Here is a 144,179-nt window from a genome sequence, read left to right as displayed (position 1 = left end):
CAGTTGGCCCCGACCTCCCACCCCTGCAGTATCCTGTCTTACATTTCCTTCATTTGCAGCTCAGCTGATTTGCACGGCAAAGTGGATTACTGCACCTCAGCTGTTCTACTTGCCGGGAAGGCTAGAAGGTTAGCTGGAGAGGTTCACATTGGTGTTTACTGAATGCTGCATGCTCACAGAACCAGTTGTTAAACTGGTTGCAGCCCACCCCTGCCTAAGATTCAGAAGAGTAGAGAAGGGGAATCTATTCACATCTGTGTCCCTTTTAAAATCAAACAATGTCTTAACCTGCAGTCCATATAAAGAAAATAAGTCCCATTATCCTCAGTAATATGTCTGAGCAGCTGCATACAGGATTTAAAGAGTAACGAAATGAATAAAAAAGCCACCAAGTAAACTTCACTGAAGAATCTAAATTATTGTGGAAATAAGCAAAGCTGAACCGAAAGTGGGAAGGATCAGAACACAGTCAGCCAGCAAGCTCACAATTTGCCAGCCAAACATCCAGGAAATTCAGAGGTGGGACAGAAAGGTGATAGCGATGTTTTAAGAGGTTGCAGGTAAAGGAAGAATTATTGAAACTGCACGAGAAAACTTGAATCACTTTGGGTGGTTTCCCACCTATCCTAGAGTTCTCAGCCTTTTATATTTGACAGATTCCCATGATTGCCTCAAGAAATCTTCCAGGGAATGGGAGATGGATTTCTGGGAAGGAAAAGTGCCAAGATTTGTTGCTGCCTCCACCTATTCAAGTTCACAAAACATAGTAGGCTCTCCTTTTTGAGTTTAATATACAGAGAAATATTGCTTTAAAAAGAATTATTTTCTGTCCTTGACAGTCAATTTCTACTTTTACATGTTGGTTTTAAAACTAGTAAAAATACTTGATACCTCTGGGCATCTGTCTTTCTGTGATATTTATAGCCTTCAAACATAAATAAGCAGTCATTGTGCTTTCCTTTCCACCTTCTCACCTTTTTCTTACTCAAGCCAACCATATTCAAGATCTTTCATCTCTCAGTATACTAGAATTTAGTATATGAGAAATCCTTCCCGTTTCTTAATCAATTCTGAAGTTCTCCTTTGAATTATTTCCAAGTTGCTGGCATTTTACTAGTAATGAGGAGCCTAGGGAATGGAATAAGAGTGACAGATCTATTACACTACTTTCTTTGAGCCAGTTAGAAAACAGATGCAAGGTGACAAGTCCTTAGGCAGGATACAGCATCAGTGTGACTGTCCTCAGAATAACACAAGGAAAAAAATAACATTAATCAAAGTCATCTCCTAAAAAATTCATAAGCTTGGAGGCAAACCATAATTGAGCCTAAATCCAGTAATGACTACTGAAGAATGACACTGCTCAAGGTTATGGTCTGTTACCAGTGTATCAGGAAAATATACAATTTAAATAACATTTCTAACTGTACTAAGCAGATCAAGTTGGGTTGAGGTTTGAAAGTTCTTTTAGTTGGAAATTGGTTGTGCTGCTTCATGGAAACATAAGGAGGAAAATGCAACGCTTCTTTTAGGAGACTATTGTCCCTTCATTTTTAAGGTTGGACTAAAAAGTTTCCCTCTACTGTTCCAACTACACACACACACCCAAATATTCTCTCTCCATATAGTTACATTTCTATTGGTTTAATGGAAGAGAGGGATTTCACTAGCATTTTCAAGGAAAAACCTGCTATACAGTATATCTCAATTTTATGGGACAGCTTGGAAGTTTTCCATTTCCCCCCTTGCTTTTAAACATATTTTAAAGCAAAGGGGTCTGCAGTTTGCTTTCATAACATTCCAAGAATTGTAAATGTTGGAACTCGGGAGAAATCTTATGCCAGTCCTTGCAAGGCATGTGTCCTGAAAAGTCAGGACAGAATTGAGGTGCCCATCCAATGTGGTAGGACAAAGAGTCACTCACTCCAAGCTATTCCAGAAATTGCATACTCTGAGAAAGCCTTATTTCCTCATGAAAGGTTCAAATACAAAAGTTTCAAAAGCAAGAAAAAGCAAAATACATTTGGCCACTTCAGAACAAAATGACAACTACCTGCAAAATGTTGTGCATTTTGGTACCGTTCCCAAGAAAACTACATGGATTGGTCTATGAAGTTGTCAGGCTCTGAATTCAGCTCAATTATGACTTTAATAGATGACTGATCACAAAACTCTGCTGGAACACGCCCAATCAGTTAATTAGTTTCCTTGCTGAATGTATCTTTGCATTAAGAAATCTTCTCAAACATTCAATCAAAATATCACTTTCTTTAATTTAACCCTTCAATCTATGTTGTGCTCTGGTTTTCCTGAAATCAATTCATAACTGTTTTCTGTGTAACAATCTTGGCAACTGGAGAATGCCATCGCATTTTCCCTTCTATTTTCCTAGGACAAAGACACCTGGTTCCTTTAATCTTTCTTTGGAGGAATTGATTTCCAGTCTCTTGGTCATCTTCGTTACCTTTCCTTGAACTTGTCCCAATGAGTCTGAAATCTTCTGTCGGAACTGGACACATAACTTGAGGTGAGATTTTACTAGTGTATCTTAGTCCAAGCAGTGAAGTTATGCTCTGTGAAGGAGTAAGTCTGAACTGAAAGTCATTACCTGAAGAAACAAGTGGTCCTATTTTTCATCTAAGATAAAACAGTGGGGAATTTTCAAATTTACCTTTCTGAAGATGTAAAATAAAATTGTAACCTCAGGAAGGGCTTGTTATGGAAAGCACTTTTTGACATTATTCATCTAGTTTTCACTTCAAAACAGAGGATATCAAAAATGTTCTGTGGATTTGATTAATAAATAAGAGTAATGTTATTTTGACTTTTAATCATAATATAAGTGTAACTGTTCCCTTTCCTCTCCAAATAAGCTGATAGCAAAGTTAAGTGTGAAAATCACATGCAGTCGAAGCTAGTATAAGAATCTCCACTATTTTCATGCAACTGTGTTATTTAACAATTAAAGTACATTTATATTTATTAGTGTTTGCATTTTGATGTTTTCACCATTCAGATACAAGCTGTCTCTCTCTCTTTGTTTGTTTGTTTGTTTAAATTATATTAGTCTTCGAACTCCAATGAACACTCTGGGGCATACAACACTGGAAATTCTATACAACACAAAACTTTGTTTCATACTTTAGCATCAATCTATAGTGATTTCCACAAAAGTCATTATACTCCACACAGACATTATGGAATCAGTATAATGCCTCTAGAATATTATCCTAGGTAGTACCAGCAGAACCAGTATGGATTAATTACTTCTCATTTCTATAATATCCTAGCCATCTTATTCACTAAATTAACTTAGAACATTTCAATCCAGAGCTTGACATGAATCCACATTAGAAAACATCCAATCATAAGCCTCAAGCAAGAAAAGAGTTGATTAGTTACCACTATTGTTTCTCTATCATCTGTATAGTAAGCACTACAATCCACTGCTTAGGTTTTCTCAGTTATACTTTAGTGTGTCACTCTTACTGCTAGATCAACTTTACATACTAGAGCAGTAATGGTGAACCTTTCCATCCTCGCGTGCCAAAAGTGCGTGTGCACACATGTGCACGCACACATGCGTTCCAGCACCCATGAGGCAATGTATGCAGAGTGCACACCCCATGCATGTGTGCATGAACCCTATACACATTGCGCATCTATGCGCATGCACATGCGACCCCCATGTGCATTGTATATCTCTGTGCCTGCGCATATGACCCCCACATGCACCATCCCCACATGTGCACGCATCTCCTGCGTGCGCCCTGCTCCCCGCATATGCATAGCAGCTACCTGATCAAAAGCTGGTGGGCAGGTGGCAAGTACGCCTGCGCAGTGGACCTGCTCTGGGGTGATGGCTCACATGCCAGCAGAGATGGCTCTGAGTGCCACTTCCGGCATGCTTGCCATAGGTTCACCATCACGGTACTAGAGTATAATTTCAACCTAAAATTAATAGTTGGAATGCAATACTGTCGGCATCAATCTTCTGAGGAAAAAAAGTTCATCTCTATAATGTGCAACTTTCCATAAATTAAACGGTAAATAAAGTAAGGTGATTTTTCTTCTTCAATTAGAAAAAGTGTTCATTTAAATTACTAAGAGTTAGATAAACAATATAATTCACAATTGTGAGGGAAGATACTTATGAATATCGAATAAAGAAATTCAGTTAATAAACTTATATGGAAAACCTAAACAGCAGAAAATGTCAGAGTTTAGATATACTGTAGCATACATAGCAGAAATCAAGAAATGGATTACCAAAAACATGTAATTTACTTGGATTTGAATAAAGCTATTGAGAAGTCACACATAAAGGAGTATTAATAAAAACAGTAATTTTAAACTTTAATGGAAAAGACTCTTGTGGATTAAAAACCAAGAGAAGACGCTCTGGGGGACTAATCGTCTTTTGCTGTGATAAAAATAAAAGCAAAGATGTGGATAATCTGAATATTAGGGTTAGTTTATGGTTTCCTCAATAATATAATATACAACAGGAAAGAATGGACTAAAATACACTGATGACAAAGAAATAATTAAGGTAAGGTGAGTGATAGTAAATGTCTGTGGAGATTCTCAGTCAACCAGGTCCTGGTTGTCCCAAAGGTGCTTTTTTTCAAGAGGCAACTGGACTTTCTGGTTTTTCTTGAAGATGTTTTGATTCTCACCCAAGAAGCTTCTTCAGCTGATACAGATACAGATAATGAGAGTTGGAAGGGACCTTATAGGTTATCTAGTCCAACCCCCACCCAAGCAGGAGACCCTACACTATTTCTGACAAATGGCAGTTCAATCTCTTCTTAAAGGTCTCAAGTGATGGCACTCCCGCAACTTTCGAGGGCAGCTTCTGTTCCATTGGTTGATTCTTCTCACTGTCAGAAAGTTTCTCCTTATTTCGAGGTTAAATCTCTCCTTCTTCAGTTTCCATCCATTATTCCTTGTCCGGCCTACAGACACTTTGAAAATAGCTTGACCCCTTCCTCTCTGTGGCAGCCCCTCAAATATTGGAAGGCTGGAAGACCGCTATCATGTCTCCCCTGGTCCTCCTCTTTATTAGACTAGCCAAGCCCAGTTCCTGCAACCGTTCATTGTATGTTTTAGCCTCCAGTCCCCTAATCATCCTGGTTGCTCTTCTCTGCACTTTTTCTAGAGTTTCAACATCTTTTTTATAATGTGGTGACCAAAACTGGATGCATCATGCAGGACTCTAGGCGTAGTCTTATTAAGGCTTTATAGAGTGGTTTTAGTACCTCACTTGACTTCTGAAGAAGCTTCATGGACAAAAAGCGAAACATCTTCAAAGAAAAACCAGGGAGTCCAGTTGCCTCTTGAAAAAGCACTTTTGGGTTAGTGACAGTACTGAGAATTTGCAAAAGGATCTAATCAAACTGCAACATGAAAGCAATGAAAAATGTTGATTTGAAGATACCTTACTAGGGAAATGACTTCAGGGTCATCTGCCCTGTGGTCAAATATGCAGCAGAAATTCAAAAAGAACTGACATCTGTTACTGTACAAAGTTCAGAAATAATTAAAAGGTTTTTTTTAATCACAATTTTTCTTTGTTAAAGATTTGCATTGTTCATTATACATGGGGTTTTTTAAAAATCATGACATGCTGTTTTTGCAGATATTGTATGAGAACTGACCACCTATTCTGCTGAACATGGGAAAAAAGGCAAAATAAAACACTAAAGCATATCACTTTTTAGCTTGGAACAAAAATGAACAAAGTGGTAGACGGTGGGAGATTTCCATGTCCATTGACAGCAAAGGAGCAGGGAAAGTGAAATGGACAATTATTTTCCCCAACAACCCCACAGCATAATAATACCCCTGCTGCACCTGGAACCATCAGGAATATCTGCACTAGAAAAAAAAATTCATAAAATGACTACATGTACATTGGCTTCCTTTTTAGGCCAGGACCCCAGCTCACCTGGAAGTCAGTGAAATTACCTGACACAGACATCACTGGAGTGACTTTAGTGGGAAAATGGGGTGGATGCTCCTATTTCCAGATAATTAGCCCTCAAATTAACCTGAAATTCCATCACAATTAAGATGTCTTAAATCTACCGTAAGGGCACTTCTGCACAGTCTTTGGCATCAACTCATCTGTATAAAAGTTAGATTCTTCCTATGTGTGATGTCCTTAGGGTTAGAGCAGGGGTGGGCTGATGGGGGTTTGCAGGGGTTTGGGAGAGCTCCTAGATAAGATTCTTTGCAGTTCGGAGAACCCCCAAATTCCACTCCTGGCTGACCCACCCCATCCTACCCCTTTCTGCCCCTCCCCAGTGGTGGGATTCAAATAATTTAACAACCGGTTCTCTGCCCTAATGATTTCTTCCAACAACCAGTTCACCAAACTTCTCAGAAAGTTAACAACCGGTTCTCCTGAAGTGGTGCGAACTGGCTGAATCCCACTGCTGCTTCTCCCAGGAGTCCCCAGTTTTGTATGCAGGTAAGTGCAAGGTGTGCGTGGAGGCTCAGGGAGGCTGGAAAATGGGCCTCCCAGAAGTTTGGAAAAGTCAGAAATGGGCCTGTTTCCAGCTTCCGGAGAACCTCCAGAGCTTGGGGGGGGCTGTTTTCACCCTACCGGAGGCTCAAAGAAAGCCTCCGGAGCTTGGGGAAGGCAAAAATGCCCCCTGGGCCATGGTGCAGGAGGCTGACATGGTCACACCCACCATGGTCACACCCACCCAGCAATCGGGCAGAGAACCCTTTGCTAAAATGTTTGGGCCAGGCAATGAAGAAGGGAAAGGGATGCCATCCAGCTGCCAATGGGGGAACAATCAACATCCAGTCCTTCTCCCCCATCTTCCTTGTTTCCGTGGTTTATAAAAAGAGGAGAAATATGACCTGTCTAGGGAAGGAATAAATCTATCTGTTTTATCACTCCTAGAAAATGGAGAGAGAGTGGCAAAACACTAAGATACCTTGGCTCAAGGAAGGTAAGAGAACTTCCAAAAGTGGGAGATGAGACAAGACAGGTGTTATTGCCGAGAAGAAAAACCAGAGGAAACCCTGCAAATATTGAGCCTTAATAAACAGACACAGCTTGCAAAGATTTCTACAGTAGAAGCTACATGATGTAAAGCAGAATTATAGCCCATATATGTAAAACAAGACTGAGTAAATATGAATGTATTGCATTGATTTTGAAGTTTTACCGTGTTAACTTAAAATAATTTTGCATTCATCCATCCAAATCATTTTCTCTAACTGTTCACTATTTAAATATCAGTCAACACATTATATAATTTTCTTGCTCTCTCTTTCCCAGACACACACATTGAGAGACAGACAGACAGACAGACAAAAATAATTTAAAATACAAGTTTTCCAAAGCTCAAGTAAGACTAGATCATGTTTAATCTTTAATTTTAATTAGAACATCCTGGGTGAGAAAGATTAGAGTGGCTTGAAAAAAAATACTGTTTAATGAATATATATGTATGTATGAACTTACATTTCTTTGGTTGATTTTTTTCCCTGCTGTCTGCAGAAGGATGTTCAAATATTAATGAAAATAAAGGCACAACATAAAATAGAGTGTATACTAGCACCCCAAGTATCTTATGCATAAAAAAGCCTTCCAAAATACTTTCCAGTATCATTATTTTAAATGTAGCACAGTACTGCTACACATAAAGTCATTATCCCTAGCAAGTGTTTTCTTCCTAGTTAAATATGTAACTAGGAAGTAATTTTCCTAACAACCTGCTTGTAAACATACAACACAAGAGAAAGGAAAATATTGCTCAGCAAGCACATTTGATTGCCAGCCAGTAAAAAAAAGAATGCCTACAAACACAAGTTTAGGAATAACAACACAAGAACAATCAAGAAATGTCTTGCCAGACTCAGAATTTGGTGGTAGATATTCTGATTTAAATTACATTTGGATATCTTTGTATTTATTTCTTGATATACATGTATCAGCAATGCTTTACTTTACACTAAGTCATAGTTCTTTAGTTTGGGTTTAGCATTTAATATGAACTCTAGGGATCAGGGCTCAATGAAATATGTGAGATATGGACATCTGGGGGAAGGGAAGGTAAGAAAGAGTAGGCTAAGAAGAATATCCCATCTTCACCCTGTTTATGTACTCATTCCTTTCTTATCTAGTTTTTTTTTAATTAACTTTTAACATCTAATATTTTCAGTATTCTCACTGTTTTCTATTGCTTTTTTATGGTATTGTAAGCCACCCAGAGTCATTGTTCAACAGTGAGATGGGTGGCATATAAATTTAATAAATAAAATAATGAATGAATAAATATGCACATACCAATCCAAAGCAAATAAAGTAAAAATGCCTTCAAGGCAAGCTTGACTTTTTCTGACGACATTGCTGGAGTTTTCTTGACAGTATTATGAAATTCCACTCTCCAGTCTACTTCTCCATCTATCCTATGGCCCTGGAATCCCCAGGCAGTTCTCCATTCAGGTACTAACAAGGACCAATGTAGAAATCAGCTAAAGTCTGGACACGATCACCTACTAAAGTAAATGAATGGGGCTGCAATTTTCAATTTTCAGGATGTACATAAATTAGTCACATACGTATGTATTATTCCTAATGGATTTCCACTTCTTGTAAAATGGGTAGTACTTGTTCAAGACATTTAATGTGAGGATGGGTCTCATCTACATCAGAATGGGACAACTCATCATGGCCAACCCACTGCAGCCAACTTTCTGTGGGGCAACTTACCCGGCCAACTCACCATGGGACAACTCACTGTGAGACAATTTAATAATTCAATTTAATTATTTGAAATAAATAAAAAATATTTAAATTTTTGTCATTCACATTTCATTCTGTCCCTCCTTTTTCCTCCTTTCTTTAATGACCCTATTCCACCATTTCTTTGATCCATTTCTTTGAGCGAGTTGTCCCACAAGGGGTTGGCCACGGAAAGTTGTTCTGCAGAGAGTTGGTCATGGGAAGTTGGCCGTGGTGAATTGTCATAGACCCATCTACACTGCAACTGTTAATAAACTCCCAGTGACTTCAACTAACATAGCCAGAGGTGGGATTCAAATTTCTTAACAACCAGTTCTGTGGGCATGGCCTAATTTATAGAAGTGGCTTGGTGGTCATGTGACTGGGTGGGCATGGCTTGCTGACTGGGTATGGCTTGGTAGTTACGTGACTAGCTGGGCGTGGCTTGTATGTAAATATTGTAAATATTTATGTAAATATAGATTTTTTTTGTTTAAAAAAGAGCAACTTTTACCCATAATTAGGCAAAGCAGGCAGGCAGATTGAGTTGCTCACAGAATCACAGATTCACTCACTGATCTACCTTTCTGCAATCTGCTTCCTGAGTCTGTCACATAAAATTTGCCTGCAAGCAAACTCATAAAATTTGCTAGAAAGGAAACCCACAAAACTAACTCACAACACATGTATGTAAATATTGAACTTTTTATAAAAAAGAGCAACTTTTACCCAAAATCAGGCAAAACAAGCAGGCAGATTGAGTTGCTTGCAGAATCACAGATTCACTCACAGATCTACCTTTCTGCAATCTGCTGCCTGTGTCTGCACTGAAAAATAGAAGCTTCAGTCCTCAGGAAGGTTCAGCTTTGCTTTCAGGCCACTTCCACCCCCACAACTGCCTCAATACCACCCCTGACTGGGCCTCAGGGAAGCCTCCTGGGTGAAGGCAAAGCAGTACAACAGTGATTTAGATTAGCTAGAAAGCAAGAAATCCGATTTCCTGCTTTCTAGCTAATCTAAATCACCAGTCACAGTTAATAGTTGGAACAGCTGATTGTGGGGAGCAGGAGGAAAAATATCAACTTAACAAAAATTAGACAAAGGCACAACACAGGCAAGTTGGATGGCATGCATGCCAGGTAAGGAGTGACTGGGCAGGGAAGGGCGGGTGAGGAGGGGAGTGGCGCAATTTGCCAGTTCTCTGAACTACCTAGGATCATAACAACCAGCTCTATAGAACTGGTCTGTACTGGTAGAATCCCACCCCTGAACATAGCCATTTTTTTTCTTTCAAACTAGTGTGTCTTTTCATTTGGCAATATAGGAAAGCCTTAATTTTCTGCTTTCTAATTCTGACAGGATTTCCACTCCAATCCACGTGACGGTATTGAAATTGCTACTGTAGTCCACGGTACCAAAATAAATTACAAAACATACAAAGTCCAAAGGAACAAAAAGGAATGGTTAGAGGATCAGCAGGAAAAGATACCTAAGTGCAATTGCTATGCATATGCCCCTTATGATGGTTCATTTACTCTGCTGGCACTTTAGATTTTCTAAAAGATTTATAATAGTGGTTTGTCCAGACAGTGATCCACTTCTGTCTTTTAGATCATTATTGTTTGGAGCACTACCATTGTCAGCTCTGAACTGGAGCCTGATCCATTGTTTTACAGACTAAGAGAAAGATCCATGCTCAGGCCACAATAGATGATGGATTAAGGTGAGCACAACCTTAGAAAGCTTTGGAATTCCACTCAAAACAGTTGAAACTGAACTTCAGCTATATAAACTCTTGATCCAGTCTCAATATTTGAGCTCAGCCTCAACTTACACACACACACACACACACACACCACAAAACCAGCACATGTCAAAGCACTGGTTTGATAAGTACTGCCAGTAAGGAAGCAAACAAAAATGAATAAAACCACTTGTAGGAACTATAGGTAAGATTACTTACATAGTCCCTATCAGAGGTTTCTCTTTCAACAGAAGCAATATTTGCTTCAGAACTTTAGTTGCTGCTAAAAAGAGCAAGAGGTGGCTACACCTGATAATAGCAACATGCATCAAGGCACTGATCAATTTTAGAATTTAGTTAAGCTTACCCCTTATGCCACAACAATAATCTGAGAAACCCATTTTCAGGCTTTACATAAAGAGGACTATTTATAAGGTGCTGACACTGATTTAAGGGAAGAGCTTCTGCTGGAAGGGCCTTCAGTTTCCGCTGCTGAAATACATAAACTAATTAGCCAATTAAAATTGGAAAAGCCCCAGGCCTGGATTTAATTCCAGTTGAATTGATACAAACCCACCCTGAGTAGTGGGCTTGAGTGTTGGCTTCACTTTTCACTTTCATTGATAGTTCAGCTGCCCTACTTAGAGACTGGGGCACAGACGTAATTATTCCCATCTGTAAGAAGGGAGAAAAAGACAATTTAGTCAATTCCTGCTTGGTAAGTCTGCTTAGTGTAATAAAACAAAAGCTGTAATTTTATATTTATTAAAAGATCCTTAGATCACTGTTTTTCAAAATTTAGCAACTTTTAGATGTATGAACAGATGTGAGTATTTGAAGCTCAGAGTTGAACTTGGTGCTCTCTGAGCATGCTTTTTTTCTCGGAGACTTTTTATTACCCAACTAGGTAACATCATCCGTGCTGGTGATGTTGTCCACTGTATTAGGGTAATGAGATGTCTGCAAGAAAACAACCAAGGTCAAAGAGGACCAAGGACTCTACAGTTTAAGATATATGGACTTCAATTCCCAGAATTTTGGCTGAGGAATTCTGAGAGCTGAAGTTCAGACATTTTAAAGTTGCCAAAACTGAAAGCACTGACCTGGACTGACTGGGAGAATCTCCTAGTAGAGGAGCAGACAGGGTTTGGAGCTGGCTGCACTGTGTTATATAAAGCATTGATACTCTTCCTTTTGATTGAAAAGGTATGCTCACCCATTAAAGTCAACCCCTTTTTGCTTTGTAGTTTTCAAGCATATTTTTTACTCCATCTCTAGAAAGCTTTTTGGAAGATTCTTAACACATGGGGGAACAGGGAACTCTCATTATTTGCATTTCATAAGGAAACTAAGGGTGACATGATAGCAGTGTTCTAATAGGGGTTGCCACAAAGAAGAGTGGGTCAACCTATTGTCCAAAGCACTGAAGGCAGGACAAAAAACAATGCATGGAAACTAATCAAGGAGAGAAGCAACCTAGAACCAAGGAGAAATTTCCTGATTAATCAGTGGAACAACCTGCCTCCAGAAGTTGTGGAGCTCTGACATTGGAGGTTTTAAAGAAGAGATTAGACCACCATTTGTCTGAAATGATATAAGGTTTCCTGCTTGATCAGAGGGTTGGACTAGCTGGGAGAGGGTTACTAGTTGAGAGTGAGATGCCTTATAGCCATGCATGTCTCATATATAATGCCAACTAGCAAAGCAGCTGAACAAAGGTACCTTTTAGCCCCATTACTTTTTAATAACTGGATCGATGTATACGTCTTAAGCAAGGGGGGAAATCTCTCCCTAAAACTGGTTTCATATCTGTCAAGTTGCTTTGAATGCTCTGAGTAGTTCAGAAGCATCAATCCTCTCTTTTTCTCTAGAGGAGCCCAGTACATATCAGCTGCTTCAAAACGTTTTGAAGCCAAGAAGCTGGCCCATCTCCTCTACGGAGTGCAGTTAAATCCAGGTGTCAGCTAGGAGAAACTGGAAAGAGTTCAAACTGGATTCGTGAAAAAGATATTTCAAATAACTAAATGTATGTCTATCACTGGTCTACATTTGGAGGCAGGGTTTAAATCTCACTCTCAGCCCCCAGGTTTGTAAACCAATAATTCTTCTTCTTCTTGGAAATGCCAAATAAATGACACATTATATAAATTGTGGTTTTCCAGGCAGATGTTGATGCACCTGATGGTAACTTTTAAATAAAGAAGTCTGAATCCAGACTTACCAACAGACGGTACAGAGAAATCACTCAATCTGGACACAGCAGATTTTATTTTAAGCCAGCACTATATCTGTCCCAAACAACAAATTCTGAAGTTCGTTTATGCTACTGAATTTTAATATCTGGCTGTTACACTCACAATATATTACTAACACCTCTTAGCCCATTTCCAGACTGGATAGGAGTCTAAGTGCAACTTCTTTTAGCAGATAAGATCCCAAGAGAGTTCTTGCTATTGCAAAGTTTATGCTTGCAGTCTGTAGAAGTGTAGGTTAGGCAGGACCACAGTCCGTTTTATTATGCATGATACACTGTAATTCGTACAGTAACTTTTGTGGTTTTTTTCCTTTTGCCAGCTTGACAAAGTTGACTTGGCCATAAGAAGCTTTCAAGCAATTTGAACTCATTCAGTGGATTCTCTTTGCTCATTTCAAGCCTGAGATCATTAAACACATTGCTATAAAATGATTAATATCAGTGAACCGGAGCTAACTAGTACATATATGTTACAGAAAAAAACTAAACTCCTGCCTGAAAAGAAAGTTCATTTGCAATAAAGCTTTGAAATGAGTATTTCAATTAAGTCAGTCTTTAGGAATGCCGGACCACTGGTAGAGCATTTTAATGGAATGCAGTGCTTTCCCTTGTCTATATCTCTGTATCTATGCATATACAGAGAGACAAGCACATACAGAAATATACTGTATATCATCATCATTATCATCATTTTAGTCATTGTCTAAGCACTACAGGATGAAGGCCTCTTGCGCATGTTTCCAACCAATAATGTCCTGAGCTTTCTTCTGCCAACTGGACCCACAGTAGCAATAGCAATAGCATTTAGACTTATATACTGCTTCACAGTGCTTTACAGCCCAATCTAAGCAGTTTACAATGTCAGCATATTGCCTGCAACAGTCTGGGTCCTCATTTTACCCATTTTGGAATGATGGAAGGCTGAGTCAGCCTTGAGCCTGGTGGGATTCGAACTGCCAAATTGCAAGCAGTCAGCAGTCAGCAGAAATACCCTGCAGTACTGCATCCTAACCACCGCTGATGTTGTCGATCCATGTTGTTTTAGGTCTCTTTCATGGATGCTTTTTATCAAGTGGGGTCCATCTACCATCAGTTCTTCTTGCTATATGACCAGCTCATTTCCATTTTATATATATGAATGCATTATAAACAGTTATTATTGAATAAACAACGAGCTTGTTGAACTTAATTATTGCTAATAATGCTAAGCTTCCATTAGGCAGTGCAATCTATATCACATGTCCAGTTCAAATTATAACAAGAGGGATGAAGTCTTTTATAACATCTTTCACAGCCATTTCTTGACTGCAGTCAGGTCCACAGATCATAAGAACAGCGATAAAAAAAATCAGAATTAGTACAAATCTCAGTTGGAGATAAAACCTATTCAGATTTTACTAAGAAACCTGCACAAATAAAAAGCAGCTTTCCCAAGGCATGAAACTGTGAAACTGCTGAAGCTCTGGAAACATGCAAATATCACTTCAGTATGTAATTTATTTTGTTGTTGTTTTATCACTTGAACTAAAGCAATAAGTATCTGAATACAAAGAGATGATCTGAATTCTTTGATAAATTGCTGAAGAAAGCAACAAAGATGTAGGAAACAACCCAAATCACAGTCAATAAAAATAAAAATTAATTAAATATCTAGCTTTGACACTCGAGAATTTATTACTGCTGCTATTCTGAGAGCATTAGAAAAAAGAGAACAATTTCACATCAAAGACAGGCACAGAGGGCAAGCCATTTAAAGCAATCAGCTTTCCTTAATCTTCAGTTCCATTGAGGTAATTGTCAGTATCTCAAAAATAAAAATCTAACTGGGTCAATAAAATGGGGTCATCCAACCCTAGTAAGCTTCTTCAAATAAATGATGAACAAATTACCTCTATTTTAAATTTTTTTATTTAGTTTAAGATTAAGATAATAATTTAAGAAGTTTCTATTTGTCTCCTTTTGTGCTATCTGAAAGCAAAATGTGTAAGGAAAATACATTATCCAAAAGTCAGATCATGGTAAAACAAGAATGCTTCTTTGCAACAATACTTTAACATTTTTTGTGTATTCTTCTGCATGAAAACATCTAAGATTTGTTATGTGCAACCAAATAGTGTCAATGTCAATGCAACTCCTGAATAGCCTGAAGCTCTGAAAGCACACAAATTGTGTAACAGGCAAGGGGCAGTAACAACAGTTTTGCTATATATTGAGTATAGTTATCCTAATTTTGGCACGTATTCACCATGGTAACTAGGACAAAGAATAGCAATAGCACTTAGACTTATATACCACTTCATAGTACTTTGCAGCCCTCTCTAAGTTGTTTACAGAGTCAGCATATTGCCCCCACCAATCTGGACCCTCATTCTACTGACCTCGGAAGGATGGAAGGCTGAGTCAACTTGAGACGGTCATGATTGAACTCCTGGAAGTGGGCAGAGTCAGCCTGCAATATTGCATTCTAACCACTGCACCACCATGGTGCTTCTTCTCATTGTTATGTTATTCATTAAGTGCATGTTAAATCAGAAAACATGGCAACTGCCCATTTGAGCCCATAGGGTAAAAGGTTGGGGGTCTCATTCTCTCAGAAACCATCTCAGTGTACCCTGCCTTGGTCTAATGGCTTAGTACTCATGGTTGCCTTCACCATATTTACCTGGTGTTCTCCCCCTTCCAGTGGTGAGTTCAACAAAAATAATACTTCCACAGCTTGTGCACTTTCCTGTCTAGTTAAAAGGGGAAAAATGAAAAGAAAATCAATGATGCAATTCCCTAGCATTGCAGACTGAGGTGTTTGGTTAAGGAAGTGAGCATCCTCCTCCTTTGTAGGGAGACTAATATCAAGGCAAATAAATAGAATTAGACTTTATTACAAAATAAGGAAAAGAGGGAATGTAAAAAAAAACCTCTTTAAATTTTAAGCAGTTGCATGAAAAACTATGGTATAAATCACAAAAGCACCGGGTTTAACAGATTTAACAGATAATCAGAGTTGAAAGGGACCTTGTAGGTCATCTAGTTCAACCCCCCGGCCAAGCGAGAGACCCTACACCAGGGGTCCCCAACCACCAGTCCGGGGACCAGTACTGGTCCACGGAACAATTTCTACCGGGCCGCAGGTTTGCTGGGCGCTGCCATCTTGTTTTGATGAAAAAGTGCTTCCAGTGAGCTTTTCGGGTAGAAAGCGGCATTTGGGTGCTGAAAGAATCCTCGTGCCTTAGTTTCATCGAGGGGGGTGGTGGCTTCGAACAAAACTAAGGCGCGAGGATTCTTTCAGCACGCATGGCAAGGCGAGCCGAGCGACCCTCCCGAAGCCGTCGCGAAGCCCATCGACACAGGTACAAAGGAGGAGTTGAAGGTTGTGGGGAGAAGCGGGGGACGGCTGGCCGGCTGGTCGCTCGGCTCGCCTTGCCATGCGTGCTGATGCCGGTACCGGGCCGCGGATCATTTTGTGATGCCGGTACCAGGCCGCGGCACAAAAATGGTTGGGGACCACTGCCCTACACCATTTCTGACAAATGGCAGTCCAATCTCTTCTTGAAAGTCTCAAGTGATGGTGCTCCCACAACTTCCAAGGGCAAGCTGTTCCATTGGTTGATTGTTCTCACTGTCAGAAAATTTCTCCTTGTTTCTAGGTTAAATCTCTCCTTGTTCAGTTTCCATCCATTATTCCTTGTCTAGCCTACAGGCACTTTAGAAAATAGCTTGACCCCTTCCTCCCTGTGGCAGCCCCTCAAATATTGGAAGACTGTTATCATGTCTCCCCTGGTCCTTCTCTTTACTAGACTTGCCAAGCCCAGTTCCTGCAACCGTTCATTGTATGTTTTAGCCTCCAGTCCCCTAATCATCCTGGTTGCTCTTCTCTGTACTTTTTCTAGAGTCTCAACATCTTTTTTATAATGTGGTGACCAAAACTGGATACAGTACTCTAGGTGTGGTCTTACTAAGGCTTTATAGAGTGGTATTAGTACCTCCCTTGATCTTGATTGTATCCCTCTGTTAATACAATTTAGGATTGCATTTGCTTTTTTGGCTGCTGCTGCACACTGCTGGCTCATATTTAGCTGGTTGTCCACTAAGACTCCAAGATCCCTCTCACAGTTACTGCTATTGAGCTTGGTTTCACCCAGTCTGTATGTGTACTTTTGGTTTTTCTTGCCTAAGTGTAGGACTTTACTTTTCTCTACATTGAATTTCATTTTGTTAGATATGGCCCAGTGGTCTAGTCTGTCAAGATCCAGATGGATTTTGAGCCAATCTTCTTGGGTGTTAGCTATTCCTGCCAGCTTAGTAACATCTGCAAATTTGGTAAGTTCCCCTTCTATTCCCTCATCTAAGTCGTTAATGAAGATATTGAAGAGTACTGGGCCTAAGACAGAACCTTGTGGCACCCCACTGCTTACTTCCCTCCATGTAGACTTAGACCCATTAAGGACTACTTGTTGAGTTTAGTTTGTCAGCCAGTTACAAGTCCATCTGATGGTGGTGCTATCTATTCCACCTTTTTCTAGCTTACTAAGAAGTAGGTTGCGGTCTACTTTGTCTAATGCCTTGCTGAAATCTAAATATATTATGTTTGCTGGTCTACTAATTTAGTCACTGTGTTGAAGAGTGAAATAAGATTGGTTTGGCACGATCTTTTCTTAACAAACCCATGCTGACTGCTAGTTATTACTTTACTTGTTTCTAGATGTTGGCAGATCTGTTTTTTTATTATCTTTTCCAGTATCTTCCCGGGTATTGATGTTAGGCTGATTGGTCTATAATTTCCTGGGTCTGGTTTTTTTTTCCTTTTTTGAAGATGGGAACCACATCAGCTCTTTTCCAGTCCTCTGGTAGTTCCCCAGTGCTCCAGGATTTTTGAAAGATATTGCTCAAATGAGAGATTGAAATGAAAATTGAAAGATTGCTCAAATCACAGACAGTATCTTGGAAGAACTTACAATAAAAAAAGAATAACAATAATAAGCTTTAAGATAAGATGGTGCTGATTTTCTCGTAGTTATGGTTGCTCTGATGAAAACAGTGCCAATTTTCAAAAAATACATGAGGGCTGAACTTAATAAGCAATAGACACATTGAAATAATACATTTAGGAAAAGCATTAAACTTAGCATAATTCTTAGATAATCTTTCCCATTTTGCTAGAGCATGGTTTTTCAGGCCACAAAACCTATTAATTTAAAAAAAATTCCCAGAACCCCTTATCTACAAAACAGCAGCTGTGATATTCACTTGTGAGAACAAATCCCCCTCTCGGGTAGGACAGACAAAAGGCACCAATCATGAGGGTTAATGCTACTTTAATTGTAAACTTACACTAAAAACAATCTTGCAAATCTGAAAGTATATCTCTCCCTATCTCTGTCTTCACAGTCCAAGAAACCAGAGAAGGTCCCTTCTAAAATATTTGCCATACACCCATTGCTTCTGTGGGGTAAGCTGTCCATTTTTACTGACCATTGCCTAGTCTGCTGCTGCTTCTATCCCTCAAGGACATTCTCAAAGGCCATTACACCCCCCTGCCTTTTCACTGTCTTAGAAAATGGTTAGGGATCATGATTTTTATTTATTGTTTTTATTTATTGTTTTTATTTATTTATTTTCCTTTAGTCTCTCATGGAAAGAAAGTTTTTGTAGAACTTTACGGTTTCATGAAACCCAGTTTAAGATAGCCTGCTCTGAAAAATAGAGGATCCTTTAGGTGTAAGAATGACATGAAGGGTTGCTTAGAGTAGTTTCTTTATTGCTGTTCACCTCTAGGCAGGAATCTTGCCCAACTAAGTTATACTCTACATAACTATCAGATAAATCCTGTGAAGGTTTGAGGGAAGATTCCTCCTGGGTCTGCTTCTGTATACCAACAATTCAAGATTGATTTGTCATTTGAAAAAGAGCCCCTCCTTCCTACAAACTAGCGCCAGTTTCCATCTCACAGTTTACTCTATGTAGACCTTGGTTACTTGATCTGGAAGCTGTGGTAGTATAGGATACAATAGTCAGATTACTGAGTAAGCTTCTGCATATATGTCACACCTTTGTTAAAATACCTGGAGTGACTACCAAGCAACTACAGAGGCAGTTCTCCTTTAACAAACAAATATAATATGTCAAAACATAGAAATAATATTCAGACTTCACCCAAGGCTTTGCAACTATCACACAGCCCAGCATACATTTGTATCTGATGGTAAGCCTACTTGGAGGGGAAATTGGCAGAAGATGGGGACAGCACATAATTAGGGTAACGTCACACTCCTTTCTTTCCTGTTCATCTATTTTAACTTGCTTCCCAGTTAAGACCATTATTTATTTATGTATTTATTGATTGAATTTGAAATTGACTTATACAGACAAGTGAGGAAGGGCATCACTAGATGTGTTTGGTACTTCAGAACAGATCAAGAATAATGACAGAAAGCACTATGGATAGATTAAGGCAGTCTATTATACTTTGAACTTTGTAATTTTGGGGGTAGCACTGCAAGTTTACAATAAATATGGGTTGAACACTGGGTTGAATAAATATAGTATGACCAGAGGCGGTATTCAGCAGGTTCTGACCAGTTCTGGAGAACCGGTAGCAGAAATTTTGAGTGGTTCGGAGAACCAGCAAATACCACCTCTGACTGGAGATTTTACAGTATCCTTCCCCTGCCACGCCCACCAAGCCATGCCCACAGAACCGGTAGTAAAAAAAATTGAATCCCACCACTGGGTATGATGCTGAAAGGCACATGGAGGCTGATTGGAAAGCAAGTTTATTGATGAACAGAACCACCAGGGTTTATGGCTCTGGTTCAGCTGAAAAAATGGTTGAATGAGTGGATGGATCTTTATAAGTTTCTGTGACTTTGAAGTTTGAACTGTTCTGGGGTGTGTGTGTGCAAGAAGGAATGAATGAATAAATGAAAACACTTTCACTGATTAATGTAGTGGTAGTGGTTTTGAAGAGATCCCTCAAACATGGCTTCATTGGCTAATCTTCAGTCAGCAGAATCACCGAGCAGAAGCATTGCCATGGTGGTGAAAATCTTACTGCCTCAAGATTCTAATATGTGTGTGTGTGTGTGTGTGTGTATTTATATGTATATGTATATGTATATGTATATGTATATGTATATGTATATGTATATGTATACGTATATATATATAGAGAGAAGGAGCAAATCTCAGGAAGAAAGCTATAAAGCAAATGCCAAGCTCTGTTTCTCCTGCACTGAAGTATAAATCCAGATTTGGATTTCTAATAATGTCAAGAAAAACAACTGTTTAAATGCTTTAAACCGTTCTCCTACATTTGTCTTTATTTAATTAAAGTCTTAAACTTATACATATTTAAAAAAAATAGCAAGCACGATTTCCAATTCAAGACATATATGTCTCTAGAGAACTGACCTTTACAACCAATTCTTTGTATTTTCATCTGTAAATAACAGTGTGAAATCAAGATGTATAAAAATAAAACATTGCCTGCTTCCAGCTTGTGCTTTGATTGCTGATTTTCCTTCACAAAACCACTCATAATGCAGCATTTTGCAAGATCTGACAGGGCAGCCACCAGTTTTCCAGATCTTGGATGAACTAAAAAATTATGTCTGCCTACTTTTTTTGTTGGTTACATTTTATTCTTTTTCCTTCCTTTGCATAACACAGCATACTCTTAAAGAGAGTAATATGTATGTCAGTGTGTACTGAGATGGATATATGGCAACATAGGAAAAACGGCCAGTGGTTAAAGTAGGACAGAACAGTAAAATTAAAACAGCTGTTCAATTTTAACTTTTATCTGCTTTCCATCATGTATAGGATGTGGGAGAAAGAATAGATGTCATTCTTGAAATGTAAGGACTAGGCCTTGGTTATTTTGAATATTACTTATCAGAAGAGTACATCAATAGAAAAAATGTCATAAAATATATCCTCAAACTCACTCTTCTGCATTTCTTGAAGTAACCAGAAAAACTTGGGATACGATTATAAAATGTAATATTTAGGATATTTATTTATTTGTAATATTTGTAGACAGCCCCAACTGTGGAATTCTAGATTATATACATTTGGGTACCAAATTCAAGCATGCCCTGGAGCATGGGAGTCACTAGCAGTAGAGAAAACCTGCTGCTTTAATCCTTAATCTTAAATCAAACCTTAATCTAAATCCCATGTACTTCCTGTGGAACTGAGACTCTTAACAGACATTCTTAAGATGTTTGGATGAGACAGGGAGCATCAATTTTGGCAATGTAATACCTGCTTCAAGCTGAAGTTATACCACTGGACTGTATAGGTGGTCATAATCCGTAGTGAACCTATAAACTATGAGCAACCAGTGCAATGAGTTCAAAACCAATTTTATCCTGCAATCAGTGTTGGGATTCAGCCGGTTCACACCGATTTAGGTGAAGTAGTTGTAAAATTACATCCTCCCCCGCTATCAAAGTTACACTGCAATGGAGAAATGGGCAGTGGAGCAGCTGGCGCAAGGGAAGGAAAAGGCCGCTTTCTCTCTTTCTTCTTCCTGATCCTCATCCTTCCCTTGTGCTGGTCTCTCCATTGCTCATTTCTCCATTGCTCATTTCTCCATTGCAGTACAGCGCTTTGATAGCAAGGGGGGTGTTTGCCCAGGGTCAGGTTGGTCATTGCGGGAGGCTCGTCCTGCATGTCTGTCGGAGCTGGAAGATGGAGATGAGATATTTGAATCCCACCACTGCCTGCAATGTTCGGATTGCTCAATCACCTGTCTGGCTGCTCTATTGAAGACTAGTTTAATGAACACGTGCATTTTGTTTTAATCCGTGTGACAGCTTTGTAATATAAGCATGATCAGCCTTATTCTGCCAATCAAAAGATCAAGTATAGAAAAACATCTAGTAAGATCCCTGCTCTGTTGCTCAGCCACTGAGCCAGCACACTCTCTCATCGGAACATAGCACAGTGCTGAATTCAGGTGTAATTTTTCCAACTCTACATGGTAGTACTAGACTGGAATTATACTTTCCACATGCATACATTTGCTCCTAATAAATTTGCAGTGGGAATGATTATATTTGACAATTTGAAAAGCCACCATCTCTATGCACTGGGATTAATTAGAAATAATGAATAACCACTATGGCTACTAGTGTAGCCTATATCCCCTTTTCTAGAGCTCCACTGAATGCCAGAAAGTTGCCAAGTTGCTCCTGTTATTGACACCAGTGCCTTGAGCTATGCAATCTCAATTCTGTGCATTGGCTATTATTTCAAAAGTGGTTACATGGGTGACTACTTCTATAACTGCCACTGTTCCCATCATCTTCCATTCTGATTGGCAGCTTCCCTATCTGCTCTTCAGATCCAACAGGCATAAATACCAAGAATAAATAAGAAAAAAAAGGTAGCTCTGCAGCAAACTCTATTCTGAAATTATTTCTGAATCTGGAGTCAGTCAGTTGTATGTCAAAAAGTGATCCCATTGACAGAAAATCTAATGTTTGTCTAAATTTTCTATTAAAAAAATATGGCATCCACATGTAAGTGGCAGATCTACCCAACAATAATCCATTTTGCCTTGTTTTTTTCCATAAAATGTCCAGTGGGGGTTACTGTAATCAGAGTTTTCAATGGTTTTCTCAGCTTGGATTAGTATCAGTATTATTTTATTTAAAAAGTAAAAATCTTTTTTTAAAAAAATACCAGTCATTTAAAAAAATATAATGTAATATAATAATTCTGATTTTTCTATGTTGAATAAGGCATTTTTCCACTGCCAGTCAAACTTGACACTCAACACAAAGAGAAGAGTTGGCATCAAATCTGAATGGAATCTATTAATTCTGAATATATAACAAAAGCTGAGCTGCTATGAAGGAACATTCAAGGGAATTGAAAACAGCAGTAGTCCTATTTCCATTCTTTTTGGTGTTAAGTACAGGATGTATTTGAGGCTACAGAAACCTGTTTTTTTACTGAGTACAAATGAAGATTCAAGAAAGATCATAGATCTGGAACTAAGGTGTCATGCTCTTAGAGCTGAGGCCCTTAAAATTCCATATGTTTTTGTCCTTTAATTCTATAGTGCATTCAATCAACTTTGGAAGCAGCAATGGGGAATAAAACTCCTCCAAATACTTCAGCCACTGAAAAATAATTTTCAGAATTGTACACAAGGGAGAGTTTCAGTGAAAACATCAAGAGTATAGTCCACCTTTTTGCTAATGTTATGTTTGAATTGTGTTGACACAATACAAGGGTTTAAGAGAGAGAAAAGCTGCTTATATAAATACCACATGTTGTAGAAAGAGCAACAGCTAAATTACAATTTCCACAGAAAAACAGAAAGAAGGAAAGTAATTACATTGGCTAAAGAAAGAAGGCTTTGTCCTTATTGTTAGGAAAACTGAACAATTGGATGTCCACTGTAAGAGGTATACTTCAAGTGGATGTTTGAAGTATATTGTTATTAGTCCTACCTGAAGAATACAACTTGTAAGTCATGAGTTATGAGGCTGATTTCTTAGCACTAGAAAAAAACACACCATAAACATTTTTAGTATCAGCCAATATTCTAAAAGTACATAAAGCCTACCTTTCTTCTCCAATACATTCCAAAAGGAAGGCTGTTAATATCTCCAAGAACTGTCCTGCTTTTTTCAGGGGGCAACTGGACTTCCTTGTGTTTTTTTTGAAGACGTTTCGCTTCTTATCCAAGAAGCTTCTTCAGCTTTCACAGAATAGTGGGGAATGGAAGGATTTATATTCCTTGCAGAAAGCTGGTCATTTGCATCCTTTTAGAGGATGGTTGAAGCACTTGGAGGTCTATCTGTGTCCTCAGGGTCACCTGAGTAGTGCTCCTGGTTCCTGTAGTTTGTAATTTTTTGCTCTGATCATGGTTGCCCCAAAGGTGCTCTTTTTTCTTTCTTTTTTTTCTCAAGCTTCTTGGAGAAGAAGTGAAATATCTTCAAAGAGAAAACAAAAAAGTCCAGTTGCCTCCTGAAAGAGTGTCTTTGGGACAACCCTGACCTGGATGACCGAGAATCTCTACAGAATCTCCAAGAATTTTTCTAAAATTCTACAGCAAGTACTCAAATCCATAATATAATGTTGATGGTTTCCTAACATTTTTCAGTTATCAATAAAATTGTTTAGAGTTACATGAAAAAATGTAGTGTATAAATGAGGGACATATTTGTAATCATATAAAGGGCCTTTGTCAAGAATTAAACAAATATATGTACATTATACTATATTTGACATCTTTGTAATAGACTCTTATCTATCATCTACATACATTCATCACAACAGTATTCCTAGTTTATTGCCTTCCATCTGTATTAGACTACTGATCATCATCAGTCAGCAGTGGCTATTAGGAACAGAATTTCTAATTTCTCCCATGCACTTATTGTAATGAATGTTTCTAGATCAAAGGGGAAATAAGTGATTCTATTAGTTTTTGTCTTATTCATTTTTAATTTAATTTGCAGATTTTTTTAAAGGAGTAGAGGTTAGACAGCTATATACCTGGATACTTTAATATGGATTCTTGCACTGAGAGGCTGGTTGACCCCAGTGACCTACTGTAATTGGCCCTTCCAACTTTATAACTTTATGATTCTTCAATTCTATGAATTAGTCAACTAATGAGCCCAACTATAAATCATCTGGGGGCTGAATCCAACAAGATCAGTTCATGGACTACATAAATCAAGTCAGACTTCTCTTAATCGTAATCTCCTTGTGGACAATAACAACAGAAAATTACTCTCTCTAGAACTTGTATTTTTAGTTTATTTTTTGTTCTACCAAAATACTCAGGATGATTACATATAATACAAATATATCATTCACATAAAATCTAGATATTAGAAGACTATTGGTATGTGGCAATCAAAGACAAGACAGTGAAAAATTAGATAAACATCAGAATAACACAAGGAAAACAAAAACTTAAGAGATTAAAATTTCAGGCTTGGTTCATTGTTCTTTAAACAGTAAAACTATTCAGTTACTCACATGCTGTTTACTTGTCTCTCAACCTCTGTCCTCATCAGAGGTGTGGAAAATATGGCTTGATATTGATTGGTTGTCTGTGTGTGGTTCAGCTGGCCAATTTTAGAGGTTTGGATTTCATAGATTTATCCTATGGAAACCAGGTTGCTCAATATTTCTGAACACATAGTACACGCATACACACTAGACTGTAGAAAACTTTAACTTACTGCCCTTCGACTATATCTGGCTACATCTTTCCATCACGTCTACCAGCAGGACAAAATGTCCAATAATAATGCCGACTGGAGTGCTCAATAATCTAAGAGCATCAGGGTGGAAAGGTTTTCTGTAGCTAACCAAACTGTCTCTTTTCACTGTTACAATTGATTTAAATTCTTCAACATGAGGCAAAACAGCACAAATTTAAAACCCTCCTGTAAGTTAATAAATTGAGCACAGGAGAACTGGAACCAAACTTGCTCTCACACACTGGGAAGCCAATAATAAGATGGAAAAATTTGCATACTGCTGCACTCTTTATCTCTCTTTTTGTTCCAACTGAAAGTTAAGAAGCTATCTTTTTTAAAAAGTCACGTGTCAAGAATCACACGGAGCAAATTGAAAAGCTTTAAAGATGATTCACACTAGGCAGTCGAGGTTAATAATCTCACTCTTGCATTTAAACAAAATGGGCTCATGTTTTGATTGTGATTTGCAAACAAGCCTAACCACCACAACATTTTCCTCTAATGATATTGCCACCACAGGTATACTTTATGGCGATTTGTATGGAAGGCAATTTTGCCTCTCCCCCACTTCCATGGTCTCCAAGGGAGCAGAATAAAAGATTGTGAGCAAGCAATGGTAGTACTACTATGGGTTCCTCGTGTGTCAATTCCCAATGTTTTCTGATAATTGCTACCCTGGGAGGAAGCTTATATGCAAATTCTCCACCCCCATTCCAGTAGCTTGTTATGTATTTGACAGTAGACCTCGAAATGTTATTTTCCTTCCATGGTGAGATTAAGACCCAAATTAAATGGGGAAAAAAAACAAATGTTTCTTTGCTTTGTGTGCAGAGAAAAGCCTACCAAATAGCTAGCTTTTATGACATCTTATAGCCTGGGGTGAGTCTCCAGAGTCTATCAATCAGCAAGCCTGAAAAAGTAATTGTTTAAGCAGTTATCACTGAGTTTTCAATTCACAGTTTATTGTTTTGTGACAGTCTGTTTTCATTTTTATGCCAGTCACCTCCAGACCACCTAAATTTTATCTCTCTCAGGCCAGAATGCACAATGGTGACAGGTAAGATTCCAGCTTCACCCCATAATCTAGGAAACATTGTGTTATTGTTGGATTACAGCATTTAATTCCTTAATTTTCTGAACATAAAACCAGTATGTGGTCAAAAAACAGTGCTATTTTTTAATTTCCCCTTTCTAGCCTAGTTTTTAGTTAAGCATTTACCTATCTCCTTCTGATCAAATTAGTCTTTTCTTCTTTTTCAACATCCAACACATGCTATCATACTGAGCGTTCTTCGAATCATCATTTCTTTAGGTTCCTCTTTTGTGCTCCTTTATATGCTGACAGAATATGAGATGTTGCAGCATAAAGCATGCCTAGAGGCCTCCAATATTAATACGATATTTGTATATCTCTGGTGCAGCCCTTTTATTTTGGTCATTTCTGGGAAATCAAAAGGCCATGTGTTTTCTTAAGAAAGCTCACTCAGATAAACTAGTGGGGAAAATAAGAGTTTCCTCCCTTCAAAGTCAATTTTACTCAAAACAGGAAAAATTCAGGTGAGTTTCTGAATCTAAGAAAAATGATAATTCATATCCTTAGCAGAAATGTGCAACAAAACAGAACAGACTTCCATCTCTTCTCTTTCTTTTCCTTTTGTTACTTTTAGATACTGAGTATTAATTCACTGGAGTACAAGACTAAAGTCCCATGAGAAATGTGTTCCTTGCAGAAGTTACTGACGTTTACAATTAGAATGCAAATTTGTAGTTATATGAACTATACAGTGGAGAAGACGACATTTTTCCCCCCACTTTATATCCTTTTGATTGCTTTTTGAAGCAAGAACTTTTAATGCTGGTCAAATTGTTGGGTCTTCAACAACAGTACAATCAGTACTCTGAAGAACATCCAAAGCTCTATATTATTTCTTCAAGATGGAATGAAATAATGCTGAATTGACTTTGAAGAAGAGATTGGACTGCCATTTGTCAGAAATGGTGTCGGGTCTCCCACTTGGGCAGGGGGTTGGACTAGATGACCTACAAGGTCCCTTCCAACTCTGATTATCTGAAGATTATGTATCTGAATGTATCTGAAGATTCATATTGTTTATCTTTAGAGATAAGGGCAGAGAACCTAGATTCTACACATCTTCCATCCTAAAACTGGAGATTCCCACATTCTGGCTTCCAGTGAGGAAAAGTAAGTCAATGCCCTCATTTTTCTCCACTCTGCACATTTTGCAGGGATGTGAAGTCCAGACTGCTAAAGTTTTCTTAGGAAAAAAGAAATGTAGACATTGCCCATATGCACTTTTTTACAGCTGATTTTTGTGAACAGATAGAATAAATTGACATTTTTGCAGCTGCTTGTGATCAGCTGAAAGTTGTGAATTATATCATGGTCTGACCTGTAAATGCAGGCTTTCATGGACTCATGGTTTGATCAAATCTCATCCTTGTAATCACTTTAGAGTTATTTTTTGTACTGTCACTTTAAGAATGAGAATCTTCAGAACTGCAAGCCTGCAAATTGCTAGATGAGTTTTCCTTGAATCCATTTAAAAAGAATGGAAACTATATACAGTATTTCCAGGTTCATAAGATTATTTATTTTGAAATTTTTAGCAATATATAGCAAAGGAGTGATTTTAGAGTTGTTTTTAAAGAGATCAAATGCTAAGGCTTTGTGAAACTGCTTTAAAGAAAGTCCTTGAAATTAATTAGAAAGATGTGAGAAAAACTTGTTTTGCTTACATTTCCATGCAAAACAAGACTTTAAAGATCAATTACTAAAGCAGAAGAAGACTGTTTCAATTGAAGTATTTGATTTGTGTGGGGGTTTTGTTCTTACTTTTTTCCCACTCACTTGTTCTTTCCTTCTCCCCTCTCCCCTCTCTCTCTATATACTGTATAGCAGGACTGTCAAACTCTCAGCCTGTAGGCCAGATGCATTACGCACTGGCCACGCCCACACCCACTTTAGCAAAGGGAGGGAAGTCCCAATACGTCATGTGATGCTGCCATGACGTGAGTTTGACACCCCTGCTGCATAGGTGTTAGATTTCTTTGTTAGTTTTATCTCTTTAGCATAATTCTTAATAAAAACAATAGTAACTGAAAACAATAGTAACTGAAAACAATAGTTACTGAAAACAATAGTAAAAAATTGAGATTCCGACCAGCTGGAACCACTGTATTCAATATTCAGTTATACTGATTCTCTTCTCAAAGGTGTCTCCAATATAATAAGCCAAACAGCACAGATTGTGCTCAGCAGATGAGATCCAATATCTGCTTATGCCTAATGAGTGATTCACAACTGTTGCTGCAGTTCTTTATTATTGTATGAAGAAAACCTATCCACAAGCAAGCAATATGTTATTCTCAAAAGTGAAGGCAGCTGCTCTCTACTTCATATTTCTTTTGCCAGGTGTTCTTCCCAGGATGCGTTAGTTTCACCTATAACCAGTTAAGCTACAGGTAGTTTTCGAGTTATGATTGAGCCCAAAGTTTTTGTTGCGTTATATGCAGCCATTAGCAATGTGGTTGCATAGCATCTTGCTTTATGACTGCACCACTTAGTGATAGAAAATCTGGTCCCAACTGTGGTCGCAAGCCAAGGATTACCTGTATATGCTTTCATTTTACAGGTAGATGGACTGAACATATACGGAGGCTGACAACATTAACAGCATTAACATCCCAAACTGCATTTTCCCCCCACTTCCCACCCCCCACACCTCCAATTAGGTTTTTAGGAGAACTCTAAAGATGTTGATTTGATCACAGACCATCGGGCATTGCAACAGTCATAAATGTAAATCAGTTGCCAAGTATCTGAATTTTGATCATCTGACCATGGAGATACCACAATGGTTGTAAGTGTGAAAAACGGTCATAAATCACTTTTTCCAGGGCTACTGTAACTTTGAACGGTCATTAAATGAACTACTGTCAGTCAAGGACTACCTCCACTGGCTTTTCTAATGTCTGTAAGAAACCAGCTTATCCAAGAACTGTGCTCTTGAATCTCTGCCTGTTACCCTTCTGTTTGAATAATGGTTTGGGTGAAACCCAACCACACTAGCAATGTTGACATTTTTAGAGAAATAAAAGCCTATGGCTGAGAAAAGGAAGTAGGCGAGTTTCCTGCTTTCTGTCTTCAATTGCTACTCAATGGGGTACATTCATTTTTAAACTATGTATACTCAAGTCCACATATAGCATTTTCTTATTTTAAGAAATGTCCTGTCATAAAAATAAAAAGTTCTTGCTGAGGATTTTCTTTTTCTTTGTTTCATATACTGTATTTTAAGCAACCAGAAAACTTCCCTACAGCTTCTGTTGCTCTAGAATGATTCAAGAAATTGTGCCATTCATGCCACACTTTCAAGATTTATTTTTCTCTGAAGAAGGGGGAGAAAAAAAGAAAAGGAAAAGTGCACCCGACATTTAAAGAAAGCAAAAACATTTTTTTCATTTCTCCACTCCCCAAAGTCATTATTTTCATAAGTGATTAATGGTCCTGTAAAAAGAAGCAGCAGCATACTTAGCCCAACAAGAGGCTTTTTAAAAACTACATTGGAGAACTGCACATCAAGCAGAAAAATGCACTGATTTAATGTTATTCCTTATGTTCTCCTCTTAGACTGGGGAAAATGTAGGTATCTGACCATATCTGGTTGTGAAGAATCTGATATTTAATAAAATATATATATATATATTCAAATGTGGTAATATTCTTGCATTCCATACTTATGTGAATGTATTTTGGTTAGTTCTTCGCCAGCGTTATATTACAAATGCAACAAGAAGTTTTAACACTAGCCATTTCTCTGACTAATTGGTACAAGTTACATCCACAGTTGATTTTTATGTGAGCAAGAAGAACAGCAATCAAACTGAATGATAACCTCCCTGAAAACTCAATTTACTAAAATGCAATAAATACACTTTGTGTTGCAGAGTTATTTTATTCCCTTTCATTCTTAGTAAATAGAAACTGTTCTTTAAAAACTGTTTGTTTATCACAGCAGTATTGTCATATTTATCATGTATGTGACTATAAAGCTGCATACTAATCACAACATATAACAACAGTGTCTAGCCCACTTTAGAAAAGCCACACATTTATTTATGGTTTTCTGTCATAATGAAGTTTGGACAATTAGCATAGTGGGATGGTTAGATAAAATTACACATAACACACCAAGATTTCTTTTAGGCTCAGCCAAATATTGGCAAGTGAGCCATAAAGCTCCTATGGAATTATATATTACTATGATAGTGCTATTCAGACACATTGAAGGAAAAGTCCTTGAGGACCTGGCATCCAGGGTCATCTGCAAAGGAGTCAAAAAAATCAAGATGGTGGCCAAGATCTTGATGAATAAAGCATTTAGGCCATTTCAGATAAACAGATGAGCTGTTGAGAGGAGGAAAGGATTAAAGTAATGTGAAGTGAACATATTTTTTTTGTTTCTCAAGGGCTGCATTACCATACACATATCTTGTGAAGACCACATGCCAATGATGGTAGCAACTGAAAAAGCAGTGCGTCAAAAATCAAAGTCAGAGTCAAAATGGAGTAAGGTCATATCCTCTTCTCCTCAAACAGAGAAAGCTCTTACAGGAAGTGTAAATGGATTACTTCCAAAAGACCATATAACAGGCCATATTATAACATTAATCAAAGGACTTCATGTACCACATCTTTTTTTTTTTTTTTGGAGGGAAGGGTCTTTTCTTTGGAATTTGTTTGCAGAAAACTGCAAAAGATATCACAAAATGAGATCAGGTTATTGTGGGAAGTTAAAACTTGCAAACAAGTGACCCAAAATGCAATCATGTGACTGGGGGGAGGTAGTTCGACAAGTTGCAAGTAACTTTTTCCAAGGCTGTCATAACTTTGAATAGTCATTAAACAATCAGCTGTAAATTGAGGATTACCTGTAATGTTTTGATTCATGAAAATGTCCTAAACCAACTGCGTGTAATTTACCAAGTTCTCTATCTTCTGCAATGGGATTGCATCTCATTCTAACTCTCCCTTGTGCCACAGGAATTAAATGTAAGACACAATTTAAAGATAAACTAATTCCTTGGACTCATTCAATAATAGTTTTCTAATAATCTCATGCACAGGTTATTCAGGCTTTTTAAAAATGTACTTGAACTGAATATCTTTATTCTGAAAAGAAAAAAGAAAAACAAGAATGATACTGCAGAATATATTTCTGATTCTCATGCCCCATATCATTTCTACCTGTGGTATAGATTACCAAAGCACATTACGCATTAGAATCTCTGATGCTACATTAAAAAAAAACCTCCATCTGGAAGCTTTTTCCATTTTCCTTTCCTGAATAATATCGTTTTGACTCTTTCCCTAACACTATTAATTAATAGTGGCAAACAGATTAGAAAGCAAAAAAGCAACTGAGAAAATTTGCACCTAGCAGCCACTCTCCTAATTAAGAACCAATACAGGCTAACTTAGAAAACAGCAATTAATATTTCTGAGTGGGCTAACTATACACAGCATTTGACATATTACTGAACTACAACTTCTCAAAACTCCAGCAAGAACTACCGTAGGTTTCCCACCCTGACAAATTTAAATCTCATTTAATTTGTGTAGGATCTCTTAACTCCTTGAACTTTCTCTGCATAGTCTGCTGTGTGCATCAGAGAAGTGTGATGGCACCAAGAGGCATTTGCATGTATTTGTACTTTGGCTATTTGTATTTTAGTAAGATACTAAACTCAAAAGATCTGGATGATTCCACCAATTATTAAATCTATTATGCAAGCCCTTGGGATTGATTGTGGCCTACTTCGTGTTTTATTTCTTGCAATTCATTTGAAAGTAACATAAACACTGAAAGATTTAGGACTCTACATCAGTTAAAATCGTCTAGCTTTTGTACAAGCTGGCATCCTGAATTTGAACCACTTGAGGAGTGATAACAGTTGCTTTGAAATTGAGATGGTTCACGTAGACTCTGGTCTTCAAAGAGAGAAGCTGACATTTAAAAACCCAACAATCCTTCCTTGTGCTCTGAGTTCATAGAAAATATAGATTCCATAATGAGAATACTCCTTGTCATGTGGTTATTCTGTACTTAATCAAATAAACAAATTTACTACCAAAAAAATAGGATTTGAGATGAAAGTTCAGCTAAGAGTTCTTGGCGTTATATGTACAGAGATAACAGATTTTTTTCCCTTAACCATAGTATGCTGAAGCAAGAAGTCTACTGTACTTGAATCTGCTTTGAAAGTAGTTCATTTATCTGTGTGTGCATACGTGCGTGCACATACATAGAATGTTTGCATACAAAAATGGTTATGAGATGTGTTCTTCAGCAACTTTTAGAGGAAAATCCTATACAAGTAATTTATTATTAGAAAATATTTATCAAACATTATATATATATGTCATAAAATTCAACAGCAAACAGAAATATGCTGCTAACACACAATAAGTATTTTTCTTTATTTCTCTGCAACAGATATATCAGGAGTGAAAATCAGACTTACGATTGGCTGTCTTGCTTTGATCACTCTGGACTCTGTCACTTGATTTGCTTGAGATTGAGGAGACACTGGAGCTCCTGACAAAACCAAACGTGGTGAGTTTAGCTGGCGGTAACCGTGAATAACCAGGAGGGCGAAGTCCGGACTGACAGGGCTTTGGAAGATTCGATTTTGTAGCATTTGGACCTGGGCCTTTTTTAAGATCAACTGGAAAAAATAAATAAAATTGTTGCATGCATTTTTTTTAAAAAAAGTGAAGATATATTGTTGGATCTTGTCAGAACAAACAAGAATGGCATTGAAAAGAAAACAATTCCTTGGCTGGTTTATTTAGTTACAAACGGGGTGGGATTCAACTTTTTTAACAACCAGTTCTGTGGGCGTGGCTTGGTTAGTGGGCATGGCTTGGTGGTCATGTGACTGGGTAGACATGGCTTGGTGGTCATGTTATTGGCTGGGCATGGCAAACTCAATATCACTCACATCGAGGCATGCATCTCCTCGCCTGGCCTTTCATGACTATGGGGAAGCTGCAACAGTCGTAAGTGTGAAAAATGATCACAAGTCACTTTTTTCAGTTCCATTGTAACTTTGAATGGTCACTCCACACAAGCAAAGTACCAGCAAAGGAGGAAAAAAAACCTCCAGAGAAGTTCCAGAGACAGGAAGTCTAGTCCTGCCAAGAATGCAATAAGGGTTAATGGAGAGGCAGTTTCTGTAAGCAATACCAGAATGTTTCCTTCCTGTCTTCCTTACAGGATTAGGCCAGTAATTTCTTCTTACAACCGGTTCTCAGAACTGCTTAGAATGTTAACAACCGGTTCTAGCGAATAGGTGCGAACTGGTAGAATCCCACCCCTGGTTATAAATGTTATTTGGCCATCCATCTCACAAGAAGTGACTCTGGGCAGCATATAGCAAAAAGGAAAGTAGAAAAAAAAAAGATATATGTCAAACACAATCATATTAAAAGAAGGCATATACAAAAGAGATTCGATCAGCAATGGATCTACCTCAAAATCTCACCCATCCCCAGAGATCCCCAGGCTGATGTCAAAGCCGGGTCTGAGGGACTCCCAGAAGGGAGGGATTTTTGTTTTTGTTATTCCTTGACTTAGGTCGAGTGATGCCACCATTTTGATTCCAATGGACCCCTCTGTTCCTCTTTAATGCGCTTACATTTCTTTTCTTAGGTTTCTGCAGCTGCTTCAAAGAATTGCAGTCACGTCCATGTTTGTGACAAAATATTTGGAATCAAATCTAAAGTGATCCACAACCAATTATGTTTTTAATGCAAAAAATTAAAATGGATCAAAAGAAAGCAACATGTACAGAAGCTGTAAGTGATCAACATATAATTGAAAAGAAACTAGATAAAAAAGATTTGTTTCTGCCTGTTCCATGATATAAGAATCCAGGGACATCAAACATTTGAAATCCTGTAAAATTCTGGGCAGACAAAAATTTGACAGCTACCATAAAGTCAAAATTCTCTTCCACAAAATCTGGTAAGAGTCACCAGATTGGAAAGGTTGAAACAGGTTTGAACAAGTCACTTTTTCTATTTTAAATTATGTCCACATCTTTTTATTTTTGAGAAATATATAATAGATTGTTCTAATTTTCATGTACATTGGAGCTAACACACTGATTGTGTGTAAAAAAAATTCTTATATATATTTTACAATGCAATCATATTGAAATGTAATACACACCCTTTCCTCAATATACATATTGTGTTTTCATTTGTTCATTAGATAACTGCATTACAAAATTCAGAAAAAATACAAAAATCGATACATAAGTGTGCTTCAATTAATGTGTGGATTGAGGAAATACAATTCTATTCCTAGGTTCAACCTGTAAAAGTGGCTTAAACCAATTAATGATGTATAAGGTTACCAAAAGGTCTGGGCCATAACAGTATATATTTCCTACAGGGTCAGAAGCTCCAAACTTCCTAGGCCCAACTGGTAGGGATTGAAGCAGAAGAGTACTACTATTGGATTTAGCTCCTTGTTTGTGGCTTATCATGGACATCTCATAGAATGATGGACTGAAACGGCCATTGATTTGACCAAGCAAGGTCTTTTATCACCTTAGTAATGAAGCACAGCCAGGATTCTGACGGTTTTGATTCAACAAGAAAAAAAGAAAGAAAATGGATATAAATGGTTGCCAATATGTAAAATGAATATGTATTTCTAGTATCTATTAGATCTTCAAGGCAGACCAGATTAAGAAACCAATGTTCTATAGGCAGAGGTGGGCTGCACTTTCACTGACAGGGGGCTTGCTGATCACGCACCATACTCCCTTCGCTCGTGCGCGCTGCTTTGGAGCTGAAACACAGCTTCAGCAGGCAGCTAATCAACTCAGACAGCTTTGGTGAGTAGAGCAGGGTGGTGCGGAACTCAGCTGGGCAGCCTGGGTGGGGGAAAAGTTAGTTATTTAGGGAAAACATCGAACAAGGGTGGGTGGAAGGGCCCAGCCAGAGATCACAGCTAGGGGCTCGCCCGAGCCCCACCAACCACCCAGTAGCCCATCACTGCCTATAGGTCAATAGTACCTTTATTGTAACAGCCACTGTCACAGAATCTTTCAAGCCTGAATGTGTTTCCCTCTTCCTCTCTTTAGCTTTATGCGAACTAAGGAGGACCTTGTATGAGATGTTTATTTACATTACTTTCTTGGCCTGGGAACAAACCCCTTTTATCTGACAATTTCCTTAGCAGTGGCTCTTGCTCCTGTTCTTCAAGGCCACTCTATAAGTCCTCTGCAATATCTGTCATGGGAGAGATGGAATAATCCTCTTTAAATTACTTCCTGCAATGACACGGATTTCCTTCTTCTTCTTCCTCACATATGATTTTCTTTTTTTAATCCCAATTTATTATTTTGTTATTTTATGATTTCTTCCAATCCAAGTTAATGACTTTGCTCTAGTTGACTATGGCTTCAGTCTCTCAAGTACCAGTTTTAATGTTTTAGTGTTCTTTGCTTAATAAGATACCAAAACCTGTTAATTTACTCAGATTTTTTAATTAATTCCCAGATATAATATGAATGTGGACAGGGAAATTGCAAAAGTCATGGAGTTGATGCTCAGTAGATAGGTGATGAAGGATTAGCTATAAAAAGCAGAATATCTTGAGTTATTTTTAACAAAAGGACAAAGGATTTTGAAGGTCTTTTTAAGTCTCCGAGCTAAATAATTTAACAGGGGGCGTGGGGAGAATACTGACTTGGTGACAGTGTGAAAAAGTTGAATTCCAGTGTAGGAAAGGATTTGAAATTAAAACTCTCAATTCTGTAGTATCCTTATGCATTTGTATCTGGAATACAGTATTTGTTGTGTGGACCTTGATGTTCTCTGAAGTTGGTTATTTTCTTGTAGGCATTTCATTACCCAACCAGGTAATATCATTCATGCTATTAAGCAGGAGGTTTGTTCCATGTTTGTTCCCAGAGCTGGCTGAGAATTCTGGGAGTTGAAGTCCACAAGTCTTAAAGTTGTCAAGTTTGGGGACCCTTAAATACCTCAACTTGCCCTGCCTGTGTTGGTGAAGATGTGGTTTTGTCCTTGGTTGTTATTGGTTTCTTTCTGTCAAGAAAATGGCATCCCCACCAAGCTATTATATAAAAACAGGGAGCAAATAAAGGGAATACCAAGAACTCCATAGTTCAACCCTGAGTTACATATATTCTCTTCTACCAGACTTTTATCCTATTTGAAAAAGGCACATGATAGAGCTATAAAAAGTGCAGAAAAAGGTAGTCAAATGTCAAACATCTTCTTCATGAGAAAATGCCAGAATATCTGTGACTCTTCAGCTTGTACAAAAGATGACCATGGTGATCTATAAAACCCTGTATGGTCTGACAAAGAGAAATATTCTCCTTCTCTAAAAAAACAGACCAGGGATCATCCAAAAATGTGGTAATGGTGAACAATTTGCATACTTTTAAGGGGAGATTAAATTCATAGGGGATATGTATCAAAGGTAATGTTCAACATTCGGGTTGTAGGGGAACATCACAGATGAAACTAGTTGGGGGAAAGAAAAGGCTGGACTAAAATGGGTCTTGATCTGGTCCAGCAAGGCTAATACACTAGATTACATTAAATGAATTACAGGACCATTATGACTAGGCTGTTGTTCCTGTTATTGAAGAAAGTTAATAGCAGGCAAGGCAAGTAATGTTGAAGCATCCCCTACATGGAATGATATTTTTCAGTGACAGTTCAGTAAAATTTAATATAAGCTTCTAACAAAGAGTTACAGCAAAGGCACTTACTATTTAATAACTTTGTTCGTTAGAATTCCCCAACCATCTTTTCAGTAGTATTGAGTGCTCACATATTATATATAATTGATCTGTACACTGACAAAATTTGCATATAACGTTCAACATTTTATGTACAGGTTACTCTTCCTTCAGAACTTAGAGTGGCCCTGACTTTGTCAGCCTTTTATAAAGTTTTAAAGATATGTCTATGTACTCAAGCCTGGAGTTTTGAAAGTGTTAGGAGCCCTGTTACCTGGTTGCACTGTTATTTTTTAGGTGATTATTAAGGTAATCTTCTACTGTATATATGTATAATTTGTGAGTATTATTGTTTTAGGTGTTTTGATGACATTAATTATTGTGATATTGTTTGACACCCAAGTCAATTGGATTGACAAGGGCAGCTATAGAAATTGAATAAATAAAATTATATAGGATTCAATGTTTTGTACAATTGATGTACACTGCACATTAAGGATCACACAATGCAGTATCTATAAGCCCAGCGTAAATGATGCTTGTATCGGTGCTAACCAAGATGCTGCTTTCTCTGATTTTAATTGTTCGACTTATTTGGGTAAGACTTAGTGTATGACTCACCCTTGTTAAAGGAACCCTTAATGTGATTCATTTTGTTTCTGACAGTGACTATATGCAAACATTGTGGCTGATTTAGAAGATATTTTTAGAGCCTCTGGAACCATAACCGCATTTCCAGTGGTGGGATTCAAATAATTTAACAACCGGGTCAGGTTGGCTGTCATGGGAGACATGGGCCTGAAGACTTGGCTCTGCCAGATGGTTTGGGGCTCCAATAGGGGACCATCACACTGGAGGGGGTTGATCAGTGGTGGGATTCAAATTTTTTTACTACTGGTTCTGTGGGCATGGCTTGGTGGGCATGGCAGAGGAAGGTTACTGTAAAATCCTTATTTCTTCCCCACCCCATTAACCTGCTTTCCAGCTCCATTCTCCTGTGCAGGGGAACAAAAGAAGACCCAGCCGATCAGCTGGGACTCAGGAGGCAGAGAATAGATGGGGCGGGGCCAGTCAGAAGTGGTATTTGCCGGTTCTCCGAACTACTCAAAATTTCCGTTACCGGTTCTCCAGAACTGTCAGAACCTGCTGAAGACCACCTCTGGGGTTGATTTAAGAGGCAACCCCACCTCTGTCTCCATCTTTTAAATATAATTTTATTTAGAGTGCAATTTCTATTTTTATCATTTTAGAAATATTTATCTGTTAATGCTTTAATGTTTTAATACTATAAGATACCCAGAGCCATTTTGATACGTGGGACAAATAAATTTAATAAATAAATAAATAATAAACAAACACTATCAAAAACTCAGGTAAGCAACAAAGGCTAACACAGTGTGAAACTAAATAACATATTAATGTCCACATCAAATGATTCTCTGAGGTATAAAGGTACTTCAGTTTCAGTGACTTTATAGATAAACACCGTTAGTTTTGCTTAAGAGCCATTACATTCCACACTATGCAAGACTTCCGGTGCTCCCTGTATGAAGATAAAAATCTTTATTACTGCATTTGAATCTGTGGCAGGACACATTCATTATTTAAAGAAATATTTAGTGGTTCTAGCATATACTGCAAATACTTAGATCATTCTTGCTGAAGCTGCCTTCCTTCGGAAGTCTAGTTTCTGGCTCAACATTATTCACATTAGGTTTAAGAATAAAGATTATTAGCAATTTTTACTTATCTTGTTGCTAAATCCCTGCAGCACTTTAATTCTTCATTTCTCTTAATTTAGAATAGTCATAGCAATACCGGTAGCTCTATTAGGCTAAAGGGCAACCAAGCATTTCTCTCTCCCTCGCCTCCAAACCTTTAAGGAAGTGTTCGGTTCTGCTGGCATTTATTGATTTTTTTTTAAAGCTCCTATGAGAAGTTTCCAGTTGAGCTAAAAATCAGAGTTCATAAAAAGCTGTTTATCGTTTGTCTTTTAAATCTAGTGTAACCCTGTACTCTGGAAATTTTCTAATACAAATTCCAGAAGCATTCTCTATGTGCTGAATAATAATGCAGAAAAGAAGAACAATTCCTATCTTTGGGCTACTAATTAAAGTTCTGGATGTAGCTCCAGAGCTTCTTTCTATACTTCGTTGTGCCTTAAGGTAGGGATTACATGGAAAATAATTAAATTAGCTGTGTTTTATTGACAGAATATTCATTCCATTGGAATCAATTAAAACCTAAAGAAATCTTGTTCTGGCTGTTCCCAATAGTTTTTTCTGGTTCTGATCATTTTTTAGGAAGCAACCCTAGTATAAAGTTGTTAGACCTTGACTCAAAAGTTTGGGATAGTTTAGATGGAAGAGTGGCATTTGCAAGTGGTGTGCATATTGCAGATTCAGTCTATAATCTGCCTTCCTAGTCACATTGATTTTCTATGTCTAACATTACTACTTTCAATCAGAGGTCTACTACAGTCATCCAACTTCTTCTTTATATATTTTAGATGACCAATACAGCTCATGCAGTGGTGATATTCAATTTTTTTTACTACTGGTTCTGTGGGCGTGGCTTGGTGGGCATGGCAGCGGAAGGATACTGTAAAATCCCCATTCCCTCCCCAGCCCACTAATCTGCTTTCCAGCTCCGTTGTCCTGTGCAAGGCAACAAAAGAAGACCCAGCCGATCACCTGGGACTTGGGAGGCAGAGAATAGATGGGGGCAGGGCCAACCAGAGGTGGTATTTGCCAGTTCTCTGAACTACTCAAAATTTCTCATACCAGTTCTCCAGAAGCTGTCAGAACTGGCTGATTACCACCTCTGAGCTCATGAAGCATAGATATTACACGAGCATACTGTGGCCTGTCCATGACAACCCTGTGTGTTGTGTTCGACCAACAGCTTGATGAGGGAATTTTTCCTCTCAGTCCAACCAGATCATTGTTATACATATGTGGTTGGCTGTCTAATTGACAGTCAAACCCTGGGTGAGGATGGTCTTATTATGCACAGACCTGGCATTTCATAAGAATAACTAGAGCCCAGCGCTATCTTGCAACTTATCAGATGGCCTTTGATCATGAGAAGCAAGCAGCTGCAAGTGACTCCCTCTCATCTTGCCACTGGACCTTCCTCTGCAGTCTGCACATTACAACCTTGATGGAACTACTTTCTCTCAATTCTTTCTCCATCTTTTCCTCAGCCTCAGAAAACTTTCCCTGGCCATGGTAGATATTCAAACGTACCTACCGCAGTAGTAGAATTCAATTTTTTTACTACCAGTTCTGTGGGCGTGGCTTAGTAGGCATGACAGGGGAAGGATACTGTAAAATCTCCAGTCAGAAGCGGTATTTGTCAGTTCTCCAAACTACTCAACATTTCTGCTACCGGTTCTCCAGAACTGGTTAGAACCTGCTGAATACCACCTCTGCTACCGAGGCACTGACCCTCATCCCTATGGCAATCACTGTATCCTGCCTACACGGATATTCAGCAGTATGGAGACAAACCACTGCCATGGATTATCGACCACTCACCCTTATATCTAACCTTATAAACCAAGTGTCTCTTTCCTATTCTGTACATTGGGCTTTTGTTTCCAAGTGGAAGAATTTTGCACTTGCCTCTATCAAACTTCACCTGTTGTTTTCTGCTAATATGTCTTAATGTTTTAAGACTAAGTCTAAAGATTATTTTCATCTTCTAACTCTCTCATCCAATTTGATATCCCCTACAAATGCCCTAAGCATTTCCCCCCATCACTTCATCGATGTTATTAATACACATGTGAAAAGGTGCAAAGCCCAGGGCACAATTCAATACCTCTCTACTTTGATGATTCTTTGACTTTGGAGTCAGCTACATATTCACTTAATTGTCATGCCACACAGTCCACACTTAACTAGCACACTGTTGCTTTGGCTGTCTCTCAAGGTCAGGGTAATAACATATGGTGCCCCCCTACAATGCATCTCTACTCTGCAGTAGCTGACTCTTTGCACAACCCAGAGATACTCATCAATTCTCTATTACTCTCTTCTTGATGCCATGCAAAATGGCCTTCCTTTCAAATTCCTGAGAGGTAATTAATATTGAAGCTCTACCTACTGTTTGTAGCTCGTCATCTGTCTTCTCTGTAGGACAGTTAACTTGCTTTCATTGCTCCTAACAGCACATAAAAACACTATGGCAGATAAAAAGAAATAAGAAACTGCATAGCAAACTAAAGAAAAATGTATTGGCAGAGATTTAAAAAGTCACTTTTTAATACATTAGTTGGGGTTTTTAGGACTCTTCTGATTATCATAAACAGACAGGATGAGTCAGGTGAACCTGTAAGTTTGATGGACTAGACTAAAGCATCAGTATCAGTATCATAGAGGATGTAAGACACTATAAATGTTTGACAAAGATTGAAGATTCACTTCTGTAGTCAGCTATAAAGTTTACTTGACGGTCCTTGAACCATCTTCAGAATAAAGACCAATGTTTCTTTGTTCCTCCTTACTACCAGGCTAAGGGAACTTATAGCATGAACTAAAGCTAGGGACAAACCCTTTGTAGGGCAATGATCTTAAGTCTTCATAATTGAAGGTGACAATTATTTCTTTTGTCCCAAAATTAACTTTAATTTGGAATTCGACTTCAATCAGTTACTCCATTTGAAGACCAATTTCCTTGTACAACTTACAATCTAAAAGTATTTAGTCTAATTTTGAAACTTTCTTCTTTCCATTGTGTCCCTCATTTTGTTTTGTTAGTAACATTTTCCCTCATGAAAACTTCAGGAGGACTACCAAACATGTACATCTGTTTGTGTTATTGTTAGTTGAACTTAATAAAAATATTATACAGCTATAGATTTAGGATAGTTTTATTCTCAACTCATAGGTCTCTTATTAAATATGGATGATGGAAGTGGAAAAAACAAAGTTCAGGTGGAAATGCAATATATAACGCTGTGGATTATTGAAACATATTGTTCATTTCTGGCAAAATAATTTTATAAATGTTCACTTAAAAGCTTTGCTTACCTATATCAAGAGAAGTTTGCATTAGATTGCAATCCAAAACTATTTTGTGTTATTTATTTAATTTGTACACCCTCCAATTCCCAGTGACTCTGGGAGATTCACAAAGTAAAAGAATAGAAAAATAACAGTAAAACAATACAGCAGCAAGGCAGGAGAAATTATAGCAAAAACTAGACAACAATAAAAAAAACCCATCCGTACCAATTCAATGGTCTCTTGCTTGTATCTTTAGTAGTAAGCATATATATCAGACATGGGTTCTAGATTATACCCAGAAGAAACCACACTTTGAAAAATATTAAATAATTGGTAGCAAGCCATGCTGCCAGAGTCAAGAAGGTTGCAGACAAAAATATCAGATATTACAGGTGTCCTGCAGGTTGTAGATTGCCCAATTCTGCTGCATATAAAATTCAGTGAAACAAAATATCTATTATCTGTGAATAAATTTTACACATTTAAAGTATAAGATTGCTTTATTTAACAAGTCTGTTTGTGTGGTTTTCCATTAAATCTAATCCTATATCATGATTACAATAGTACAATAAAATTGGATAAGCCAGATATTTGTAAGATGAATATTTAAGATAGTTTCTCTTGCATCCTTTAGTTTTGTGTTACAAAAAAAAATCCATTGTAAAGAGAGAAGTCCATGAAGATTATCCGTTGTTTTTTTCCTGGAGGATCTACCTAGGCAGAAGGCTGGTTCACAGAACACTTAACCCTAACCCCATGCTAACCAAGCACAATTGCGATGTTCACATAACATACTATGCCCAGATGAATAAATTATTCTATGGCTTAACATGATGACCTAGCTCACACAACATGCTAACTCTTGGGAGTTTAGAAAACAGCTGGGTTTCCCACAAAATGCTGAACCATAAGCTAATCAACCTCACTTTAGTTTACTCTAGCAAGTTTACATTCACTATTCTCCTGAAAACGATAAGTTAATCAAGGCCTATTTTTCATTAGTCTAAATCAGCAGGGATCTAATTGCCAATTGGTTGCTTATATGCCTGGAGTCAGAAAATCCTGTCATTGCATTGCAGCTGCAATTCTATATTCACTACCTTGAGAGTAAGCTCCATTAAACTCAAGGGGGTTTATTTCTAAATAGACATAGTAAACTAAACATTGCATATCAATGTGCAATTTCATATTCTGCTTTTATATTTGTGTTAGAAGGTTTGAAAAGCAAAGTGAGAACATTTTCAGAAAAGCAGGAAAGCCAAAATAAAACACATTTTAAGAAATATGTTTGTCCTAATGTTCACATGGGATAATAGATATGAGACAAAAAAAATGGAAGTAACATTTCTCTTTTAAAACAATGGAAAAATGAATGCAGAAGTTCCTGTGTGAACTCAAAAGCAACAAAACTGAGGTTGATATTTCTCCCTTGCAATTTTGAAACAAATAGGAACAACATATACAGCTTTATGATTATAATACGTACAATACTTTTTATTGTGTGCAATAACAATTTAATAATTATTTTATAGTAGAGTGTATTTTTTATCTTACACAAAGTGATTTTATGACCCAATATGGGCTTAAATTACTATTGGAGAATTGAAATATGTATTTAATATTTAAACGTATTTATTTTGGTATCACAAACATTTTAACCCCTACAGATCATTTTCCAGGGAATTATAAATTATGGAGTCTTATGATGTCATCATGTCCCCAACATAATCCTTAATTTGATGGAATCATAGTAGTTTTACCCCAGGGAAAAATAAAGCTGAGGCACTAGCAGATTACAGCTCTTATTTTTCTAAACATGTGCAAACAGAGATAATGTTCTCAGGGATAGGGAAAAATGGCGTAAAATGGATGAGCAGAGCCCTACATTTGCATTAAAATTCATATGATTTGTGGTGGGGATCAAAGTGAATGCCAGCAATTGATGAGTGAAAGCAATCTCCATTTAACTTGCATTTGTTTAATATTCAGACAGACAAATCCTACTAGATCATATCTGATTACAAGCATTGTTCATTTTTATGGAGGTGCTTTAAAATTCACTCCAATACAAACCATCTGAATTCTCCAGAAATATAACCTGTAACTGTTCAGTTGCATTTTCTACTGCAAGTAGATCCAATAGCTCACATACAAAAATAAACATTTTCCTAATATATAACATAGTATGGTGTAGTGGTTGAGACATCAGGCCAGATACCAGGAAACCATGAGTTCTAGTCAGTGGTGGGATTCAATTTTTTTACTACCGGTTCTGTAGGGTGGCTTGGTGGGCATGGCAGGGAAATGATACTGTAAAGTCTCCAGTCAAAGGTGGTATTTGCCAGTTTTCCGAACTACTCAAAATTTCTCCAGAATTGGTCAGAACCTGCTGAATAACACCTCTGGTTCTAGTCCCACTTTAGGCATAAAGCCAGCTTGATGATCTCAGCCCTTGAAAGCAGACAATGGCAAACCATTTCTGAAAATTTTCCAAGAAAACTGCAGAGATTTGCCCAGGCAGTCATCAGGAATCAACATTGACTTGAAGGCACCAAAATAAACATATGAACAAACTAAAAATTGACTGTTAGATGGATTTACATCTTACATTGTAAGATGTAAATGTATTCATAGTTAAAGTCTTGTTGGCAGAGGATAGCATGGGGGAGAAAGCAGATCCCTTGTCATTTTTGCAACATTTGACCAACAATCCTACAGATTTTAACCTAGTATACAAAGAACCCTATAGCTGTGTTCACACAACATGTACAACAAGGTCACACGGTTAACTTATGTTATGAATCAATATGCTTGGATACTTTATGTTACTGTGCACATCAAGAAAATTGATTGATTAACATAGTCAAAGTGTTCTGTAAACATTCTTAAAATAGCTAATGTATTCAGTGGGGCTTTCAGATCAGATGATTAAGCAGACTTTCCCAAACCATATTCCAAAACACAAAATATACTGGTTGGAGATTATGGGAGATGATGAAAATTGTGGTTCAACACTTCTAGATGGTAACAGACAGGCAAAACTGTAGTGTAAGACAGCAGCACTAACTAGTATAGTTAGACTGATATACTAAGAAGGCAAACTTCTGATCATGTTTCAGTCCTGCCTAAATCAAACCAGACAACCAAACCAAACTACAATCGAACTCAAAGATTGGTGATTTGCTGTTATAATTAAAACATAGACTGAGTTTACTTAAGACAGACTTAATCAGACAACTTAGTGATCTAATACCCTTTGGGTACAATATTCTAAATTTCCTTTACATTGTGATTAAGTTCAGTCTATCATTATGATTTATGATTTACTAGCTCAGCCAAATAGATTAATTGATCACCTGAAGTATCAGGATGGAATAGCGTTGAACTGGGTATTGGTGCTTGAGGATGGATGCAGCTTGCTGAAGATCTTTGACTGGAAATCAAAATCCTGCTTTTTGCAGATGGCAACCTGGAAACAGCACCAAGTCCTAACTGGGGTTTAAGAATCATTGTTGAGCGATAAAAACTTGGAGGCACCTCATAGTGAGCATATGGCGGAGGACAAAAATTGTCTTTCACAGGCTTTTCTCCAACCTACAGAAATAAAAATTCATGTTTATAATTTTATCAATTATAGGCTTTTAAATTATTACCTTCATAAAAGGAAATTCAAGAAAAATACAGTAGAAATCATAATATGCATTCACTCAGCTCTTTACAAGGATTCCATTTAATGTATCTCAGCAAGATTGCTGCTGTGGTATCTGAGCAGAAATGAAAAAAATGACACACTAATATATTATAAATTGAATAAATAATATAGTACATTCATATCAAAATACTTAAATATATTTGCTTAGGAAGAAAACAAAAATTTGTCTCATGTGCACCCTGGGTTTATGTCAGAGAGATTCTATGGTCAATTCAGGAGCCATTGAAGTTTCTATGACAATAAATCCCTGCAGATTCATTGCTATGAAAGTGAAAATGATGCGAAGAGCTAATTTATGTACATTCCTACTATCTCCTCCACTGTGGGAAAAATGTGCCAGCTCCTCTTTGGGCTGATTGAAAAACAAGGGAGATGTGAATTCAAAATCTTCCCCAATTTATCCTTGAAGTGTCTTTAATAATAGGTCTTCTGGAGAATAAGAACTTCCATTAGTAGATCAATACTGAGAATAAATCTAAAGCACACATGAAAGCTTACATCTAAATAAAGAAGCATGGGATTATGCCATGCCATTGAGACACATATTAGACTATACTGTTAAGCCTGGCATTTTTAACCATGTCCATTAATAAGGCCTCTCTATTCTTTAGATAGGAAAATGAGCATTTCATGTAAAACATTTGGATAATGAAATACTACTGCAGATATTTACTAACAAGACAAGAATTAAATGATGGCATCTAATTGAACATGATAAAAGCTACATGTAGTATCATTCAATGGCTACTTGGAGACAAAATTCTTTGTGGTGGATCCTGGAGACTAAATGGTCTTCACTCCTTAAACTTGTGAGGCAATGTCAGCTTCAGATCTGCAGGAATTTCAAGTCACACATCAGGTATTTAAAGATCAATTCCAAAAGGCCATAGAAACATATACATACTTTAGTGACTAACATTATGAACAACTTCCTCATCTTCCTCATCTTCCCTAACACCTTCTCCTATTGGTATCTATAGTTTATCACCTGTGATAACTTACAATTAATGACTATAACTATGATCTATGATCTATGCCCTATCATTCTGTTGTGTATATGTACAGTGAGAGCTTGTGAACCAGAGGCAAATTCCTTGGGTGTCCAATCACATATGGCCAATAAAAAATTCTGGTCTATTCTAGTTCTTTCTCTACAGTTCCTGCTCTTTCAATTGATGGCTTAGTCTAGATATCATCACATTAATTGCAATCAAAAAGCTGGACAATTGATGTTTGACTCATTCAGGAAACTCCTTTATCTTTGAAAGCCTCATTGATATTCCACAGATTATTGTTAATTCCTGTTACATTTCCTAAACATACCACTCATCTATTTTGCTTCTACTTCCTGACATAGTTCAAAGTAACCTGCACTCTAGAATCTTGAAAACATTGGCAGAAGCTCCAATAACTCATTGACTAGAAGGAATATAGATCTAAAGAGCAGAAAAAATAGAAGACCATGTTTCTGTCCTGAGATTAGTCTAGCAGTTTCGCCTAATGTTTCCTGTAAAGGCTAAACCCGTAGAGCAATAGGAGAGGGCTTAAGTGGGAGACAATGTTATGGAAGCCTATGATCCAAAAGTTGAAGAACTTCTGAAGAATTGATTAATCTGAGCCTTGGCTCACATCCCAGGAGATAACTAAACAGAGATTCAGCCACAGCAACCTGAGGAGTCACAGGTACTGATGATTCAGTTGATTCGACTCTTGAGCCCAAGTCCATTAACAATTAAGAGAAAAAGAAGTCAAGGCTTGTACTTAAAAGGAAGAAGTTTGACACAGCCAATTAGTCAAGCAAAGAATAGAATAGAATAGAATAGAATAGAATAGAATAGAATAGAATAGAATAGAATAGAATAGAATAGAATTCGTTATCTGTCAAGTGTGATTGGACACACAAGGAATTTGTCTTCGGTACATAAGCTCTCAGTGTACATAAAAGCTGTAAGTGATAAATCAAATAGGGCTATATAAAAAAGATGATTTTTAGAATGGGCTCTTTGTGGCAAATGAATATGTTAATTTCCTATCCGTGACTGGTCTGTGGTTGGGTTATTTGGGACATGGGATTGGATGTGGATTATTCTTAGATCTTCCTAATCTTGAATTGGTCTCTCTGGCCTCATTTGCTGAAAGTAAGGTCTCTTGCCTGTTTTCTATGCAGAGAGCTTTCAGTTTGTTCTGCACTTTGTGTTACTGTGGTGAAAGATTTATAACTGCAATAAATACTTGAGTTTGTTATCAGAAGCTGGCACTGTTCGGGCAGCTGACAGCAAAGAACAGTTCTATGCGCTCCTTCTTAAGCATTTGATCCAGGCTTCTCACTCTTCCTCCCTAGATACTTGTGGGGGCAAGTGAAAATGAGGGGGTGGGCTGTTGAAGTGCTCATCACTTCCCATTATTGTGAACACAGATAAAGGCGGATGCTCACCTGTGCCATGTGTTTCAGATGGTAGATGACATGAGCACATCACAAGTCATGTTCTTTGTATGGACTGAAGGAACACACTGTTTTGTATCAGTTTGGATGCTAGATAAGAAACTGGCTGTCCTTCATCTACTTGACATGTCAGGATGTCCAGTGAAACTACACCTATCTGTTGTGAACAATAGGCTGCCACACACAGAATAACAAGATATTTTACTATACGACCCCAGATACAGTGGATATTTACAGCTGAGGTAACTTCTACACTTGTATCCTCCTTCACTGCAGCAATGGTCATTTTGAGCCAGGCTCTGCCCTTAATTATTTTCATTAAGTCTTTGGTTAATTTCAAGAAAAGTTGATGGGAGTACAATAGAAGCTCTGGTCACTACCATAATTCGTTCCATAACTTTGGCGATTTCTTCATTTTCTAATGTTCCATTTTCAGGAATTTCTGGGTCAGGGGTTGTGTTTGATCACTACTGGAGTATGTGTTCATGACCAAATTCAAAAATTTTGTGATTTCTTTTGGTCAGAATCCGATTTGGTCGTGGTCAGAAGCATTTGTGAACAGAGGTTTACTTAATGCTGCAAGGAGAATGTTGGGACAGAAGTATGATTTTGGCTCTTATTCACATATAATTTATACTTTTGGGTAAACCTAGTTTTGCAAATTGCAGGTAAATCCTTGCCTTAAAAAAATTACAGAATAATAAAGGCATTCATTTTGATAGCTAACTGCTAATCAAGTTTTCAAAAATCATTTAAATTATTGCAAGAAAAATGCCACTTGTCTAAAATTGTGGAATGGCAGTACACTTCATTAAAGTATATCTTGATATCATAATTTGCTCCAGTGGTATTAACAGTATCCACAACTTCTGAATTACTATTAACTCTAAAATGTGTTTTGGATTATTCCAAATCAACTCAAATAGACAATTAGAGAATATTGCTAAGTTGAATGTTACTTATTTGCAGATACTGGAGTAACAATTCAACAATTAAGAGTTTTAAAGACTGTTAGGAATGTTTCTTACAATATTAAGATGAGATTAAGACAAAATATTTTCTTTCATGACTACTGGGCACTTCTGAGAACATCAGTAACATTCACAGTTGATAAAGAAAAGAAGAGTGGAAATAATATAATTTCCATTCTCCTTGTTCTTTCCCAGACAGAGGCCATTGAAGAATATATAAATATTTTTTCTGAGATATAATATATCTGATAATACAGCCAAGGGCTACAAGATCTAGGCTGTAAATATGAACATCCCCGAACAGTGAGAATACACTTTTTTCCTCTGCTGTCACCTAGTGGTTATACAGATGTTTGCAGTTAAATATGCTTGTCCTGAATTCTATTTCCTGTCAGAATACCCAAAACTGTTTTGCGTTTGATTTCATTCAAATTGTTTGAGTTTCTTTCAGCTGGACTACAGCCGACCCAAAACAGGTGAACCAAACTTTCATCAATGCAGTATTTTGTATCAAATATGAAACAACCCTCTTTTTCTATTCATGTACATTCCACATTGTTGGGACTTTTCAATGTCCCAGGCACTATGTTAGGTAAGTTAAATCAACATAAAAATAGTAGACATCCCCTGTCTACTATTTAGAAAACTGGTTTTGATGGCAGCTTGAGACCATTAGTTTTAAAAGCTAATGTCAAAGCTTTGATTTAAATTCAAAAACAGTTGGCAGTTGGAGAAAGAGATACAGATTGAACCAGTCAAGTGGAGCAAGCCTGCTGGTAAATTGCTGTAAATAGTTTCTGAATAATTCATTTCACTCTCTTTTTTTTTTTTTTAAAAAAAGGACTATTTTAAAACTTGCTTTTCAGAGCAAGAGAATTTTCCAGCCATATTTACATCAGTGTTGTTTTTGTACTGTGTTGTTTTTGTACTGTGAAATCAAATATATCAGCCTCAAATTTTGTGACAATTTTCCTAAAAGGAAACAGATTTATAGCAACAGCAATAGCATTTAGACTTATATACCACTTCACAGTGCTTTACAACCCTCTCTAAGCGGTTTACAGAGTCAGCCCATTGGCCCCAACAATCTGGGTCCTCATTTTACCCACCTCGGAAGGATGGAAGGTTGAGTCAACCTTGAGCCTGTTGGGATTTGAACTGCCAAATTGCAGGCAGCTGGCAGGCAGCAGAAGTGGCCTACAGTACTGCACTCTAGTCATTGTACCACCGTGGCTCATAAAGAAACATGAGATAGTAAAGAACATTTATTTCACCATACTTACCCAATATCTTGAGTTTTCCATGTCATTGTGATTCTATGTACTTTTTCAAGAAAAAAAATCTACAGATATTAAAATTGAATATTTGAAATATTATCAAAGATCTCAACAGATACACATTTATTTACTTCAATAGTTTGGGTATTTATTTATTTATTTTTTAAAAAGGACTTACCTCCTGGAAAAACTTTTCACCCATTGGTCCAAACTGATGGTCTGAAGATTTAATGCCAGATACTACAAATCCAGAACTATAAATCTGAGGCTTCTGAAAGTCAGTTTTAAATTTTTCGTAGAAAACATTGCCTGGTTTGAGGTCTCCATCATTTAACATTTTCTGTTCATTTGCCAGTCCACAAGCAGGGGGCATGCAAGACAATCCAGACTGATCGAGCTGTCTGATTGCCTGAGGGTTCCTTCTAATGTAAGTTATTATTTTAGGCCTCACATGTTTGGGCTTGGGAATGGCAGGAGTTTCAAGCTTATCTTCAGGCTTCTCCATATCCTCGTTCTCACCATTATAACTGGCTGGTAGGGGCCCTTTGGAGTTTATAAGGATTGGCTTAGGGATCCCACTATTAGATGTAGTTTTATTAGGCACTTTAGGGGATAGGCTAAATAACTGGGTGCTCTCAGTGGCAGGTAGGGTTGCAGAACAAGATGGCAGCTTGTCAACATGAAGCGCACAAAGTTCCTTCAAGCTGCCGTTTGACACTGTGCTGTGGCTACTGGCATTCACAGTTGCAGAAGGGCGCAAAGGTGTTTGGGGATATAAGGTTTCACTTTGTGCTATTATTTTACAGCTTTCTGGTGCATTGTTTGAATGCTGTTTCTTTTCATTAACTGTCTTCTTGCTCTGAACTGAAAAATTTGTGGTTTCTAAATCACTGTCCACAAGGCTAAAATTTACTGAGATATTTTCTGCATTTTGTGGTTTGGGAGCTTTCAAATCAGACTGGACAGTTATAACATCTTCACCAGGTCCTTTGAGTAGAATCTGTTTATTTTCATAGTTATTCAGATGTTTGCTGTCTATCACATTAACGCTATCCATAAAAGACATGTGCCCATTAACTGCTGGAATACAACTTGTGCTACCAATGTGTGGGTTTTCATTCCTTCTTGACGTCAATTTATCAACATGTATAGTATCATCATCAGGAGCTGAAATAGAGTCTATCTCTTTTACAGCTCTATATTCCCCATTTGCTTTGCTTGCTGCTTTGCTGTTACTGTAATTATTTCCTTTTCTTAAATCTGGAGAGCCATTCTCCCTTATCAGACTTCCATTAATGGAATCAAATCCTTCATTTAAAAACAGATCCTCTTTTGGCAACTGATGTAATTTGGTCTTGTGTATTTCTGTCTCCATATCCTTTTGATGCTGTACCACCACATTATTTTCTTCTGCTGGACCTCCAACAAATTCAAATAACATAACCTTGTTTGTCTTTTGCTCACCCACATGCTTAGGCTGTGAAGACAGAAGACACTTCGCCTCCCCTTTTCCTCTCTTACCACTTTGATGATCCATATGTGCTTCTGGTTTCCGAAGTTCATTGGATTTAACAGTTAAATGTAGGTCAACAGCAGCATGATGCGGAGGGCCTTGTTTGTTGGCATTTGGTATATTATCCACACCTGATTGTATGGCTGGGGCACTTGCTCTTTCCATTTCTGAGGTAGACGAATATTTAAGATAAGGTATAGTGCTTCCTTCTGATACACCATCAGTTGGACGAAACACCATACCTAAAAAATGGTCTCTTGATGTTTTCTGAGATTTTTCTATGTCCCCACTCAAATGATGTGAAGTGTTGATGGAATCCAGGGATACAGAAAGCAAGCGTTTACCTGATACACGGCCAACAAATTCTTTTTCTGTTTTAGCCATAAGTTTTCTTGATCTCCCCAAAGAAAGGCGTTTTATTCCTTCTGGCTCAACACTTCTAAGTGTTTTTTCCTTGGAAACATGCTGAATAAGATCAGCGTCGCTTTTTGAAAGTACTACTGAAAAGTTATCACTTGTATTGATCCTCAGATTGGACAAACTGTGTCCTCGGCTAATGGTGACTAGCTTTGAAGTGTCCTTAAGCCCTTCAGGCCTACAATCAGCATGCAATTTCTTGCTGATGGTAGAAGACAATATAAACTCTGATTCACCAGTGGTGCCCTGAAGATTGTTCCTCTGACAGTCTAACTGTCTGTTAGTTTCTTGCTTACTGGTGTGTAAGCAAGCAGATTCTCCTGAAATATTGCTTGTCCTTATTGCTGTTCCAGGGGTTCTGATGTCTGATATGATTTGATTGGCATTTGTGTCTCCTACAGACACCATGTGTTCATTGTTGTTTTTCATCTCATTTCTGTTGGTCTGTAATAGATTGTAACATGATTTGTTGGGAACTAACGGTGCACTCATTTTCAGATTTCAAGTGGCCACGTCTTCCACAGTCTACTGAAAGGAAATGGTATCTGTGCCAGCCACTATCCGAGCATGCTTTTCTTAAGACGACTCCAGTCATAAACTTGTCAACCAAAAAAATTTCTTTTTTAGACCAGTCAAGTCCATTGTCAATAACATGACTCAGTCATTATTATATCAGAATGTAAAGCAAAGAATTTTCCATAAATAAAGATTCAATAAGTGCAAAAAACATCCATTGGAGCAACTCTAAAAATGCAACAATCCACAGAATCTGTAACAGAAAAAAAAATCAGAATTATTTTAGTTTATACCATCTGAGAATTAGAAGTCTGCACCAGAACAAAGTTGCTATTAACTAACTCTCTCATTATTTTAAAACAGACTGATACATCTGGAAAAATTCACTTTCTTTAGCAATAAAAAGCAAAATTACTAAAAGAGCAATAAACTGTGGTAACTAAGAGTGTGCATTGCAAGCAAGGGAGACTCCATGAAAGTCTTAATCTAATACTCAATTCACCAAATAACTTTAGACAAGATTGTTTCAATATTAGTTTTAGTCCCTGTTTATAAAATAGAAATGTTCCTTCCAATAGGAAGCTGGAACAACAGTGGAGATGAGCAATTGCCCTCATGGATTTTTTTTTTGTGGATTTCCCAGAGACATAAAGTTGATTAGTGCATGAATCAATTATTGATTACTGTACAATTATATACTTGTGTTTTATCCTTGTAAGCTGCCCAGAGTCACCAAGAGTGAGTTGGGCAGCAATATAAATTTTCTTCATAAATAATAATAAATAAGATATTGGACTTTGGTCTGATTCATTATGAGTCTTTCTTTTTTTTTTTTATGACATTAGGATAGTAACATGACATTTAATAGGACACTGCTGTTGTAAGGATTTATTAAATCTATGTAAAGCACATTAACCACTTTTTAAAAAGCCCATAAATGCTAAGCATTTCTGTATAGATTTTGATCCCACAACCCACAGATAATCCTACCATAATTAAGGTATGTTCTTAGCAAAGTATATGGGCTGAGATGCATTACACATGCATCTAATACTTATGAAGATTAGTGAACATTTCATTCCTATAATGCTTAATTAATTAAATTAAGGAAACTGAACCCAAAATAGGTATTTCATTTAAAGTTTTTTAAAATATTTTTCCTCTAAATATTCTTTAGGATATTAATTTTAAATAAATGTTGTGACCTGTCTTAAATGTTAATAATAATAATTAAACTAATAGTATAGAGCTCCTATGGGAAACTACATTATTACTCATTCTTTAAAAGGAACAAGAACTACTTCGGACTAAATAAAACGAGGAAAATAATCTTGCCTTTTTTGTATGCTTTTTTCCCCCAACTTTCTTTTTTAAATAGTATTTTTTTACAACAGGGTGTCCCAACCTTTTCTATACCCTGCACCCCTAGATTGCTTCTGATATATTTTTGCATCCCTTACAAAAATAAATAATCCTATGCATATAATTATGCATATACATTATAATTTTGAAACTTCTAAACTCAAGTTTTCACACCCTTTGGAATATTGTCTTGCACCCCCAGGGGATATTACCCCTGATTTCCAAAGTATAGAAATAACTATTTTTCCAGTGCTAAATCAATGTATCCTTTTTCTGTTGTTTAACGGAACAGCTTCATTTGTGACATGAACTGAATCACTTCGGCTAGAAAGCAGGTGTTGTAATTCGCTGGTAGCTGGTGCAGACGGCAGCAGAGTCAGACAGTGAGGAAGAAAGGTTGTCAAGCCCAAAATTGACATAAGTGTAGCCATTTTAGTTAGTCTTAGTATATATTCTTTTTCTTACTTTCTCTGTGGCAGTCATCGGGGGAAGGGTTCCGGGCTTGCCACATTTCTAAGGGGGGAGGAGTGGAGATAAAGAGAGTTGTTTTGGCTAGGTGATCTTTCTTCCCATGGGAAACAAGCTGTCTGTGGTTGAGGTGGAGATTTATGTGACTTTGGGGGATTGTTTCTAACTTGTAATATTGTGGGATTATTCTGGTTTGTGTCCAGTCAGGGAGTCTGGAGAGGACTTGGATGAGGGTCCTGTGTCTGATGCAGGGATGGGGCCAGGACCACCTGGGAGGGTGCTGCTTCTGGAGCTTTTGGAGTCTGGCAGCAGTGAAGCAGAGAACCCAGGGGAGCCTGTTCCCAGTGCGCATGTGCGCAGAGCTCCTAGAAGGCGAGAGCAGCTGAAACAGAAGGGGCGACTCTGGAGTAAGGCTGGGAGGTGATTACCCCTCCCAAAAGTGATAAAAGTCAGACCCTCAATGACAAACTTTTTGCAGGAGGCAAAGTAGTTCGATAGATTCTGAGTCCTCCTTGAAGCTCTATGTACTCTGGTCAGTTTTTCCTGGTACTTTGGTTAGTTTCTGTTGTAATGAATTTGAATACTTCTGTTTTTGGAAGCATTCCACAGCACTGAAAGGCATGTGGTTATCTTGGGGGACTGTTTAAGATTAGTTCTGGCTGGAAATGAAAGTAATTCCTAGCATTGCATTAAATTAGGTTTTGCTTTTAAAACAAGTTTGTGTTTCATTACATTTGACGAAGCCTGGGTCAGAACAGCAGATGACTGTGAGTTCAAATCCCACCTTAGCTATAAAAGCCAACTGGTGACCTTGAGCCAGTCACTCTCTCTTAGCCCAACTTACCTCACATGGCTGTTGTTATGGGAAAAATAGGAGGAGGAAGATATAACAGTAATAGCAGCAAAATCTGATCAATCTACACTAGGAAATAAATCTCAGGAGCTTTTGTTAGCATATATCAAAACCAAGATAAATTGTATTAGCTCAAAATTTAATAGATTTTTTTAAATTTAAATATAAATTTGCCAAATCATTATTTCATGAACCAATGTATAAACTAAAGTTACATATCTGCAATTTTTATTGTAATTTATCCTTTCAAAACAGCATGCACAAATGTGTAAATTAGAGAAGAACATCTTACTTTTGAGTAGTTTTGCATATTGATGTACAAAACACACAATAGTAATTCTTAAATTCTTAAATCAGATAAAATTACATACAATAGAAGAAATGACTACAGAGGTGAGAATTTTCAAATAGACAGAAGTAGAATTAGAATGATATGTATGCATGCTTGAAAAAGAGGGAGAGAAACAGAAAAAACCCATAGTTGATAAATTTGCCCATCTGTGCCAATAGTTGTTGCTGTTGTTCAGATTTTAATCTGAAAAAGAGAAGGATTCTGAGCTTCTCTCTATGGATCACTAACACCATCTGCTACAAAGCCATTCTCATCTATTTTTAAAAACAAAAACAAAAAGGCACACTTTCTTACAGTTGCAGACCTTCAACACAACATTAGTAGCAAGGGAAACTATGAGCATCAAAGCTAAGGGACACACTCCCTTTGAAAGAAAAGTGTTGAATTTTTACACTTTTTTCTTGGTACTCAGAAGATTCACCTTTCATTTTTCTACCCCTTGAAAATAATAAAAGTCTCAATTCTTTTAGTGACCTATCAATTGGGTGTCTTTTTCAGAATTGTAAGGTGAATGAAATCTTTGATACTAGTTTTAGTTAGAGCATTTTATCCTCTGTTGTTCATTCTAAAGCTATTAATTAAAGGGATCATATTAATTATTTGTATTGGAATTTTTCTTACGGGACAGCAGATCAATCCAATACACAAGCAACCACTCAGGATGTAAATAGACTCTTAACTGGGTGTCATGGAAGTGCCAAAGGCAACAGTCGGAGAAGGCTAAAGAAAAAGTACTAGACAACAGATGGTTTGATTCAAATCACAACAATGAATTCCAATTATAGCTTTTCCCCTCTTTTCTTCTCATCCTCTCATTTGGAATTCCAGAAATTGAACATTTAAAATAAGATAATTAATTTCAGGGTAACATTTTAAGTATATCTGTCCCTTTAGTAGTAGAGATATTTTTATTTGGTATAAGCAGTTTTTTTCCACACACAAAAACAATGCCTTTTCAAATGTAGGTATATGATATTACTTTGTTCTTTCATGAGATTTATATCCTGTCTTCCCCCATTCTCCCCAGTTGCTTAAGATGACTTATATGGGATGCTCTTTATTTACACAACAATTGCTTTGTAGGGTCAATTGGACCTAAAGAGGATAACAGCCTCCAATCTAACCAGTCAATTTTCTTGGACTCTCCTAACTATGTTCCATTTACCACAATAACAAATTGAAAGAACCAGCCTAATCATTTAGTGCCTGTGAAAGTATATTGTTGATATTAGATGCATGGTTGGGTTCTATGAGGTGGGTTTTTAAAATATTTTATGCCATATATAGTCTTCTTATCTTAGATAGGGTGGGTTACTTATATTCCAAACCTTCCCATCTAGATTACGGCAATGCATCATTCACATGATGCGAATGCAACAAACTTCAAAAAGCCATAGATTTCATTGTTTTCCAGAATATGGCTTCTGTTCCAGTCTTGAACCAGATTTAACCATCTTCATTTACTCAACTTTAGTCCCTAAAAATGAGCCCACTAATGGTTTGCTTTTTAAATTCAGAAAGCCCTTTCTTTCTGCCTTGTGCTGTTGTGCTCTTGGGGTATGATTACAGTCCTTCTCTTGGTTATTCTCAAGTAAAGCGTAGCTCCTAGTTATAAATCTTTTTAGTGGTGGTGCTCAAGATAGAGAAAGTCTCATCATTGTTTAAATTTCACTTTAACATTTGTTCTTCATATTCTAAAGTCTTAATTGCATTTTTCATGTACCATATTTTTGTTATATTGCAGTTGCAACTTGCTTTGTTTCTTATGAATACCATCCTGAGAACAAGAAACTTTTCACATTGTTTTTGAGACTCAAATGTCCTATGTTTTACTAGCCTTGCATACTTTTACTTCAATTGATTGGACTATCCTTTTGGTAACATCTTGCATCTTTTCATATCCTTAGGCCTAATGCAGTACAAACTTTACATATAAATTATCTGCTCAATTCAATGGACAACACCTCTCAGGTTCACGCAAGGCTGATTTCACTGAGTAATGGAAGGAAGTAAAGAATTATATAATAGCTAAAGACTGGCATATAATTTCGGCAAATGAATCCGAAATAAGAACTCACTAACAATAATCCATTAGTGATTTTCTGCTTTTCTATGATAACTGCCAAGGGATGCAGAGAGCTTGTTCCTTTCATCAAATTGACAGTTGAAATCACAACATCATACTGTTCCCCTTATAAATGGGTGTGAAATGTAATGATGCAAAAAGAGTGAGGCTTGTATCATGAAGATGTAAAGCCTGTTTTTTTTTTCATTCTGCCTCCCTTTGTAGACCTCCTTATTCTGCCTAATTGAGAGGCCAGAATCCTGCTTCCCAAATGATGGATCCAGCCCTATGATTTTGAACTTTTTCTCTGGAGGCATGTTTTGTACATGAGAAGGAAGACTGATGGCATTAAATAGAACTCTGTCCTAAATTTCCCTCTAAGGCAGGAGTGCCAAACTCAAGGCCCAGGGGCCTGTGGGGGGGTGCTTAAATCTGGCCTGGGGGCCACTCTGGAAACAGTGAAGGACTGGCCCGTAGTGCCTCTGCCAGTGAATACAGAGCTCAGGAGGGCCACAGGAGGGTTGCAAGAGGCTGTCACAGCTAGAAACGGAGCTTGGGAGGGTCAGATGCAGGCCCTCCCAAGCTCCGTTTTCATTGGCAGAGGGTTGTAGGAGGCCGTTGCAGCTGGAAACTGAGCTTGGGAGCCTGTTTTTGTTGACAGAGTGCTTGGGCCATCACAGGCGTCCCTTACACGAGTCAAGTCGAGATGGCCACACCCACCCTGGCCATGCCCACTCCACCCTCCCCAAGGTCAAACACAACGCTGGTGCAGCCCTTAATGAAATGGAGTTTGACAGCCCTGCTCTAAGGGATGGCCTCCGTAGACACGTTTTACTACACAATGGCTGTAAAAGAAAACAGGAAGGGGGATGTACCCAGATTAAAAAGGCAAGATCATACATGAAGAGACACATCAGAAGTACTTCTAGCCTACCATCCTGTTATTTACTGTCTTCTGTTACATCCGTGATGGCAAACCTATGGCATGCATGCCACAGATGGCACACAGAGCCATTTGTGCTGGCACGTGAGCTGCAGGAAAACTCACCTCACTGTGCATGTATGTTCGGCTGGTTTGAGGCCTTTTTTGGCCTCTCAAAGGCTTGAGGAAGGCTTCTTCGGGCTTCTACAAGCTCTGTAGGCCGAAATCTAGCCCCATTTCATCACTTTCTGTTTTTCTGAAAATACAGGAAGTGACGACATTGAGCTAGATTTCAGTCTACAAAGCTTGTAGAAGCCTGAAGAAGCCTTCCTCAAACCTTTGGGAGGCTGAAAAAGGCCTCAAACCTCCCCAAAATCAGCTGAGACTGCAGTGCAGGTAAGGGGATGGGGGGATTGCGCACGCATGTGTAGGGGGCATGAGGGGCGCACATTGCCTTCTGGGCGCTGGCACGCAAGTGCAAGCATGCAATCACGCACACAATGTTTGGCACAGGAGCTCAAAAAGGTTAGCCACCACTGTGCTAGATAGTTATGAGAAATTTGCACGCAACAGAATGAAATAGTTCACACTTATCCTTGTTCTCCCAGTCTCTGTTTTTTGCTGCCCAAGGATAACTTGTTTAAGATATAACATATTTCTGGACAAAGTAAATTGCTGTGATTTAGGCACTGCATTCCTGTTAATTCTTCTTTTCAGAGTTACTTCAGCCTTGGGCAATACACTAAAAATGACAAATTGCCTATGACTTTGAATTCACTTTAAGCCAAGGAAGTTGTGTTGTTACCAGAAACACATTTAGAAGCTTTCTTATATAAAAATGCATTCAACATGTAGGCATCTTTGTCAAAGAGAAGACTTTTTGAGCAAATTTGGAGATCCTTGTTAATCTAACACAAATCAGTCACAGATTCATCCACCAATACAGTCCAACTTGTCTTCTGCTTTTTCTGCATTGTACTATGCTGTTTAGCCCTGACTAAACCTGTAACTGACACTGTATTTACCTGAATGTAACATTAGATTTTTCCTGAATAATTTAACTTTGAGAGTTAAATTATCTCAGAGGGTCTGAAAATTAATAATGTGGTACATTTACCTTATGTTTAAAGGTATTGAAGATTCTACTCTAAATACATAGTCAGAGTATTATAAAAATATAAATACATATGTGAATACATTTATATATGTAAATACTTATTCAGAAAAATATGACGAAATTAGCTAATGTACAAATGTACATATTCTGGATAAGACATGTCACAACTGTCATTTTGAAATTACTATCTAATGAAGTTTACACTTTGAGTGGTGAATAGTTTGCAGATTGTTAGCTTCCAGTTAGCCATACATTTTTCATTTATGGTACAACTCATAGTGGTGTTCCAGAACACGGAACAGATGCAGCTTGTAACAGATGACTCAGACACAGAAGAGTCCAGTTTAACATCGTTTGCATGGTTTCAAATGGCTTCAAATTATAGTTGTCTCTTGGCTCTGGGATCACATGGAATTTTAGATCAAAACAAATCATTTAATTACAATCATAAGGCCAGATGTAGTAGAAAATGTAAAACAATAAGTAACATAGGATCCTAATTAATGGATGTCCAGATTGTAGCACAAAACTGACAATTTAGGAGTATATTTTGGCTCCTTGTAAGTAGAAATCACGCTCCCTGTCTGAATTTTTCCCCCAAGATGAGATAAATGAAAGTCTGCCTAAGATCCTTATATAAGGAGCAACATTTTAGCAAATGGCTTAGAGTTTCTGCTGGACCATCACCAAATGAACATAAACATCTCTTAAAAACTCCAAAAAGGAGGTTTTAAAGGCACTGCATTCAGCCTTGAAAATGGGAACTTCAATATAATTTATGACAATAATGATGGGAAGAAGAACATTTTCCTGTCAATCATCCAATAGATATACTTACAAAAATCCAATCAGTTTGATTCAGATGTAGTCTATGTAATGAAGAAAATTCAATGAAACATCAACTAGTAATTAATTTAAATCATATTGACTCCAAATATCAGTCTTCATGACTATGATGTTCTACATGGTTATTGGACTTCAGCTTAGAAGACCCACAGATTGTAAAAGCATCGTAAAAAAATATTTGAAAACACCCAGGTTGGGGAAAGCTATCTAGTACTACTGTGCAGCCTGGGGTTTCTAAGGACTTTTTAGAAGTTCAGTGCGAGGCACCACCTCAGATTTTTTTTTAAAAAATCCTTTTAATAAGAAATATATTAAAATGAGAAGCATGAATAGTTTTATTTTCTTACCCTCCCTTAACAGGCAAAGTAATTGCACTACATTCCACCAAGAATGCCTCCCTCCGAGCCTTGATAACATAGATAAGTTATTCACTTTTAGATCGCAAGGCAAGAACTTTTAATATTCTGTCTTCAACTTTTTCTATTCTGATTTCTGTCTAAATCACCTTTAAGACTGGGGAACTACCAGAGGACTGGAAAAAAAACTGATGTGATTCCCATTGTTAAAAAAAGGGAGATTAAAAACAGATCCAGGAAAACACAGACCAATCAGCTTGACATCAATAGAGCCTTGACATCAATCAAGCAACAAATCTGCAAGCATCTAGACAGAGGTCTCCAAATTTGGCAACTTTAAGACTTGTGGATTTCAACTCCCAGAACTCCTAGCTGGAGAATTCTGGGAACTGAAGTCCACAAGTCTTAAAGTTGCCAAGTTTGGAGACCCCTGATCTAGAAGCAAGCAAAGTTCTAACCAGAAGCCAACATGCCTTTGTCAAAAACAGATCATGCCAACCACATCTTCTTTCCTTCTATGACAAAGTGACTAAATTAGTGGACCGGTGAAATGCAGTGGACATGGTATATTTGCAGATTACAACAAGAGCTTAAATTTACACAGATCTATTTCTAATCCTATGTACTTCTTAATTTTAGAGTTCAATCATCGAACCATCAAATTTCTGGGAAACCCAACTGCAGAATAACCTTGGGTGGCTTCATTACTGAAAAAATAGCAAAACTAGTACTGTATCACATAAAAGAACATCAATTACCTGGAAAGAACAAATCCAAAGGCATTTATACATACCATGACTTAAGGGACCTGACTGCATACTGGGTGGAAGAGTCACCATGACCACGAAGAGTCACCATCATAGCAAGACTTGGCAACAAATTAAATAATGTTCTATCAATTGTCCACTCTTTCAGGTTTCTTATTTTGAGAAAATATTAAGCAATAAGAGAGGAAACTTCTTCAGTAGTATTTGGTACTCCACTCCCCAACAAACCATAATAGAAAGGAAACTGACAGAGAAGAAAATATTTCAGTTTCATTGCCTCCTTTATTTCTCTTGCCCATGAATGACATGGCTGTAACCCATGGTCTGAAAATGGCCTGTGGAAACTCTAATGCATCCATATGTACATGTGCATTAGACTGTGTGTGTGTGCATTTGACTCTAACACTTCAAGGGCACAGAGAAGGACCATTCTCCTTGTGCAAGCATTCTTGCTAAACACTGCAATGAATGTGACCCAAAAGCACAAAAGTATGTGTTAAATCTTGTATTCACAGCTAGAAACCTGCACATTTATATTTCCTATAGAATATTTTTTAAACAATGCAATGTTCAGTTCATGAATTGTTCCAAGTGTAGGATATGATGGGATGTGAATATTTGAAATAAATATAGGTAAGGATCCTTTTCTGTAACAAGATGAAATATGCAGTTGTTTTAATTGTGTATGGGTGGGTGGTTGTTTTTGTAGTCCTGATTAGTGTTTTAATTGCTTTTTCTACAGTACATGTTTTGAACTTCAATGCTTGAGCTAATCATATATGAGCTTTCATCTACTTTTTCTACTTTATTCTGTGGTTCTCTATTCCCAGGACAAACATAGCAGAAGTCTTTTATCTTAGCCTGTAGGAAAAGTAAGTTTCATAACTAACCGGAAGCTATAATCCAGGTTTGATTGCAGAATAGAGTAAAACAGTGAAGGAAAGTACAACAAATGTTGAAACTTGTAGAAATTTCATAGCATAAAATTAACCTATTTAGAAAGTATTTTTGTGCATAAATGTACCTATTTATATTATCCATTTACTCAAAAGTTAATTCTCCCACTACACTTGGAGCTTGTTTATTTATTTATTCATCATATTTATATAACTGCTCACTCACAATAAAGTGACTCTAGGCAACATTCAATAAAAATCTTCATACAACGCAATCAAAAACATATATATATATATACATACACACACACACACACACACAAACACAATACAGAAGCCTGATAATGGCAGATGAGATTCTGCCGAAACGTTGCTACAACTTTAAAAGCACAACTATAATGACGTGGGAAAATACCCGAATAAATCTGAATACCATACATGTAAGTACCCGCAAAAACTTAAGAAAACTTAAGAAATGTATGTATATATACATATACATATATATGTATATGTATATGTATATGTATGTATATATGTATGTATTGTACAATAATGATATGCAGAGATAAGTTTAAAAACCATTCAAAGTATCTTTATAGAACTTCTAAAATATTATATATGAGTAACGCAGGTGCATTTATTGATCCATAAATTTTCTAGAACTAAATAAGCCTGTTCTATCTGCTAAACTAAGAGGTACATTACTAGATGTGATTAAATTATTCTTAAATTATTCCTCTGAAATTGATTCTGTAAAAGAAAAATTGCTCCAAAGGAAAAAAGTTTTGATACTCTCTTTTTTCTTTCTGAAACCAACAATAGCTTTATAGTAGAATAGAAAGTATCAAAATCGGGGCAATGATATAAGAACATCAAAGTCAATCTTTAAGAGACTTTGTGAAAGCCTCCTGAAAGTGATAGCTCTTTATGAATCTGTCATGAAGGCAGCCACGACACCTAAAAACTTCACTCTAAAGGACTGATAAGTAGAAGCTGACATTGGCTTGGATTTCCATAGGAAGATACTCTCATAGGAGAAAGAGAGTGGGGGGAATCTGTTGAGCTGACAAAAGTAGATGGAGTCTTAAAATCCAGGAGGAGCTCTCGAATTTTCAACACTCCTTTGTCACTATGACACTGCTTTTCATAGAGGTATAAGTTTTCACTGTCTACATCCATCACAGACTGCCAGTCATTAATATTCCTTTATCAAAGACTCTTTTCCCTTCTCTTTTGTTTGCTGAATTTCCAAAGGGCTTCTATGCCTTCTGCCCTTGTTCGACTGGTCACAGGTCACACCCATGCTTGAAGATCCATGTGGTGCCTTCGCTAGGCCCATCTCTTTGATTATAATGCCACATTGCTCACGTGACCATAGCACCATTTTTGGCTTTTTGGTCTCTTGATTTCCCAGTGAGATTCAGGATTTAGCTAGCTTTTGCAAAAAGGTTAAATAAATTTTCATTCCATTTCACTCTGTTTTACTTCCTCTTTGTCCTGGCTTGTTTCAATAATAACATTATAGTGCCTTTAAAACATTGACTGCTACAATACAGCTCAATACATTTACAAGGCACCATACTCCCTCTGATTTATATCCTCTTTGTCCTGGCTTGTTTCAATAATAATATATTTAATATAAATACCTTTATAGCATTGATTGCTACAATACATTTACAAGGCACCATATAAAAGAAGGGTGGGGTATTTCACCCTTTAGGTGTATTTTACATCTACACTGATTCTGCCTATGTATGTTGCAATTAGGAGCAGAAAGAGTCCAGAGAGTCTGCAAAATCGGAACTGGTGACTTCCTATTCACAATATCAGTTAAGACTCCAGCTAGTTCTCTGCCATTGTACTCTGTCTCTTTTCTACTCATTATCTATCATTTGACAATGTTAAATGATCAGGCAAGCTGCTAGCACAGGAGCCTCTCTGAACCTGGACAAACAACTTTTGTTTTGCTTGTTTTTCTGCTCATCATATGCCTCATGACAGCAGATTCTCCATCTGACCTTGGTGTCATCAAGGAATTTTCTACAAGTGTCAATCTCTGCAATAGTAAAATTGCTTTTACGGAGGGAGGGAGGGAGAGAGATTGGAACATGCCTGATTAGCTTAGCTATTGAAACGTAATGGTCTAATTATTAAGCATTAAGCATTACATCCTCCCTGCGCTGAAACAGACGTGTCAATCAAAGTCTTAAAAACCCTTCCAGAAGACATGTATCTTTGACAAGTGGGTCAAAGAAAATATTTGCTCATTAGCTGGTCAACTGTTCTGAAAAATTTTCTTCTAAAAATCTCACCAATAGAATTAGTGGAATATAGCTTGCATCCACAGCTCTATGGAAACAAAAGTTTTCCTCTTTGCTTTTGTGCCTGGTCTGAACCTGTTGTGGATTGGACTGGATCCCCATCTTTCTGAGCAAGTTGCATTTGGGGGATAAGCCATCAAGATTAGAGCACGTGATAACAGAAGCGAATTAAATTATTGCCCCGAGAGTAGTCTTTTTTTCTCCTTGTCAGGAAGGACTGGAAATGTCTTCTTTTCATGGATTACACTCTGCTTCTGATTACCTACATTTCTGGTTCCAAGCCTGCCTATTTAGGTTTAACAACAGCTGAGTTCACACTAAGCCATGGTTTCTCCTAAAAAAATAATAATCCATGGTTTATAAACACAGATCACAGACTATTAATGGCTACCCCAACATACTGAGCAAACATAAAAGCAAACACATCAGACCAGGGTTTATTAAAATATGTGAACTTTACAGTGTCGTAAGAAAAGGATGAGACTCAAAAATATGGGGATTTGCTTGGCTCTCCTACTATCTTGCCTCCTCTTATGGCTAGCAAGCATGTAAAGCCATGTACTTATGGACATCACATTAGAATAAAATAACAGAGTTGGAAGGGACCTTGGAGGTCTTCTAGACTAGTCCAATCCATGGCTCACGCAGGAAACCCTATACCATTTCAGACAAATGGTTATCCAATCTCTTCTTATAAACTTCCAGTGTTGGAACATTCACAAGTTCTGGAGGCAAATTGTTCCACTGATTAATTGTTCTAACTGTCAGTAAATTTCTCCTTAGTTTTAAGTCGCTTCTCTCCTTGATTAGTTTCCACTCATTACTTCTTGTCCTACCATCAGGTGCTTTGAAGAATAGCTTGACTCCTTCTTCTTTGTGGCAGCCCCTGAGATATTGGAACACTGCTATCATGTCACCTCTAGTCCTTCTTTTCATCAAACTAGACACGCCCAGTTCCAGCAACCATTCTCTGTATGTTTTAGCCTCCCATCCCCTTATCCTCTTGGTTGCTCTTCTCTGCACTCTTTCTAGAGTCTCAACATCTTTTTTACATTGTGGATGCAGTATTCCAAGTGTGGCTTTACCAAGGCATTATAAAGTGGTATTAATACTTCACGTGATCTTGATTTTATCTCTCTGTTTATGCAGCCCAGAACTAACAAAATACAAGTAACAACATACAAATAAATAATTGAAAAACACCTTAGGGCTATTTGGACAGAAGGAATGTACTATTAAAAATTACTCATTTGCCTTAACATGGCTAGGACAAATTATATTCATGCAGGACATGGTCAATTAATAAGCGTATTCTTTTTGCAAATCTCCACTTTTCTTGAATGTTTAGACCCAAATTTCTCAACTTGGCAATGTTAAATTATGTGAACATCACCTCCCAGAATCCCCCAGCCAGCTGGAAAGCCACTGAAGGTTGAGCATTCCTAATCCCAGTTGAGAAAAAATCACTGAGTTTGCGCTTTGGCCAAAGTCTGTGTACAGCTAAGGCTTTATGAGTGCTTTGTGGGGGGCGTTTCTCACCCAAAGTAGCAATATTTCCAGCTCTACCATTAGGCTATATTTTTATTTTATCAAATGAATATGGGTCATTTAAAATATGTGTTGCCTCTCTGCGTGAATGTTCCATTTTTTTTAGTAGATAAGATGGCATCTGTTTCAGCAACCTAAGAAACAGCAGGAATTTGCCCAACCATTTTTTATACACCTCACGTGTTAAAAGACCTTGAAGTAAAAAATACCAATGGAGGTCAAAAGAAAAAAGGGTAAAGATGTAATTCCCAGTATCATTTATAGTCATTTACAATCCCCATCCAGTTTATGAATGAGTAAATTTATATTCCAGATGCGTGTCATTTCAACGAAGAGCAGAATAATGTATTTATTGAAAGTAATTGGAAGTGAACAAAATCTGAATTTGTAGCAATAAATCAACATACCACTCCCTTAATTCTGTTTTCAAAACCTACATAGTATTGTTCATCATAGTATGTCATATGCACCTCTATAACTGTTTGGTTTGGTTCAGCAACTGTGATGACCCAGGGTGAGATACAAAACAAACACAGTCACAGAAAACAGGTGAAGCCTCTTTTATTCTTTCACTTTGCTTCCAAGCTCCGAATATCCTTGACACAAGACAAAAAACTCCCACACAAACGGTTACAAGAAGGAGGAAAAAAGCAACACAAACTAGGCAAGATAAGGGCTGGAGGACATCCACAGGTAACAGAACAGACACTGGGAAGGATGCCAAACTCAGAGAAGAACGATAAACTAGAGATATTTCCACGCTTTGTTTCCAGCGCTCGCCTGTACGCACATCCGTTCTCTTATTCAGTTGTCATAGCTACAGCCCATGAAGAGGATCAAGGCCCTCTCCTCCCGAGTAGACCATGTCTGTCCCTTATCCTCTCCTCCCTGCGTGCCCTAGGATAGACAGTGGATGGACTTGGGTCGGCCTCTGACTGCTCAGTCGGCCTCTGCCCTTCCCCAGCCTCCTCCACAACCTCCAGAGCCACACTTCCACTCCCTGTCAGCTGTTCTTCCTCTCTCTCAGAGTCAGTCTCCACCAGGGCATGACAGCAACCCAACAAGACAGACCCAGACTTCAGAGAATAATTAGGACTGCAGAAAAAACAATTTACTATCAACCTACCTTCCATCAAGGACCTGTATACTGCATGAGTCAAAAAGAGGGCTGTGAAAATACTTACAGGCTCCTCACATCCTGGACATAAACTGTTTCAACTCCTACTCTCAAAACGATGCCATAAGCACTATACACCAGAACAACTAGAACAAGAACAGTTTTCCCCGAATGCCATCACTCTGCTAAACAAATAATTCCCTCAACACCGTCCAACTATTTACAAAATCTGCACTACTATTACTATTAATCTTCTCATCACTTCTTATCACCCATCCCCTCCCACTTGTGATTGTATGACTGTAACTTTATCAGTGGTATCCTTATGGTTTATGTTGACTATTTCCTAGTAAGATTGATTGCTTATTGTACCCTATAACTATTATTAAGTGTTGCACCTTATGATTCTTGACTCTTGACAAATTTATCTTTTCTTTTATGTACACTGAGAGCATTTGTATCAAGGCAAATTCCTCGTAGGTCCAATCACACGTGGTCAATAAAGAATTCTATTCTATTCTACTCTATTCATAAATCTAAAACTTTATTAAAGATTAACTAGTGCTTTTGCAAAATGTTGACCCAACTTTCTAACATTGGTTGATTGTATTACCCTTTACCAAACAAAGATATTGACTGTCAACTGCATATAGCTTCAAAGGGGTGTTTTAATTTGAAGACATTCACTTGAAATCATCCCGTCCAAGTAGATTCATAATTTGAAGCAGGAATTTACTTCAAAGAAATACATTGAAACAGGTGCTTTCAAAGTATTTTTTACATCTTTTGAAGTGCCGTACAAATTTAGTGATTTTTCTGTCCCTTCTGGGGTTTTTATACACAATCTACAAATTGCACCTTCACTCCCATTTAGAAAGAATGCTAAAGCAGAGCTGAGTGGTAGGATGAGCACTCTGACTTTGATATGAGTAATCAGCCAATGGGGTTTGCTACCTTATTAAATATTTTATCAAGCTGGGGCTTTATTCATGTCCTCAGATCTTAAATTCTTTGACAGGTTCAGCCACAGGCTTTAGATTTGTTCTGTTTTGTGCTAATGGGATACTATATTTCTGTGCTGAATTTGCAAACAGAACTGGGAGATCAAGTTGTATACAATTAAGATAGTCTAGTCAACCAACCAACCAGTAATCAACTCTGTTTTCTGTGTTTCAAATATCCTGCAAAATCCAATCTGCAATTTTAGGACAGTTTATTTATCTCTTGATAAATTGGTGAATGAGTGCCAGACTAAAATTGACAGGGATGGCTCCAAATATTTACTATAGCAGGTGTAAGTTTATGAGTAGTACCTTTTTCTCTGCCAGTTTTTCAATGCATTTTTTTTTTATCGGTGTAATATTGCATCTCTTGTCACAGCTATTCTGCTGTCTCTGCTAATTAATTAAATAATTAATGGTGTCACAATATTGCCAGGAAGCCAAAATTTGGATGTCACTAAGTTCTAAGTTTTATGGCCAATGAGCTCTTGGTACCCTGGACAACTCAATGATCAGAGACAGCAAGGCTACACCACACAAGAGCAAACCGGTTGTTGTTTCTTCAATGTCAAATCAACCCTGATATCCCAGAGAAGAAAATGGGGGGGGGGGGGGTTGGGGGGAAACTGCTGATGTTTTTGAAGATTTGTTTTTAAATTTAGCGTAAGGGGATGTCTTCAATGGCTCAGCATATTCTCTGGTTGCTGAACAGTTTGGAGGCTGTTGTGTTACCCTTGTTTAATTCTTATCATCTCTGCCTTGAAAGAGAATCATTACAGGGAACTACTTAAAATGCATTGTACTGAAATTTTCCAAAAATTTTCAATTGAAAACTGGCAGAATAACTTCAAAACTATTTACTGTCCCCAGCAGCAGCACCCCAAAAACCCCCACAATATCAAAATGACATGTATTACTATGTCATTGTTTATAATGTCTACATAAGTTGCATGATTTGTGTAACGAAGTCAGCATGCATGTGGCATTATTTAACTCCCCCACAAATCCTCTAACTGTCCCAGCTCTTTTCATTCTTTTCTAGAAAACAATGAAGCAGCTGCAAGTATTTTGATGTTCTCCAATCACGGCTTATAGAAAACCTTTCTTTATATGAAATCTCAAATATCAAATTGAATACTAGCACCAGAACACACCTCTTTAAATCTCCCATCTGAATAAAATGACATCTGATTTGAAAATATCTAATAAAAAGCTCCATCTTGACATCTATATATATGACTAGAAGTAGTTGAAGATCTACAACATTAATTTGTATAAATACTGTTTACAAGGCTACACCCAACAGTGGCAGTCAGTTTATACTGATTTTCAAAAAACTGATAGAACATATTAGAGCTGTAGAGCAAAAAATGATATTGAAAAAAATGATGACACAAGACAATAACAAACTACTTTCATATTACTACATAGAAATTACATGAACAGGTCCATAAAAATCACTAGAGTTTGAATTCAGCTTGAGGATGTTCTTACCTTTGCACCTGAAATATATCTAAAATATTTAACATTTTGTTTTGGATAACATGACTAGTATTGTTTACATATAATGTGAATATTAATTCCTCTCTACTATTGTGCATGTGTCTCTAATTATTGATGCAGATTTAACACTTCTTGTGTTCGCAGTCTGCAGCTGCTAAATAGTTTAAAATTCAAACTACTATAGTATCAATTGTTCACAACTTCTGTCCAGAGATAAAACAACAAAGCTAAAACCCTGTGTTTTTTACTTAGTTTAGATTTGTTCCTTTAGTGAAAAAGAATATAACCATAGACATGCAACATGATAATCATTATTGAAGGCAAAGTCATGTGGGACAGCTAAGTTAAAAGTTAGGCTTATTCACATTATTTATTTTTCAAATTGGCTTAATAACATTAGTAACAATAAACTAAACAGAACAGCAAGGCAACTTAAGATGATATACAATAGTAATAACAAATGTTTTGCAGCACAACCTATATCTATTTAAAAGTAAGTCTTATTGAATTCAGTAAGCATTTATACTAACTTTAAAACATGAGCCAATATTAATGTTAGCAAAGAGTTCTGGAGACTGTATTCTTCAGAAGTAGCATAATTACAGAAAAACATAGTGTAATTTTAAGAAAAGCTATATTGTTCTGACCAGCCTTTTCCAGTTGGCATGCAAAGGCAATTTTGGAATACAGTGCCCGTCACTCGAGGTCTGCATGATAATTGGCACTAAGAATAAAAAAAGTTGTAGGCCAACATATTTGAAAAACACCTGCTTGGAAAAGATTGCTATACATTTAAAGACACCAGTAAAATCCATGATGGTTGTTAGACACTGTGGGAGAAGCCAATAATGTTGGCAGTATGTAGCACGACTTCTACAATCCAAGCTCTGGATGATCAAAAGTAGATTTGCAACATACATATTTTGTGATTTAGAAATGCCGTACATAAACGGTGAAGTCTTGAAATCTCACAACTTCTACAACTCTCACATTGAATGGTTTGTAACTGCATCACAGCCCACAGAAACACTAGACCACAGCAAACCTGTCAATGTTATTAATTTTGGAAATAATTAGCCCCTATGAAGTCTTTTCATGGCATTCACCAGATGGCCAGGGAAGGCAGTCAGCTGAAATCAAGCTGGTTCAGAATCTAAGGAAATGTCAAACAGTTAAAATTTGTGCTGTCCTATGTAAGACAAGTAACATGAATCTTAAATGTGCTGTACTGGCTCCCAGATAACAAGATCCCTAACTACAGGTGAAACTTGAAAAATTAGAATATTGTGCAGAAGTTCATTTATTTCAGTAATTCAACTTAAAAGGTGAAATTAATATATGAGATAGACTCATTACATGCAAAATAAGATAGTTCAAACCATGATTTGTCATAATTGAGATGATTATGGCTTACAGCTCATGAAAACCCCAAATCCACAATCTCAGAAAATTAGAATATTGTGAAAAGGTTCAATATTCTAGGCTCAAAGTGTCCCACTTTAATCAGCTAATTAAGCCATAACACCTGCAAAGGGTTCCTGAGTCTTTAAATGGTCTCTCAGTCTGGTTCAGTAGGAATCACAATCATGGGAAAGACTGCTGACCTGACAGTTGTGCAGAAAACTATCATTGACACCCTCCATAAGGAGGGAAAGCCTCAAAAGGTAATTGCAAAAGAAGTTGGATGTTCCCAAAGTGCTGTATCAAAGTGCATTAATAGAAAGTTATGTGGAAGGGAAAAGTGTGGAAGAAAAAGGTGCGCAAGCAGCAGGGATGACCGCAGCCTGGAGAGGATTGTCAGGAAAAGGCCATTCAAAAGTGTTGGGGACTTTCAGAAGGAGTGGACTGAGGCTGGAGTCAGTGCATCAAGAGCCACCACACACAGACGGATCCTGGACATGGGCTTCAAATGTCGTATTCCTCTTGTCAAGCTGCTCCTGGACAACAAACAACATCAGAAGCGCCTTACCTGGGCTAAAGAAAAACAGATCTGTTGTTCAGTGGTCCAAAGTCCTCTTTTTTGATGAGAGCAACTTTTGCATCTCATTTGGAAACCAAGGACCCAGAGTCTGGAGGAAGAATGAAGAGGCACATGGTGCAAGATGCTTGAAGTCCAGTGTGAAGTTTCCACAGTCTGTGTTGATTTGGGGAGCCATGTCATCTTCTGGTGTTGGTCCACTGTGCTTCATTAAGTCCAGGGTCAATGCAGCCATCTACCAGGAGATTTTGGAGCACTTCATGCTTCCTTCCACAGATGAGCTTTATGGGAATGTTGACTTCATTTCCTAGCAGGACTTGGCACCTGCCCACACTGCCAAAAGCACCAAAACTTGGTTCAGTGACCGTGGGATTACTCTGCTTGATTGGCCAGCAAACTCACCTGACCTGTACCCCATAGAGAATCTATGGGTCATTGCCAAGAGAAAGATGAGAGACATGAGACCAAACAATGCAGAAGAGCTGAAGGCCTCTGTTGAAGCATCCTGGCCTTCCATAACACCTCAGCAGTGCCACAGGCTGATAGCTTCCATGCCACGCTGCATTGAGGCAGTAATTGCTGCAAAAGGGGCCCAAACCAAGTACTGAGTACATATGCATGCTTATACTTTTCAGAGGTCCGATATTGTTCTATGTACAATCCTTGTTTTATTGATTGCATGTAATATTCTAATTTTCTGAGATTGTGGATTTGGGGTTTTCATGAGCTGTAAGCCATAATCATCTCAGTTATGACAAATCATGGCTTGAACTATCTTGCTTTGCATGTAATGAGTCTATCTCATATATTAGGTTCACCTTTTAAGTTGCATTACTGAAATAAATGAACTTTTGCATGATATTCTAATTTTTCAAGTTTCACCTGTATGTTATTTGTTTTCCATCTCAGTTTTAACTCATGCGGTCCTTTTTCCACATCAGGTAATATATAAAATTGGTGGCCCATGTGATTCAGATGTCTTCATGTTCCATAACTTATGAAGAAAGAACACAACCAAGAAAATGGAATACAGCAAACTCACGGCTGAATGAATGAATTCTTTACATATCCATGGTTATTAAGCAATGTGATCTCTGACAAATCTTCACCACCACCCCCAAATTTCATTCTCCATTACAATTTAACATCCATTTCTTACATACTTTAAAGAACAGAGGTCTCCAAACTTGGCAACTTTAAGACTTGTGGACTTCAACTCCTCTGGGAGTTGAAGTCCACAGGTCTTAAAGTTGCCAAGTTTGAGGATCTCTGGTATAGAATGTACGTAGATCTTTACTTGGTTGGTCTACATCCGGTCTATTTTGGCTTATGACTGTGGAGTCGTTGAAACTCTTCCTTTTAATCCAATGTTCCTCACAGAGTTGCTGCTGTGTGAATAGAAATGAAGAGAGATTCCCAGCTCGTGGAGCAAAAATGGAATATACGCTTAATGAATAAACAATAATAAAACAAAATCAAACAAACTCACACCTGAACAATGTGGTTGTTGTCATATCCCATGACTTACGCTAAGCAGAGCAGAGAAACTTGAACCATGAGGTGCCTATGAGGTAAATCTTCCAGATTATTTATACTGTGGTGGTGAACAAATGGTGAACAATATAGTAAACAATATGGTGGTGCATGCTTCAAAGATGGATTGGAAAAAAATGTTTCAGATTTAAGGGTGATATGAGCACAACACCCTTTTGCTGTTCATTAAAATAGCCCACCTATTTTTAGGTGCCAACGGAACTCTTTTTAAAAAAGTATAGCTCCTTTAAGATTCATTTGAACATAAATACATTCTAAAGACATATTCTGAACCATTTTCTAAGTATGCATAACCTTAATAAACAACCCTGTCTGGATGCTCAAACTGTTGTACTCTTTTTATCAAGCTCATACTCCTCCTACAAATATTATAAATTGCTTACAACGCCACATTGTAAGTTTAAGATAACTAACAATGTTGGCTGTATTCAGGTTCAACAAGGGTAAGTTATTAATATTTTTGCAAGAATTGTATAACTGTATTAATCAATACAGAATATGATTTTAATAAAACATGCATATTTTACTACCACATATAATCAAGCATAATGGAACTACATACAAATTTCACCCTAGGCAGAATGCAATCAACTAGGAAATACATCTACATTCTCATTTTTTTAAAAAAAAAAATTCTGGGTATAACAATACTTCACAAGAGATACCTGCATTAGCCAAAAACCCAAAATCAACCCTTTTGATTAGCCTAGTGACAAAAAAAGAGGAAAAAAAATTCAGTCCTACTTTAAATGTGCTTACATTTTTTTTTTTTTTTTGCAAACAGTTGGTAAATTTTTACACTTGTCGTTTATCACTCCTAACTTGGAAAGGCAGTGGGAAAAAACACCACTCTGGTCAATTGGTTTCACACATTAAAAATCTTAAATAGCTTTCTAGGTATATTACTATTCTGAATGACCCCTGTGGAAATTATGGAAATTAGCATGTTACAGCTGACAGTCAGGATTATTGTGGCAATGCTATTTCGCACTAATTAATTTCTGTGAATTAAAATAGAAAGATTTTGAAAGTATTATGACTGTCAGCTCAAGAGGAGCTCATACCAATCAATCATATAGTTACCTCAATTCAGTTGCGCAGCCTTCTAACATTTAAAATAATGAATTATGTCTTCTATCAGCACCAAATCTCAACCTGCTTATATATAAACAATGATTCATTCATTACTTTCTATTCCATATCTGCCCTAATAACACCCAGAATCTTTGAACTGAAGCATACAAAAAGTCCATTTAGGCCAATAAATCTAACTGTGTGCTAAGCGAAGGAATCTAATTAAAGCCTTCATCAGAGAAGGCTTCTAACTTCAAAACATCTAAAAGAAGAAGAGCCCTGGACTCTGAGGGGAAATGGGCTCCACTGTCAACCCTCTCCTACTGTTTCTTTCCTTCTCACTCAGATTCTGACTTCCTTAATTGTCCCAAAGGTATATTTTTTTCAAAAGGCAACTGGGCTTTCTTTGTTTTCCCTTGAAGACATTTTGCTTCTCATCCAATAAGTTTCTTCAGTTCTGAAAAGAAGAAGCTTCTTGGATAAGAAGAAGAAGAATCCTGGGCTCCAGCATGAGTCCAAAGCTTGGAAGACTAAACCTCTGGGCCCAGGAACCAACTCAGATTGGATCCTGTAACACTATCCTGTGACACATATATTCACCCTCATTTGGTACTATAACTCTCTGTGATCTTGATGTTGTACCTCTATTGATGCAGGTGAAATTGGCGCTTTGCAGGTACAACACATTGTTGGGTCATACTTCACCTGCAGCCTCCAAGATCCTTTGCTAAACCTGGCGCTGCTTATCTTGTACTTGTGCTTCTGGAATAGCCTGTCTAAGGGCAGAAGTTTACATTTCTCACCATTGAATCACATTTTGTGTGATAGGCCCAGTGTTCAACTCTGTCATGATCATTTTGAATCTTCAGCCTGTTTTCTGGGGTGTTAGCGATCCCCCTCTCCAGTTTTATGTCATCCACAAATGTGTGACCTCTTCTATTTCTTATCATTTAGGCCATGTTAGAAAGTACTGGTTTCAGGACCAAATCCTGAGGTACCCCACTATGTACTCCCTCTATATGGATATAGATCTATTAAGGGCCTAATTCTGGCTACAGTTGTTCAATTGATCATGAATAATTCTGGTAGTGGAACCATCCATCTCACATGGTCCCAATTTATTAAGAGAAGGTTGTGGTCTATTTCATTAGCTGATTTACAGAAATCTAAGTACACTGTATCCACAACACCCTTTTGCTATTATAGTACACTATGATCTAGATTGTTTAGTCTCAAATTCAGTTGCAAAGCAGTGACAAATGAATAATCTGGAAAAACTCTTATATGTCATTCTCAGAATTACCTGGTAATTGCACAATGAATACCAGATTGATGTGAGAGATGAATTTGCTAAGGTTGTAACTGTTAATGTTCAAAAATAACACTAAAACAAACCTTATTTATTGGTATCATTCATTTGCATTTCTGGACACCCAAGCTGACAGAAAACTTGAAAACAGAAAAATTGAGTTTCTTCACTCTTGAACTGAAGTCCTACCATTTATCACTAGCTGAGACAGACTTCAGTAACTGATTAAAATTCCATTATAATCTTTCAAACAAAAGAAAACCCAAAACCCCTTTTATTAGGCAGCTTTGCCTTGAATTGAAAATTGCAGTTTGAAAATAATTTTTCATTTGTACTTGAGTAAAGCAATTAACTATCCAGCAGAAAAGAATTATTTTATTTTAAAGCCAAGTGTGTGTTATGTAAATATCCATAATCATCAGAAATGATTAGCCAAAAATGAATGTAAAAATGATCTACTAGTGGGGATCATTTTTTTCCTAATTTTCTCATTGATATATTGCCTGTCTTTTGAGTTTAAGAACTGAGCTTTGAAATAAGTATCTCTATTGTATATAGAGATGGTTAAATTGGAGCTCATCTTTCAGATGTTAAACCCTGTTTGAGCTTGGAGGGTATCTTTGTCCAAATACATGCTTTTGAAAATGTACTCTCTGAAGTAAATTAACATTACACAATGGCATAACTGCATAACCCAATTGCTCAAAAAGGAAAGAGCTACAGCTTGTCCTTCCATATCTCATCTACTGGTAGAATTTTTATAGAAGACCTCCTTCAACATTCAACAGGACAAAGACTGAATTGACATAGAACTCACTTGGGCAGAATTTATTTTCCCAGATTTTTATTTAAATAATAGCTATTTCTAAATACATACAATTTGGCATATGCAAATGGTATCTAAGTCTATTTCCTCTTTGGGTCTCAAGTTTGACCATGCATAATTGATAACACTAATATGGTTACAGTTTATTTTATATAGTATATCAGTAGTCCCTATCAATATACTTGGTACATTTAGAAGCAAGAGAAAACTAGGAATGTATTGCTAGCATTATTGATTATTGCATGCATGTTTTGGTTTGAAATGACCTGAAACTCAGTTTGACAAGGAAACACAGCAGGAACTTCTTCCAGTCATTACAGATAGATTACTACCTACTATTATTGCTGTCAAGAGCCGATTTATGTAGTAGTTAAAGCACTGGGCCAAAAAGCCAGGAGACCATGAATTCTACTCTTGCCTTAATCACAAAGCCAATTGGGTGACTTTTGGCAGTCATTCTCTCTCAGCCTTAGGAAGAAGACAGCAGCAAACCACCTCCAAAAATAAAAATTGTTGTTGCCAGGAGTCAATACTTCCTTGAAGAAAAAAAAGAAAAGATTATTGCTCTCACACCTCCAATCTGAGATCCAAAGACACTCCTTTGCAGAACCTTGCAAAGTTACAAATACCTTTAATAGCTGCCTAAAATAAAAAGAACAGGTATAAAAGAGGTCATTTGATATCTTATTAAACTCACATATCTCTCCCTACTATCTGGAAAACTAGGGCTGCAAGTAAAAGAAGACAAATACTGGAAAAGATACTAATACCTAAATATAGTTGTTGATGTTTTTCTCTAACAAAAGCATTCCATTCAGAATGCCTCTGTGAGCAGAGAAGGCAATATTCCTCCATCATTTCTGTGGAGGATCCCACAAAGTCCGAAAGCAGTTATTGGAAAAATAGGGATTTAGAGGGAAACTAGTGAAGGAAGGAACTTTATTCTGCTAACAGAAAAGCTGCATGGATTGAAGAAGTCTTTCTCTGAGTGGAAAGAATGCACTAGCCATGGACTTCTGACCCAGCAATCAATAAAGATATTTTTTAAGACTGCATACTTTATGTTGGTCTTTCTTCTCCAGTTTTAGATCAGAGGTCTCCAAACTTGGCAACTTTAAGACTTGTGGACTTCATTATTGAAGCAGACATGACAGTCAATGGGGGGGAGGGGAGGATGCCAATTAGATAGCAGGGGAACAGGTGTTTTGGAGTAGACTTGGGCACATGCATGATATCTGTCAGCAATTCTTTCAATCAAATAGTCCCAGGATAAAATGCAGTTGTTTTAAGATGTTAATCGCAGGTTGTGCTTCCATAAGCTCTAATGCATCCCCACCCCCCTTCAAATCCAAAGAGCAGCACAGCCCAATTAATTAGCTTGTAGGTATATTCGGAGGAGTGATATGATGTGGCAGTTTCCCTCATCCTAACTGGAAAGAGAGAAGAGACCTTCAAATAATACATTACGTTTTATTGCCAAAATCAGTAAATCTTAAACCGAGATCTTATTTTGCAAAAGGACTTCAAAATATCTTGGTCTGGGGAATCATTTCATCCTACCCAAGTGCAGGCAAGACTCTTGTTCACAGAGGAAAAAGAGGAGCATTTCCCCCAAAACAATTTATCTTGTAATGTGGAATGGTTGTCTCAGTTTCCTAATTATATACAGGCATAAAATTTAATCTGCTGTTGGTGGGGTTTCAGCTTCCATTTTAGAAAATAACACAGAGCACCATATAACACCTGTGAGATTGTTTTACATCAATATCATGTATGTAAATGGGCCATTCATGCACAATTGTATTTTAAAGGATGAAGCTACAAATGTATCCCTATTCACATTAAAATGCATATTAGACATTGTAGTTTCCTTCAGTCATGTGCCCAGAACATAAGCAAACAAATTAGAGACTGAATGATCTGGAAGAAAAAATAGCTTAACTTCCAAATATTTTATTCCTGGTATCGTTACACATAGACATATTTCAGGATTATCTATACAGCTGCACACACAAGTCTATGAAAGGAAGAAACATATGTGTGCTCATTCTGAAATAAGAAATTTTCATATGCAACACATTTTTTTTGTTTTCTTTCCTCCTGAATGACAGGTGGCTTGCATTCAGTTAAGTAGAACAGTAGCCTTTCAGTATTTTATTTAGATAGCAATTATTAGGCACTACTGTATTCGTAGACCTAACAGCTTTTGCAGTTTGGGTGAGATAGTGATTCCCCGAAGCACTGCAGAATTTAAGACATTATAAAGGCTCACCAGGGAAATATTAGGCTTAATTAGAAACAGTCAGCTTTGACTGGAATCTCATTTATATCAGGGAATATCAAGAACAACTTAACTGCTATCATTAGATCCACAGCTTTACCTGTGTAACTGAATGCAGCATCTTAATCCTGCTTATCTATTTGACTTAGAGGAAGATGTTTTTTTAAAAAAATTCCTGAATAATTCATTCCAGTTTATTCACAACAATTATTACTAGTCACTAAAACACTGCTTAATTGGTTTCTTGGCTTATAATGCCTCTGTTTTATTGTAAATAGGGCATACATAATTTGTAGCACAGTCCGGTGCTTGTTTATTTAGAAGCCTTTTGAGACAAGTGGAAGTTAACCCTAAGTTAGCATTTTAAGGATGAATTTCTATTTTATTATTAGGTGGCCCAGATGTTTAAGATTTCATGCTAATTTTATTTTCCACCAGCAAAGAAAGCTTTTCAAACCTATCCTCAGTTTGTCCCTTTGCACAAAATCAGCAATCAGCAAATCATAAATAATAGTGTCCCACATTTGGAACACGCACCCTCACCCAGGTTATTGGTTTCTTTAGTGATTAATTCATAATTTTCATATGCCTCCCTAATCTTGCAGGATGCTAAACAGTGAAGAGCAAAAGGTGGCAGCATATATTATACATGATATAACCATTCCTTTGGCCATTAATTGGAGCTAACACAATGATCATCACCTGGAACAATTTTCTGAAACATTACAAAACTGATTTCATTTTTCTAATTTTAGGAAAATCTGAATATGGTACATGTACATTATTTCATTAATTCATTTGCTAGTATTATATTCATTTTGATAACTTACAGGCCACATATGAACTAGCCGCTCACCCTCTGGCCTGCAGAACAGAGGTAGTATTCAGCAGGTTCTAACCAGTTCTGGAGAACCAGTAGCGGAAATTTTGAGTAGTTCAGAGAACCGGCAAACTCCACCGTTGACTGGCCCCGCCCCCATCTATTCTCTGCCTCCCATTGAGTCCCAGATGATCGGCTGGGTCTTCTATTGTTGCTCTGCACAGGAGAACAGAGCTGGAAAGCAGGTTTGTGGGTTGGGGAGGGAATGGGGCTTTTGCAGTAACCTCCCCCCTGGAGTGGGGTGGGAATGCAGTATCAGGGCTCCAGTAGTTATCCCCATTTAAAGCATGAGTCTCTAGCCAGTTTTTCAAAGCTTAAAGAAGATTTATTAGGGGAAGACATGCCGGTGCTTCCTGGGTGTAGCCAGCTCTGAGATACATCATTCATTGTCACCCCTGGTTTTCCCGCACCCCCTGGGTTTATCATAATTCATATTCTCCAATGGGTCGCATCCATAGCCAAGAGTCATCAATCATACTCTCCAGTTAGAATTTTGCATGGCAGAAACTTTGGTCGCCTGGAAACTATCTATGAAAACATTTATGGAATGCAGTTTTGGTTTTGCAAGCTGCTACACTACTCCCTCCCCCCTTTCTGTTGGCAACTCTAAAAGACCAGAGAAATATTTTATGAGTTGACATGGAGATTTGCAGTATCTTTCCCCTGGAGTGGGGTGGGAATAGAGATTTTACAGTATCCTTCCCCTGCCACACCCACCAAGTCACGCCCACCAAGCCACACCTACCAAGCCACGCCCACAGAACCAGTAGTAAAATTTTTTGAATCCCACCACTGTTGCAGAACCACAGTAACAGTTTCTCTGTTCCTCCTCTTGTATGTGGATAGTGGAAATAGGACATTATTTCCAAAACTTGATAATTCCCTCTCACCCCTATATGCAGGCTTGCAGTTTTTTTTATTTTCCTATTACTAATAACAGCAAGAACACAGAATGATTTTATTGACAGTCCTTGACTTATGGCCAATCATTTAACAACTATTCAAAGTTATAATGGACCCATCCCTTTGGGTACAGTTCCAAAGTTCCATGTAATAGATCCATTTCAAGCAAGAACTCCGAGGTAGGTGAATTCCTCAAATAATAGCTTTATTAGAAATATCATATTGGCACATAAAAGTAAAAGTTTTCCCCTCAATCCCAAATAATCAGTCACATGGCCCAATCAAGGGGCTGTCTAGTGGTCTCGTGATATCACACGTCCTTCTCCCAGCCAGGTGTGAGAACGTCCTTCGTTCCCAAGAGGAAGTATTTTATTTTGACTGCACAAGCCCAGCTATCTCTAATCTCCCCTCCCTATCCTTCGCTCCAATGTAGCAACACTGAAGCTCCAAGATGGCTTCACCCAGGTCAGCTTCAGAGTTGACAGTTCTGATAGTTGCCCCCCTCCTCCAAAGACATGTGACTGCATGTCGGGCATCGGATAGTCAGCCCACATTTATGGCTACTCACAGCATCCTGTTGTACTGTAGCCATATTTCACAACAACATCCTGTTGTACTGTGATCATATTTTACTACTTGTTGCTGAAAATCAGCATTTATTTTTGGTTTTGGGCAAAACTGGCCCATACCAAACAGTAGGTATGTTTTACGACCATGGCAATCACAACCTCTGTAAAAAAGATCATAAGATCAGGTTGGTCATAAGGGTGACCTGCTTTACAACCATTATAGGCAGGCTCCATGTCAGCCGTATGTCAAGAACTATCTGTGGTGAACTAGAAAATGTTAATAGCACTTTGCAATAACTTAGCCTTATATACCACTTCACAGTGCTTTACAGCCCTCTCTAAGCAGTTTACAGAGTTCACATATTGCCTCCAACAATTTGGATCCCCATTTTACCCACCTCTGAAGGATGGAAAGCTGAGTCAACCTTGAGCCTGGTGGGATTTGAACTGCCAAACTGTAGGCAGTTGGCTGCAGAAGTAACTTGCAGTACTGCACTCTCACCACTGTGCCACAGAGGCTCCTGTGATCACTAGTCCATGCTGGCTGATATATTCTCCTCTTCCAAAACTCCCTCCCTGGTGACGTGAAGATGTATTTATTGGTGTCTGTGGCTGTGTGTATAGATGTGTGTGTATCTGCACATTTGTAGCACCCAGCAATACTACCTATTGTTTCCTGTTGTTCTTAAGCATCTCATTCACCCTCGTTACGACAGTACAGCATTTTTACTTGAGCCAAAGTCTTGAGAGACATTTTTGACCAATGAACTATTGTCCCATAAAACTGTTTCATTCAGTTGATCCCAGAGAACTGCAATTTAAATGAAACTTTGCATATCCAGAGGATATGAAATGCAACATTTCCAACAACTCTTTAAGTTTGCAGTGGGATAATCTGGGAAGATAATAACAATTCAATGCTGGTAGAAATTATAATAGAAAACCAATTAAATTTAGTCCAGGCAAAAGTTATATCCTCAAGCAATCACAACACTTCCTGCCTCTCCTTTAACATAGTTTTCACAGCACAGATGCTCCCTGCAGGAAATGATGATTGTCCAAAATAAGCAAGACAGCAGGGTCTCGCTTCTCAACTCAAGGTATTCATTTCCTTGGCTTCTATCTTCCATTGCCAATAACACACCTGACAACCTATCTCCCTTCTATGCTCTTCTTTTATTCCATTATTCTTTGTTCATTGAAATAGTCCCTTTAAACAGATGTAGATATAGCATATGACACCATTCCAAGTAAGGTGTCATATCAGACCAATCTAGCCTACCATTTCCCCTTTGTCTTCTCTATAAAAACAAACAAACAAATATGCATAATGTATATGCAGATATATACCTCTCTCATTTTATTCCCTTTAGGCATAAGCAGAAGAGGTATTCAGCAGGTTCTGAGCAGTTCTGGAGAACCAGTAGTGAAAATTTTGAGTAGTTCGGAGAACCAGCAAGCACCACCACTGACTGTCCCGCCCCCATCTATTCTCTGCCTCCCAAGTCCCAGCTGATCAGCTGGGTCTTCTTTTGTTGCCCTACACAGGAGAATGGAGCTGGAAAGCAGGTTAATGGGGTGGGGAGGGAATGGAATTTTACAGTAACCTTCTGCCATGCCCACCAAGTCACGCCACGCCCACTAAGCCATGCCACGCCCACTAAGCCATGCCACGCTCACCAAGCCACGCCCACAGAACCAGTAGTAAAAAAATTTGAATCCCACCACTGGGCATAAGAATGATGGATAAAACACAGGAACTAAGAAAGGCAAAGAAATAAAAAACATTCTTTTTTTTAAAGAAACTAAATCTAGTTTGCAAAAACTCTGTTTATTATATTTTTCCATAAGCACTCTAGCTTCCACCACATGTATATTACACTCCCTACATTGTCTTTTACTGTTAAATTTCCCATCTCTCTCTCTCTCTCTCTCTCTCTCTCTCTCTCTCTCCTTTTTCCAGAATCTTCAACCATCCTAACCATTATTTTCTTGGTAATCCCCTTCCTATCAACCCCATTCGCTCTTCCTTCAAATATTTTTGTGTGCCTATGGTCATTCCGTTTTTCTGTTTAGGTAAGGAAATACCTTTGAAACAATGATCCAATAGGGTTGTGGTCTAGCCTTTTTCTAAAACCCAGCAGAACGGTGAGCAAAACAGGTCACTCACACCCTGGTAATCTCCCAATTGGACTACTGCAACACGCTCTACATGGGGCTACCCTTGAATAGGAATCTTCAACTGGTGCAGAATGAGGCCTTGTGAGCCATACTGAGTGCCCAAACAATATAACACTTCTGCTCCACAAACTACAATGGGTGCCACTTTGCTTCCAGAGCCGGTTCATGGTGTTGGTCATCACCTATGAAAGCTTACATGGCATAGGGCCAGGTTGCTTATGGAACCAGCTTCACCAAATCACAGAGTCCATAGAACAGAACAGAACGGAATACTTTATTGGCCAAGTGTGATTGGACACACAAGGAATTTGTCTCGGTGTAAATACTCTCAGTATATATAAAAGAAAAGATACTTTCATTAAGAATCAAGAATCATAAGGTACAACACTTAATGATAGTCATAGGGTACAATCAGCAATCAAATCATACTAGGAAACAGTCAATATAATCCCACTCAGTCAGGCAGGGAAGGCATGCTACAGACCCTATCAGTCACAATTTCGACTGGTAGAGTTTAGGAAGAGAGTCTTTTCTGCCTCTGCCCTTGCATTCCTCAGAGGTGAGGGAAGCCCCAATCTCTTGACCTTCTGCAACGGGATCAAAAAATGGCTGTGTAGCCCTGCATGGAGGACACAGGGGCTCCACACCACCAATTGGGGTTGGTTGGCCCCATGAGGAAACCCCCCTTTGCCTCCCCATGTTAGAATTTTTCCGTCTTTTATAATATTATAATGTTGTTATATATATTTTTAAAAGTTTTAATTTTATTTTTTCTGTTTTTAATGCTTACTTTTATTGATTAAATTGTACACTGCCCAGAGCCAATATCTAAGGGAGAGGGGCAGTTAAGAAGTATGAGATATACATACATACATACATACATACATACATACATACATACATACATGAAACAAGAAGACATTTTACTTCTAAAAACTACAATAGTGAATTTTACTTCTTAAAACTACAATTCACTTCATAAAGTGAACAGATTGTAACAAAATTAAGATGCAGGAAAACAAAATTTCCATTAATTCCTTATGCAATATATATTGCATACTGGGCTTGTCATGTATGTGTGTAATATGCATATTTGTATGAATTGAATATTTGGTAACATCAAACTGTTTCCTAATTAAGCTGAAAATTACAGAATTAGATCTAACCTTCATTCTACTTAGAGATGATACTCCTAAATCAGGAGATCATGGTTTTACTATAGCATTCTAATTATCATAGGGTGTACTAGACCTTAATAGGAAGAGAAAATTATTATACGCATGGGGAGTAATAATCATAATTTGTTTAATATTTAATTGCATTTAAATTGAATTTAGCTTGGATAGATAGCAAATGACTTCTTTGTCCCTTTGTTTCACTTTTTTTTTTAAACTGGGAAAGCTAGCTAATATTACCTGAACAAAACACTGGGAATTGTGAAAATGCTGTGCAATTTTTGCCAGATGTCCTTCAGCAGACTCAGATAACAACTCTTCCTATCTCCTGAGCTAAAAACAAATCCTATTTAAAGGTGATTTTAACTCAGTTAACATTTGCCTTATGGATTTGCTGAAAGAAATTAAATTTCCTCTTCAATATTTTGTTGGCATCAGATATCTGGAATTTTAGGATTATGGGCATTTGCTACCATCCATCATAACCTCAATAACCTTGAAGATATAACTTGGGAATGAATGGCTTGACATATGATGTAATTAAATGGAGAATTTTCCATCTTCATCCATATAGAGAAATATTACACACATACACACACTGTATGCTGACTTGGTAGATGTAAGCTTTCCATGTCCTATGAATGACAAATTGATGACCATGAGCCAATGAACTATCATATTCTTTGCCACGAACAAATAAACAAGCTTTGGGTGTTCTGTTTCACTGAGATGTTTTTTCTCCCTGGCAGAAGATCCGAGTCACAGTCTGTGTTATTACTATTATTTCTGCAATAGAGACAAAAAGATCTATCTTTTCCCCCTTGCCCAGCATAATGAGTAACATGTATGGGAATTTATATCAGAGCCTCATTACAATTGATTGTTAAGCTCCATAGAGTTCCATGACATTTTTGATATTCAAGCTGTTAAAGACGGTCATTTGTAAATCCGAAGTGACATTTCATCATTTATGCCAGTAACCCTCAGCAACCCCAATATTTTGTATTAGCAGTTGAGTCAGAAGAGGATGATAGGAGGATGTGCAGGTGAGCTGGATGAAGGCAAACCAGCTGAGATTCAATGCCATTCATTTGGAAGCATTGTTAACAGATCACCTCTTATCCATGAATTATGACAAGTGGACGGGCTTGCAATTCCCCTTCCAGATTTAAAATTTGCAGTTCTTCCTATCATCATCACAGCCACTGGAGACATAAATACTCTAGCAAGCTGTGCATTTTCCCAGCTCCTAGTGGTTTATTGACTACAGCTTTCCTGGTCAGAGTTCATTTAGCTAGAAAATTCAATCACTGCATGCATTGTCCATAAAGCTATTCTTGGAAGGTGGATCTAATGCAAATATAGGAGACACAACAGCTATATCACCCTACTGGGCAGTCTACCACAAACGTATTAATCTCACTCTGAAAATACTCCACTGGCTGCCAGGGTTGGGGTTTTTATTTTTAATTTTGCCCCTATTATTTTATATAAATAAGGCAAGGTTGTAGATCTACTAATATGTGGATTGGATATATTTCACCTTCTATTTCCCCATAACAGCAACCTTATAGGTGAGTTGGGCTGAGAGAGAAATAATGGTCCAAAGTCACCCAGCTCCTTTCTTGCAGAGGACTAGAACTTAGTCTCTGGTTTCTTGCCTGGTGCCTTAACCATTAAATCACATTTACGCACAATTCAATAGAGACAATTTTAAAATGCCGAGAAGGGGATGGGGAAAGAACAAAATACATCCTCTCCAGCAGCCAACACACAGATAAGCAGGGATTAACACCAAACAATCAAGCAAAAAACAATACCCTAATCAAGGAACTACTAAAGAGATACTATAGCCCACCAATACTGGCAGGGGCAAGCTACTGCATATAAACAAGGAGCATATTCACTCGCATTGATGATGGTATCCAGTTGGTAATAAAATGTCTGAAAGCAAACAAACAAGCTCAGAGAGCACCAATATTCCACATTACGTCTTTATCACTTCAACATCATTAAATACGTTTAAATTTTACTACACGCATTTTGCAATGTATGGCTGTGAAAGTTGGACCATAAGAAAGGCTGAGTGCCAAAGAATTGAGGCCTTTGATCTATGGTGCTGGAGAAGACTCCTGCGAGTCCCTTGGACTGCAAGGCGATCCAACCGGTCAGTCCTAGAGGAGATCAACCCTGACCGCTCTTTAGAAGGCTAGATCCTGAAGATGAAACTCAAAATACTTTGGCCACCTAACGAGAAGGAAGGACTCACTGGAGAAGAGCCTAATGCTGGGAAAGATTGAGAGCAAAAGACAAAGGGGACAACAGAGAATGAGGTGGCTGGATGGCACCACTGAAGCAGTAGGTGTGAGCTTAAATGGACTCTGGAGGATGGTAAAGGACAGGAAGGTTTGGAGGAATGTTGTCCATGGGGTTGCGATGGGTCAGACACAACTTTGCAACTAACAACAACAACAACGCACATTTTAATTTAGAAAATACAGGTAATTCTCAACTTATGACCACAATCAAGCCCAAAATTTCTGTTGCCAAGTGAGTTTGCCGCATTTTACAAGTGAGTTTGCCCCATTTGTTAAGTGAGTTTGCCCCGTTTTACAATGTTTCTTTGTTAAATAAACCATTGCAGTTGTTAACTTAGTAGCACGGTTGTTAAGAAAATCTGGCTTATCCATTGACTTTGCTTGTCAGAAAGTGGGATCACATGACCCTGGAATAATGCAACCGTCAGCTGATGAGCCAGTTACCAGGCATCTTAATTTTGATGCTGCAATGGTCATAAGTATGACAAACAGCCACAAGTCACTTTTTCTCAGTGCCATTGTAACTTTGAATGTCACTAAATAAATTGTTCTAAGTCGAGGACTACCTGTAATTAACAAATTAAAACAGTCCAACTAGTTACTAAGAGAAGAGGAAAGATATAGAATTTAAAATCCTTGATCACAAGGTCAAAGGAGCATTTAAAATCAAAGCTGATTACAAACATTATAAAATGCCTGGCAGCAGAACAGAGGATATGATATACAACTGGTGAAGAAGGAATCTTCACTGAGATAGTACTTGGCGTGCTAGTATCTAGGAACATATTGGTTCCTTTAATATACAGTATATTGCAAGTGAGTGAGTGAGTGAATACTTCATATTCAAAGGTAAAAAGGGACTTTGAACACTGTGCAGGGAGAGGGAAAAAAAGAATCAAGATGGCACCTATGAACCCATACACCAAAAGGGCCAAGTTGCAATTACCAATTGTGAATACCATGATTACTTTTTTGCCTCTCTCTCTCTCTCTCTCACACACACACACACACACAAACACACTTGGATGCCCCTATAACCGATCTTTCTGTTGCTCCCATAGTTGCCCTTTGTAACTCTGTACTTTTTCTGTTCCCATTAGGATAGATATATCAAAAGATTATCATTTTTAAAAGAAAAGGAGTAAAATGAATAAAGCCGGAGCAAAAGAAACTTGTACAATCTGAATAACTGCTGAGGGCTTAGAGTAGCACTAGCTGAGATAAATACAGCCTATAATACCTCTGCCTGAAGCCATATGATGGCAAAGAAAATAAAAAATCTTAACAAAAATAGACTTTACGGGATTAAGATCATTTCTGACTTGTTGCTGTGATAAAACATATCTGAGTATTTGAATGTTTTTCAGTCCAAAAAGCTGTCATTTCAATCTACAAAGTTGTCACTTCAATTGTTTTGGGAAATTGTCATCTAATTACCAATGCTAAATTATACCGTAAGCTATTAATATATCAGCACATATATTACCTTAAATTATTTTAGCTAATTTTTAGGAAATGCTTACTAAACACTATTAATCCTTAATCAGAATAGAGCTGGAAGGGATCTTGGAGGTGTTATAGTCCAAGTCCTTGCTCAAGCAGGAGATCCTGTACCATTCCAGACAAATGGCTGTGCACACTCTTCCTTAAAACCTCCAGCGATGAAGCACCCACTGTTCTATCGTGGGAAAAGATCTGACTCGAGACCAGTGTGAATTCAGCTCTTTATTAGCTCTCAGTAACTTCAACAAAACTGGAGCCGCGGCAACCTCTTTTATAGCGGCTGATCGTGGCTTGCGGCCAATGATGGCTCCTTAAACTTCCCGCTGTCAGGTGGACCAATTACAAACATTATCCAAGTATTCAGTATGGACCAATCAATAGGCGGCATTGGCTGACCAATCAGAATGTAGTATTTTGAGTATGCAAATATACATAACACCCCTCCCCACTTGGTTTGGTCCAACCTACGTTACATAGTCACGTAAGTAGGTGGGGCTTTTATGGTTCCTACTTGACCTGCGCAATTCAGTTGTGGTGTTGTCTTTGGCTGGTTCGGACAGGATCGCTGTCTCTCCTGTCCTTCTCCGTGGAACCTCCTGGAAGGGTGAGTCAGCCATGCCGCTCCCACCCGGTCTACCCAGGCTGGTTGAGTTGGCTTGGCTGCTTCTTCCAGGAGTGGCTTCGTGTTGGTTTGCCACTGACAGCTCCCTTCTTCTGAAGTTGCCTGCAGGTAAGTAGTTTTGATTTCTAGGTGGCCTACCGGTGGTGTTGGTTGGTGATTTGTTTTTTGTTGTGTTAGTGGAGGGTCTCCCCCTCCCCTTTTATTAGCATTTGAGGGATCTCCCCCCTCTCTGGTTTTATTATTGTCTGTTTGGTGTGGTACTTGTGTGTGTGTCTGTTCTTCGTTCCAAGTGTTGTCGGTGTTCCTTTCTATTGTTCTAGACCTTAGTTGGTCTATGGGTCTTTTCCAGCTCCTCCCATCCTCTGTTTGTAGTCTGTATGACCGGGGCCCTGTTATTTGAGTTATTCTAGCCAGTAACCAAAGTTGGTCCCCCGTAAGGTTTTTGGCGTATACTAGATCCCCTGTTGTAAATGTGCGGTACTTACTGGAGGAGTCTGGTGGCCTTTCAGGGTTGTATGTGGGGTGCAACCTATCCAGGTGCGACCGTAGTTTCCTGCCCATCAGGAGTTCTGCTGGGCTCTTGTTAGTTGATGTGTTATATGTTGGATGGTTAGCATTTTACAGATTTTGTCTTGGATGTCACCCATGTCTAGCTTATCTAATGCCTCTTTGGTATACCATACCATGCATTCCGCTCGTCCGTTTGTAGCCTGGTAAGAGGGTGCTGTTAGGGCATGCCGCATGCCCTGTTCAGCGAGGAATTTTTCAAATGACAACGCTGTGAACTGCGGCCTATTGTCTGAGACTAATAGGTCCAGTAATCCATGCGTTGCAAATAATATTCTTAACTGTTTGATGATGGCTTCTGCCGTCATGGAGGGCATGATGCTTACTTACAACCAATTGGAGTAAGCGTCTACAATAATTAAAAATGTATAACCTTTTGTGGGTCCTGCGAAATCTATGTGGATCCTAGACCAGGGGCCCCTTGGTGTCTCCCAGTCAAGGATAGGTGCTGGAGGGGGGGTAGATCTGGACTTTTGGCATTTAGAGCATGTTCCCACCCATGTTTCAATATCTTTGTCCATCCCTGGCCACCACACGTAACTCCTGGCCAGAGATTTCATTTTTATGATACCCGGGTGTCCTTTATGCAGCATATACAGTACTTTCTCCTATAGCCTTTTCGGAATGACAACCCGATCCCCCCACAGGATACATCCCTTCAAAATCGAGAGTTCAGTTTGTTGGGTACAGAAGGGTCTAAAAGTTTCATCATTTTCGGTTTCCGGCCAACCCTTACCTACACAGTGGAGAATCCGCGCCATCTGTGTGTCTTTTGCGGGTTCTTTCGCAATGTCTGAGGCGGTGATGGGAAGGTTCGGTAATGTCTCAATTTGTCGAGTGGACGTGGTAGGTGCCGGGTCGTCTTCCAGTTCTGGTAGGGGTGAGCAGCTCAGGGCGTCAGCATGAGGTATGTCCTTTCCTGGCCTGTGGATTAACTTGTAACTGTAGGCGGTGAGGAATTCTGACCACCATGTCATCCTTGGTGATAGGATGTTGGGGGTGGCCCTGTTTCCCACGAGGATTCCCAATAGTGGCTTGTGGTCAGTAATTAAAGAGAATGTCCTACCGTAAAGGTATTCATGGAATCGTTTGACCCCCGTTAGTGCGGCTAGGGCTTCTCTGTCCAGTTGGCTGTAGTTTCTTTCAGCTTTTGACAGTGTTTTGGAGTAAAAGGCGATCGGTGCCTCTCTGCCGTTGGGTAAGGTATGGCTGAGTATGGCACCGACACCGAATGGTGATGCGTCGCAGGTGACCGTTAGTGGCAAGGTGTCGCTGTAATGAATTAGCACAAATTCGGATGTCAATAAGTCTTTAACTCCCTGGAATGCAGCTTCCTCTCGTTGGCCCCAGGTCCAGGTAGCTTTCTTATCGAGTAATCTGTGCAATGGTTCCACTATTGTTGCCTTCTGCAGCAAAAAGACATTGTAAAAGTTAACGAGTCCCCAAAATGCCTTTAAGTCTGCTTTATTTTTGGGTCTGGGTGCTTCTTTGATAGCTCTTTTTTTTTCTCGGTGGGGTGGATCCCTTCTTCATCTATGAGGTATCCCAGGAACTCAACCTGATTGGTGGCTAGTTGGCATTTTTCTCTTTTGACTTTGAGTCCCACTTCTCTAAATCTTCGCAAGACTTCCCTCAGCCGGTCTTTCAGTTGCTTTTTGTCCCCAGCGGATACCAATACATCATCAAAATAAAGGACCACCCCCTTGAGTCCTTGGAGAAGGCACTCCATCAGGCTTTGGAAAACGCCTGGGGCCATGCTGATGCCAAATTGCAGTATGTTGCATTTGAATGCCCCACCTATGCATCACGATTGTCTGTGCCTCTGCTGTCTCGGGGTCAACTGGCAATTGTTGATACGCTTGCGCAAGGTCGAGCTTCACGAAAACTTTTCCTCCCCCCAGTGAATGTAAAAGGTGCTGGACTACTGGAACGGGGTATGAGCTTTGTCGTAGCGCGTGGTTGAGGGTGGCCTTATAGTCTCCGCAGATGCGCATGGACCCATCTGGCTTAATGGGAGTCACAATTGAAGTTTCCCATCTTGCGTGATTGATGGGCTCTAACACCCCCTGTGCGATGAGTTTATTCAATTGCTCATCGATTTTCAGTTTTAATGCAAAGGAAACATGTCTGGCCTTTAGCCTAATTGGGGCTATATTCGGGTTCAAATTAAATGATATAGGGGTCCCTCGGTACTTGCCTAGCTTCCCATTGAATACATCTTGGAACTCCTTCATCAGGCTCTCCTCCCAGTCCGTCTCGGTGATGCTGTTGATTTTGGTCACTCCGATTCCCAGGGGTGCGAACCATTCGAGTCCAAGCAGGCTAGGGCGATCCCGGTTGATGATCGTTAATGGGAGGATCTCAGTATGTCTTTTGAATTTGACTTTGAAATGTCCAAGTCCAACTACAGGGATCCTGTTTCCCTGGTAGTCTTTTAAGGTCAGGTTTTGCTTTTCTAGTTCTTTTCTTTGTATGTCTGGTATCAGGTTCTTTATGGTATTCCATGATACCATTGACAGATACGAACTGGAATCTACCTCCATCTCACATGGCTGTCCTTCTATGTTAACATTGATGCGTACCTTTCTTGCATCGGTTGCACTCGAATGGCCAATGATGATTGTTTGGTATGTTTCCTCCTTCTCATTGAGGTGCTTACTTCTGTTTTCTCAGCTCCAATGACTCCCAGTCTGTTTTTCTCTGGTTCTGGGGAGGGTGCTGCCTTGTCTTTTAGGGCTGTAGCTCTTTCTGTTCTGGCAGACTCTGGCGATGTGCCCCTGTCTCTCACAGTGTCTGCAAATGGCGTCGAGGAAATGGCAATTGGAACATGGCTGGTCTCCTCCACATCCGGCACAATGGAACTCCGATTTCCTTTCCTTCTTTCCTCACCGATTCCGTTCCGACTGGAGCCTCTGTATTTCTTCGTCCTCGTTGTCAGTGTCAGGCGAGGAATCGATGTCCTCATGGTGGGTGGTTGTGGTGGTGGGCTTCTGAGTGCCCTCTGGTTTCTTGGCTCGGGCTTGGCTCAGGTTGCCCTGCGTTTCTTGGGTGGCTGTATTCATTTGTCGCATGGTGGCTGCCGATTTTTTCGCTGCTTTGGCTGCGGTGGCTTCAGCGATGGCCTCATTCACGGTGATATTGGGTCGGGTCAGCAGTTGTCTTTGTAGGGTAAGGTCTCTTAGTCCGAGGACCACGCGGTCTCTCATGGCTTCGTCCATGTTGAGAAAGTCGCACGCCCCTCCAATGTCCCTTAGACCCACCACAAAATCCCCGATGCGCTCGCCTTCTCGTTGGTCTTGTTTGTAGAATTCGTGTCTCTGGATAAGGCTAGAGACAGCTGGCATGTAATGGGCTCTCAGTAGCCAGTTCAAATCTGGCCACACCATCTGTTAAACTTCCTGGGGTTTGGCCAATGCCTTGGCCATTTTGAAAACTGTGGGGCCACAGTGCATCAGGAATACAGCTCTCTTCCTTTGATTGGTTATTCCCTGTAGCTCGTTGCTCTCGAGGAACATGAGGAATGTGTCGATGTACGATTCCCAGTCCTCTTCTGCTGGGTTGAACAGTGCGGGTGGCGAGTTGTTACTGGCCATTTCATCGGTTGCTCGGTTCTCATTGCCACGTGCTTACTGGTCTCCTTGTCTCAGCATCCCACCTTCATTGCCAGTGCTCTATCATGGGAAAAGATCTGACTTGAGACCAGTGTGAATTCAGCTCTTTATTAGCTCTCAGTAACTTCAACAAAACCAGAGCTGCGGCAGCCTCTTTTATAGCGGCTGATCGTGGCTTGCGGCCAATGATGGCTCCTTAAACTTCCCGCTGTCAGGTGGACCAATTACAAACATTATCCAAGTATTCAGTATGGACCAATCAATAGGCGGCATTGGCGGACCAATCAGAATGTAGTATTTCGAGTATGCAAATATACATAACACCCACAACTTCTGATGGCAAGTTGTTCCACTAGTTAACTGTCCTCACTGTTAGGAAGTTTTCTATCTATCTATCATCTATCTATCTATCTATCCATTCATGATTTACCAAAGCAAACTTATCGTTTCATGGTTTGGAAAATCAATATGAAAGGCTATTGTTTTTAAAAATATTTATTATTAGGTGAACAATTTGTAAGGAAAAAATGATCCTTTAAAAAGAGAAATAATATCATTTTCTTTTCCATTGTATTATTGTGTTTTTATTAATTTTTATGCCACGCTTTTCCCTTAGGAACATATTTGATTCTCTCCCCAGCTAGTTATTGTTATAAAGAATCCGATTATCTGGATTAGGCTGGGGAATAAGGATTAATCCAAGATCACCTTTTGAGCTTTAGCACTTCATGGATTAGAACTTGGGTCTCAACTGATTTTCTAATTACTCTGAACCAGCCGTTTATGCAATGTGTTATGTCACTGATATGCTCCTATTATAATACTCAGTATATGACTTTTGCATTGCTTTTGCCTCTCCTTATGTCAAAGTATTATGGAGTGGGAAGGGAAGTTAAAATAATAGTTTCAAATATCACAATGTTATTATGATTGAAAAATACCATTTCTTATCGCTGCAAACTACTTTATGAGAGAAAACATGACAGAGACTTGCCATTTTTCTTTCCACTTTTTTGGGGGAAAAGAGCCATTATTGGCAGATCATATTATGACATAATGTGGGTTTTTTTTCTTTAGCATTTTGGCTTTAGCATAACACATGTATCTATCACACATGATTACAAACTATGGTCTATGGCTTAGCATTATTTTGTACTTTGTAATTACATGATTTTAAGCCTGTAACAATTCACTATATTCATTGGGTTAGCATTGAGTGTGAACTCTATCAATATTTTCAAGAGATCTGGAGACTGCAAAGAACCATGCATATTTTCTAAGTTCCACTCTTCCTTATTTTAATCGGTTAATGACATGCAACACTTCTGTTACAAACTCAGCTGCTAGCATTTTCTCCTGCAAAGGAGAAGCGAATACTTGAAAGCTGATTACTGACCTATGTTTGAAAGAACATCCCATATCTGGGATATGTATTTACTGTATGTTCCACAACACCAGCCCCATTCACTTCTATTCACTTATTTATTTCAGCATTTCCAGCTTGATGACCTCTAGCAGGATTTGAATTACCAGCAATTCTAGAAGAATCATTAGGTGCTGATGTCCAATACACTTGGAAGACATCAGCTTGAAGTAGATCTGTTTAGAGAAAGCATATATATTCTCACCTTTCTGCTTGAAGCCCAGACAACAGATGATCATAAAAAATCAATACAAACATTTACAGACTTTTTAAAGCCACGAAGTCATGATGGAAACATGCACTCACCAAGTCTCAGTTGTTGTAATCATGAACTTCTGAGAGCATCCTGCAGGTTTTTTTAGCCTCAGTCTTAGGTGGCAGAAGAAACATGGCTCCAAGCCAAAATGACCTTCTTTTTTCTCTCTTCAAAATCTTCCTGACTAGTCAACCTGAAAAGCCCACCAGGCTTTTAGTGCTTAGAGTCAGCAATACCCTACATTCAGCTTCTTACTGCTGATCAGCAGCTACCTGCTGTTTTGAAGTGCTGCCAGCTGCTTCAATTGTTTCAGACATGTTCTGCCATACAAGATAACAAAATGTAAAACAGATCTTAGGCTGTGAATTCACATTCTAAATCTTTGGTCTATACGCTATATGACAGGCTATATATTTATATAATAGATAAAAACATGGTGGATTATCATGAAGAACAGTAGAAATTGTTGAGGACTGTGGAAAGCCGAGAATTAACTGAAAAGAGTAAATAGATCCAAGATTTTCTTTTGGGGATACAGGAGCGTTTTTTTCTTTTCTTTTTAAAAATATATTAAGCCTACTTTAGATTTGCATGAGAAATATATGTTGTCTGCTTCAAATGGTAAGAAACCCAAATTAAATTGTTGATTCGGAAGGAATGTCAGGATACTAATGAGAGAAAGAGGGAGGGAGAAAGAGAGAGACATATTTTAATGAGCCATATGTAAGCTTGCCAAACCATTTTTTAGAACAGTATTTCTTAAATTATGTTGTGTACAGTGTTTTCTAAAGCAGATCCAAGTGACGGTTTTTGTTAAATCTATGGTCATTCATGGGCCAACAAATACCCCACCCATGAATCAAAGTGAGATGGTAGCATATCTCTCCTCAAATACACTGAAGCAACTAGTACCAAAAATATTCACTAGAACACTTTTAGATGAAAGTTCACAGAGAATATGGGCTTTTAAGTGAAAAAAGGCATTGCCTCCCTCTCTATTGAACAGATTTTTATGAACTAAATATTCAGCTTTCACTAAAACTGAGAACAAATATGGCGGTTTTAAGACTTTATTTAACAATTCCAAGTTGAACACTGATGACATGTATGGCCTTATGCCATGCTCATTCCCCCAGCTGACAATGTATTAAATGCAAGAGGAGATGTAGAGAATGATATAGAGAACAATAAAAAATGTTCATTTAAAACTTCTCAGTTTTTTAGCCTTGTGTTTGAAAAGGTTATTCTTTCATTTTTAAAAATTAACCAAAGGGTCCTAACCACTATAAAGCAAACTGTAATCATTGTTTTCTGTTTTAAATAGTGCTGAGATGTTTGAACCATATGCCATAATCATTTAACAGGTTCCATTACCAAAATCAGAGTAGTATTTCCAGAAGTAAAAGTTGCTTTCATTCTTTGTAAAGTACCGAACAAACATTCAGGATCAAGTTTGTTATGTTTAGATGGGAAAATATTTCCTTTTCACTTCATTGTAAGTGCTAAATCTCTGAGATAAAAAAAATGTAGAAAGAAAAAGCCTCTTATTATTGTCAATCAATGAAAGGGTTTTTTATATATAGTGAGATAAAACAGGAACATATTTAAGAAGATTCTTTTCTACCACTGGTTACAGATTCTGGCATCTATTCAGTCTGATACCAAATAAATTGCATTTGCTATAAAGAGCTAAAGAGAATCAAGATTATTGTCTCTATTCATACATCTGGTAAAAATATCACTCCCCAACTTTTCAGCTGCCAAGTATTATTCCATTTGTTTGCCATTTGCAGCAGTTGCTGCCCAATGCATCTAGTAAAAGTTAGCACTTTGCTTATTTAGCTTCTCTGTGTCCTCTTTAATTTTCAGTAGATGATACAAATCCCATAAAGGTTAGATGTGGCCATGACATTCTTCTTATATATGTGAAAATCTGCAAGCTGGATCAAATAAAATTACTACTTTAGTGTATATGAAAAGAAAACCCCACCAAGGAAAACTTGGTGTTCCTTCTTGAACCCATTCAGCTTCATCAGTTGCCTGGGATAGATTGATCTAACAGGTCCCACTCCCTCTGCAAGCAAGGAGAACTCAAAAAGTAAGGGAAAAAAAATGATCAGTGTTATCTGACCTTGGCAATGGACTGATAGTAATATCCTCCAAAATCTACCTTCTAGGCCAGGGGTGTCAAACTCAAGGATGGAACCCAGAAAATTAGCTTATCCAGTCACCAAACCAAACACATTGGGTGAACCCAGCCACTAAGGCACACTAAGGTTTCCATTCCATTAGGAAAAATAAAATCTACAAATTTAAACATTGGAGACAGGCATGAAGTTTGCATACGAAAAACGCCAAGGCACATCATACCAAATTCTCTATCCTGTTGCAAAACAAAAACGTAAACCATCAAGAGAATCAATAGGGAAACTTGTTTTCCTGGACTTAATTTGGATCTCTGTCATGCAAAAAGCACTGTGAGATGCATATATTAATCTTCCCAAGACAGACAAATTAATTACACTAAGTATATGAGCAATAGAAATGAGCCCCTTTCCCCCAGAGTACAAATACATATTTTGTCATTAATCATTATACATAAGAGATTATAGAGTGTATATATATATTTTGTAAAAAAAAGATTATGGTCACCAGACAGAATTGCAAACAAAAATACATTAAAAATAAAAATAAAGTAAAAACAAGCTAAAATATTACAACTAGTAGTGGGTTTATTGGGGGAATACTCAAAGTCTGCCCAAGTTTAAAAGCTGAGTCACAAAATTTAGCCATGTTCAACTATATGACACCTGTACATAAAAAAGATAAAAAGTTCCTGTGGTTTTTACCATGATTAAGACCTTATACAAGTAATCCTTGATTTACAACAGTTCATTTAATGACCATTTGAAGTTACAATAGCACTTGAAAAATATCAATTAAGCCAACTAATTTTTTGCACAAGCGTTTGTTCATAGACCTTATTTATTTTTAAATGGCTAATATGCCTACAATTATCAGGCAGATTTTGGGTGCACTATGGGCACATAGTGGCTAAGGCCCAGTCTTCTGGAATATGCACAGTGTAACAATTAAACAGAAGAAAGAACTGGGCTTCGCCCTTCTAAATTATTATATAATATCTCAGCAGTAATAAACTCATTGCCTGGAGTTTTACCACATTTTAGCTGATAGATAAGTACCTTCATTTCAGGTATCCAGTTAGGGAGCATGGCAACATTAAGATTTAAATCTAATTTAGGAGGCATTTCTTGCAAATAAAATGCTTGAAAGCAATGGTCACCAATTGGTGGTCTGTGGATCACTAGTGGTCCGCGAGAAAGTTATGATGGTCTGCAGAATTTATTTTGCATTTTTTTTATATTGCACTAAATCAAGGATACTCCAACTATGGCCCCTTGGAAGGATAAATGCAATGAACGGTTGTGTTGCTGCAGAGAGTCTTCCCACTTGGAGTCTTTTTGTGTGGGTCGGTCAGGGGCAGAAATTCCGACTTGAGGTCTGCTCCTGGTGCAGGGCTTTGGGTGAAAACTGAAGGGAAGTGCCACAGGTGGCAAAGAGCCAGAGGGCCTTGTTTCAGTGTGACTGCAACATGGCTTGAAACTGGCTGACGATCTCAGCCTGCCGAGCCTCCAAGCGCCGGTACTTGGCCTTGTACTCCTGCAGGTCTTCCCTCTGCTTGGAAAGCTATGCTCATAGTCTTCAGTGAGGTGCTTCTGCTGAGCCTCCTTCTCGGTCAGATCCAATTTGAACTGAGACAGCTGTTTTGTCAACTGTTTCTCATGGTGGCTGCTTAGCTCCAACAACTGCTTCCTGTTGGGCCCTAAAGAGCACAGGCAGGCAGGCGAGGAGTGGCTGGGAGGGGAGGGGCAAGTAGAGGCCAGCAAGATGCCCCTCAATGTGAGTGACATTAAATTGGCCAGGCCCACCCAGTCACATGACCACCTAGCCACACCCACCCAGCCAGTTATTAGGCAGATCATATTAGTGGTCCGTGGGATTTAAAATTATACATTTAGTAATCCCTGAGGTCCGAAAGCTTGGTGACCCCCACTCTAAAGTGATGTTCCCACACAGATGCAGGTAAGAGATGGGGTATTGAAATGGGCATGTCACTTCAATGAGAAGCTGTCAGGTATCAAATAGAATGGGATTTTTGACTTGAGATGATGTTATTAATGGCTGTCAGGAATCCCTAGGGAATCCTGTTTTGTAATAGATGTTTGAATTGATTCTTCAGGAGCATAAAGTCCTGGATGGAGTGCTCAGTTTAAGGTACTTATATACTGTTCGAATTTGGTCCATAATTTTGTCAAATTGAGACCTATTTCGAGAAGGCAAAAGTTAGACATTAACCAGCAGTAACAGAGCATTATTAATTTTTAGTGGAACAGGCATTGCACAGTGTTCCATTGGGTCTAAATTTATAATGTTTGAATGAAGCTGAACTGAAATAATTAAGCCACCACACAATCTATCTTGTTTTGCTCCAGGAGTTGCTGCAAGTAAAAACAAAGTCATATACCCACTTATAAACAAGCTATTTTCTGGACAAATTTCTTGAGGTAGGAGTATGTCAGGTTAATTAATAGTTTTGCTGGGGAGCTATTATCAACCAATGTTTCCCTTAATTCATCCAATCCCTGTATGGCGTCTGCTTGCTCTGAACCTGGAAATGATCCAAATGAGTCAATCAACTTTACTTCCAGCAGACTCTGTAGCTGTAGATAATGCAGTTTGTTGAATAGAGCTCTTCTTTCTTAAGGTCATTCCCCTGAGGTTATCTAATTCAAATTGTTAAACTTAGATTTTAAAGCAGTAGTACCTTCACGAGAAAATTGGTCCAAAAGTGGGGTAGCTTCCTCTGAGGAGAAGACAAGAAGGAGGAGGAGGAGGAGGAGGAGGAGGAGGAGGAGGAGGAGGAGGAGAAGAAGAAGAAGAAGAAGAAGAAGAAGAAGAAGAAGAAGAAGAAGAAGAAGAAGAAGAAGAAGAAGAAGAAGAAGAAGAAGAAGAAGAAGAAGAAGAAGAAGAAGAAGAAGAAGAAGAAGTTGTTGTTGTTTATTGTCATTGTACAAGTACAATGAAACTGTGGATGCACCCCAGAAACTGTTTGCAATGCAATAAAACCAAAGCACTTAAAAATGAAGATAAGAAAAATAGAGTACCCACGTCTCCATTTGCAATTTGAGAGTACAATATCTACGAATATACACAAAATATACATCCAACACTGACTGTAACGCTTAGCCGAGTATAATACACAAGAGATGGATTGTACTGTAATATGTTATTATACATCTAAATGGGGTATTGAGATTTCACATTTCACATCTTAATAAGGTAGTGACTTTGTGTTTATTTGCGGTACGGATGGCCCAAAGAAACAAACTATTTGTTAGTCTAGTGGTGTGGGATTTTATTGACCTAATACGCTGTCCAGACGGCAGCAGGTCAAAAAGATAGTTGCCACGGTGTGAGGGGTCTTCTATGATGGCCTTGATTATGCTTTGGCAAGGGGACCTGGCTAAGTCTTCCAGGGAGGGCAGAGGGCCAGGACCAGGAATACTGAGAAGATGCTCAGGATGGGTTTCATTTTAAAAAAAGAACATGACAGGGGCTGTACAGATTGCTAGCAGAATTCACATGCAGCCAGTTCCACATGACAGCCATTCAGCATGTAGCAGATCTATCAAAGAGCTTTCACAATGGAGCAGTTTGCTCAAGAACAAAACAACAGCCTTTTTCAAGTTACATCTCCCTTTGTTCACTCTATTGTTAGAATTCTGATTGGTTTGTAAGTAATAATTGTGCTTTTCTACTTGAGAGTTAAACCCACTACAGTTATTTCCTTCTCTCTTGGTTGTTTCAGCAGCATAAATTCCCTGTTAGCTGCTCTTTGCTTGTTGAAATGAACAGCAGGTGTCTTTATATTTTGTACTGTTTTGTTTGGATGACTCTCAGTATACTTTACAAAGGTTTCCTTTAGTAGGTCAAGATTATTTTTTTACTGAAGTCAAAAGACTAAAACATACAAGGAATGAGTACAGGAACTGGATATGTTTAGTTTAGTGAAAAGAAGGGCTAGGGGTGGCATGATAGTTCCAATATCTCAGGGGCTGCCACAAAGAAGAGGGAGTCAAGCTATTCTCCAAAGCACCTGAAGGCAGGACAAGAAGCAATGGGTGGAAACTAATCAAGGAGAAAAGCAAGCTAGAACTAAGGGGGAATTTCCTGACAGTTGGAACAATTAATCAGTGGAACAATTTGCCTCCAGAAATTGTGGGTGCTCCAGCATGAAGGTTTTAAAGAAGAGTCTGGAAAACCATTTGTCTGAAATGGTATAGGATTTCCTGCCTGAGCATGGGTTTGGACTAGAAGACCTCCAAGGCCCCCTCCAATTCTGTTAATTCGAAGATCATTATCTCCATTTGTGCTGTGAGCAGGCCTTGCCCAATGTTCAAGTTTGTTATATTCTCCCTTTTAAAATCCGTATCATCTTCATCTTGCATGGACAAACAGCAGCAGCCTGGGAGGAGCCTTCCCTCTATAAGGGAAGAAGCTTCTGACTTTCCAAAAAGTTATAAGAATTAGAAATATCATGTCTACCACAAATCTATTTTGAGAACAAACTTTCAACTTCTGAATCCCACAGAAAGCTACCAGGTGAAGGTTTATCAAGAGAAGTGTGGCATTTTACTTTATTGACAGAGCATAATTATTGATTTTCAGAAGCCTACTTATGAAACTGCAGTGCCTTCTGATGCTTAATAATTTTGAGCAGGATTTTTTACCACAGACCTTTCTTAGTTTTGATATACATTATTGTATTGTTTTAGCTTGGGACTGCATTAACTGTCACTGTTTTTCAAGAATAATCACTGCTTAATCACAAGCCTCTCTCAGCCATTCTGGTCTCACATCCTTTCACATCCCTTTATACTTCACTCTTTTCTAAGACTATTTTCTAATGAAATTTCCATTCCATTACACCATTTCACCAAGTCACTTATGGCCTATTATGCATCAGTCATCTTAGGTTCAGATACATAGCTCTCCCCTCTTTAGTTAGCCATAACTGAAAACTTGTCCTTTCGGTTCTATCTCGGTTAACTATTTGGATTCTTCATTCCTATTAATGGAATAACTACTGCATGACTTTATTTAGATTCCTTCTTTTCCTGTTCACTAGCATATTGGAAAGTTCCCATAAACCTCAATTTTCTCTTTCATTTAATCCACCCATCTATTTTTACATACACAAACATGCACACACATACAGTTTTCATACAGAAAAGATTGTGTGTGTGTATATATGTAAACTACCAACCTTAGATGTTAAAAAGGAATTATTAGGATTTTTCCCACAATTATTTTCGTTTTAAAAGTGAAGGGATAGAGTAGCAAAAGAACAATGTAAGGTTGCTAACTAAACAGAAAGCCAATATAAGACAAAGGCATATTGTAAAGCCTCCCTGAGAACCAACACTTGAATATTCTTCTACTAAACATGGCCTTCACTTGCCATATAGAAAAGGTCCAGAATAAGCTAAGCCCAGGACTCCAAAACCCATCACTTGAGGGTTCATGTAATGTCAACTTCCATGAGAGATCCATTTAAGGTACTCGTGATTCCTTGAAAAAGCATCTTGAGGATTAAGGTTTGGAAATTAATATAATTCCCAATGATATCATTCAGCACAAGTCTGTTCCCCAATTCTGAGCCATATGTTCCATACAGTTTTAAGGACCAAGTGACTCATTATACATGATATTTAATATAAAAGTATCACCTATATTTCCTCTTTTTTTATATTAGTAGGAGATATCAATGGGAGAATTTCCCCAGCATTCCCAACTACATAAGATTAATGTACACTTACCTAAAATTGTCATATTAGTTGAAAGCAGAAAAGGCAAATATATAGTTGCAACGACATATAAAATGTCAAGTATAGTATTGTTTGTCTGTTTCCTTGTTCCATGTTTTTCCCTCAGGAGCTCTAGACTATGTACAATTTTTGGAGGTGAGAAAAACCCTGTGAGGTAGAATTGACAGAAAAATTGGCCCAAAGTCACCGAGCTCCTCCAGCTAAGGATGAATTTGAATCCTCAGTCTCCTTAGTTCTTAAACAAAACACCAAACTGTTTCTCAACAATGGTTTATCCTGAAGCAACATGAGAACTAAGGTCTCCCGACTTTCAAGTAAACATCAGAAAGCAATTTTATTAGGAGCACTGTGACCAGCTTTAGACACAGAACTTCTTGCTGTGTTGTCCTAAAATACCCTTAACATAATATAATAACTGGAGGAATTTTATACAGGAGGATGAAAAAGCATTGTGTGGTTTTGCTTTTAACTGCTTCAGTCTAAGAACAACCGTAAAAACCTAGTTATCTAACAGGTGTATGAAGATGCAAATTTCTCACTGAATGGGGATGGGAAGTGATAAATGACCTAAAATTAGAAAGGCATTTCTACTCTTGTGCACTCAAAATCTCAGTGTTCTGCTGCTGAACTGATAATGTTGCTATGGAAATAACCTCCTTTACTGCACAGTAATACAATTCTTGACAGAAGAATCTCTGCAAGACATCTTTGACTTTAGATTTTTGGGGTGTATGTATTCTTCCCTTCTCATTACATAGCATCTATTTATCTATTTATCTATTTATCTATCTATCTATCTATCTATCTATCTATCTATCTATCTATCTATCTATCTATTTATCTATTTATCTATCATCTATCTACCTATCTATCTATTTACCTACCTACCTACCTATTATTACCTGTAATTTGTACAGCTGCCCAGAGTCACTTACCAAGATGGATAGTCGTACAAATTGAATGAATGAATGAATGAATTGCTTCCTTTCCCAATTGTCTCTACTCATTCCAACAGGTCCATCAGAAGAAGCATATTATACCACCCCTCTCTCAAGGGGTATCATCTGGTGGAACCCAGCAAGCCTCTTCTCTGATGGCCCTCCCTTGAGGAACATTATTCTTCTGAATTAGATTGGACTTTAACTTTCTGGCTATTTTTAAGGCTCCAAAAGTATGCTTGTGTTCCCAGGCTGAGATTCAGTGGTAGGATTAATTTTTTTTTTTTACTACCGGTTCTGTGGGCATGGCTTGGTGGGCGTGGCAGGGGAATGATAGTGTAAAATCTCCAGTCAGAGGTGGTACTTGACGGTACTCTGAACTGTTCAAAATTTCTGCTACCGGTTCTCCAGAACTGGTCAGAACCTGCTGAATGATGTCTCTGCTGAGATTGTCAGTGAGAACACATGGTATGACTATGTTAATTATGTTTGATTGCCAGTTATGTATTTTATTTTTGCTGTCGGGTGTATTTAATTGCTGTTAGTCACCTCTAATCACCATGGTGAGATGGGCAGCCAAATAAATTGAGTAAAGCAAACAAATATCCATCTGAGAACTATTTTGTGAAACAGTTTTTGTGGGATACCTGACCCAGAAGAGTGACAAAGATGAGAAGGAGCTTAGATGTTAAATCCTGTGGGGATTGATTTAAGGGACTGGGTTTGTTTAAGTTAAAGAAGAGAATGTTAAAGGGAAAAATGATAGCAGCCTTGACTTATAACCACAATTGAGCCTAAAATTTATGTTTCTAAGTGAGACATTTGTTAGGTATGTTTTGCCTCATAAGTGGTCATAAGTCACTTTTTTTGGTGCCGTTGTAACTTCAGATGGTCACTACTGTTGTAAGTCAAGGACTACCTATACTGAAAGGTTGTCACAGTGAAGACGCTGCACATTCCCCAATTCAGAATATCTTGACAGGTTTAACTATGCTTTTTAATCTGCTTTGGAAGGAAATGGATAACAAATGTTTCTTTAAATCCACTTGCTATTGTGCAGAGGGATCTTTTATAGTTCAATAAGCTCTCTATTCAAAGTGTTAATTTTTTTTCCTTCCATGAAATATCCTTCCATATCTTATATTAAAGTCTCAGACTGAAATCCTATGACTGCTGGAAGAGAGTAGGATGCAGCTGTAACTTATACTGGATTTTCTCTTTTTTGATAGAAGGTGGGTGACTTGTGGATTCCCATTTCCTCACAAGCATCGGGAATTTTAATATTAAGCAAGTTAGCCTAAAGAACAAAATGATGATTTGGAGAACTAACACACACTCTCTCTCCCTCTCTCCCTTTCTCTCTCCCTCTCTCTCTCTCTGTCTCTCTCTTTCCCTCTCCCCCTCTCTGTCTCTTTCTGTCTCCCTTTCCCTCTCTCCCACCCCTCTCTCTTTCTCTCTCTCTCTCTCTTTCTCCTCCCTGCAGATTGAGGAAATATTCAGACAAGCTTGAAAGGTAACCTAATTAAGCAGCCTTCCATTCTGAACAGTGATATGCGCTTTTTAAAAATAAATTCCCAAAAACAAACAAAGGATGCAAAGGTTTTCACTTTGTTCTGCCTTATGTTAACAAAGGATTGGATAGGGAAGGGAGTAGGGAAGAGTTAGAAAGCAAAGCATTAATGTAATGATTGGGTCAACCTGTTCCCAACTCAAATATTTTCATATTTTAAAAAAATATGCACATCCCTAACATTAGAGTTTTTAGTGGCCCCAAAATAAAATTGCCGTCTTTATTGCTGTATCTAATGTCTGACATGAGGCACCCTGCTTCCTCACTTAAAATATATTGGATTGTTGTTACTATTCCAGTTACAAAACTGGGCAATGCACTGTTGAGGATCAATATGGAATGATGTAGCCTCAGAAGTTAGATTTCTTCTTGCTGCTGAACATTGACAAGAGATCTGAATCGCCTTCTGGCAATAAAACATAAGGATAAACAGACCCTCTCACCCATCCTGCTCCAATTTTATCATTTTGCTTTATCAATAGTTTTTCCTGTAAGTTGCCATGGAAAATAAATTGTGTGTGTGCTACCTCTATGGCATTTCCTTCAGTTCTGGGTTATGTTATGCAGTAGACTCCCTGAAGTTCCCTTTATTTGCCTGCCAAATGTTGACTTCTTGCCTGTACAAAGTCATAATCACATGGGTATGCAGAAACCAGAAAGCCGTGATGTTCCTCTGTGGTATTGAAACAATTTATAGACTGACTTCCAGAAAACTCTGCATAACCCATGTGTAGTTTTTCTTCCTTTTGTGTTCTTACTGGAGATCTTGTGTAATTAATTTCTATTCCATCTTTCAGACAAGATAGTACATCCTTCTTATACCATTTATCAAAATGTCTCTTTTGCATCCCTTAAAGCTTTCAAAAATCCATTACAATTGGCTCTTATGTCAAGTTTTGTCTATCTGGTGCACTACGGAAGTTCTTTGCATATTATTCCCTCTTTAACACAATGTTTAGTCCAGCTAAGAGTGCAGAAGGGCAAAGACTGAAACCTGGTACTGTAGACAGTTCAAGCCAGGACACTACAGCTCAATTTCTCTCCTGATCCTTGGAAAAATCTGTTCTTTAACAGGCAGATGTTGCAATGTCTCTCACCACTATGAGGCTTTCAAGTTTAGCACGTGGTCAATAAAGTTTTTATGGAAAGAAGGAATTGTCAATTTGTTATTTTTTCTTGCTAGTTCCAGAAATATGCTGGTTGATAGATCTTAAGGCAGAGGAGTTGTCTTGAACTTTTTCTCTGTCAGTTACAATTCAATTTCATGAAAGAAAATTTTTCTTCCCTTTTCTTGCAAAGAAAAGAGTTCAGAAAAATTCTCCTGGGAAGCATGTGAGGCTGTTGCATTTATTTAGTTGCACTTCAGCTAGGAATGAATGTCCTGCCATTCATTATACAATATTCTCTCCAACAGTTTGTGACTGCCCTGGTTCTCATGCATCAAAGAAATCGTAACATCAAAGAAATACTTCAAATGAGCTGGGTTTTTTAAAGTAAAAAAAAAAACTTATTACCACAAGAAGAAATTTTAAAAATTCTTAGAGACTTTCTTCTTCCCCTGGACAAATTTTTAAAAATCAAGCAATTTCTTTCGCCATTAACTTAGAGAACTTTGAAAGGCCATGTGTCCTGCTCTTGTGAGAATACCAACATGGAAAAGTAGATGGCTGTTTAAAAAAAAAAAGTAGATTCTAGTAATAGGATAGGATTGCTCACCACTTCACTACTGTGTTTCCCTGAAAATAAGACCTTGCCAGAAATATAATCCCTATCCCAAAAATAAGCCCCAGTTAAGATCGTCATCAGTTGGGATTTATGGGTAGGTTGGCGTGGCCAGCACTGGCGGAAAAGAGGGCATGGGAGCTGATGCTATCTGGCAGCAGCCACAGCCCACACAGCACAGGTGAGTTGATTACCTGTCCAAGCAGCAAGCAAAGGCAGAGAGGCAGGGAGAGGAGGGCAGGTCACGGGAAAGCCAAGAGTCAGTGGGCCAGAGTGGGCGGGTAACTGTGGGAGGCTCGTCTTTGTGTCTCTCAGCTTGCCTGTGGCCCACATGACACATTGGGATCACCTGCCTTCCCCCCCAATGCCCCTGCCTCTCTCTGCTGCCAAGGCCATGACACAAAGATAAGCCTCCCATAGCCACTTGCCTATCAACTCTCGGCTTTCCTGTGGCCCATGCAGCACGTCCAGACCACATGCCTCTCTCCCACACCACTGCCTCTGTCTGTTGCTTGGACAGGTAATCAATTCGTCTGCGCTGCACAGACTGCATACCCCCAGAGTGCGCTGACCTGCGGGCTGTAGCTGCTGCTGGACACCTTCAGCCCCCACACACTCTCTGTCTCTTGTATGCACACTGGGGGGTGGGGCGGCCGGCCTGATCATGCTGATATCCCATTTCCTCAAAAATAAGCCCTAATGCTTATTTTGGAGCCCTAAAAATTATAAGACCGGTTCTTACTTTTGGGAAAATACAGTAGTTGCCATTTATATATAGAATGTCAGTTTCTATTAATAATTAATGGTTCCTTTTATGGTCTATGTCCCTTCTACCTTCCAATTTCTAGAAATCAAAAAATAATAATTCTTGTAACAAAAGCGAGATAAATTTATTTGACAGTATTCATGCACACTGGTAGGCAAAAATGCTGTTACCCGTTGCCAGAAAAATAAGTTGTTTAATCCTTGAACATGACAAAATATTGACTACAGTAATATTCAAAATGTTTCACATCGGTCACTTGGAATCTAATTGTCCTCATTACTATATATTCTGCTCAGTACTGCCTTCAGTCAATAAATGTAAGAAAAGAATTAAAAACAGCCTTAGGTGATAACTGTTTTTCCTCTTAGAAAATCAGCTCGTTTTCCTTAAGTCATTAATTTTGCCCTAATGAATTCATGTGCGTTTGTGTGTGTGCACACTGGAAATTTATGAAGTAGCTATTGCTTCCCGAGTAATTGCACTCTGGGTTTGAATACTGAATTATTGTTTTAGAAGATACTCCTAAAACGTCATTGTCTGTATCCCATCCTTTCCCAGTCTGGTACTATTCAAATGTGCACAACCATTTCCAGCTTGTTGGAAAGCATTAAACTGATGGATGTATTACAAAATAAGTTATTATTGGAATTTTTATTAGTAGTATTGTAACTGTCATCATCAGATAGGTAGGTAAAAAACTAATTCACTAAAACATTTAATATTTATTAGGGTATTAATTGATTCTTTTTTGCTTCATTGAAATAATAGCAATCACTAATTCCTTTTTTTATATCACACACTTTTCTCATGCACTGGTTTTAAAGTCTTTAGAGTTTGTCAGTCATCCAAGTCATGATTGTCCAAAAGGTGATTTCTAGGAGGCAACTGGACTTTCTTTTTTTTTTTTCTTTGAAGTCATTTCGCTTCTCATCCAAGAAGCTTCTTTAGTTCTAAGAGGATAGTGGGGAATAGAAGGATTTATATACCTTGCAGACAGCTGGTCACTTGCATCCTTTTAGATGGTCATTGAAGCACTTGGAGGTTTATCTGTGTCCTCAGGGTCACCTGGTTCCTGAAGTTTCTTTAGATACTGAAAAAGCCTCTTGGAAAAATAGTGAAATGTCTTCAAGGAAAAACAAAGAAAGTTCAATTGCCTTTTGAAAAAGCTCCTTTGGGACATCTTGAGAGACTAGTAATTTCAAGGACTTTGAGTAATTAAGGCCTTAAGCCACTTCAAACTGAACTGGCCCAACCCCTAACAAAGTGCTACAATGGGAAACACGGACAACTATTGTGGACATCACTGCCCTTTCAATTGTGACTAAACCTGCTCTATATTTATGTATAATAGTAGATGGAATGTGAAAAATCCAAGCAGGGTTGTCTGTCAAGGAACAATTGCACTGCCAGAAGCCAGTAAGTGTAAAAGAGTATCAATTCCATAGTATTTATGTCTTTAGAAAAAGATGCGAGATCATTCCACAGCATGTAGTAGAAAAATGTTACTGTTCATTTGTATATTCCAGAGGTCTCCAAACTTGGCAACTTTAAGACTTAAAAAGAGTGGCTGGCTGGAGAATTCTGGGAGTTGAAGTCCACAAGTCTTAAAGGTGCCAAGTTTGGGGACCCCTGGTTTATTCAAATGCATATGCACTTTCAGGTACATTTCCTTTGGAATAATAATTTAATATGCAAATGAAAAATGCCTCTGATGTATCCCTCAAATCAACTTCCCAGGCTTTCTGATCCTGACTACTATATTCATGAGTGTCCTTTTTCTCTCCTCATTTTTTTCTCCCCTGCATTTGATCCTTTTGAAAGTTTATATCTCACCCTCTTGCTTGGGAACATGGTTTAGCAATTTAGCAATGTTCCAATGTTTTTGGCAAACATTGGAGACCAAAGGTGTGTGATAGAACCTGTTCAGTGGCTGGACTGTTATGAATAGAGGCCTCACCTCAGCTATAAATTTTCTGATTTGTTTTTCAATATAACTACATTTTTATTCTTTTAAATCATTGTATTCTTTCCCCATTTTTTACCTTGTTTTAACTGTGAATTACCAGTCATGAGTAGCTATCTAGGTTTGAGGAATAAATACAGACCTGGTACATGCTACCCCAACGGCACTGTTCCTGATGGACAATTGGACATAAGACTAAGCCTTTGACTACAAGCTCCAGAAATGCAATGTCGCATATATTTTTCAAAGAATCCAAAGGAGATTCTGTCCATTCTTTCTCCGCTTCCTTATTACAAAAGTTACAAAATCTGGAGCTATGTGACTTAACCTTCACTAAACACTAAGAATTCAGTCTCAAACTGCAAGGCTGAAACCAGATGCTTTCTTCACTTTGTTTAGTCATTAAAAATAATGTAAAAGTAAAAATGAAATTATTTTGTTCAGTTTCTTAGTAGCCTTGTTGAAGTGGCCTTCTTCCTGGAATTTTTGTTTCTGTTAATTTCCCAACTTTACCAAAAGTCCTGGAACTCTTAGGCAATTCCCCATCCAAGTACTAACCAGGCACAATCCTTCTTAGCTTCTAAAGATCAGTCAAGTTCAGGTAAATGCTGCCACCTGCTGAGGCAAACAAAATGAAGGGTGGCAAATACAGTTGGCAAAGGACAACATAATATTTCTTCCAAACCTTCAGGAACAGAAACTGAGTAGAGGCAGAGTGCGCAACCAACCTGCAACCTACCGGTAGTTTGAGAACATTACCAAGAATTCAAAGTACAAAAGTACAGCTGTGCTGATACCATTAGGGTATAAATTCAATTATTAATTGATCATCATCAGATCTACATTTAGATCATTAGTGCTTCTTTCTATACGCAGTGTCTTCACATGTATATTTTATTGTTGGCAACTTCTGAGCCAAGAAGTATTTTAAACTGAACTTTCACAGGTTTTATAAACTGTTACCTGTTCATACCATTCTAGTGGATTGCTCCATTTTTATTTGAAAAGAAACCTGTGATAGATATATTTTGCATTTTTGCTAGAAGTGCAGGAAACTGAATGAGCAATGCAACAAAAGAACTTCAACAGCAGCTTCTGGCACTGCAAAACCACAGTGAATTGTAGGCAAGATGTGAGAATGAGAGAATTCTGCACATCTACAAACTATGTATAAAAGATGAAGAATTTTAATTAAACTGAAACCATACCTTTAGAATTGCATCTCAGTTTAGGATTATAAGTTATTCTTCTCAAAATATTTTGTGTCAAGAGCCAGATTGATGTCAGATTGATGGATTACAGATTGAAATGGTTGTTACAAACATAGTATACAAGCATACTCACTCCACAGCTCATGATAGAATGAGGAGAGAGAGTAATATCCTGTAGAACTAATCAATAAGATTGTCTGGAAGAGTAAATCAGGCCATAAGCAGAAAAGTGTCAATATTATTTAAAACAAATTACAACCAGGAGACAAGACTGACAAGACTCTTTCTCTGCAATGATCCCCATGCTAAGGAAAACACTGCTCATACTTTCCTCTTTGGTAAATTAAATGATAGCAAAACCTCTGCTGTTTAATTAGCGTTTGGGTAAATGATTTTGAATATTTTAAAATATTTTTAGTGACCAAGCCTAAGGTTTGGAGATTCTGAGGACCTGGATAAGTGAAACTACAGGAAGATCAGATTTTTAAAAATTGATTGTTGTACAGCACCCAAAAACATTTTTGGTGAGATGGGTGGTATATAAATCAGATACATAAATGCATAAATAAGTAATAATGCCCTGTACAAAGAACTATTGCTAGTTCGTAACTGATCTGGCTTGATTTCACCATCATATTTTATTTGTACCCTGCCTTAAAGAGGTAGGTCTGCCATTGGGAAATATTTCTGCATTCACAGCTCTTGCTACAGACAGTGGTTGAGGTCAGGAGGTTTTGCCCAGTCTTGGATTATCATCCAATGTTGGATATTTTTGTTTTAAGACCAGGGATGGGATTCTACTGGTTCAGCCAAACCAGCAGCTCCGAAGAACATTTGGGAGCCAACCGGCTTGCTCCAATGATCAGCTACTGGGCCCACCTGCCAGCTCCAGCTCTATACTGACCTTTATTTCCTGCTTTTCAACCTTAAGAATCATTATTTAATTAGGGCGATTGCTGGAATCCTGACAAGTGACTCATCATATCACAAATAAATAACTGTAACACCCTGTAATGGGACTGTCTCTGAAAACAACTTGGAAGTTTCAGTTCAAAATATGATGATGTATGTGCTAACCAGAGGTGGTAGATTTAATAATGTAATATCTATGCTGTGATCGCTGCATTGGCTGCTGATTTGCTTCCAGGTCCAATCAAAAGGACTAATTATATTATCCTGAAGTCCTATGGGATTCAGCACCTGGGCGATCACAGGTCTCTCAACCACTTCTAGACTCAGTTCGTTCCAAGGGAGCTCCACAATGGACCTACTCAATAACTGTCCCTGCCTTTGGAATACTCCATCTCCCCAAAACAGAAATGTCCCCGATTGCCTGGTTTTAGGAAGGGTTTCAGTGCCTGAATTTGGTAGCTCCCTTGTGAATGGATTATAAATTGCTGGATTTGAATTACATACTATGACAAACTGGCTTAAGCCCTTTAGGAAATTAGACGTCTGTAAAGAATCAACTAAATAAATAACCATAAGTTATTTGATTATTATTTGCAGTTATTTAAGTTATTTGCAGCATATGATTACTGTGCTGTAGTTCCATGGCTCTGACGTGAATATTTTCATTTTTCATTTTGTAATTCACCTGAGGTACATCAATTGGTGATGCGTAAATACAGTATTTGCCCAGGAAGGAAGGAAGGCCCTGCACGTAACTATCAAATTTTGTTTCTATCCACTGGGACACTTTGGTCAGCAAGAGCTTTTCCAGATTGGAACTCCAGTCGCCAAAGAAAAAGATCCCCACATGTATCCGGAAACTTCAAAGAGGGTCTTTCAAATGGTATGTCTATTTTTAGCTGTGCTGTTAACTTCATAATTCTTAAGGGTGGTGCAGCTTTAATTCCATTCTTGAGGGCTGCATCACATTAACACTCACTAAATTCCTGAAATATGATATAAGGTTCTTGTTGTTGCATTTGGGGGGAAAAAACAGTTGGAAAAAAGGCAAGAGAAGCAGTTGAAATTATCAAAAAGACCAGAGCAGCTTGCCCATGACAAAAAGATACATCGTACACAGATACACACATGTACATAATATATAGTATAAACCATTAAGAATCACCTTGGATCGCAGTGGGACAAAAGTGAAATAAATGTTTTGATTTAGGAATAAAGGTAAGTAAAAGGTGTCTGATACATGTATGTAAAATTATGCCCCAAATAAATACAAATGTTATTTTCCTCTTCATCTTAATTTCACATAATTCCTGAAGCCAAAATCAGCAAGTGAGATATCAGTAGGGGTAGAGGACAACAGAGTCACCATGTAGTGGGATGGGCAGCAAGCAAATGTAATAAATAAATAAAATAAATAGAAAGAAAGGACTATATTGCAGAGTGTACAGCTTAAGCATGACATTTGCTGCTACAAATGACAGTATTGATGGATGGCCAGTTAGAAGGCCTTGAAAAGAGATCAGATGAATTATTGAGGATAATCACTCTCAGTTACCAACTATTGTATATGCAGCATTATTAGGCTGAACAAATCTTCTAATGAGGCAGTCCTTTGAGCCAGTGAAAGAGTCTTCTGAGATTCTGCATGGAAGAAAAGTGAAGCAGTGGCCCATCTATTTTATCAGTTATTTGGGCAGAAAGGACTTCTGGGCTGCAACAATAACAGAAAACTTTAAATTTTAAAAGAGAATTATTTATTGAAAATTATTTAAGTCCTTGATTCTTGAGTGGAAAGGATCATAATGAAACACTATCCTTTGTCATGCCCCTGCTGGAAACTGACTCTAAGGGAGAGGAGGAACAGCAGACAGGGAGTGTAAGTGTGGCTCTGGAGGTTGTGGAGGAGGCTGGCTTAGCAGTCAGAGGAGGACCCAGGCCCATCCCCTATCCATCCTAGGGCATGCAGAGAGGAGAGGATAAGGGAGAGATGTGGTCTACTCAGGAGGAGAGGGCCTTGATCCTTTTCATAGGCTGCAGCTGTGACAACTGAATAAGAGTTGGGACCTGCGTACTGGCGAATGCTGGAAACAAAGTGTGTAAATATCTCTAGTTGATAGTTCCTCTCTGAGTTTGGCATCCTTCTTAGTGTGTGTTATCTGTGGACATCCTCCAGCCTATATTTTGCCTGGTTTGTGTTGTTTTTCCCTTCTTTGTGTAACTGTTTGTGACAGAGTCTTTTTTGTCTTCCGTCAAAGATATTTGGAAGCAAAGTGAAGGAATAAAAAGGGCTTCACTGTGACTGTGACTGTGTTTGTTTTGTATCCCACCTTAGGTCATCATATCCTTGGTGATGCAAGTGCTCCTTACATTCAACACAGGATCTCAACTCCATTTTCTTTTTCCCTTTTTTGTTTTGAATTTTGTTTCAGTTTACATCATGTAGGATGACCTGTAGGGCTATTCAATGTATTTAGATAGGAGATGGATAAGAATAATGCATTTAGAAAAGGATAGAATTTGCCACATAGCGGTTTCAATAAGCTAAACAAAAGAAATATGTATTAGACATCTCTGTGTTAATACAAACTTGTCAAATTTCTTTTGCATTTTCCTCTTAATGTTCATATTCTTTTTGCTACTGGAATGAAATTACAGCAACGTTATACTTACAGGTTACCTATATGTTTTTCTAAATGGTGAAATAATGTGCACCATTGCACAGATAGCTATTTATGTACATATTTCACACATATTTTCCTTTATCATGAATGCTTCTGTTCAGATCTTATTTTTTATTTGATACTATCCATCTCCAAATTTATTCACTCAGTTCTTTTTATAGGTATGTCATGAAATGTCATGAAATTACAGTGGAGGTGGTCAGGAGACCATGGGCTACGCTACATTATGAGATGATTATGGTCAATAATGCAAAGTTGATGGGATCATGTAATATATAGGGGAACACCTTGGATTTTCAACATTTTTTCCTTGGGTTTCTGGAAGAAATTTCCAGCTCATTGTACTTCAAATAAGTTCAAGAAAATTTTAGAGTTGGCATTCTAGATTTAGTGTTCCTTGCTCAAAATGGCAGAAACTAATTATCCAATATTTAGCAATGGTCACAGCAGACTTCAAATATTTTACAAAGAGAGATCTTCTTCTCACAATCTCCATCTTGTGACTTATAACCATGTATACCACAAATGATGCACGACATCCCCAACCTAGCCAGATACACTAAGATTGAATTACCCTAATTCATGGATCTCAGCAACCTCTGCCTCACTACCTACTTTCAGTTTGTTGGACAAATATACCAACAAATCAGAGGAACCCTCATGGGATCACCACCCTCAGAACTCATAACAGAGACTGTAATGCACCGTCTAGAAACTATAGCATTCCCACAGATACAACCAAAAGTATGAGTCTGGTGTGTAGACAATACTTTTGTCATAATAAAAAATGGAACAGTGAGGGAAGACACATGAAGCAATCAACTACTTCAAAGGAATAAAATTCACAAGGAAAGAAGAAAATAACAACACAATACCCTTCCCCGGTTATTTTCATCAGCAGAGGAAATGGTAGAAAATCTATTGAAAAACAATCCACACTAAGTAGTTCATTACCAACTAAAATCCCAATCTCCCACAAAAGGAAGCATGAAGGAACATTATTCAGATGAGTACAAATGCACAGCAGCAACTCAGAGCTCCAGAAAAAGGAAACCAAATGCATATGCAACATTTTCCAACAAAATCGATATATATGCAACTTTATCAGAAAGTGCCTGACTACTCAATTGCACCACAGGACAACTAACACAAGTTTTGAAAAGGATAACACTGCTATACATCAATAGCTTGGCATTCAGAAAAATGAAGCATCAATAGAGATAAACCACATTTACAAACCATTCAAAAGACATAATAAAAGAAACCAGAAGGGGATAAAAAAAGAACCCCAGAACACATCCTCTCCAGCAGCCAACAGTCAAATTAGTGGAGATTAATGCCAGACAAACAATCAAGCAGATATCAAATATAATAATGATTTCTGATAAAGAAACTACCACAAAGGAAACCACACCTACACAAAAAATGATAGGGCAGCTATTGTATAGGGAGCAAACCCCACACTCATTAAAGTTACCTAGTTGGGTAATGAAACATCTGTAAGCAAACAATCAAACTCAGAGAACACCAAGACTCCATGGATCAACCCCCCTACATACATCTTCTTCTATTAATCTAGAACTACCTAGAGTGTTCTTAAATAATATTTATATTCACAGACATTGTTAGATGGACATTTCCCACTCCAAATACTCTTCAGTTAGATTTAGAGGTTATCTACATAATGGCACAATTCCTAAGTAAACAAATCCATATGAACTGAATGTAAGCAATTCTGTTCGGTATTTTTTGCCAAGAAACACAAGTCACATTTTATCATTTATTACACATCGATTCAGTGACTGAGCTCTGCTGGCCTTCAGAAATGCTATCCATCAGCAGCAGTCTGAATTTCTGGAGTAAATGTTTACTCTTTTCTTTCTTGATCTCATTCAGTTCTCACTGTGACCATTTTAAAGAACAGCTGGCATGATTCTAGATCCTGAGGCCATAATTGGTTGGTTAACTTTGAATTCATGTCCCTATATTTCACGTTACCAGATTTCCATCAGGACCAATAGGGAACTATCTCAATCATTTATGCACTGATTACAATACATGTGATCATTTAAGTTGCCATCACCACCAGATTAAATAATAGTTTTCTCTTTCTTTAATGGGGAAAAGGAAAAGAAAGCCAAAATACTGTATGTGTTGGAGTCCTGCCTACTGTATCCCCAGACTCCCCATGTTGACAAGGAAGCTCTTCAGGGAAACAAAACATAGTTACAACTGCTACACACAATGGGAAACTCCACATAGTCAGTGCTCCCCAAGGTAGGAAGATCTACATTAAGTATTCAGCTTACAATATTCCTACAATCTGACAACCTCAGAAAATTGGGATTCAAAGAGTAAATATCCCTCTTTTGCCTCAATATGCAGATTTGTTAAACAATTGAACAGAACCATTTATGTATTTAAATATATACCAACTTTTCAAACAGTTGTTGCCACAGTGTTCTACAAAGCAAATAATATTATGCCCTATTTATTCAGAGCCAGCTAGAGCATTCTTTATCTCCTTTGGCAATTTAAATGATTGGCATAGAGGGAAAGAGAGGGAAAGCACAAAACTTTGTTATATGTGTGTGCAAAACTAGTCTCTGGAGCCTTGGAATATTTGATTGTTCTGTTAATGCAAAATCAAATTCCACTGTTGGCCTTAATGAGGGCTTCTGCCTGCAAAGCAATTATAAGATTAGTTAGTTAACACTTTTATTGCCTACTGACATGGGAAATGACATCAGCAAGACTGAAATAACACAACAGCCTGTATCATGTACAACAACATGTACAAGAACCAGAAAGGATGCTATATGCTGTTCAATCATTCACAGAACGATAGACAAAGATTCAAGCAATGCTCATTTGTGGCAAGTTCTTTAAAAAGTTTAAAAACTGCAACCTTATAATCATGTGGGAACTGATAAGAATTTAATAAGCATAAGATTTATCTTTCAAGGTTTTCCCATCGCCAGTTGCTCACTGTATATGTATATAATAGCCCAAGCTATTAGCCACAAGTGGCAAGCAAATTCTCCAAAATCACAGAAGTATTTCGATTTACAATCTGAATGTATAAGCATAGGAAATAATTCAAAATTGCCATTTGGAATAATGAGCTGCATACCCAATGCTTCTCTGTTTTCTTCTATTGGTTTTTTTTAAAAAAAAATCCTCAGAGGCTGCACCCTGCACCCCCAATCTATTTACCTTTTAGACATGCAAGATTAATCTTTGCAAAGTGAAATGGTTTCTGCGTAAGCCTAGAGGAATTCAGCCTCAACTGAAAAAAATATATTCTCCATGCCTCTCTTTTTTTCAAAAGGTAAATTAATACGTTTTGAAAACACCCTAACCCATTAATTATCTCTCCATAATCAACTATGACATGATTAACTTAAAGGTTGATGTTTCTGAGTTCTGAGACGTGCAAAAAGATTCTGGCTTCTCACTCTCCTTTCTATTTTTCACCCTCCAGTGGTCACTCCGGGATATGAAAGGGCGAAAGCATGAGGAAGAGTGAGCCTTTCTCCAGCTCTACCTAAAGTATTTCTAGCCTAATGTCATCACGATGTGTTTTTCCCTTTTTTCCTTCCTAGCCCCCTTTCAAAAGACAGGAAAGGCAGCCTTTCACTCTTCTTGGTGGTAATCAGAAGGACTGGGAAAATAGCCAATTCATAGTAGGTCAATCTCGCATTGTGTACTCCCAGCGTCTGGCAGCGAGTCAACTGATAGGATAAGAGGATAACCAGGTCAGGCAAGTCATGCAAACAATGCCCCGTAAGGTTGGTTTTCTCCCATTAATCATGATTTTTATTTCAATTACAATAGCATTCTTCCCTATACAATAGTTAGTTTGGGTAGAATTCTGAGCTGTGAAATAGCTTAGTGAATAACTAGACTATTAGGGGTACAGATAGCCAAATAAATTTAACAGGCAACCATGTTTACAATCTTGTAATGGGATGCTGTTGACAGAAGTAGAACGCTTTGATGCACTTACATCTTTACTGGCTTGTTAACTTTCTCAGGTACCATTCAACAGTTTTATTGCTTGGGCTTCTTCCATCCTCTGTATACATTGCTGAACTTAGCCTTACTACTATATGAATATGAGATGACTTTATTAAATATATGAACTGCCATTTTGTTTCCTGTTCAAGTTTCCTGTTCATGGCCCTGAGAAAGAAAACAAGAACTTACCACTGCTGTACAAGCTAAATAGATTATGTTTATGTATTCAAAGATGAATACAGAAGAGGTTGTCACATTTATTCTTTGAATATATTGGAAATCAAGGCACTAAATATGCATTCCACTGACAGGTCAATAGGGTTGGCATACTATACTAATTCATTCTCAAGTCTAGCCTAACAATCTAAGTTCCTTCTGGGAATGTTTATCAATAATTGAGCTTTTATATGTCAGAACAGTTAATACTATAGATATTCAAGTTGGAAGTTAATAAATAAAGGAAAAGAACAAGAATCAGCTTCTACCTGTTATGGTAAGACATTCGTATACAAAAATCAGGAGAAGAAAAGGAACATTAGAAGGCATTAAAAGGCATGCAATACTTTTTCTATTTCTTTTTTCAGATACATATGAAAGAAAATAGAAAACCCCATCAGCTTTTCTGGCCTCCTTGGTAAATTGAATACTACCCTTGAATCAGCAGAATATTATATCAACATGAAATTTGCTGTCTCCATTGCCAATTATTAAACTGCCGCTTCTATTTCAAGGCACTGAAATCATCTGACTTTTCCCCAAGGGAATAGGTGACAAAATATAAACAACGCTACATATCTTGAGGCTGCCTGGGATGGTGGTGAAGGAAGAAAATACAAACTAGTTACATAGGTGTAACTAAGGACATGGGCTCAGGATGAGTTTTAAAAACATCACAGGGACACAACAGGGACACAACAGAAAGATATTGCCAGGGGATGCTAATGCCAAAATGAAATGCAAATAGGTGTGCAAAGTTTATTTTTGGTCTGTACAGGTTTCTGTATATAGTGACCATAATCTCCACTTGACTAACTTTATCTTGATTTCTTCTCCAGTCATAATCCTTACATCATCTTCCTTGTACCTCCCTTTACAGTGTCACCTTAATTCAATGTTCCTTACTTGTACCTTTATTACAAACATACTTGTATTTCTATTGCCATCTGACTCTGCTCTTTCAAATGTACTGAACTCCTTATCCATCCTTGGTTTTTCTCAGATATTTAGCAGAACTGGCATCCACATTTGACATGGCGGAGAAAATGCCAGAGTTCATGCAATTAATTTAGCATGATTTAAAACTAGGAACTGGTTGTCTTAAAAACAAGAGACATTGCCTCACCATTGTCTATATTATTGCCTCAGGCACTAAACACAATATTATATTAGAGCCCAAGTGCATTTTGGGGCCACCAAACTTTTGCTGGTAAGGCCCGTCTCTTGCACTCACCCTTCGTTCCTGCCACTTGCTCAGTGGGAGGGAAAATAGATGGTGACGCTCAACACAGAAATGGCAAATTAAATATTTGTAGCTGCTATTCTTTTTTCTGGTGGACAACCATTTTGTTGAAAGTGGAACTGATTGGCTAACACAATGTATCACTTTGCAGCCAAGAGAATCACCTACTTTATGAACCCACCTACAGTAATGTTATTATCTGTGAACTACCTAGAGTCAGTTGGAATGAGGTAGTGTCTAAATTGAATTAAATAAACTTAACTGAACCACCTTGCCATCTTAATTGAAACACCTTGCCATCTTAACTGAAACACCTTGCCATTTTCATATATAAATGAAATAAAAAGTTGCTGGCTGGAGGAAAGATCTTTCTGATCATGGCCTCTTTCACATATTTTGACAGGTATTCTCCAATAACTAAATTGCATCCTTATTCTACTGCACAAAATCTAACTGTGCTGAAATTCAGTCTTTCTTCCATCCTTGCAGTGGGATATGTACCATGCTAAGGGCAACAATCCAACCGAACCAAAGAAAATGCCACCGTTCTTTCCTCCAGCACCATGCTTTCACTACTCAGCACTGAATGACTGAAGTGGTTGGCTGACCATACACCCTGGGACAGGGCTGTTGCAGTTGGATGCCATCGCCATTCCTTTTTGGTCTGTGCTATTAGTAGGTGTAATATAAAGATTGGCACTTTTAAAGATTTCAGAAAAGCAGTACAACTTTGAAAGGCAAAGTAATTGTAAATTGTCTTATTTAATATTCACCACACTTTGATCAGCTTAACTTACCTACTAACATCATTTTTAAAAGTTAATTATCAGTATCTATCATATTTTTTTTTATTTTCTTGCCCTACTGCTAATAAATAAATGAAAGAGTTCAGAATAAAGCTATATGAAAGAGATGCTTAGCATCTACAGAGGTTAATACCTGAGTAAAAACAACAGTAATTTATAGATCCAATTAGGCTTGAAAAGCCAAGCTGCTGATGTCCAAGGGAAATTACAGCCACTTCTGAAAGTATTAGCCTGAATAGGTTGAGGGTTTTCTAAGTCAAACAGAGAATTCAGATTGTACTATATAAATCCTCTTTCTTCTTTGAAGTATGAATAAAAGACTGCTGGATTGTTTGTTGAGATAATCATACATTCCTAGGGAAAGTGTCTTTTGATTCCCCCCGCACCCCCTTTGCAATTGGGGAAGATGGTGATATCTGAAGATTATTCCATGCAGAAAATTGGGGAAGTGATGGAGTTGATAATATTATTACCAGAACTTGTGATCCAAGGGAAACAGTATGTGTGTGTGTGTGTGTGTGAGAGAGAGAGAGAGAGAGACAGAGACAGAGAGACAGAGACAGAGACAGAGACAGAGAGACAGACAGAAAAAGACAGAGACAGAGAGACAGAGAGCGAGAAGGAAAAGTGTTTTTCTGTCCTTCCAGGGGCCGGAAAGAGATGGATTAAAGGACAGCCCTGAGGCACAAGAAGCCACTAAGCACCAGATCCATAGAAGCAGGAGTCTACCACACCAGACAGGACCTGAAGTGCAGTGCAGACTATGCAGAGAGGTCCTAGGAACAGTCCAACATATGGTGGCAGGATATAAGATGCTGGCATGAACAGCATACACAGAATGGCACAATCAAGTAGTTGACATTGTGAAAAGGAACATCTGCACAGTGTATGGGCCAGAACAGGGGTTGCCAACCTTTTGGACTTCAGGGACCACCAAACTCATAATTTTAAATCCCAGGGACCACTAACTGGTTCTGTGGGCATGGCCTATTTTGTGGATGTGGCTTGGTGGTCATGTGACTGGCTGGGCATGGCTTGTATGTAAGTATTTATATAAATATTTCATTTTTATTAAAAAAGAGCAACTTTTACCCAAAATCAGTCAAAGCAGGCAGGCAGATTGAATTGCTCACAGTGATCATTCAGTGATCTATCTGTCTGAGAATATTTCACTTTGGAATGCCATACAAAGAAATATCTGTGAAGCATTTTTGGATTTGCTACATTTTTTATCAGGAAAGCAAAATCTCAGCAGGAGCTGAAATTAGTAAAAGAATAATTTTTAAAAGGCTTCTTTACATGTATTCAAAGGTTAAAAAAAAGAATCAGTATGCCATCTGTTCAGCAAAATGGTAAAAAGGTAGCGAATAACAAAGAAAAGGCAGAGCTATTCAGTTCTGTTTGGTTCTGTCTTCTTAAAAAACCAGTTATGTGTTCCATCTGGAAATTCTAAAGACTAGAAAGAGAGAGAAAACTGAAGCTGGGGAGGGATAGAAATATGGTGAGGGAAATACATCTTTATTTTGAGTTTAAACCTTCAGGACCAGATGTAGCCTAGCATACTGAAAGGACTACTTGATAATTTCACCAAAACCTTATGTAATGTCTTTAAGAAACCCCGAAGAGCTGACCAAGTGCTAAATAACTAAAGAGAAGGACATATTGTGCATATCTTTTAAAAAAAAGTCGGGGACAGCAAGTTTTAACAAACTACAGATCAATTACTCTGACGATAATACCTATGGAAATTCTAAAGCAAGATCATAGGAAAACAGAGTTATCTACCACAAAGTTATCTGCGACCATTGGGTCTTCTTTTGGCAGAAAGGTACTGCAGTCTCACTTGAACAGATTACATTTTTGGCTGGCTACATTTTTTTTATTCAAATGATGGGTGGTCCCATGATTATTTCAGAAACGAATATATCATAAATAGAAAAGTAATTGTAGTGACATGGAAACCTCAATAATAAGTCAATGTTTCCCTACCTTAAACAGATAAATTGGAAGACCATGGGCAGGTAAAAAAGCAGTGGGGGCAAGAGCAACTGTTGACTTCCTGCTGGGTTCTCCGTTGACTTAACTTGTGGGAAGCTAGCAGGGAGTTTCAGAAATCATGGTCACATGACACGACAGCGGCCCCAACTTTGCAAACAAAACTGGTCTGAACTTCATGAAAATTGAACAGAAATAATAGCATGCCTTGATTTTAGCAAAATACTTCATGGCATACTGATCAGCAACCCAGTTAGATATGGAGGAACAGCATGATAATCAAGGGGATATATAGCTATTACAAAGTTCAAACTGAACGAATATTTATCAGCAGTTCTTATTTAAATCAAGAGAGATATCATACGGGATGCTCCAAAGAACAGTTCTGAGTCCTCTATTGTTCAATGTTTTCATTAATGAATTGGATGAAGAGGTAGAAGGAAAAAAAGCTTATCAAATTTTCAGACGTTACAAAATTGGAAGACAGAGAGCTAATCACCTTGAAAACAGAAACAAAATTCAAAGCATCTTGATAGCTGGAAGAAATTAGCTGCAAGTAACATAATGAAATTTAACAGTGATAAGTGCGAAGTTCTCAGTTAGAAAACAAAAATCAGAACTATAGGAACACATAGTCTTTGGGTTACAGAATTTCTATCACTTAGTAATATATTTGTAAGGCACAATCTCATATGACCACATTGCCTTGCAACAATAATTACAACTGTCCCAGTGATATTTGTAATCCCAGGACCATATAAGTCATTTAACTGAGGACCTCACATATCTATGATATGGGGAAAGATGGGAGTCCCAGACCAGTGCACCAGTGGGTGAGATCCATCAGTGAGATCTGCTGGTGCCGTGGCTAGGCATTACAGAGAACAGGTGGATGCAGACAGATGCTACAGTTGTGGGCAGGTAGGTATGTAGGTGCAATAGATAGGTACTACATAGCACAGGCGATGGGTGCCATGGGTGGGCAATTCTACAAAAGTATAATTTCTGAATTACAAAAAGAAATCATTCCAGTCTATTCTGCTTTGATCAGACTCAAACATGTAAAAGATGTACCTGTGGAAAGAATGAAGGGGCAATTAATGAGAGGGAAAGAAGGGAGGGAGGGAGGAGAAATGATAGATGTAAGGAAGTAAAAAACATGAGAAAGAAATTAAAATGAACTTTCTTTGATTTGAAGATAGAAAGTATTGCTGGACTATTTAAAATATCTGATATTTTTAGAATGGCTACCGCTAATAGCTGACAAACATCCATAGGTGAGAACATATAACAGTGACAGTATGGGAAATCAAGCAAGATTTATATTTTGGCTATTTTGCAGAATTAGATCCTGGCTATTTTATTTCAGTAATCTTTGCACGATTTTGGTCATGATCAATTTGCCAGACTTTATATCAATGTCATTGACAAGATTTAGTAATAATTAGCTGGATCGATAGTTACAGTTTTATCACCTATCTCTTTGTAGTATTGCTGTTAGCTACAAGAACATCAAACTTCGTTAATCTGTGATTCATTTATCAGCTAATTACCTAAATATATAATACATATAGAATTAGAATTAACCTCTTGGCCCAAAACCTTGTATGTAGAGAGTACAACTTAAAACATCAAAAAGTGTTATAATTCTCCTATTATATTTATTGATAATATAACAGGAAAGTTCTCATTAGATGCTGTAATGTCAACCTCTTTGTGTCATGCAAATCAGTGGGAACCATAACATAACATTAGAAAAATAAATAGAAATGGGGAGAAAATCTTGTTCTGGAAACATTGCAAACTTCATAATGAACTAGAAGACATTCAAGCAACCCTTTTTGTCATCATATTATAAAAAGCGCAAGAAACTCTATTCCAGGACTGTCAAATTCAGTCGTCACAGCGGCATCACATGATGTATCAGGACTTTTTCCCCCTTTGCTAAACCAGGTGTGGGTGTGGCCAGTGCATCTGGCCTGCCAGCTGTGAGTTTGACAGCCCTGCTCTATTCCATCCATGAGAGTTCCCCTGAATTTCTCTTTCCTTTGAAGAGAAGTCATTTCTCTTTCATGAAATTGAATAAGAAATGACAGAGAGAAAGAGTTCAATTAATCACAAAGGAGGATTTTTAGCATGGAGCTCCTTCCATTAGACTTTTTCAAGAGTGGTGTTACTGCCTCCACCATGACAAGTTTATGGAGTTTATAAATTGTTGCAAAAATTTTCCTTCCCCTAAAAATGAATTGGGGGTGTTATGCAAATAATTCTCTTCCCTCAGATTTTGGAGGATTTTGAAAGAGGCCAACACCTCCAACCAGGGGCAAATATTGGAAATTACAGACACACACCAAGATGTCTTGCCTGAAAGCTCTTATAAATCAAAAGCAGCACACTGAAATGAGAAAAAAAAAGAAAGAAACCCGGAAGGCAACTGGAGTTGGCTCAAACCAGGGGTGGGATGCTACTGGTTCTGCCCGGCCAGTGGTGGGGTTCAATTTTTTTTACTACCAGTTCTGTGGGCATGGCTTGTTGGGCATGGTGTGGTGTGGCTTGGTGAGCGTGGCTTGGTGGGCATGACAGGGGAAGGTATACTGTAACATCCCCATTCTCTCCCCACCCCACTAACCTGCTTTCCATCTCCATTCTCCTGTGCAGGGCAACAAAAAAAGACCCAGCTGATCAGGAGGCAGAGAATAGATGGGGGCAGGGCCAGTCAGAGATGGTATTCCGAACTACTCAAAATTTCCACTACCGGTTCTCCAGAACTGGTCAGAACCTGCTGAAGACCATCTCTGAAGGAAGCCACCATGAAGAAGGCCTGTCTTCTGGGTCCTATCAGATACATCTCCTTGGGAGAAGGGACCCACAACGTCCCCTGCCTTCCGCTCTGGTGGGACAGGTGGATGTAACCGTGAGAAGACAGCCCTTCAGAGAACCTGGCCCCAAGCCATATGTAACAGTGGTGGGAGTCACATATTTTTACTACCGGTTCTATGGGCATGGCTTGGTGGGCATGGCAGGGAAGAATACTGTAAAATCTCCAGTTAGAGGTGGTATTTGCCGGTTCTCTGAATTACTCAAAATTTCCACTACCGGTTCTCCAGAACTGGTCAGAACCTGCTGAATAATACCTCTGTGCCCGGCTCTATAGAACTGGGAGCTCTGAAGAGTAGCAGACACCGAAACAGTTCTGTGTTTGCTGCTGTTTGGCCCACCCGCCCACCTGGGCTCTTACCTGTCCTTTATTTCCTGCTTTTTCAACCTCAGCTGCTTTGCGCGGCATAGCCGAGGTTGAAAAAGCAGGAAAAAAGAGGCTTTACAAACGCTGCGCACCTACACGCTGCGCTTTTCAGCTCTCCGGGCAGCACAGCTTAAGGTTTTTTTTACACGCCCACGTGCAAAACGTAATCTCCAAACCGGTAGTAACACCGGTTGAATCCCACCCCGGTTCAAACCTACCTACACAGGTAGTCTCGACTTACGATCATAATTGAACCCAAAATTTATTATTATTAAGCAATACCATGTATGATTTTTCTTCCCACAGTTGTTAAGTGAATCACTGCAATTGTTAAGTTAGTACCAAGGTTGTTAGGTGAATATGACTCCCCTACTGACTTTGCTGGGAAAAAAGTAGGAAAAGGTGATCGCACGACCATGGAGCCCTGCAACCATCATAAATATGAACCAATTGCCAAGCATCAGAATTTTGATCACGCGGCCAAGGGGATGCTGCAATGGTTGTAAGTGTGAAAAATGGTCATAAGTCAATTTTTCAGTGCCATCATAACTTCAAACAGTCGCTAAATAAACTTTAGTTAGTGAAGACTACCTGTATTCTTGGGATATATAGGATACAGAAGTATCGCATTCCACCCAATCCCTAAAATTAAGTTTATTTTAAACTTCTGATCCATGAAGGATTCCATGATTCTATGCAGTCTACTTTGTAAATTCTGTTTTATTTGCTTTTTCTTCTTCCACCTTCAGGCTCTGGTGATGTCCTACTAGTCTAAACCATTTTGGGCTCTACTGGTGTAGCCTTTGACCGCAGCAGAGGCCTTCAAAAAATCATTTTTCAGTTTCCAAAGACAGGCAGCACCCAACTAGCAGATTGTATTTTTTTTTAATGCAGTGCTGATTTGCTGGGTTTGTTTCCGCAGCAGCTGTCCCTGAGGACTTTGCTCCTTGACAGTCTCCAGCTCAGCCAAGAGACTGTAGTTAAGCCATCACTATGTTTCCAAAACAGCCTGGGGCCAGAGAAGTCTGGCTTGAGTTCTGATAAACTACTCAGCTCACGGTTGCCTAAAATTCTAACACTAAGGGCAACTGCATAAGTCAGAGGTCTCCAAACCTGGCAATTTTAAGACTTGTGGGCTTCAACTGTTGAAGTCCATAAGTCTTAAAGTTGCCAAGTTTGGAGACCTCTGGCATCAGGGATCACAGGAAGTGGGGCAGGAAGGCAAATGGGGAAAGGCAAAAGCTATATTTTTACAGTTAGGCTAACAGAATGGGGTAGGTACAGTTATACGTTGAATATTCAAAATTTATTCTTTCCGGTTTTGCAGGAATTTTCCATTAGAAGAACTCGTGTGGAAAATATCAAATAAGAGTGCTCTAATTTGTGCCGGTAATGAATCAATTCTTGGTCAGCCTTATAATGAAAGCAGAAAGGACCTTTCTTGGGATTGTGCACTCCAATGTGTAAGTAAAGGATATTGGAATCCAAATTCATTGAGGACAACAGGTTGGGTAAGGCTGACCTCAAAGGTTTCCCCTGTCCCACCAATCCATCTCAGAAGAGTCCAGCCTCTGTTGCATCAACATTAGGCTTCCTTCCCTGATTTCAATGAGAACTAACAAAGGTAGTTCCCGACTTACAACAGCTCATTTGGTGATCGTTCAAAGTTACATCACTGAAAAAAAGTGACTTATGACCATTTTTCAAACTTACAATCGTTGTAGCCTCCCCATGGTCACGTGATTTACATTCGGATGCTCACATTTATGACGGTTGCAGTGCCCAGGAGTCACGTGATCACCTTTTGTGGCCTTCTGACAAGCAAAGTCAATGGGGAAATCAGATTCACTTCACAACCATGTTATTAATTTATCAACTGCACTGGTTCACTTAACATATGTGGCAAGAAAAGTCATAAAATGGGGCAGAACTCACTTAACGAATTTCTCACTTAACAACATAAATTTTGGGCTCAACTGCAGTCATAAGTTGAGTACTGCCTGTAGTGTGTGAACAGCCCTGATTTGAGATTCTGCCTACAATATTTGAGATTCCACCTACAACACCTGCCATTCTTAGGACAGGGATATAAGGAATCTACAAGGAATATAAATCCTTCCATTCTGAAGAAGCTGAAGAAGCTTCTTGGATGAGAAGCGAAACGTCTTCAAGGAAAAACAAAGAAAATCCAGTTGCCCTTTGAAAAAACTCCTTTGGGGTTTGCCTTCTTAATTATTTTCTGTGAGACTATACCAAGAAAAAAATTACCAGTACTGTGCAAAGCAGAGGTGGTATTCAGCAGGTTCTGACCAGTTCTGGAGAACCGGTAGCGGAAATTTTGAGTAGTCTGGAGAAATGGCAAATACCATCTCTGATCGGAGATTTTACAGTATCCTTCCCCTGCCACGCCCATCAAGCCACTCCCACAGAACCAGTAGTAAAAAAATTTGAATCCCATCACTGGTGCAAAGTACTGGTAAAAATTACCAGTACAAAATAAAATGTTATTCCATGCTCATGAATACATGAACCTTTTCATTTTCTTAGATAGCAATACCTTCTCTATAAAGGGAAACATGTTTAAATCAAGCAGGCACTAGATAACGAAGAGTTGTCTAGCTGCTGAGTTTCAAGCCACCTGAGAAATTGAGCACATCCAAATGTGGAGATGTTTAGTATTTCTTAATCCATGGGGATGGATTTAAACTCTTCAAATGCTTTGAAAGTTCTCTTACTTGCACATTTCCTAAGATGGAAGATGCAAATAGATTCTAAGACACCTTTATGACCCCAATTTCATCCCTCCACAGGAATAAAGCACATAGCAGGTTACATCAGATCTTAAAAGCAGAGCCTGATTTGATTATACTTAGATAGTAAACTACTAGAAAATTCCTGACTAAATTGGGAAGTAGGAAAAGAAGACATGGCAAACAGTGTTCATATTATTGCCAAGAAAATTGCATGGATGGTCACCAAGAAATGGCTTCAATTAATCAGACATTTATTTTTAAACAGAAATTCAACATAGTAGATATAATTGCAGGTGATTTGCATTTCTTACTCTCCAGTCACAAGGTGGTGATAGCAACTTCCACATAGAGAAATCCGCCTGCATTTTCTCATTCAACATGATAAAGCTTCTGAATTCCCTTTCAAAGGAAGAGAATTACACAGAAAGTCTCTTGGCTATAGTATAAATTAAGAAATAGTCAAGGGGTGCATGTTAATATTCTGTCTTTCACTGAATAATCCCCTCCCTCGTGTACTGCAGCTCTCTAACTTGCTAAGCTTCAATGAAATCGCAAGCCAAGGCATCCTGAAGAAACTTCTCCCCTTGGACTTCAAATGGGAAAGTGTGGGCATCCTGCAAGGCTTCAGAATAATTTCTGAATTTCTCTTTTTCAACTTGAGGGAGGGAAAAAAAACCAGTTTCTGTTCAAACCCAAAAGACCTCCCACCTATGGAGCCTTTCCCAGAATGTGCTTTCACTGAACCTCGCCTTTCAAATATTCAACTTTCAAATATTCAACACCACAGACAATACTGCTACCTTTCAAAAAGACCTTGACTATGTATCAGAATGGTCAAACAAATGGCAACTTCAAATCTCAACAAATAAATGCTCTGTCTTACATATTGGCAAAAAAAACAGAAAATAAAATACAGGCTGAATAGTCAAGACCTTGTTGATGATCCAAACTCTGTCAAGGATCTTGGAGTACTCATCTCAAATGACCTAAGTGCTAGAGCCCACTGTAATTACATAGCCAAAAAGGCATTAAGAGTTGTTAACCTAATCTTACGTAGCTTTTTCTCTGGTAATATTACACTAATAACTAGAGCACACAAAACATTTGCTAGACAAATACTCGAATACAGCTCATTGGTCTGGAACCCACATTACATATCTGATATTAACACAGTTGAGAAAGTCCAGAAATATTTCACAAGAAGATTTCTCCACTCCTCTACTCATTGCAGAATACCTTATGCCACCAGACTTGAAATTTTAGACCTAGAAAACCTAGAACTACGCCGCCTTCGGTCCGATCTAAGTATAGTATATAAAATCATACATTGCAATGTCCTACCTGTCAATGAATAATTCAGCTTCAACCATAGCAATACAAGAGCAAACAATAGATACAAACTCAAGGTTAATCGCAGCAAACTTGATTGCAAGAAATACGACTTCAGCAACAGAGTGGTCAATGTCTGGAATACTCTACGTGATACTGTGGTTTCTTCCCCAAACCCCCAAAACTTTAACCTTAGACTGTCTACTATTGACCTCACCCCTTTCCTAAGAGGTCTGTAGGGCGTGTGCATAAGCGCACCAATGTGCCTACTGTCCCTGTCCTATTGTTTCTTTTATTTTTCTTACATGTATCCATGTATTCATAACTATGTTTTTACTTATACCTATTATCGTGTAAGCAATTGACAAACCAAATTAATTAATTAATTGATTGATTGATTGATTAATTTTGGTAGAATCATTCGCCCGCCCAATCTGTGGCTGGCCACAGATTAGGTAAGGTTATTTGTGTCCAGCTTTAACTCAATAGACTGGATCTCTAAACTTGGATCTTTGAAATACTGCCGAAATGTCCAACTTTTGCAGAACCAAAGGTCACAGGTATCTTTTTGAGCAAGTTACTGAGATGAGACTCAAAAAAAAAAAAAGTAGGTGGGACCAAGGCAAAAACCAAATTGGATCTTGTTTAATTTTAATTCAAAAATTTAATTCAAAATTCAAATCATCGTAGTTGATTTGTCAGCTTCCCATGAGAATTTTTCTTTTAGACCTTCATAACAATTGAAATTAGTGTCAACATTTGGAAATGTTCTGGGTGCTGTATTGAAAGTTTGGGAAAAAAAACACAGCTAAAGACCTAAGACTCTGCTGCCTGCCTGCCTGCCTGCCTGCCTGCCTTCCTTCCTTCCTTCCTTCCTTCTTTCTTTCTTTCTTTCACTCATTCTTTCTCTTTCCTTCTTTCCTTACCTTTCTTTCTTTCTCTCTCTCTCTCTCTTTCTCTCTCTGTATGTATGTATAACTATCCTGTCCTTTGTGAATATGAAGCTCATTATTAGACATTTCCTCTAATGTCTGAATGTGTTTAAATAAATCTGCGTGAAAAACAGTTCATATCAGATTCTAACACTTGTTTGGAAATGTTTAAAGGAATGCATGATTGCGTCCTCCTTATCTGAGGTACTAAAGGGAGTAGGGGGCTAGGCTAGGCAAGGTGAAGATCTTTCCAGAGGGGCCTTAAATACTCTTAAGATGAGGTAAGAATATTTTTTAAACAGCAGAAAAGAAACATAAATTCAGCATCTCCATCCCAGATGGCATCTTCTATTTCAATGAGCTGGATAGATTTGCACATTTTTGTCTATTTTTTAAACAGTTGGGAGAGAGAAGTTTGCATTGTGTCACACAAAAAAAAAACTGGGATGGGTGTCTGAAGTAACGGCATCGGCAAAAAAAAAAAATCACAGCAAGATGGCAGATGGTGCATCACCATGCAAGCCCCACCCCTTTTAAGCAAGCTTCAACATTATACACACATTCTTTAAAAAGACAGGGTTTGCTCTGCGATGTTCCATCTGCTATCTTACCAATTTTGCTTTCTCCGCAGATGCTGTTAGTGTAGATCTGAAGGCTGTGTCACCCCATAACTGAGATAACAGAGGTCCCTGTGAATCTTAGAGCCTTGGCACAAACTCTGGTTTAGATGGCTAACTGTCCAGTTTGTCATTACAGAGGAAAATTATCTGCTTCTAGTATTATTTCTGCATGGAAACCACCTTGGACCACTTTTTTTCCAGTTTAAAAAAAAAAAAAGATGCTCTGCCCCAAAGTCTCTGCCAATCTACAGAAAATTGGTGACGCTGAGGCTGATTTCATTGGGCTGGAGATCTCCCTCAACCATAATTATCTAAGTAGCACTCCGAATCTCTGCATATCACATCATGGGGCAACTACTATATGTGCTTAGAGAGCTAGAATTCATTTTGATCCATTCTGGGGTGCTAAGAGAACAGAGAATTTATAATACACGCACATAGCATACACATACACGCATTTATTAATCACATTTTCCACACAATATGAATGTCCGTTCAGATGCAAAGTTTGTACATGTAATTCTGTCAGGAGGAGATAACTATGTCATGAGTAAAGGTATCTGATATAAGATTATTTTTTTCTCCCATTCAATCGTATCAGATTTTGGAGATTGCCTACACAAGTCCCTACAATTTTCTTGGCAGGGTTTTTCAGAAGTTGTTTGCCATTGCCTCTTTCCCAGTGCTAAGAGAGAGTGACTGGCCTAAGGTCATCCAGTTGGCTTTGTGTTTAAGGCAGAACTCAAACTCACAGTCTCCCCAGTTTCTAGGCTGCTGCCTTAACCACTACTACACCAAACTGACTTTGGCTTTTACTGAAGTCACATTTACTGCACCCACTACTCTTCCTCAGTAATCTCATCTCAGGTATCTTATAACGTTACATACAGAGCTTAGAAATCAATAGGTTCCCCCTCCCTGAACATAACTGTTACCTATAACAAACAGCTGAAATAAAAAGTAATGTTTCGCTCCCATATTAAAAGCTACAGAGAGAAACAAAAACAGTATGATGCTAGGGATATAATGAAACAGATGATTACTGTAACAGTAAATCATTGGGGATTAAGGATATGACTTGTAAAATTTCATACACAATTGATACTGGATCTCTGCTTGTTTGTTTGTTGCAGACAAAGCATGCAATTACTTTGATCCTGATACCATTATCACAAGATGCCATTGATTGCAAGTGAATCTGCATCTTAAAAATGTATATTTTGATCATAAGCTTGGAAAAGTCAATTAAAGCAAGCAAATGACTCCAGCAGGGAAGAGTTGATAAGGAATGTTCCTACAATACTTTTATCAATTAACTTACTATTTTGCTAAACTTTTCTGAAGTTTGTGTTGTCTATGATAAAAATTTCCAAGCATAGATTGGAACACATAAACAGATTCCTGGCGATTGCTTGAACAAATCCCTGCAGTTTTCTTGGCAAGATTTCAGAAGTGATTTGCTATTGCCCACTTCTGAGGGCTGAGAAAGAGTGACTGGACTAAGGTCACCCAGCTGACTTCATACGTAAGACAGGACCAGAACTCATGGTTTCTGAGTTTCTAGCCTTATGCCTTAATCACTACACCAAATGGGTTGTCTTATATATTATATACAAACCACTATATATTTAATTCTCAATTCCGCACGTATAGCTTTTAGGATTTGATTTTTAATTGGTCCCTAATTCTTAACATGCACTTGCACAAATGTTGTAAATATTTTTATCTTTGCTTAATAATGAAAACAAAGACTTTATTTTTAGTCATACTTTAATACTTCCCAGATCTCTGTGCCAGAGCAATCCATGTATTAGATAACTTCATGCTGGATTACAACATAAATATGCCCAATAAAACACAACATAAAATTATGCAACATATGGCTGTTTCTCAGAATTCTGAAGTCCACACATCTGTAGGGCACCAAGATCTCCTATTATCACATTGGCTCCCATTACTCCTTTTTTGGTTTCCTCCCCTTATTAATTAAACAAAGTCATTTCATCCTTCATGGTTCCATTACTTGCTTTCTATACTGTATACCAATCTTATGTACATCATCTAAATCAATATTGTATAATATACATACATGATAGTCCGCCATGCGTACAGAACTTGTAGTCCCAGAATTCAGCCACAATCATTCTAGATTCTAAATAAACTATTCATTCACTAATTTGAATAATATTTTTACAATTATAATTGTCAAAATACTGATATTGTATCTGTCCTATCCCTAAACAGTGCTTCTTGAAAAATGATACCTGCTAAAAAAACAATAGATTTATTTTACTAACATTTATATCCTGCTTTTCTTCTAAACATCTCAAGTCACAGCACATGAGAGTCATCTGTGAAGCTTCTCTTCTCAACACAACCTTGTAAGATAATTGGACTGAATATGATTGGTGAAAACTTATCAAGGTAGATTTATGGTCAAGATGACACTCAACCAAATTCTACCCTGATGAAAAAGAAAGAAATTAGAATAGCTGACATCTCAGGATTGGTTCATATAACTACAATCAATTTAGACAGGAAGAATGAATGTCAAGACCAAGAGTTCATTTAGATCATGGGTGTCAAACTTGCCATGTCATGTTGCTGTCACATGACATTTCATGAAGTTTTCCCCATTTGCAGAGTTGGGGTGGGTGTGGCCTGTGCGTGGCGCATCCTGGCCATGGGCTTCCAGTTTGACACCCCTGATTTAGACAATACAGACATTGTTTAGTCATGCCATAGTTTGTTTGGTTTAGATAACTATAGTTCTGTTATTATGATGAACAAATCCATTCCAAAGTCCCAATATCATAGTGTCATGCTAATGCCCCATAAAACATTCTTGGATGAGGACAAATAAAACATGGCATTAATTCAATCAGATGTGGACCTCCAGGCCCCAACAACAGCAGCAAGGCAGAATGATATCCTAATGTGACTAATTATGTTTCTAGAAACATAGACACAGAATCTCAGTTCTGATCTCTCAGCCTTCATGAATCCTATCACTTCTGTATCACTTGCTCAACATCTTATCAATACATGTTATTTGGTGACTTGAACACACAGAGAAACAGAGAATTGTGCTGTTGTGTGAGAAGATACCTTGCATAAAGTAATCTCTTGAACAGCAGGCTGGTGACTCAAGTAACTTGATATTGGGAACTGAATGTTGGCTGCAATCAGATTGAGGATGGGAGCTTCCTGTCCTTTAGAATTTTGCTTTGGTGCACTATAATGCTAGAACACCTTTCTGTGACAGCCCAACACCTGGAATCCTTCAAGCTGTGAAAGTCATGTCAGATCCAAGATACAATTCTGCTAAGAATTCCTTTTTACTTGAACTTGGATTGGAATAATAGTATGGCTTTGTATGATGAGTTTCATTGCTTTGTATGATGAGTTTCATTGCTGTTGCTCTTTCAAATATTTATTAATTTAGCAAAATATAAAATAAAAATGTACAAAGAAAAATGAAAATAAGAGGAAAATAAGGGAGAAAAAGGGAAAGAGAAAAAAGTTCACGATAAGGGGGAAAGAAAAAGAAAAACATTGACTTCCAACTCCTTTTGATGCAGTAGAATAAAGTACTAACATAAAACCTCAACTTTTTAATTTTATATATTCGTATATACCAGCCATTTCTATAACCACAAACCTATCTAGTCAGCAAAACCCCGAATCAAAGTTTTACTTTTTTCCACCTCAAGCACAAAGTCCAAAAGCCGTTTACAAGTAGAAACTAAATGGTGTTTTTTTTCTTTAGTCAAAGCAGTCAATATTGACTTCTCTCCTAATTCCATCAACTTTTGCAGCCACTTGTCCACTGTGGGAATCAAAGTATCCTTCCATTTTTGTGCGTAAAGTATTATTGCTGCCACCAACACACATAACACCAAAATTCCAATTTTTTTCTTTATCCATTAAGCATCTTCAGCAGCTTGCTATGTGACTCTAACCACGCTAAAAAGAAACAAAAGCACGATGGCTTGGTAATATAAACAGTAACGAACCATAATCTGAAAACAGAGGAAACCATATTTCTTGAATTAGATTACTTAACTCAGTTACATGTTGTCAATAGTAATCTTATGTCTTCCCATTCTTTCCAATGTGCAGATTAAAATATGAATTAATCCCATACACTCATAAAAAGTTAATTAAAGGAATCTAGTCATGGATGTAAGGAACAAGTTACAATACATGCATTATTTGTAACATGGTCATAATATTTATTTATTATTTAAATTTATATGGCTGCCCATCTCACATTTGAGTCGGGGGGGGGGGCTAACAATAGTTTAAAACAACATATAAAGCTATGAAACACAAAAAGAAGCAGCTGGAGGAAAAGCGAACTTACCAGTAACAAATCAACACAACCATTGTATGGGCTGCTCAGTCACACCTCCCGATGCTCAGGCCCCATGATAGAACCATGTCTTGAAGGCCTTACAAAAGGCTAATAGCATCAAGATCAGTCTAATTTCTGGGGAGGGATATTCCAAAGGTCTGGCACCATGACAGAAAAGGCTCTTTCTTGGAACCCATCAAACAACCCCCAACTTAATGGGGAGAGGCAATCCCTCAAATTACCTGGCTCCATGAAGAGCTTTGTAGATTACGACCAATACCTTAAATTAAACCCTGAAGTTTTTTTGACTGATAGCCAAAAAAGCTTATAGAACAGAAGTATAACCTGCATTAATGCAAGAGCATCGGTTCCAGTGCATTCTGTGCCAGCTATAGCTTCTGGATGCTCTTTACAGGGTTCCTCATGGAAAGCAACAAATTGCAACAATCCATTTGGAGGTGACCAAGACATGAGTGATCATGAGCAGAGCCTCACAGTTCAGGAAAGGGCACAATAGGAGGGCAAAACAGACCTATGCAAAGGCCCTCCTTCCCATGGCTGCCACCTGTTCTACAAACAGGAGTTGTGAGTTCAGGAGAATCTCCAAATTGCACCTTGGTTAGGGTAGTGCAACCCCATCCAGAACTTGACATGTGTCATCAAGTTGTTGTCAACCCTTGGGACCGCCTATGTTTTCTCCATGACGATGTACCCCTAACCTAGTCCTTCAGCCCTTCCAATGGCATTGGAGTCTTTTCCAGGGAGCTGGGTCTTTATATAATGTGTTCAAAGAAGGATAATTTAAGTATTGACATGGATGCCTCAGGTGAGAGCCCTAGGTTGATTTGTTTAGTTCGTTTGGAGATCATTCTGAACTCAGAAAAAGAGGAGATGATGAAGAAGAAGAAGAAGAAGAAGAAGAAGAAGAAGAAGAAGAAGAAGAAGAAGAAGAAGAAGAAGAAGAAGAAGAAGAAGAAGAAGAAGAAGAAGAAGAAGAAGAAGAAGAAGAAGAAGAAGAAGAAGAAGAAGATGATGATGATGGTGGTGGTGGTGATGATGGGATTCCTCCCTTATACTGAAACTAGGAGACCTATGTGAAAGCATATTTCAAACCTGAGCAAATTACTGAGATAGGCACTTGTAAAAGTAATGTACTGTAATGCATGATGATATAGCTATATGCAGCTGTGTCAAGGAAAATCCAATTAATTTCAATGAAATGTATTCATAGTTTGTTATGTATTGATAAGTTGGAAACCTTCAACTTGCTCCTAGTTGAGAGCTGGTCTTCTGTATTCTTAACACTGTTAACATAGAAATGATTCACATAAACCTAAAAGAAAACAACTGCATTCAAGCCATTTGCTTAAGCAGATCAGTTAAATATCAGTGGCTCATACAGCATGCTAAGTTGATTAGTTTTATATTAGTCTGTATGCATATTGTTCAATGTGTTGTTTGACCTCAGTTTAATTGGGTTATGCTTCAATGTATTTGGTTTTTTTCAAATCTAGAAGATAATTTAATCTGATAACTGTGTTATACATGTTGTGTGCACTTAGCCAACACTGTAGAAAATGAGAAGCACAGCACAATTGTCTTACTTCTAAGATGAGGAGTTGGTGCGTAAAAGAACTGCTCTGAAACTTGAGAGCTTTTTTCAGACACTTATGTTGTCCAGGGATATAAATTATTATAGCATTAGTAGCAGTAGGAAGCAGAATAATAACAACGTTTCTATATTACTCTTCTTCTTAGATCAGAATATATTATTATCTTCATTCAGCAGATGGTGGTAGGTATCTCAACTGACAGCTGTAGTTTCCTAAGGTCACTTAGCTAAAATGACATTTAAACTGGAGACTTAACATATCTGCTCCAGCTTCATATCCTTACTGTGAATGGGGTGTTTGCACTCATCCCCTTCTTATGGAATTTAGACTACAATTTTATCTGAATCCCAGTTGAAGCCAAGGTCAAACACAGCAATTAGGGAAAAGAGAATATACTCTGAAAACCATTGAATTAAGCAGCATGTAACTTTTTAACATCAGAGAGCTAACTCACTTACCAAGAATTCAGTCTTAGCTTCACATTCAGTGTTTCCTTTCTTTCATCATGAACATCCCAGTTTAGATGATGATGATGAAAGAACCGCCTACGGTTGGACTTAAGCATAGTACACAAAATTATGACTACTTCAGCTTCAATCGCAACAATACAAGAGCACACAACAGATACAAACTCAATGTAAACCGCTCCAAACTTGATTGCAGAAAGTACGACTTCAGCAGCAGAGTGGTCAACGCCTGGAATGCACTACCTGACTCTGTAGTTACATCCTCTAACCCCCACTCCTTTAACCTCAAACTATCCATGACTGACCTCACCTCATTCCTAAGAGGTCTGTAAGGGGCGTGCATAAGTACACCATCGTGCCTACCGTCCTTGTCCTATTGTCCCCATTTATTCGTACCTATTTCCTGTATTCTTATTCATGTTTATACCCATTATCCTGTAAGTGATTGACAAAGCAAACAAACAAATAAATACATAAATAAAATAGAAGATAGAAACTGGTAAGAGAGACATTTGCTGTTGCTGCTGCTGCTGCTCCTGGGAGCCACCATCCTTTTGTGCTCTGCTAAAATCTCTAGAGGGTTAGCAGTGCATCACAGCCCACAGTCACCCTCCTTCTGCTCCATAATCTTTCAGATGACACACATTTCCTCATCTAAGGAAACCTCCCTGCATACATGCACGCACATAAAGTCATGAATTATTTGAAAACATGCCTTTGGACAAGTGCCTAAGCAGCCTCAGTTCTCCATTAAGAAAAAAAAAAAAGTGAAACCCATCTTTTGTTAAGATGGGTTGTCCGAGATCCCCCACCAATGTGCTTGTGGCACTTATTGTCTGCAAACAAAAGAGGCTTTCCCAACCACCACCCATCCCCTGGACCGGCCAGGCTATAATTTTCATTGTCCCTAACAGGAAACTTAAAAAAAACAATCCAACCCAATTTGGGGGGGGGGCATGTAGGAGTCCTAATACTTGCAGGGAACACTCTTAGCGCGCAACATCCTCAAGTTCCCATCCTGTGGAGACTCTACCTACCCTCATCCTGAACCGTTCATTAACTTCCCCTCTTGATCAACACGGACGGGCCCATGAGGTCTCAACCTCTTCCCCACTCCCCACCCCACCCCACCCCGCTCCTTAGAAAGATGCCGCTGGATAGAGCAGGGTCACCCCATATCTTCCCTTTCCCATCAATCGCACCTCGTGACAATACTGACAACTTTAGAAAGCTGAGCAGCCTTGTGTCTGTCTAACAGTAAGGAGGGGGGGAGAGAGAAAGAGGGAGGGAGGGGGGATAGGGGGGGAGGGAGAGGGAGGGAGAAAGAGGGGCGGAGAGGGAGAGGGGGGGAGGAGGAGAGGGGGGGAGAAGGAAAGGGAGGGAGATGGGGGAGGGAGAGGGAGGGAGATTGAGAGAGAGAGACGCGGATCCAGCCTTCGCAAGACAGAGGGAAGAGGCGGGAGAGGGGACAGTCCGCCGCCGGCGTGTGGGTGGGTGGGTGGGGGGAACCTGCTCATCCTTTCTATCCCACCACAACAGCCGGAGATCAAAGCCTCGGAGAGGGACCATCTTGGGGAAGGAAAAGTGCGGTCGATTCTCGCGGGCAGCACAATCCCCCCGCAAAAGCCAGGCGTGACATTGTTTGGGTTCCGTGGTTAAGACGCCTGCCCCCCTGCCTGCCTGCCTGCCGCCCGCCCCGTGGGTTCAAGTCTCGGAAGAAACCGAGGGCGCGTTTCGGAGTTCTCGGGGAGCAGGTGACCGGGAAGGGAAGGGAAGAGAAAACATGCCCCGCGGGCTTCAAAACTTGCGCAGGAGGAAATTTGCTTCGGGGAGGGGCCGGGGAAAGCGATCCTCGCACCTTGGGCTGCCCAGCTGCTCCGTAGCCCCTGACCCGCCGCCGCCCCCCCTTCCTTCCCAGCCCTCCCAAGTGAATCCCCTCTTTCCCTCCGAGTCGGGGTCCGTCGCCCGTCTGCGAAGTCGCTCCCTGTCCCAAAAGGATGCTGCCGGGGGAAGGGGAGGATCCGGCTTGGTACCCAACGCGCGGGAGGGCACCTACCTGGCTCGGCGCGATGGTGTCCCCCCGTCCAGTCCTGGGCCTCCCCCTCGGCAGGACAAAGAGCAGCTCCCCTCGCGCCTCGCCCCCCGCTACCCCCACCCCCGCCCAGTCCTCGCGTGCCGAGTCGCGGCGCTTCTTCCCGGAGCTTCCAATATCCGCCTCTGGATGGATGGATGGCAGCGCCGGTAAGGGAAGGGAAGCCGCGCGCAATGGCAAGGAGAGGTAATATGTGCGCGGCGCGGGGAGCGCCCACCCAACGGCGTCCTCCGCTCCCGCCAAGCGCCTCGGCTCGACCTCTTCTACTGTTTCCCCACTGCGGCGGGCTTTAAAAAAAAAAAAAAAACAGAAAGGGGGGGCCGAAAAAAAAAACTAGTGAGCTCTGGTGCCCTCTGCCGGCGCGCAGGGAGATCGTGGCCGCCTCGATGGAAAGCGCAAGAAAACGCCGAGGGTTTTTCCTCCGAGAAGTCGGGCGCAGTCCACCCGCCGCTGTTGCAAGTTTGAGCCTCGGAAAGAGAGAAAAGGATGGCTGTCTTCTGGGGGCCCAGAGACCAAGAAAATATTTTTTATTTTTTTTATTTTTTAAAGGGTGGGGAGTCCAATACTCCGATTGAACCACTTACTGTCTCTTTTGGGGTGCTTGATTAGTTGCTATAGCAGCAAAGACGTTGGGGTTTCTCCAAATATTTCAGTCCTAGAAAATATTTCAAGGCATTTTGAAAATGGAATTCCTGACATACTTTAGGTCACAGGGGTCTCCAACCTTGGCAACCTGAAGCCTGGTGGATTTCAGCTCCCAGAATTCAATCCCAGTCCATAAAACACAACAAAAGAATTGCCACCTACTGATGGGTGGCAGTGAAGACATGACATCAGCCCAACTAGTTTGAATTTTGTTTATATAAAGTATAAAAATAGTTCGTAATTTATTTTTCTGACTATATGATTGTCACAAAAGATTTTGATCTGATTTTTTTGGACACTTGCAGGGCAGATCCATTTTGCAGAAGCAAATTCACCATTGTTTCCTAGCTCTCTTTTCTAATTTTTCTCCAGCAGCCCCTCTGGGAAGTCTTTCTGGGAAGCAGGAAATACATCAAAACTGCAACTCTTCCCTGTTTCTCCCCAAGGCAATCAGAAGCTTTCTTCTAGCTAAAGATGAACAGAGATCCTTGGTTTTATTTTTTAATTAAAAGAATCATATAGCACTAAAGAGTAAACTCAGATGCCTCAAGGAATCGACAAGGGCCAAGGGAGCCTTCCCTGACACTTGGCAGTGCCTACTCCTGCCCTATGGGAAAATCCAATCCCCACATATCCTGCTTCGGTCACCTCCCTTCTGTCTCAAGCACTTCAGGAGAATTTAGAATTCATTTCAAAAAATACTACCATTTGGGGCATTCCAGTGTATCCTCCACATTGCTGATTTCTATGTTGTTGTTGTATTTCATTGTATAATATTTATCTTATATCTGTATGTAAATAACACAAACAATGTTTGCCACAAAACTTGCAGGGAACAAAGGAAGGGACCCATAACTAAGAAGAAAGCAAAATTATCATACTTATCACACGTGGCCAAGCTGCGCTCGCAGCATTGCAAAGAAGGCTCAGCACACGAGGAGAGTGAGCTTGGAGGTCAATCATGGCAATGCCTCAGCCATGTGCTAAAGTCCTTCCTTTGATCTCCTCCTTTTCTACAGCCCTGTCACCACAAAAGCATGAAAAGTCTAGCCGTGGAATGCTCTGGGCAAAATGTGAACCTGGCGGCAACATTACTAGTTGGGATACAAAGTGAATGCTGTGCAAGTGAAAAGTGGCTTCTGATACTTCAAGGAGCATTTAAAGCGGGCTTGGAATTGGTTTTTGAAAAGGAAGAAAACTGAGGATCTCACCAACTATTGCTCCTCGTAGTACTTGCTGTATACTGTACTTTTTTTTTTTCTTGTAAAATTCAGTGGAACAGCAGAAGGGGCATTTGCATTTGTTTTATGAAACTCCAGGAAATAAATGCCGAAAGCTAAGCTTTATCCTTTTACCTTTATCCTTTTACCTTTATCCTTTTACTGAAACTGTATATTTAAGAAGTTTTGGTTTTGGCCACAAGTACTAATTTCCTTATCATTTGCAAGGAACTTGAAGAATTGCTTTTTGGTTTCTTGGAACTGTCACACCTTGGGGCAAGTTTCAACAGGATCGCTGGGCAGGGATCTTGTCTCGGGGCAAGCTGTGGCTCTCAAATATGTCCCAGCAGATATGTTCTGTCCAGCTGGGATATTGTCTAGGTAACAAAAGCATCTGTTTAAGCCACCCAGCATCCAAGTCATTAATTTTTAGCCTGTGGCAGGAGTATTAACAGGCCTTGCAAACAGCGATGAATTTTTAATGTGGCAATTTTTTAATGAGTTTTGCCCACCTCCTTGCTAAATGGGATCTCTATCACAATCACTCCCTTCTCTGGATCCAAACTCAGAGAGTGGTGATTGCCAAAACACATCTCCAAATACCAAATCTAAGATTTCTCAAAGCAGCCCTTCTCACCTTTGACTAAAATCATTTCTTCCTCACCGCATTTTCATGGTGGAAGAATTTGGATCACCTAATGCTGCTTTGCACTTTGAAGAGCAATTAGCGCTCTGTTCACACTTGATCAAACACCGTGCAAATGCAGGGGAGTGCACGAAGGCAACAGCTCCCCATTACCACCCAAAGCCAAGGATGATTCAGATGCTTTATTTCAAGAACGTACTCAAAACATATTCATTGTGGAACATTGAATTAAAACTTATAGCTGGTAGAAAGTCAGGGAAACTGACTCAGGGCTCCAGAAATAGATGAATCTGGCCTGGAAACAGAAAAACAAAATTCCCCTTTTCTGTCTACATGGGGGGCAAATTAAAAATTGTTGCAATTTTCTGTGAGTCTGAAATCTGTGGGAATGCTAAATCTGAAGCTGCTCTTAAAATGCATACATTTTTAAAGCACTTTTAAGTTTTTGCCTATTACTTATTGGGACAGAATTTGATGTAGTTTGTATGAATAGCAAACCCCGTAATGGGAAAATCCATGCCACTATTTAGACTGAGTGGGAGAAGAATGAAATATTTTTGCTGCCTTTTTGGAATGGGGCAACAACATCGTTCTTCCTAGCAGGCCAGATTCAGTTATCAAAAATGAATCAGTACCAGATCATGAGATCATAATAAATTCACATCTACCCCCATTCCATCCCAGGTAAATAAACATCTGTTCCAGATCACTTTTCGGACTTACATGCAGGCTTTGTCTGAATCTACTACCCATCCATGATAATTGAAGATGAACAGCAAGAGACAAAGAATGTGCTAGAGGAAAAGAATAGAGGTGCCAGACCCTAAAACCTTTACTGATGGAACAGTTCAAAAGGAATTGGGGTTGGGAATTAATTTCAAAGCACAAATCTTCCCTTTAAACAGTTGCTGATGTTTTTCAGATGCTGATTGCACTAAGCCCAGGATTTGGGAAGAATGTCAAGTAAGGGTGAAAGCCAACAAAGAAGAACAAAGAACATTTGGGATAAAGGTGTAAATTTAACTTCTGATTCACCATAATTACTGAAAATTCCTAGCTAAGATTTCGTATTTATCTCAGTGAGATGCCATAACAAATGAATGTAAAATGTAACATAGATGTGATGCACATAGCAGGT

The 144,179-nt window shown here is 38.5% G+C and overlaps 1 protein-coding gene across 1 annotated transcript; it reads right to left on the bottom strand.

The window, feature by feature from the left end:
- Positions 1-31,162: 31,162 nt before the first annotated feature.
- LOC148125264 (microtubule-associated tumor suppressor candidate 2-like) lies at positions 31,163-140,831 on the bottom strand. Its single transcript, XM_087937880.1, has 5 exons — positions 140,495-140,831; positions 50,379-52,899; positions 45,154-45,391; positions 32,520-32,723; positions 31,163-31,167 (listed from the first exon to the last, which is right to left on the bottom strand). The coding sequence occupies exons 2-5, from the start codon at positions 52,620-52,622 to the stop codon at positions 31,163-31,165; spliced, it is 2,691 nt and encodes an 896-aa protein (XP_087794006.1). The 5' UTR covers positions 52,623-52,899; positions 140,495-140,831.
- Positions 140,832-144,179: the final 3,348 nt, after the last annotated feature.

The sequence above is a fragment of the Pseudonaja textilis genome, chromosome 7 (genome assembly GCF_049901715.1).
Source record: "Pseudonaja textilis isolate UNSWEBS1 chromosome 7, rPseTex1.2, whole genome shotgun sequence".
Lineage (NCBI taxonomy): Eukaryota > Metazoa > Chordata > Lepidosauria > Squamata > Elapidae > Pseudonaja > Pseudonaja textilis.
This window is presented reverse-complemented; position numbering and strand designations above follow the sequence as displayed.

Coding starts and splice junctions, on each gene's coding strand:
- LOC148125264 (XM_087937880.1), bottom strand. CDS start 52,622: ATGAGTGCACCGTTAGTTCCCAACAAATCATGTTACAATCTATTACAG. Junction 45,392..50,378: donor GTGAAAAGTTTTTCCAGGAG/GTAAGTCCTTTT, acceptor TTATTTCTGTAG/GTTGGAGAAAAGCCTGTGAA. Junction 32,724..45,153: donor ATTCCATCCTGATACTTCAG/GTGATCAATTAA, acceptor TATTTTTTCCAG/TTGATCTTAAAAAAGGCCCA.